This window comes from Polyergus mexicanus, unplaced genomic scaffold (assembly GCF_030449975.1).
Source record: "Polyergus mexicanus isolate NDT 795.1 unplaced genomic scaffold, iyPolMexi1.0 SCAF_19, whole genome shotgun sequence".
In the NCBI taxonomy this organism is placed as follows: domain Eukaryota; kingdom Metazoa; phylum Arthropoda; class Insecta; order Hymenoptera; family Formicidae; genus Polyergus; species Polyergus mexicanus.
Window position 1 is genome coordinate 147,395 of NW_027223339.1, and position 109,834 is coordinate 257,228.

The following is a 109,834-nucleotide window of genomic DNA, read 5'->3' on the forward strand; positions in this document are numbered from 1 at the left end:
AAGCAGTGGTATCAACGCAGAGTACTTCGCGAGGGAAGACAATAAACTGGTGGATAATCTGGTCTCGCTGTCGCAGGCCGCCGCGAAATGCTTAGAGCCTTCGCACAATCCGGCCAATCACGTAGGGTGCTGCTGCGATCAGAGCTGAAGGCCGTCGCGGCCTGTTAAAATGACCGCGCGTCTACACTCGCTGAGGCATCAGGAGAAGAAATCAGCCGGCAACAACCACAGACAGCATCACCAGCATCAACAGGCCGTGCATCAGAGTCCGAGCCCGGCCCCGAGCCCCAGTCCCAGTCTCAGCCCGAGCCCGAAACACTCGGACGGACGAAGAGTGAGTAAATATAGCATAATTTTTAGAAACAAACGCGAGCAATTTTTCGATTCGAAAAAATTGTTGCGTGTCTTGTGCGATTAAAAAATAGATTTTTATCATTAAGAATTATTTTACGCGCTTATATACTATGAAACTTATGTAGAGGGTTTTAATATCAACGATGTATTATAAACTTTCTCAAAAATATACGAAAATATTTGAAAATGAAATTTAGAATAGAAACATATATATATATATATATATATATATATATATATATATATATATATATATATACTTGTCATGAAATTATTATCTCTATATTCGCGTGCTTATGTATATTATATATATATATATATATATATATATATATATATATATATATATATATAATATACATAAGCACGCGAATATAGAGATAATAATTTCATGACAAGTTTTAAGAATACTTGATTAGTCGTATGAGGATGCGATCTCATCCGTTACATCTCTTATGGCGCATGATCGCGCAAGTCCACAGATTGCGATTCATTCTACTTTGCAATCCTCCTGCGCGCTTAATTTCCGATCGTAAAGGTGGGTATACACTTGACGAACGAACAGCGAATGCGAATGTTCGTTGTTATCATTTAGCAGATATATACGCCAAAGCGAATGCGAACAGAACGTTCGATTCGCATTCGGCTCGATTCCCTCATCAGGCGGTACATCAAAGACAATTCGTGCGAGAAAAACGTTCAAGACGTTTCACAAGACGTTCGCACTCGCTGTTCGTTCGCTGAGTATATACCCACCTTTAGACCGCTGGCGCGGACGCGAACCCGATACCAAACACGTGCCTCGTTTGCAACTTATTATTCTATATCTATGTGAAAACTCGCTCATTAATCAGAGTTAAATATATTTTAATATATTTTTGTGACGAAGTCATTTGTGTGAAACGTGTAATCATTTTAGTACATTAATTAAAAGTTCGTTTAAATCATTAATTTTGTACTTTGTAAATATACTATGTTCTTTCTCGTATATTTTGTATATATTGTTATAGATATATATAAATTAATATTAGTATATTAAAAATTTATGTTTATATTAAATACCATATACTATACTATACGAATTGAAAGTCATTATTCCAGGATACTAGACCAACTATTTATATACGATGTTAATTATAGATTTGCATATACACACATTTTGTACATTATTGTGAATGTAATAAAAAATACTGGTAACGTTGAGATCTTGCCATCCCATATAATCGTAACGAATGGCGGCTCTTAACGTGGCTCTAGAAAAAGTTGGCGACTTAATGCATAAAAAAAGAGTCACGAGCTAGGCGTTACTTGCGCCCGCGGTACTTTCTTTCCTCTTTCTCTCTCTCTAATCGTCGCGAATTGGGTCAGTCTCGCAACGCGGCGGAATTCGCGAGATTCCGGAATTCGAAGTTGCGACCTTCGCTCGTTTCCGGATCATAAAAAAATATAACCGCTCAAAGGGATAAAAAAAATATCGCTCACCACGTGGACTTGCCGTTAAAATCGCGCGGAAAAGCAGAATAAAAAGTAATTCTAATAGACGCACATATAGATGCTAAGAGACCACTTATAGTCGCACGCAACTGAAAGACTTTATCTTTGACACATTAAGTACGAAAAAGAGCAATTCTTGAGTGACATTGATTGAGAATGCAATAAAAAAAAAAAACTTATTTTAGAAAGTCGCATCCAAAAAATCTCTGAAAAAATTCTCTTTACCTGGAATTTTAAACAAAAAAACCTGGAAGATCAGGAAATTTATAGGGATTTTTTTTAGAAAGTTTGAATAGACACTCTGTTATTGCATTTATTCGGTAGCATATTGCGAATAATTAGCATTTTTTCCATATTTCGAGATGATTTTAAAAAGTGCTGACAATCAATCATCTTCTCGAATCTATCATTGACAAGTGAATTGCTAATAATGAAACACATTATATACGAAAGCATTTCCTTATTTCTCTTTGTCATGCGGCGACACATAGCAAATTACAAGACCGCGAACGACATGTGTACGTCGGAGCCTTCTATAATGTCAATTTGCGGTAATTGAACGCATTTACGGCTGATTATCGTACGAAACGTCCGAACGCTCGCTCTCACACGCGCGTTACCAGCATCGTAATTCAGATTATCCAATTAATTCGCCGATCGGAAAACGAAAATGTGGCTTCCTCTTACGCTTTCTTAATTTTTGTACATTTTTATATTTTTTAAACTTCTGTACTCTCTTGATAAGAGGAAATGATACAACATCATCATGCGCTATATTGGATTAAATAATAAGAATGTTATAGCAGAAAAAAAATTTAATTTTTACACGTACATATGAAATTTATTTATTTAAATGTAAAGACAGAGACAGAGAGAAAGAGAAGCGTGCGAGTGCAAAAAAAGAACTGTTCATTTCGCAAAATATATATCGCGAGTATGGCGGGAGGCGTCCGTGACCGGCAGTGCGCGCGTGCATCAAGTGCTGCCCTTTTAAGGTGATCCGCGTCGCATGAGAGTATAACTCGCTCGAGCGACGCGCGACGCGTCTCCTATTAGGAAAGTTTCCTTAGCTGTGACGAAGGGCGGTAACTTTGCGCACTCGTCTTTATTAGCGGAATGGATTTACGGCGGGAAATATGCGCGCCACCTGAAATATCGCCCTGCCTTAATAGCACGGAAATTTAAGTTAATAAAAGAGAAGCACAAAAGAAAGGAGTATACAGTAATCGATAAATTCGATAAACATGTATTACACGGTCCACCTCTCGAAAATCGCAAAAGATTTATAAGATCTAAATATTAAAAATATAAGAATATAGAATAAAAAAAATATAAAAAATTTTACCAACAGTTTAAAATCGTACAATTGAACTATATTTAAAAATATTAATTGGAGTTTAGTAAATGAGCAAAATATGTGTACGAATTTCTCACGCTTAATCAGCGTCCTTTCTCTATCTTCTTCAAGTGCCAAGTAAGAAATTCGTAATCCTTATCGCGTCTATGTCGGATTATCGTCGCTGAGGGATCGAAGCGATAAATGAGGGAATTTCTGGACGCATTGAGAGCGGAGAAATCTCGTGGGATTTCGAAATGGTAGATGAAGGAGAAATAGGAGGGGCAGATACGACGGACGTGACGGTCGTTGCTGTCGTCGTTGGTGTAATTGACGGCTCTTAACGGATCGTCGTTATGCCCGGTTTAATTACCTGTCGCTCGTTGCCCGCGCATTTTATTCGATTTATCATAAGCGAAACGAAGGCATATCTCGTTCTCGGCAATTCACATGCCAGATGACAATTGGGATGAGCGAATATTATGGTACGTGTATACAACGTCATCTTTCCAAATTTTAATCAAATCAAAACAATAATTAAATCGAATTCTTCTTTGTCTTTTAGCAAATAAAAATATAATTAAAAACAAAATATAACAATAAATAATAAAACAAAATAGTTAACTTTTTAATTACGAGTAAGTGTCAGTTTCCGACATTTTCCTGATTGGTACAAATTCTTAAATGTGACATTTAAAAGAAGAGATTTAGACATTTAAATATATAATAAAGCTTCCTAGACAGCCGTAAAAATAATTTAATAAATCTGTATATTTTAATTGAAGAAGTTAAAGTTTCTGCGGATTGTAGCTCTAATATATACATACAAGAAAGGTGACCGTGACCGAGTAAGGTCAGCCTGCTGTTAAAAAGCAACGGTCTTAAAAATTTCGGCTGTTCGTGAAGTTTACACGACGATGGTGATTCATAACGCCGTGCCGTACGTGCCAAGATGCAAAAAAAAAAAAGGCAAGTGACGAGACGCGATTTATCGCGCGTAACGCGCTAATCGACGACACCGTCAAAGTCACAGCGTTGTAACGCTGTCTTCTTTTTTTCCTACGCGTACGACTATTTTTCACATTATACTGTGAGTGTGTGAGTGAAAGAATGTCACGACGATCTTAAGTTATCTCGAGTAGGATGGATTTATCTTTCGATACCTATCGTAAAAACGCTGCAATTTTCTCGCCATAGCGAAATTTGAACATCTCTATTACGAAATTCTCTCGCAGAGCACGCGTACGAGGCCCGCACGCGAGAGCCCGCGCATCGCCGATAGACGCACATCTAATCTTCTCCCTTCTACCCGTCGTCTTTCTCCCCCTCTTCCTCTCGTACGCGCCTCTTGTAATAATAGAAGGACGCAAGTGTGCCGCGACGGTCGGCGGACACGCGCGCGCGCACACACACACGTGCGCGCACACATACGAACAGAATCGCGGCGCGCTCGTTTGTTTACCCGTCGCGGCGCTCCCGTGTGAACGCACCGTGCCAGCTTCACCTCGTTTCCCTCCAACAGTCCTTCTCCTCTTCAGCGTATCTTCGTCGCACTCGTATGTCTGCGGTCACCGGCTTGCTCTATACGTCCCGGCTGTTTGTTATCCTTCTCACATTTTCTATCTACGTCACTCTCGCACAGTAGTTGCGATCTCCCCCTCTCTAGTTGAAGTCGACTTTGTTCGTCCTTGTCACTCTATATCTCGTTCGCTATCGTTCCCATCTTTCCGCACTCTATATCTATTGCACTCTCCTTTTTCCTCTCTTTCATTCTTTTCTTTCTCATTCTTTCGTTTTTCAGATCTATATAACTCTATCTTCTCTCGTCGCTTCGTGCTATACGTATATCTACAAGTCCGATATCTTCGTCTTTTATGATATCTGTCATCTTCTTCTTATTTGAATGCGACTCTGCAAATCTGTCTCGCCTTTTACCTCGTTTTTGCAGTCTCTCTTCAGACAATTTTTTTCTAGTTCTATCGCGAATATTTAGAAGTTCTCTCTTTCGCCATTCAAAGTATATTTGTGTAGGGGGTGGGGGGGGGAGTTCGGTTTCGCCATTTTGTACGCTGTTTTTCTTTGGCGATGTTACGTGTCACTTCTTTCTTTCGGCGCAGCAATTCTTTTTTCTTTTTATTTCAATCTTTGCAAATTTATTTTCATCTCTTTTTTTCCACATATGTGTTAACACTATTTCTCTCTTTCACTCTTGCGTTATACTGTTACCAACTATCTCTCATTTTTATTTCCAAAACGGGCATTTGTCCGCCCATTTCATTTGTCACGCAGTTTTTTGCCTTTTATTTGTTTTCTCCACTTAACATAGTCATGTGATCACATGGTAAATGTAAATAGCGCAGAAAGAAAATATTCATTTCATGGATACTCAATTAATTTGTAGTATAGACGAGTTCTCTTTCACTCGACTATATGGTCTTTCAACAAATTTGGAATATCCGGGAATTCCATACTTCAACAGTCAATTGATGCATTTTTTAAGCAAAATTAACTTATGATACATGGGGACATTGCAAAAATAAATCTGTTTTTTGTGTGCACTTTTGGAACACCCGTTGTGTACGCCTTCGCGTACTGACTATGCCATCCATTTAAAGTCTAGTCCATTATATCCGGTTCTATCTTTGCTCGTCTGCGACTATCTCACATCTCTCTGTCGGAGCTTCCACAATTGTTCCCTCTCTTGCATCCGCCTCCGAGTCATCGTGAAACGACATCGGCATTTGGTCAACAAGTCGAAAGCCACGAAAAAATGAAGGATTTGTCGGAACGTAGAGATGTTCGCAATGAACTGTATTACGAGAGAAATCGCGTACTCTCTATAACTGGGAAAATTTTGATATTCTAAATTTGACGGACGAAACGTGAAATATCATTGGCTACAGTAATTCTCGAAAGTTTCTGTGGAATAAAAAAAAAAAAGTAAAAAAATACTAAAGGAATTCTGCAAGGACGGAAATATCTATTATAAAGGAAAATCGAGAAGCTAGTCTTGTCCAACTTGGGATTCTGTCCAAATATAAGCCTAACTCGATCTATTCTCAATTTGAATCAGATGATCTGGATTAGGCATGGATTTAATTTAGACAAAGAGGAAGGGAAATCTATTTCTCTATTTTAAAATATATCAATTGGGGGAATAACAATTGCGTATTTCAGAACGCGAATGTAACTGTTATATTTAAATAGAAAAAGAGAGAGACTTATTGACACTTGCGTATAAAAGATTTGTTTGCGCATCTTTCAGGCTAACAAACCACTAATGGAAAAACGACGGCGAGCAAGGATTAACCAATCCTTAGCGGCGCTGAAGGCGCTCATTCTCGACAGCGCCCGCCTGGAGAACACCAAGCATAGCAAGCTCGAAAAAGCCGATATTTTGGAGCTTACGGTCAGGCATTTGCAGCGACAGAGATCGCTTGCTCAGCCCGGCCTGTCCAGGTACAAGGCAGGATATCAGGACTGTTCAAGAGAGGTGAGAACACATCATCATTTAGAAATGCAGTATTTTTTATAATTAGTATTTTTGATGACCTTATCATATAAACATTACTTATATTTAATAAGTATAAATTCTACATTTTTTACGGAGATTGCGCAAACAATCGTTAAAATGTTACTTTAAAAACATAATTTTCGTAATGTGTGGAGAGCTAACCGTTTTTCAAAAATTCTCGAAAATGGCGATCAATATCTTCGAGAACAAGGTGAGAACTATTGTACAATAAGATGATTCGGATACGGAAAAAATATGCCACTTTTGCGTTTTCATCATTATATTCGATACGTTTCGCTAGTAAAGTGCCACGAAAAAAAAAGAACGAGTGAAGAGGGGAGAAAGAAAGTGGTGGAAAAAAAGTGGAATTCCAGCGCGTCCGGGGAGCGTGTAATCGGAGAACTCGGCGAAACTGGTTCGCGTTACACGGTGAAAAGAGGGATGGAGAAAAGAGATGCGTTCTATCCGGTGGAGGAAGGATCTACCGAAACCACCTCACCTCTGTCCTCCTTCCCTTTATCCCTCTTCCTTCAGATGACGAGAGATATCTAACGTATCGGGTTGTCGTCGGAGAGTCTCGGGTGACTTCGCGAAACTCACCCACCGCATCGTCGTTAAGAGATGTCCAGACGCGAAGCGAGAGGAAACTCGTTGAATGCGGACACCCTGTAAACGCCGTCACGCTGAATTTGCCGGATAAGCTCGAGGTCAGATCTGATCGCGCTCGCGATCGGAGAAAAGACATGTTAGTTTTTGCTTCTGCGCGTAAAAGATTTAGCACGGAGTGATCAGAATTTTGGCAAAAATGCAATTGATCTTTCTGCATGTATAGTAAACGATATATATTGAATGTGAGACAAACAAAAATCAAGAAAATGCTCTAATTAATAATAAAATTTTAATTGTATAAGGATATTATAAAATGTAATGTAGCTAAAGAGAAAGTGTATACAATTTTTTAAAAAGAGCTATTGTTTTATATATTTATAAAAAAAAAACTAATTTATTAATTCATTAGAAGATTGTTAGCTATTCTTCTATTCATATAGTTAACACTTTATGTTTTTACATTCAAATATATCTTTTGTACATTTAATTATGTAGTTACACCACCGCGACAATTCAATTCACGGGTATTCTTGCTGTTTCCAGACAGTTTCGCTACTTACAAGGAATTTTTTTTCCCCCGAGCACTCGCATGTCCTCGTCGACGATACGCGACGCGATACGCCGGCCGTGGCGCCAGGCATTTCCCGTCATACATATATCTTCATCGACGCGGCGTGCCGCGAAACTCGCGTCGACGATTGTCGGCTCGCTCGCTTCGACAAAGCGCGCTTGTCACGGCATAAAGCACGATCGCGCGCGCACGCTACACCTTTGGCGCCTTATCGGAACATTCACCGATAAAGTCGCTTGATTTCCCGACGCTCTACAATACCGCCGCTTGAAAGATGTGGCCGCAAAGCTCGCGGTTCGATTTCGTGTCGTGACAGAAATAAGTGTATGTACGCATCGTAGAAAAATAAAGAAATAACATATATAATGGAAAAAAATTATTTTATTTCTATTATTGTATAAATATATAGAATAATATATTAGAGTTGATTGTTGTTAGAGAATTCTCAAATTACGATACACATTTATTAGAGATAAATTATTCAGCAAATATTTGATATTTTGCAATCTTGTATTAAAATTTGAGAAAGCTATTAATTATTAATACATACATTTTATTTATTTCAATGCGCTTAATATTATTTTATTACATATATGTGTATGTGCATGTGCATATATATACGAGGGCTAACTGAAAAGTTTTGACCCTTCCCCTTACTATGCGTAACTGAGCAACCGTCGAGGCCAAGGTCTTCCAAATGCATATACGGGTGTAATCATTAAATTCTCACGGTTTATAATTCGATATGGGCCTTACGGTGGTGCGAACAGATATATCTTCAATCATATATCAAATATGATAAGAATACTGCGTCCAGCCTAAAAGACGTTTGATTAAGATATTATTGAAATGAATTTCATGAAATATATGGAGATAACGAGAGTAGAGCAACAGTTCCAAAAACTTTTCCAAACATGCAATTGCGGATTTTACAATATCTTGCAAGATTGCAGTAACATTAAAATAATGTCCGCCGAAATAAAATCGAAATTTTTGAAGTATGTTGGTGAAGAATCTATATCGTTAAATATGTGTGAAACTCAAAGGATTATAATATGTCAAAAATTATGCCTATTTTTTATCGTGCTTCCTTAATTTTATCGAAACATTTTTTCGTTTCTTATGAATGCATAAAAATGAGTTCTCGCATCAAATTAACTGAATTAACATGAAGAAATATATATATTGTATTTCTCGCCTTTTTAATTTCTTTATTAAAAATTTTAATTTATTCTAATGTTTAATAATCTTTCTAATGTTCTATAATCTTAATGTGAAAAAGAATTCTTGAATATGTATGTGTATGTATTCGAGAAAAAACAAAATATATGCAAAATACATAGTATAACAGAACAACATTGAAATATTTGGTAAGCTTATAGGGGAAAAAAAAAAAAAAAAAAAAAAAAAAAAAAAAAAAACTGCAAAACTCTTGTTTAGGATAGTGAATAGGTGATTAGAGAAGTCTGATTTGTGTTAAAGAATTTTGAAATCTACAAATTAAATACTCTTATATGGGAAATGGATTCAAATTAAAAAACAATATTTAACATTTAATATTCACTTTTTACATATTGCTTTGCGAAATAATGAAAATAAATAATATTTATTTTTAGAATATATTTATTTCGTTGGTCATTTTTTGGATATAAGTAATTGTAACTTTTTACATAAAATTTCAAGAGACATATATGTGTGCGCGTGTGTGTGTAAGACTTGCAATTTATTGTATATATAAAATTTGTCTCGGGTGTTGTGAGAGGATCAAATTTTGCAATACTCTTTGTTTGGGGAGGGGGGTTGGGGAGAGCGGTAGTAGAAAGCGTGCCAGAAATTTCGGACGACGAGACGAGCGCTGCCGGGCGGGTTAAATCACGGTACGGGTGATATACGAGGCGCAGCGTGTGCGGGCAAGGCAGACAGGAAGGAAGGAAGGAAGGAAGGAAGAAATGTACCCACGGGACAAACTTTACGGCCTTATAAAACTGGCGGTCGACCGCGGCGACACACGTCCCGCAGGCCGTGCATGCCTGCAGTTTCGTTCCCGCTCTCCTTCCGTGATCTCGTTCACCTCCGCCGAAAATATGTGTCCTTACTCTCTCAAAGCCTGGCGCCTCCGCGAACGTGATGTATATTAAGTATACTCCGTATGTTCTAGAGCTACCGTCCTCCGTTTTTTCACTCAATGTCAGAAAATGGCAATGATCGCTTCGAAAATATTACGGATGTAAAAATTAATAGGTTCTGAAGAAAAGTCTGACGATAAACTGCAAATCACTGTTATTTTAAAACAAATCTTACTTCATAACGGAATTTTATATATACGTTTAATTATATTAATGTATATTTAATTTATTATATTAATATATATTTTATTATATATATATATGTATGTGTGTGTGTACACGTACAATACTTGTTTTCTTGATACTTGGAATAATTTATAATCTGTTCTTTTTTTATTTTTCAACGATGTATTTAAATATGTGATTATATAGAAAATACAAATTCCGTTTCTCCTAATCCCCATACACACGTGATTCACTCTCACGCACATGAATCTATCCGATATCTATCCTTTCAATGGCGTCCAAGTCGCCTCCTATACTATATCCTTTCAAGCGTTTCGTATCGCGGCGTATTGCTTTACTCTCTCTCGTACGCTCTTGGAGTTGCCCGCAAAATTATTGTCCACCAGTAGCGGTGGCGATAATTTCACCAGCTAGCGATGCGCGCGCTCGATACACCGACGTGTGAATTATAGCATGCGATACTCTACGCGATTAGAGATCAATCGCGCCGCATCCGCTTGAATCGCTGCCGCCGCTTCCACTCGTAATTCGGCCTTCTTCCGATCACTATCCTGTCGCAGCAATCGCGCGCTTCACTGATTTTTTAAAATTTGTCATTTTTTTTTCTTTTTGTTTACATTATTAAGTATATAATAATTTGTATAGATAAGTATATAATAATTGCTTCAAATCAACAAAGTATCGCTAACATTTGATAGCACTTTAGGAATCATTGAAGCGCAAGCGTCGCGAATTGATGCGAATAAATAAATATTTATTAATACACGATGGACATTTTTAATAAATTAAATAAGTCAAAGTATAGAGTGTTTTTTTATTTCGTGTAGTTATTCCCGAGCGTTTTAAGTAGCTATAAGTCGGAACTTGAAGCCGTCATATTTTTTCATAAAAACATCTGATAAAAAATAATAATAATTTTGTATAGGGGTTTCCATTAAACATTTTTAAGTTAACCCCCGCCCCACCCACGCAACCGGTGTTTGAAAATCAGTTTTCATTCATGTTTGAAGGTCCATCAAACCCATCAGACCTATATAATTCAAGATCTAAATCTTTAAATTCGATGGAATAGTTCCCGAGATATCGAGCTGTTAAGAGTTATGTGAACTACCCTCTGCGCGCGTGTGTGTGTACATATAATTTGTTTAATTATCTCCGAATACCAAAACCACATAAAGCATTATTATAAAATCTGCGCAGATTGAACGTTAATCAGCAAAGCATTCTAAGTGCGGGTTAATTAGCGATTCGCGGCGATAACATGCGGCCGCGTAAAAGTTAGCAGTTGCGTCGTCGGAACGCCACCCGACCAAAACGAGTTTAAAGAGCATTTTATCGCACAGGTCGTTATCGCCGGCACGAAATAAATTATGGGCCACCGGTCGCAGCCAGAGAGAGAGAGAGAGAGAGAGAGTGTGTATATATCGGGTAACAAATAATCATGCGGTGCTGTTATATATGTATTCGACCGAATCGTGGATTAAAGAGCGAAATATTCAATTACGACCTAGCGGTCGATAATAACTGACATACCGCAACCCGCGGTCGCGACAGCGGAATTTCTATCGCAACGCAATATACATATTTTTCCGGCGTTATGATTCGGATATATTGTGTATTTACATTGCTGGCGCTACACACGTTTGCGAAAATTATTTCTATCTTTACGGAATTATAATTTTTTATATGTATATATTGTACAAGCATTGTGTGCGTTTGACTATTATGAGAAGTTAAATTCTTCGAAACAATGCAAGTCTTTGATGCATGTCACTGCTAATATTTCTTTCTACACAAAATTTTCAAGACATATATCTATATAGATACGTGTTAAGTACGTGTTAAATGATTTATTCACTTTTGCCTCTTTTTCTCCCCTTTTTTTTCTTTTTGCGCACCTGACTATTTATTTACGAGATTTGTACATATTTATTTACGAGATTTATTATACAACATATTCTATAAAAATTAGTGGTATAACTGAAATAATAATTTTATTTAGTCGAAAATGTAAAATAAAATTTTGTTTCCGAGAAAATTAATCTTAAAATTTGAAGAATTAATATTGTAATATAGAGAGAGCTCATTTTTAATCTTGAATTATTTATAATAATATTGTGTTCTATTTTTATCTTGACAACGATCGTTTATATATAAATATAAAAATACAATATTCCATTTTTTTAGTAAAACAATTTAAAATAATTTAAGTTTACACTGAAGAAGAGAGGGAATCATATTTTAATAATCACTGTTGAAATAAATTTGAGATTATGTAAACCGAAAAAAACCGTAGCGTGTTATCAATTTTTCAAACCAATTTTGTCGAAAACAAAATTTTGTACGAGAAAACATTTATTCCACATTTTTACATAAAATCAATATCTTTTCGATTGTATCATCAGTTGCAAGACATCCTATATTTGCGCGCCAAAAGCCAATGTTTACATCGCTGGTTTGTCATTTTTTCAGGTGAGCCGCTATCTCGATGCGCCGGACATCATTACGGGTAACACGACGCCGATGGATCCGGCCGTGAAGCAGCGGCTGCTGCGCCACTTGGACAGCTGCGTGTCGGAGCTGGACCTGGATCTGGGATCACGACCCGATAGTGGTCTGGGTAGTAGTCCGGGTAGCGTGACAGACCGTGTGGTGGGAGCGACGAGTCCGAGCCCAATGGATCATCATGTGCCGGTCGGACCGCACTGCAGCGGTGCCGCGCTCACGCCGGCCAGTCTGATCAAGTCCGAAATTCCGGATATGGTCGAGGCTACTCGACCCGACAGCAGCACCACCGCCGGCGATGAAAACAACAATAGCAGTCGACCGACATCCGCTTTCAGTCAGGTGAATCCGGCGACATTGGACCCGCACCATCCGCATCATCCCTCTGGTATACCGGTCGATCAGGCCTCTACGTCACAGCAGAATCCCAACAACATGCTCTCCGTGGTACAGGTTATACCTTCCCGATTGCCGGATGGTCAAGTGGTCTTCTTGTTGCCAAGCCACTACGTACAACTGGCGGCGGCAGCCGCGGCGAACGGTATCAGCATTGGGCCGAATCCACCCACGGCGATCTGGGCAGCGACCAACATGTCGTTGCTCAAGGCCACCGACAAATTGGCGAAACGACCGCACGATGACATCGGCCAAGAGTGGCAGGATCCCACTGGCGGTCTCAAACCCAGTAAGAGCCCAAGGATGGAACAGCCGGAGCAGCCGCTCGACTTCACCACCACGTCAAAGAAAATGAAGATTGCCAGCTCGAGAAGCTCGTCCGCGCACTCGGGCATCGTCGATCACCATCATCATGTACGGCAACAGCCGGTTTCGACCCGTTTGCCAACCGAACCTGCCGGCGGTCCCATCGTTCACGAGGACAGACCTAATCACGCGGACAATGAGGTCGCCGTTGACATACCGTCCCCGTCGCCCGTCGGTCAGCAACCCGTCAAGGATGAAGAAGGCATGTGGAGGCCATGGTAAAGGGCTGCCCATATAACAGCCCTCTGTCTTTGTAAATAGAAATATATCTTGTGGGACAGAATACGCGCGAAACCGGAAGTCGTAGCGGTGCGCGACTGCGTCGTCTATTGCGGAAATCTTCCTTGGTTAGGGTAAGATCGTGTGTGTGTGTGTGTGTGTGTGTGTGTGTGTGTGTGTTCTCTCTCTCTCTCTCTCTCTCTCTCTGGCGTAAAAAATTACAGGAATAGAATTGCCGCAAATTGAATAGCTTAGATATTTTATTTACTACGAACACACACACACAAACACATAAATAATACAAATATTCATTTTGAATTCAAGAATAGAACTCTAGACGAAAATGTGTGTATATTGCGAGAAAGAGCTCCTTCGATTAAGATATAATATTATTCTTAAACGAAAGTAGAAATTATTATCGCGAGTATTTCTGTATGTTATTGACTGAAATTAGTAATGACACAATTTTACGGTAATGCAATCCGCCGAAATTATGCAATCGTCATGAAATATTTTCATGAATACAGGAAATTAATACGTTAAAAATATAACGAAATATGGAGAAGTTGAATGCTAATTGGCAGAAATAAAAATTATATACAGGGTGTTTTTAAAATGACTATTTATTTGACGAAATAATAATAAGAATTATAGAAAACATCTTTTTAATATATGAATATATATTGTGTACACACACACACACATACACACACGCTATATATATACACAATGTCTCTTTAGATTTAAAAATGATCAACTATTTCATGGAACACACACAAGCAATTGAATTTTTATAAATCCATGATTTTATATAACAATGGATGTATCGTTATACCTGTATGACAAATTTTAAGAAATCTATAATTTCGTCAAAATAGATGGTTACTTTAGGAATATTTATCTTTTCACGTACCTTTGCAAGGTATTTATGAATTTATATATATCGAGAGAGAGAGAGAATATGTGTGGATGTTTTCTCCACCACATAATACACACACACACACACACACACACACACACACACACACACACACACACACATTATTCCATCAATCTGTAGTTTCGTTTTCGAGGCGGAAAAACATTGCGACTAACTTTTTTTCATCGTCACTACTTGTTCATGTAGAAACGAGTACACGGAAAAGGCGTATGCGCATTCTCGCTTAATAACGTCGCGCTCTCGCGTACGTGACGTCAATGGTATGCGCGTCGTTTCTTGCGACAGCGTTAATGAAGCCTTTAATTTGCATCATGCTTAAAAGTGCCGCAACCGCTAAAATCGCTGCAATGCCGTTCGAATAATGCGTTCGACGCGTCCGTTTTGTATTGCGAGATTTTCACGACGACGATGACGTCATCTGAGTGACGACAGCAACGAGAGTCATAACACAGAACAACTTAAAAAATAAAATACACTGTATATCTCTTTTTAAAGGCTACATAGAAAAGCATTCAGAAAGATAAGACGAAAACGTATTAATTTCCGTTCGACTATTCTAGTTTCATTAAATAGAGCTTTCCAAATTTTAAATAGAGTTTTAGCTAAATACGGAAATTCGTTATTCATTTTATTTCAATTTGTATTTACGTATTTTTTTTTTTTTTTTTTTTTTTTTTTTTTTTTTTTTTTTTTTTTATAATTAATTCGGATTACTTTTTACTTCTCTGTCGAAAAATTGACACGAAAGAAGCTAGAACGGAAATGACTCGCAGCTAGATGCGAATCTGAACTCATACAGCACATAATAATGCAACAACATTTCAATGTTGCTATAATGTTGTTGTATTCTGTGCTGTATGGAGAAAAATGCCAAAGCAACATATATGTGCGAGACAGAATTGTAAGATATATAGATGCCTAACGAAAATTTCTGCAATTTTCCTCGCAAGAAAATAATGAGGGAGCGGCCTCAGTTTCCCTCAACGGAGGCGATTGATCCCGTGACTGCGCCGTTATGCGAACGACAAAGAAAATAATTTTGACGTAGTTGCGCATTACAAAATAATTGTATGTATGTAAATGACAAAATAATTAATTTACGATTCAGGGAAGAAAATGAAAGAAAGGGCAGTAAGCGTGCAAGAGAAAGAGTGCATGCATCTTAGTCCGTCATTCGTGTACATAGCCTCTCGATAATTATTGCTCTATTTGCGAAATATAGATTTATTTTGATGTTATCTAGGTGTATATGGCGAGAGAAAGAAAGAAATAAGTATGTATGTGAAGGCGCGATTAATGATCGCGGTTCAACGTAGCGAAGAATCACCACCTAATTTACGTCTGTAATTGCTAAATATCCTGGAATTCGAATTCCTTATTCAATGTACTTAGACGAGCAGTCAATATAGATATATATATTGAACTGTACACCAGGCTGTGTTTTATTTACTCTGCCTGCTAATTAAAAACGAGGATCAACATCGATGATTCTCTCCAAGAGATTTGCGAGTTCCATCTTTCTCTAAAATACATGTAAGAACTTTGCCTCTTTATTGAGCAGCAAAATAAAGGATTGTTTTTGTCCTCTTTTTCCTCAAAAATCAATTTTGATATCATTCAAATAAATTTTAATATTATAAAAGTGAACATGTATGTGGATAATAGTTAATGAACATTTCAGGTAAGTAGTATACAGGATATTTCATATAAAATGTTACAAGGAATTCCTTTCAAAACTTGACGTTGTACAAAAAGTGTTTCAAAATTTATAGAATTTTGAGAGAGAGAGAGAGAGAGAGAGAAAAGTTAATAATCTCTTGTTTTGTAACAAATCATTTTTCAAAAAGTTGAGTAATTAACGAAATATTTTATACTTTAATTTATGATATAATTTTACATAAACTATGAAATATCTCTTAAAATATTTTTTTTTCGTTTATTTTACCGCAATACTTTTAAGCATAAAATAATGAAAATAAAGAACCAATTGGTGTAAAAAAAAATGCATAGACGTTTTTAAGAAAAAATGTGAATTTTCAATTAACAGCTGTAGGATAAAATGGTGTAATATGCCTTGGCAGAGAAAATGTCTCACTCAGACACATAATAAACTTATCAATAAGTATTATTGAAATGAGAGTCGATAAATGGTAGTACATGATTAACAAGGAAATCGCACAGAACTGCTGCGACATTAAAAAGAAATTACAAAATTGATAATTATGAAGGGAAAAAAGTAAAATTTGTTGGGATAAGTATTTTTAATCATTTTCATGTCATATATATATGGAATCAATCTTCATTATATATATATCAAGATTATCAACTTTTTTCTCTCTCAAAATATCTCTAAATCTGAAACATTTTTTGTATGACGTCAATATATATATAGCGCCGCGGCACTTTTTCTTCTCCGCAAGAAGGGGCACGGCAATACTCTGCATTATTAATATTTCTAACCCGCGGCGAGAGATTCGCACGTGAAATTTGTGCGGTATACGCGCACAGGTTATATAAACTTTTTTCAACCCTAAGTTACAATTTTTTCAACCTTAAGCAGCTGGAATCAATTTCAGTTTTTCTATTTCATATATATAGCTGTCATACATTGATATTTTTTGTTTGTGTACATTACCTCCTATGTAACTTTTTCGAAAGGTTTACCGAAGTTTTAATAAAAATTCTAATTTTTTTAACAAATATATCTGTTTTATTTGTGACATTATATTTATAGTGTTTTATATTTAAATATCGCATTTTCATTGCGCGTTCTTTTTTTAGAGAAAAATAAAACGCATTTCCATCTTTGAGAACGCGAAATATCAAATACAGTTTTTTAGGAGGACAAATGTGCACATGCTATCGGAAATGCAGGGAAATGCAGAATATCGATGCGGGATCGTAAAGGCGATGCTGACGGAAAAAGCGAGAGAAGGGGTAAACGAGAATGTGGATGACGCTCGTGCGTTTTACGAAAAAAAAAGCGCGAAAGTTTGGCGAGAGTCTCTGTTTCTCTCTTTTAGCGTAACAGGTGGTTAAACAGAACTGTAAAGCAACTCGCGATCGATCGGAGAGGGAGTAGAAAGGGAAGGGTTAAAAAGAGATCGCGACTCCTATTTTTCATGCTCGTGTAACACATTATACGAATATTAATTGTCTGGATTATTTCTCATGCGCGTGCGCGTTGATCTTAAAAAATTATTATTTATTATTATTCACAAAAAATCAAATTAGCGATATTTTGCTGAAAAGCAAAAATGATCGTAATTATTTGACTAAAGTCCATCGTAAGAGAAGATGTATAAAAGATTATCGTATATAAACATCATATAGGGTATATCTGAAATGATGCACTAAACTTTAGGAGCGTATTCTAGCGGTCAAAATAAGACTTTTTTTCTTATGAACATGGATCCGCAAATGAACCCCCGTCCGAGCTAAAAGTCGAAAATGTGTGAAATTGACCAAACATTTCGCAACGCTGGCTTACTTTACTTCATAATTTACTAAGCTATATCAAATTTCAACCTTCTGCCATTTTTTTCTGAAATACAGCCAATTTTTAATTTTTTCCCCAAACTTTAGGGGCCTCTAGCTCGGAGGAGGGTTCATTTGCGGACCCATGTTCATAGGAAAAAAAGTCTTATTTTGATCTCTAGAATATGCTCCTAAAGTTTAGTACATCATTTCAGATACAACCTGTATATATTGTAATATTATAATTATAATTTCAAATATATTTATTATATAAATTACTTAATATACTTATTAATTTAGAACGCGCTGTATAATTCTCTAAATAACTTTTGACATATAAATAAATGTAAGAATAATAAGTATAATAAATATTGTTCACGTGTAAAAAAGTATAATAATAATAAATTCATACACGTGATTAATATAAAATGGTATTACAATATTTATTTCAATATATTATGAATATTTAAATTATATATATTAAAATTAGAATAAACATTTAATCTGGATATAATAATCACAAATCAATGTTAAACCGTGATCCATATTCGTTTCGAAGATCTTATTTTTTTCATAAACTTCCCGTACACCAACCTTTTACGCATTTAACTTTAGGGATCTCTCCACGAATACCGTCACGGCGGCCGCGTAGGGGTCTTAATTAATTCGATCCTGTAGCCTTCCGTAGCTCGATGCTATTTCCATCGTCGCGTCGTCGAGAGCACGGTCGTCCGGTGGGTGAGTTCCTCGCGCCGCGGACGACGAAAGGAAATTGGCTCGGTTCGGAGACGTCCTGCGTGGACGGAGTATCCTTAATATTGTACAGTAAGTTTAATGGAGGATACGGTCTTTCACCGATGTGTACCGACATCTACTAAATGTTAGAGAATATCGCACATCGTTGAACGTTTAAATGGGATAAAATAAACAACATCATACACGCGCGCCGCACGCACGCACGCACACATATATATTCATAACTTTTTGAAAACATAAATTTTATAACTTGTACACACACATACCATATATGGTTTTGAAAAAAACTATAGCTTTTTCTACTTTAGTCAGATACATAAAGATCCGATCACGACAGAATTGATAATTTTTTAGTGAGTGGCGTTGAAATTTCTAATTGTGAGAGATCTTTTCTTCTCAAGTGGAGTCTACAATTTCTTCTCTCTCATTTTACTCGCGCCGATAAATCACCGCGGGCTACGTCGTAAACGCGGCGCAGGATCAAAGTACAATCTAAACCGCGTAATAACCGGAGTATTAGGATGGCCCGTCGGGCCTTCACGGCACATTTCTGGACGCAACGGTAATTAAGGAGCGCGATCGGCCGTGCCGCTCCTTATTACAAGTCGGGATCCGCATCCGCGGTGTGAATTCCTGCCTCGTTGATCTCACTCAACGCGCTTGATCTCATGGGATGCTAATTATTCTCAGCCACGCGTTCACCTTTTCACGCTCTCTCACGATTTCGACCTTCCTGTTCTTTGTGTGTCAATTGGAGCCACTGTAATAACGGGATGCACGCCTAAAGAGAAGAAATATCCGTTGTACCATGAAACACGAGGATGCCTCTTTTATATTGTAGCTTCACAGTCCAATATCATATCACAAAATATTCTTCTATAAATTACATTTTATTGTTTTTATTATAAATAACAAATATAAGAATATATTAATATTAAATCTAGTATACACATATATTGAATAAAGAATTAAATATGTTTATGCTATTATTACTGCTATATATTATATTTTGTGAATATAAAAGAAAATTAATCACATAATATATACATATATATATATATATATATATATATATATATATATATAAAACTTTCGAATTAGTTATATATATATAACTAATTCGAAAATTTTCCAATTCTTGAAAAGATTTGAGGACTGACTGCTATTGAATAGATAGAGCCCTCATTTGTTCGATGGACAATCTCAAAAATTGGAAACTGCAAAATCCATTTCTAAATCGTTAGATTATTATGTATGCAAAGCAATATGTGGCAAGTGTAATGCAATAGAGCTAAGAAATGTTAATGAATAGATAGATATCATAATGAAAGATAGGTTTTCCTTGTGATCTAATCATTCGCGCCTATTAATTGCATTGTTTCTTTAGAATCCAAGTATTGACCGAAAATTTTTTTCTTAAGAGGTGCATGCGGACACCTACATACCTACAGATCCTTAATACACAGATTTATCATGTATTTAATTTCTCAATTTTATCGAATTTTTTGAATGCACTGTGTATATATAACAAGATTCATGATATCCGTGTAGGTGCTTTTCATCTCCCCAACTCGCTTAAGGTCAACAAATGACAAGAGCATCTGCGACTATTTTAAAAATTGACACACTGCAAGAATGATTGATTCACAAAATTTATCTTTCAGCAATCATTTCGCTAATGGATCCGACGTGGTCGCGGTCGATGTGGAAACGTTGCGATTAAATGCGCTGAACTTCATCTAGATATCTCGCCGCTCGTCACGTTATCGATTCTCCGCGGTCGTGTAACTATTTTTCGAAAGTTCAAAGTTCGCGGCCGATGGCAGACTCCAATTACTGTCGATCCGTCGTCGCCACCACCATCGTCAATGACGAGATTTCATCCTCGAGATCCTTGTCTCTCGCAGGCTTATTCCTCTTTTTTCCGCACTGGTCGGCAGTATATCGAGTATTGATCGTGTTCGGGAATGTCTTTGGTGACGATGTTCATCGGTCGGAGTTCATTGTTGATCTGAAGATGACTGCAATATATCGAAAAATTAATATTAAGTTTTGAACTTTCTTAGAATGAAATCAAAGACATTTCATGAAGCTTATCAGAATTTTATTTTTGTAAAATTAATATATGTTATATATATATATTGAACATACAAATATTTTCTGCCTAAAATAAAAGTTTCATATATATGTATATATATGAAACATATTTTATTATTATATCAAATTTGGTTAAAAAAAAATAATATGTGTATGTGTATGCGTGCGTATATATGATACACAACTTTGATAACATATTTTATAATTTTTAATATTATCTGTGATATATATGTAATTGACCTTACAGTAGTTTATTAATTGCAAAGTAATTATATTTCGAGGCAGTTTAATCATGCGTTGATGAAAAATATAATATTTTGCGTAAAGCATGCCAGAATTTATATCTAGCAGCTATATCGGATTATACGTGAGATTATTATAAACTTTTGCGATTAAGAGAGAGCGTTCTTTGAGGCGTTGTCAAAGATTTTCTGCGCTTACGCTAGAGAAATTCTCCTTTTTTGATTTCGCTGGTTGAATCGCCACGTTCTTTATATAGCATTCGCCTTTTCGAATCGCCGCACTTTTCACGACTGTTCCTGCAACTTTGCTCCTTCCCAAGGATTTTCAATATCCTCGAAATATGTTTCTCTTTGAAATTCAGATATTGCGAGCGAAGCATCAGTTGTGCCCTCTTTTGGTGACCGCTCAACTTCCCCACACCATCACTACATCCACACACACACACACACACACACACACACACACACACACATCCATCACGCACATACACACACAAATTTTTAGCATCTATTGATGCTATTATTTATTCGAACGAAATTGATCTACGTATATATCCATGGAAGAAGTCTTAATTTATTCATTTGATTACATATGTAATACTGATCTAAATATATTTTGGTACTTTTGTTTGTACATTGATTACAGCGCTCTCACTCTAACCCATTCTGCTTTTAGTCTTATTTAATGTACATTGCGAATTGGTTTTAATTCAATTTTGATTTTAACAATGATTTCAATATATGAGATCCAAATGTGGTACGAATTTTTGGCGTAACAATTACTATTGCGCTGATCAATTTTAAACAGATGCTCTCTTTTCGTCTTCCATGAAACATGATAACATACACACACACAAGCAATGCGTAGAATATATAATACAAATATAGCTAAAAAGAAATAATGTGTTTTAAATACATAAATACGTGAATTTATAAATGAATTTACAATGAGAATTATATTTGAAATTATTAATTTTTAAGGTATCCTTATTTGTGAAGTTTTAATAACAAAAATAATCAAGAATGAAAGACAAAATGTGTTACTTCATAATATAATGTTTTTTTATTTAAATTGACATAAATAGATACTTTTTAATATCGACTTATACTTTTAATTTAATTTTAATTGTATTTTTATATATCAAGGACTTACTCTTAAATCAACTCGGACAAACTCTATTTCGGCAGTGAGTTAAAAGATAGATGAAAGTGAAATGTAGATCTTTTTTTTATATATATATATATTTTACGGCATGATCGTATGCATTTCAGGCCATGTTCCGAAATTCACTGCTTATACTGGAAATCTCTAAATACGTGTAACATATAAACTATTTTTAGTACTGGCAGTGAATTTTGGAACGCGGCTCCAATATGATATACATTTTAGTTCAATATCGTTGATTAACTTAAGACGATCAACATATACATACATATATAATGTATATATAGTTATATATGGTTGTCTATATATTTATACAAAGATAAATTTGATATATATCATGAATGGCTAATTTATATATGATTATATCTGACTGTACATAAAAATTTTTTTCCCAGGTTTTTTCAAATATATTACATTGCAATATAATCACATTGCTATAATGTTTTGTTGCAATATTATAAAAAGCGAACATCATGTTGCAATTATCTTACAGTAATGGTATAGTAATTTCGCAAGCGTTTCGCAATTGATTTGCAATATTGTAATGTTTCAATAAAATCATTCTGCAATATGTTTACAATTTTTCCATACTATAGTTTAACCAGTTATGGATGGAGTCTGACTGGACATATTACGAATTGGCCAATTCACGATAAGACTCTTTGATTGGTCAATCGTTGCTGGTTACCCTAGACATAAGTTGATATGAGTGGCTGTGTGGTCAATTGGGACATGGTCAAACGAGAGTTCCCATGTTCCCAACTAGTTACGACAGTAGCCAAAAATCAAAATATAAAATTCCAGTGTACATCATTGAATTATAGTAATACTAGAATGAACGCCAGCAAAGGAAAAATTCATTTGGATACAGTGCGATTGGACACAATTACTCATACCGACCAGTGCTTAGGGTAATCAGCATGATTGACCAATCAAAGAATCTTATTTTCAAGTGACCAACAAGCATTGTGTCCAATTGACATACACCCCGCCAGCAGCACTATCGCATGCCGAGAGATATAACTGCTGTACAGTCTTATCAAAAAATTGATTCGTAACATATAACTTATGGCTCACCTAGGTCGCCAACCGAGATCGGCCCTAATATGCATAATTATCTTTTGTTTTTAATATTTTTAATTTTACGATATTTATATTTTAAAATTTCGCGTTTTTTATAACTAAGGATATGACGGTACGTCATATGATTCGCAAATCACTCATCAAAAAATGCCGAAAAGCATTTGACTAAAGGCTGGTATTTATTATAGTTTGTTCTTATATTTAAAATCATCTTAAGTATGATCTTGGGTCATCTTAACATTCCATTCAGCCAATAAAGTAGCCATATAATATTTAAGATATTATTTAAATTGATTTCAATAAATATAAAAACGAACAACTAATGAATACCAGCCTTACTATATCGTATATAACTGGTATGTGTAATATTATATATTTTGTATTAGTACTCTATTTTATAATGCAATTATTGTTTTTTACTTTTACATGAAAAAGTATGTAAAAATATGTAAACATCATATAGACAATACGTAAACGTCATTTTGAAATCTACCGCGATTACTCTGATCGGTCAATCATCATAGATGCCGATCGATATCTTTCCAATGTTACCGACCGGGCGGACGATAGGTGTGACGTCACGCTTCGGCCGTCCCGCGATGCATATCGGGAACACGATTCGCCATCTTGGACGGTATGGCTCGGCTACCTACATAGTGCGCGGTGAAGGAGACATGCGAGTCTTAAAGCGGATATCGCATTACGTTGCGTGAGATTTAACAACGGCGACAGGGACGACTCCTCTTTTGCCTCAAGATGGATGCGGTGAAGTCGTTCAACGCGGAGGTAAGCGACACTCTTCGGAGGGGGCCTCTCCGCTCGTACGCGCACGTCTCGGAGGTCACCGTCGTAGGGGCAGTTTTCCCTTTTCTCAAGCTTTGTTTTCAGCCCGACTCGCTTTGCCCGATCCTAGTCTTCTGTACTTTAGAGTTGTAGGATAATAAGATACAAGCTATGTTTTGAGTTATATTCTTATGCTTTATTAGATATACTATACTATGTTATGCTATATTGGAGATTCTCTTTATCCTTGGATGCATTACTAGCTTCAATAGCAGATACAATATTTATTTTCTATTAGAATATGCGCTGCGCTTTACATCACAGTTATGCTAGAAAAGAAAAATTGATGAAAATTTATATACAAATAGCGCTTTATAGTATTGATAAATATGATTAATTACAATTTGATTACAGCTATCCGCTCTTTACGATGTTAAACCACCAATTTCAAAAGCCAAAATGAATTCACTTACACGGGGAGCCATCAAAGCAATAAAATTCTATAAGCATGTTGTACAAAGTGTGGAAAAATTTATTCAAAAGGTAAACAATTATTTAAATTATTATTATTTTTTTAACAATAATATATTCATATATATTCTAATTTTATTCTGTATGTGTTTAGTGCAAGGCAGAATATAAAGTACCAGGATTATATGTAATAGATTCAATTGTCAGACAATCTCGACATCAGTTTGGAATGGAGAAAGATGTATTTGCTCCACGGTTTGCGAAAAATATGCAGACTACCTTTCTCAATCTTTTAAAGTGCCCACAAGAGGATAAAAGCAAAGTTATACGTGTACTGAATCTTTGGCAAAAGAATGCAGTTTTCCCACCAGAAGTTATTCAACCACTCTTTGATCTGGCAGATCCAAATCATCCAGTACATAAGGAGCAGCCAGTAAATAGTAATGGTAAATATAAACAGAAAAAATACAATTGAATAAAAAGTATTCTATGTAATGCAATGGTTGTAGATGCAATGGTGTCTTGGAAGATGTCTGTATTTTTTTTTTATTAAATCTTAAATCTTAATTAATATTAATAAATCTAATTAATATTTTAATATTCTTAGGTACATTAAATACATCATCTGGAAATAATATAAGTAATGTAAGCGCCGTCACTAAGACTCCGCCATCTGCTATTAAAAATGTTGTAAAGGATTCGAAACTATTTTCAACTGGAAAAACAATCGATCCTGTATGGCTTGCGCAAACAAAAGTAGAAGCGGCGAATATAGTTAATGCCAATAAACTTTTGGTAATATCAATGTTATGTTGACATTATGGGTTTGATCAACATTTATTGAATTTGATTGTTTCTTTATACAGAGTCAATCTAACTCCGGTCAAATGGATTCTTCTATTTTCGATCAGTTACAATGTTTACAGCAATTACTTTTGAAAAAGCAGGATGTTGCAAACGAATCTAAAAGTTCAGTCAAATTTGATAAGAAATTGCTAGACTTTGATTATGGTGAAGAAGAAGACGATGATGTCGTTATTGCTAATTCTCCAAATGCAACCGCATTAGTCAATACTCAACACAATGCGGTTTCAACAAATAGTAGCTTAGAAAGCCTGGGACTGTTGCTTGCAAATCCAGAGGTACTTAACAAATATCAAAAATTAAAAGCAATATGAAACTTTAATATCTTGATTTCATATTATGTGTTATTTGAAGGTTCTGAGACAATTGCAAACTTTACAACAAACTATGCAAAGCAACGCTTCTTCTTCGCAACACGAAATGGAAGAAAAAATGCGCAAGCTTCAACAAATGAAACAACAGGAAGAAGAATTTGATAAACATTTAGCACAAACTGTTCCTGTAATTTTATTTTTTTAAATATTTCTTATGAGATATACAAGGAAATAGTTTTATCTCAAATCCTTTCTTCCATTTTAGCATCTTCCATTTGCATCTGAATGTGAATTAAAGCCTTCTGATATTTTAAAACCAAATACCCAAAGTTATGCATCAAATGTGAATAGCAATGTGTTACAAGATATGAGTCAACCACCACCTGGCTATCCGCCAGCTCTGCCATTTACGTCGCAATCTTTACCGAATATTAGACAAATCAATCAATCTGCACATCAGAATCAAAAGAGTCCTTTACTTGACGAACGTCAAGAAACGCAAGATTATTCTGGGTAAATCATTATAATTAAAATAGTTTTAGTTCTCTTGATAAATCACTTGATTATTCTCTTGATAATCTAAATGAGTATCTCTTGCAGAAATAATGCTAGACGTGATAGTAGCAGTGTAGAAATTGTAAATTGCGAGAATACGAGCTCACAAAGTAGATCGCCAGAACGGTATCGGCATCACAGTCGGTCTCGGTCTCCACGACATAGAGACAGAGACAGAGATCGAGACAGAGATAGAAAATCTCGTTCTAGAAGTAGATCGCGGCGAAGAAGGTAATTAATTAAAATTATACCAAATTAATTTATTAATTGTGTTCATAATTAGAATTTATGAGATTAAATTGATAATATGAGAAAAAAGATTGATCTAAATATATATTTTCATATTGTTAATTTGATATTATATAATATATATATATATCTATTTTTTTTCTTATAGATCTCGTTCAAGAGATAGAGGGCGCGATAGAAAACGCGATGATAGCCGAGAAAAGTTAACGGAAGAAGAACGAGAGAAAGAAAGAGAGCGACGCAAACGCGGCTTACCACCGATAGTCAGAGATAAATTAAGTGGTATGTATCCTAAAATGAAAAAGATTCTTATATATCTTTTATTCATTTCGTCTAAATCAGAAAAGAATAATAAATGCACTTTTAAAACGTAGTTTGCAGTACAACACTTTGGGTAGGACATTTATCAAAACTGGTACATCAAGAAGAATTGTCCGATACATTCGGGGAACTTGGCGATATTGTTAGTATTGACTTAATCTCACCGAGAGGTTGTGCATTTATATGTATGAATCGAAGGCAGGATGCATATCGGGCGCTTACAAAGTTAAAAAATCACAAAATGCAAGGCAAAGCTATTACGGTAAATGATTGTTTGCAACACACAACTTGAATAACATCAAAATATTCTATCGCACACAGCATATTTGTTTCAATTACAGTTAGCGTGGGCCCCTGGTAAAGGCGTAAAAGGCAAGGAATGGAAAGATTATTGGGAAGTAGAACTCGGCGTCAGTTACATACCTTGGAATAAATTAATTAACATTACTGATCAAGACTTGGAGCTGTTGGAAGAAGGCGGGATGGTAGATGAAGATACATTACCTCCCTATTTAAAAGGTGCGGTTTTTCAATTTCAATCATCATGTGTATGTGAGTCGCGTACAGAGTGTTTCATATAGTGTTTCCTCCGAAATTTGAGTTGTACAAAAAAATATTTCAGAGAAAAAAATTTATAAGATTTTGAGAGAGAAAAAGATGATAATCTTGAATTGTAATTAAGGTCATTTTTCATGGTGAAAATCTAATTTATTTTAATGGAATCATAATTTTTTTATACAAATTGATTCCTTGCAATATTCGTTGAAAATATGCGTTGAAAATTATAAGAGTAGAATGGTCAAAAATTGAATATTTTACGAGATATTTTACCTCTTAATTTGGCATAATTTTACATAAACTATTCAATTTTGGACCATCCTACCTTTGTAATTCTTAATGCTTAATATTGCAAGAAATCGTAGTTCCATTTTTCTTAAAATTAGGTTTACCTTTACATGATTTAGAAAAAAATGACCTTAGTTAAAATTCAAGATTATCAAATCTTATCTCCCTTAAAACTCTACAAATACACACACACACACACACACACACACACACACACACACACATATATATATATATATATATATATATATATATATATATATATATATGTATATGTATATGTATATATATATGCGAAATCATAGTACAAGCGAGAACGAGATGATTCCTCATGCCAAAATAAGTCAAAATAGTAGAAACATTTTTTTTTATATGACGGTGCAGGGAAGCCAACAGTTTCTTTAGTAAAAGAAATTAAAGCGAGAAATTAAAAGATTCATTACCGATGTCCACAAACATAAATACATACAGAAATAGCAATCTATAGCAAGATCCGTTAGTTGAGGCATAATCAAGCACACGTGTAGTTGATAGATTTTCAAAATCATTTATTCCGAAAACCGAAGGCTCATACGAAAAAAAAAAAAAAAAAAATTATTTTACAATTTCGATTTATTTTGGCACGAGGAATCATCTTGTCCTTGTACTACGATTTTGCACCCACCGTATATATATAAAAAAAGAGAGGGGGGGGGAACAAATATATATTATGATATATATTGTGTGTAAGATAAGCAACTCAGTTGAAAGAATGGTCTGAAGAATAAAAAAAAATACTCGTGTTAGTAATTCAGATTTGCTTTATCTTTATAATTTATTATTATTCTTCTGTTAATCAAATATAAATAGTACAAAGAGTTCTCTAAAATGCAAGTTTTAATTTAGTTACATATGCAGATTAAAGTGCTGTGTAACTTGAACCGACTTGTGAGATTAAAATCAAATGATTGAAGCCAAACTAAAGCCCTGTGATTTAGATTGGTCATAAGCAAATTTTAAACAAATTTTATTTTAATAAAAATGTTTTTGATACCAGTGTGTTTTTTTCAAATAACTGCTAAAATTTGGGAGAAAATGTGTGATATACATTTTGTACTATATATTTATTACATCATGCATTGCAGTCTATATATATTATAATCTATTATGGATTTTAAAATTGCTTCTCTTTTGTATCACAGGAAAACTAAAGCACGCTGGCACCAGCGCTGATATTTTACAACAACAGCTGCAGCTGCAACAGCAAGCACTTGTCGCTGCCGCTGGTGCTCCCATTCCCACGTTAACCGACGGTATTGTGAACGTTATACAATCGTCGGCTAATTCGCAGCAGCAACAGCAACAACAATTAGTCGACACCAGTCAACCACCACCAATCAGACCGCCAACATCGGCTGCGCTATTACCACCTCCGAATACGCAATTGCAGATGATGCCGCCGGCCTTTACGATGCCCGGAGTGCCACGTGAGTTTACCACGTTGATATTTATTATTGCAATATTTCCTGAATATAAGTCTTTTACTTATTTCTTTTAAGTTATACACATGCATTATATTGTAAAACATTTTTGAGAGCTTTATAAAACTTATAAACTTAAAAAATAATTGTAGCTTTTTAAGAAATGTCAATACAAATAGGTTAACGTCTCTATGAAGAATATAAAAATATTGCAAATTTAAAGATTTACTTTTTTATTTTTATTTTTATTTATATTTTGTTTATTAATATTACACAAATATGCATGATCTTTCTTTATCATTGATAACTTTTGACGAATATGCTTTTATTTATGATGGAAACAGATTTGCAAAGTGTTACATGTAATGATATATAAATTTAATACTTGAATAATATTTCAATATATCCGAATACACAAATGTATAGTAAAATAACAGGTAAAAGCCGCTTTTACTTCTTGATATAACACAATTCTTAGATGTCATGAATAATCTTACAGGAATGATTAGTCACATGGGATTACAAATGACGCACGGATTAATGCCCAATGTCCCGATCGGAGTTCCCCCGCCTAACATGCAGAGTTTGTTGGGACCACCGGGTATGATGCAGACCATGTTGACACCATCAGTTAACTCGCCATTTGGGGCAGGTGTTGGTGTAAGTTTATTGACACAAATCCCGATGCCCGCACCTGCTGCAGCACCTTCGGATAAGCCAAACTCCACTGGTATGTAAACAATAAGTGATATCGATGACAGAATAGTTATATACAGAGTATTTTACATTTATCGTTAGATTGTATACAATGTTATGATATTTTTTTATTATTTTTTTACTAAATTTGAAATTATAGTATCACATAATACATAAACAAATATATATAAAAAGTAAGAAAATGACAAAATTTCAACTTCTTTTAGAGAGTTAATAAGAAATTATATAAATATTATAAATATAAATGTTATTACAAATGTTATATATATAAATGTTAGTTCGGAAAATCATTTAATCTGGTGTTACTTAGACTGGGTTTCTGTTTTAACGTAGCCTTGAGGGACAACCCTCAACTTTTTTAAAAGAGTAGCCTCTTGAAATGATCGTAACTTTGAACAGTTTCCGAAATATAAGGGGCGAGAACGGATTTTAAGAACATTTTGTATAATATAAACAAAGAGAGAAAAGATTAGAGATAATTAGAATTGATTACTAGCCCTAATCGATGTTAGTGCAATCACATATTCTCAGGTTTAACTTTCAATTGAATCCACGATGAAAATAACTTAATACCCATCGAAGCGCGCCAGCTGATTACGACCAAACAGAATACAAGGAGATCCGAAAATATTGCAGGTATGCCGCACAACGTTCCACCGATCGGAGTACCACCACCCACGACGGAGACAAGTATGCCAAATCTTCCAATGCTACGGCAGCCGTACGGAGTGGGTCCGGCGCCGCCGATGCAGATGCAACTACCTCAACAGCAGCATCATTCTGACGACATGGACGTGGAGATGGAGGACGCGATGCCGCAGAGCCTGAATAGTAACGCACTCAAAGATAAGCAGCCGAATCTTAGCGATCAGCTAATCGCAGCGATGAATATGGGTAGCAATGTAAACGACAGTCGTCTGGATAGCGATCAAGCTCGTGAGTACAAAGAACGAGAACGCGATCGAGAGAATAGGGAGAGAAATCGAGGCGATCGGGATCGCGTAGATCGTATGGACGTGAACGAGTGTAGAATGGATCGTAGTAGGGACAGAGGACGAGGACGGGATCGCGGTCGAGATAGGCGGAGAGACAATCGCGATGGTCGCGACAGGGAGAGGGATGACAGACGTGACAGAGAGAATCGAGAGGCCCGGGAGAGCGGCGCTAGGCATTCGGAGGGACTGAGCACACAGAATCAAAACGTCCAAGAAAGCGAGAGCATGGCGAAGAAAGAAGGCAAGCCTAGTCTGGCTGATCGACTGCGACAATTGGCGGATGGTACATTGCCATTGGACGACCGAATAGATAGGAATGTACGCGGCAACCGAACAGTCGAGCGCAGCAACGAGCGAAACGAAAGAGGTTTCGAGGAGACTCCCGGAGGAGGAGGAGGAGGAGGAGGAAGTGGTGGTGGTGGTAGTGTACGGCGACCACCGAGCGACATGCCGATCTCACTGATGGATTTGCCGAAGTTCAGCGGAGTTTTGCCACCAGATCGGACAGATTTTCCGCGAGGACCAGATTTCCGAAGTGGACCGCAGGATGTGCGGGAGTTTCCGCAGCGCAGCCTAACCGATCGATCTGATCGGCAAAATTTCCCGCCGCGTGGTGGTCCAAGGAGCTCGCAGATGGACGACTTTCTGGATCCCAGGATGCAGCCTGGCATGTTTCCAGAGGACTACGAAAGTAGATTGGGTCACAACGGACCTCGGTCTGATGACTTTCCGCCGGCCAGGCTGGGCCCGGCTCGTGAAGAGTTTGAACGATCGGAAACGCGCACCCGTAGACCACCTGTGGATGAATACGAGCGCGAGCGTTTCGAGTACGAGATGAGACGCGATGGATTCGATCCGCGGATGCAAGATGGTTTCGATCCCAGGGTTCATAACGAGCGGCCGGATTTCGAACTTCGCAGAAGGGAGTTCTTTGGTGGCCCGATGGAACCTGTGTTCGGTATGCCACCCTTGATGGGTCCAAAGGGGCCAAGAGGACCAGTTGGACCCGATGGATTTGGACCGCGCGGATCTAGGGGACCCGGTAAGACTTCTATCTTTTTTTGTGATTGCTTTATATTGTTTTTCTGTTAGCAAAAAATGCATTGTTTATATATATGAGGTTCTATATTATTGGCATATTTGGTACAGAACGAATATACACAGTAATTATTTTTAGCGATATTATTTTTTTCAGAATATTGAGATATGCTTATTTTAACCTTAAAGAAAAAGTTTTACAACAGGCGATAGGGAGCCCGCGCAATAAACAGAGCGCAAAAGATTAAATCGTCAAAAATTTCGTTTATTATTAGATTGGACATTTCGGTCTCGGTTTAGATCATCATCAGCTTGTTAATAAATAAATTAGATCTAATACGCATCGCAATCTTCGCGCGACTCTGACAATGACAGTGACTACAGTTAATACAGAAAGTTCATATTATACAAAATATATATAATATTTATAAGATATAAAAAAATTTTATAAATTTTATTTTATAAATTTCCTTATATTTTATAAATTTTTTATTGTGCATGTGCATATACTCTTATATACTTTTTTATAATTTTTTGGATATTAGAATTTTCGTTTACTCAATCCCTTCATTCCGTCTATAATATTAAAAAAACATACGAAACGTAAAGTGTACGTGTAAATTGATACATAAAATAATAACATGTATAAAGCGAATGAAAATATTAATTACGACAATTATAAATATATAATTGCGTACGTTTATCCCTCGTGCATGTGTCATCTTGCCGCGGTCTATTGCAGGTCCTTTGATGTTCCATCCACGAGGAATCGGCCCGAGGGGTATGAGACCTGGGATGAGGCCGCCATTTGCGCCCCGAGGCCCGCCGTTTGATCCCAGGGAAGCAGATTCCTTCTTCCGGCCACCATTCGACGAGATGCGCGGTCGTCCCGGGCCGCATATCCGACCGCCGTTCGGCCCAATGGGCCCGCCAGCTATGCACGGCCCGGACGGATCATGGAGAAATCAGGAAGGGGGCAATGGACCACCGCCGGCGTCATGGTCCGGACAGGACCCTGACGGACATGGACAGCGAGAAAATCATTTACCATCACGGGACAAGCAAAAGCTTCAAGCGAAGCACCAGGATTACAAAAATATATCCGAGAATCGCAATCGGAACCGCAAGTCTAGATGGGGTAACGTTAGTCCACCGTTGATAGATGACGAGATACCGCCGTCGGAAGATGCCGAGAACAAGACGAAAGCATCTGCTGACGACGGTGAGGAACTGGAAGCGAAGGATAACTTCGACACTTTATCTTGTACCGTCGATCAGCATGCTCTCCTAATGCAGAGAGAACAAGAATTGACAGCTTGCGAGCAAAATGCGATGCGCGATAAAGAAAACGAATTGGCGAGTATATCGAACGACGAGGGCAACCGCAAGATCGGCTACAGAAATGACGAGAGTCAAGCCAATCTTTACGAAATTGACCGCGCGGACCATTTCTCTAATGACGATTTAGCGCTAAAGCAGCGGGAGGAACAGTGTGAATATGATGTACCCATTCCAGCTGAAAATTCAGCGCAACAAAGTGCGGTACAACCGATCGAACAAATAGAGCACGTCAGTGAGAACCATAGTGATCAATCAGTGGAACAGCAAGTGGATTCGTTATAAACGAAAAGAGAAAGAGAATGAAAGAGAAAAGCAAAAAGGAAAGATCGATATTGAAAAAAAATTACCAAAGTAAAGCATAAAGAATCTTCAGGCAGATTCGTGTAAAATATCGTTTGAATTAATACAATGTACATAGAGCAAAAGAATGATTGAAAGAGAAACAGAGAAGGAATGAAAATCACGATTCAATTTTATGGACTCAGAATTACCGCACTCTGGAGTGGTGAGGAGCCGTTGGGTGCCAGTGAGTTTTTTTCTTTCTTTTTTTTTTTTTTAGTACCTTTCAGTCGTCAGAGTATTCTCAATTGTTGACTCTCGTGTAAATTTTGATCAAGATTCTTTTCTCAACCGAAATCTGCTGCCTACATTAATTGCTGTGATAGTGAACACAGGACCTGTTTATCCATGTAGAGGTATATATACAGAGCTTTTCAGGTTTTTTAATCGAGAGAGAGAGAGAGAGAGAGAGAAATTCTTCTGGCGGTTTGCTTTTTTTCTTTTCTCTATCTTTTATGTCGGATAACACAGTGTAGAATTATATATATATGCATATATGTTGTAGAGAAACATGTATGTATATATAAACATATCTGAAAAAATTCCATCATTGCCATCTGTACGAGATGCCAGTTAATTTTTTTGTAATCTTATTAAGGACTGTAGTTAATTTTTCGAAATCATCTATTGTATTGTACAGCGCGACGATCGTACACTTTTAGATGAAGATTAATTTATTGAATTGTACATACTTTTATATTTTCGTAGCTGAACAAATGAATATAATGTGCTGATTGCCATTGCTCAATCAAAGAGAAAAAAAGGAAAATAAAATATTTTGTATATAAGGTCTTTGATAACAAAAGAAATATGGCCTTGTTATTCCAATACGCGGGCGTAACCCGTCATCAAATGACAGAATGAAAAACGACGAATTAAGTCTACACGTGTACAATAATACGGATTATATTCCTAGGCATTCACAGAGACATTCGTACGTATATAATGTATAATGTAGAATATTTATTTCTCTTTTTATTCTGATTCTTTCTCATATCGGTTATATAAAATTAAAGCTTATTCTCTCTTCCCTCGGATTTTACACACAATCAAATAATTCGAGCGATCCGTTCTCGCGTTCTTCACATAGATTCATTTTCCTTCCGTAGTTTATGTAATCCGTTTTCGTAGAAGAGTGATTGATTACGGAGCGACAAATGCGGGCGCTTCCATTAATTTACACACACACACACACATGCTACAGACAACTTGGTTCCTGTGTTCACGTCCACACGTATTGCACGGCGCAGCGATGGAAGACACGTGCTTGCACTCAAACTGAGTGACAAGTGCAAGGTACTGTTCATAATTACTTCACATAATGTTAGTATCAAGAGATATGATGGAGGTGATATTAAAGAGAGCCATTGCTTGGCTGCCACGCCTCGGCCCGCACCACTCCAGGACGAGACCCGTCGATGCATATACTACTCATTCAATTAATTATTGTGTGTCTTTAACGATTAGAATAATTGTTACGGCTGAGAATGGAATTGTGTTAATGGACAACTTCCAAAATTGAGATCGTCCGATCGTGCTTCAATCATATCGGACTCGTCGACTGAACCGACTTTTTTTTATTCTGAAACGTAATATTAGACGTTCACTTTGCGCCTTTAATAATGAAAGAAACAGGATTGTTAAAAGATGATAATCGCGACAAACTTTTTAACGAGCTGTTAAAATGAGAGAGGGAGCATCATTTTTCAACGCGATGTTTTTGATAGTTTCTCGCGTATAGAGTGCATGTACGCGCGCTCCTTTTTCTTTACTTCGAGCTTATTTTGTCATAAGTTTCGTTTTATGATCGTATATAAATACGAATTCTATTAATAAAAACAACTGTATTTAAGAATATATACTTAATGGACATAAATATAAGTTCAGACAAAACATTTTTTTTGTTTTTTGTTGATAACATGTGCTGGTACTTATCGTAATACACACATACACATTATTATAACGCGTAGAAATTAGAGAATTTTTTTGTAAAATGTATTTTATGCAGAAAAAAATTAATGTACTGGTATTTGATTGCATCCGTATCACGTATATTTGTTTCCTCTATTAATTTCTTTATAAACTACTGCGCGATACACAAGCATATTATGAAGAATTGATTCGAGATTAATATAAGTGAAGAAGCATCTTTTTCTAGGAAAAATTCGATATTGTTATTATTTATTTAATGTATAGCTTACAATTTGCTTCCAATACATGTAGAACACATTAAACATGTATTAATCGTAAATTTCAAGGATATAAGAAACGAGTAAACCTGGAGTGGTGCGCGGCACTACGTTCTAGGATTTTATACGTATATTAAAATAAGATGATATTGTAAATCTGATCGTGATGTAGGATTAAAATTTTTTTTTTATTAGAATTATATTTTCTCATGAGCGATATTTTCTCTAGAATTGCATAGTATTTTAATACTTTGAAGGTATTACATGTCATTTTTCTGTTTCTTTTTTTTATTTAGTTAGAATTTAGAATCAATATTCTCTTACAATATATATATATATATATATATATATATATATATATATATATATATATATATATACATGCACATGTCTATTTAAAGTAAATTGATAAGGAATTATCATGTATATTGAGACAATGTGATTATTAATATCGTTATGTTCAGGGTTTTCAATATAAAAAGAGTATATGTATAAAAAATATTTGCATATATTCTTAAGAAATTCCTTATTTACTTTAAAGAAAATATGAGATAAAATATACGGATAATATACAGGGTGTTTCTTAACATGATGTACAAAATGAAAGTGTAATGTTTATAGGACATTTTTTACTTAAAATGATATAATAAACTGATTTCTTCAGTTTGTATATTACGTCATAAGATACCCTGTATATCAAAAATAATGTTGAATTGATAATACTTCGAAAATTTCATAAACACAAATTTTTCAAAAATTCACCTTGTAACATATATATGTATAAGCGTATTATACATAATACGGTGTAAAAGTTATATGTTCTATTCGGCTACATTTTTCGTCCAATTTATATACGTACGGAGAAAAATCCCATCATAAATTACAGAATTGATAAATAAAATTCAATATTTCTTCTGTCGTTTTCAAATCATAGTTCGTGAAAAATCGCAGATAATCTTTCTATTTGTATGAATTGATAATTATTTTAGTTCAATTTAAAAAAAAATAATTTATTTGAACATTTTGCAAGAATTAAGTTTTAAATACACATACACATTAATTTGAATACAAAATAATATAATTTGAATTAATAGATTTAAATTTTCTAAAATAAACTAATTCACAGTTCTTATATATTATGTTTTTTATTCAACAAAGATATAACAGAGTGTCTACTCAAATCTTGTAAAAAAATTCCCTGAGAATTCCTTGATTTTCAGATATTTTTAAAAGTTCAGATAAAGTTCAAATTTCAAATAAAGAAAATATGTCAAAGATTTTTTGGTGCAATTTTATAAAATAAGTTCTTTTTTATATGCCTTTTCTAATGTTTTTCATTCATATAAACGAAAAATACAGAACCTCTTAAATTTTATGTGCTAGATTTATAAATGTACTGTAAAAACTAAATAAGTTTTTTAGGCTAAACATTTTTTTATCACTATAAATTACAAGAAACAAATATATTTACTACATATTTCCCTAACAACACACATGTTTGAAAGACGTCTAGAGTGTTGTAACGTCTGAATATTTTACATATATTTTACATCTTCTGAACGTGCTGCGTGCTATTAAGGATGTTTCTTTACTCCTCTTTTTTTTTCATGCGTACGCGAGATCACACATGCATAATTATATACTTTATAACTTCATAAATTATCTTATGTACACAGCCATATAAAACTACAGGTCTATGATATAGGTAAGTATTGATAATATACAATTTTGCTTTTGTTATTAATCGCACAAAATTAAAATAAGAGAAATTAATATACATCAGAATGTGGGGCCAACGAAAAGTGTTCATTACGTTTATTTTGTAGCTAATTGATTTATACGACCACTGAAAATATTTTCAAATTATTACATCTCGGAGATTGCTACATTATTTGTAGTGATATTTTGGATTGCGAAAATAATTCATAATTTCTCTGTTTCTCTCTCGCTCACATATATATATATACACAAAAAAAGAACAATACGATGAAATATATAAAATGCATAAAATTCATTTTTTTTTTTTTTTTTGTATTGAAACAGCAAAATATAGTTACACCTAACATTGTTTCTTTTATTTTAGCATTATAAACAAATTTTTAATTTTTATCGCTTATTTTAATTGATTACGCGATAATTATAGATATAATAGATATATGTATGTTCTGAGATTAAATGGGGTAATATGACTGATCAAAAAATGCTTATTTAAAAATATTAAATCATTTCTAGATATATAAATGTCAGTATATACTCTCTTAGTAAGAAAAAAGCACGCAAGATTGGCATTAAATTTATTCACAAATTGCTAGCAAATTTGTATCAACTGTGCATAAGCAGATGAATGTTGTTTATCAGAACCTGACAGCAAAAATCGAGCAAGATCTGCACGCGCAATCTGTTATTAGATTATATCAGTAGACTCTGTTACAGTTTTGTTGACAAAAATTTGTATTGTCGTTGTATAAAGAAACTTGACAAAATATTGAGATATATATGTATATTCGATCTTTATTTTATGTATTTTCTGCCTGTGAGCTCAGCATGTTCAAGATTTTGCCAAATTTGTATACAACAATAAAAATTTTTGTCAACATAACTGTAACAGAGTCTGTTGATATAATCTAACAGCAGATTGCGCGCGCAAATCTTGCTCTAATTTTTGCTGTCAATCTGCTGTCAGGTTCTGATAAATTTATATATATATATATCCTAGAATAACTAGGAAAATATATATACATCCCTAATATTTTTGAATATAGAAAAAATGTCTTTTGGAAAAAAATTGTGCAGTTCGAGGAGGACAAATATAATGATGGAACAAATTTATTTTTATTAGATTTCAATCATGCTGGATGTATTTTTAAACAAAATAATGTTTTTCTTTACATATATCGTTCTTTCTCATCAATATGCATATAAAAATATTGAAGTAAAATCATTAAAAATAAACAAATTTTTTCATAATTTAATTTAACATATTGCGATATAAAATATAAAATATCTTTTGTCAAGAGTTCTTATATTCTTCTACTAAAATATTCGTTAAAATTTTTGATACAGTAAAATAAATAGAATAAATCAATGACATTCTATCATTATAATACAAATTGTACTCCCAATGTACAATTGCATTTTTAAAAAATACAGTTGTGATTTTTTTTTATATCCATAAAGTCATCTTATTTTATTCTATATATAAAAGTACTAAAATAATATCATTATTACGAAATAAAAACTTTATAAGACCTTACATATTTTAAATCATAAAATGCCAAAACTAGAATTATACAGTTTTTAAATAGTAAGATAATTTTTTAATTAGTTTACTTTAATATATTTTAAATATATGCCTTAATGTATCTTAAAAGGCGAATTTTTAACTTTATGACTTTATAATGACTTTTAATTAAAAAACAAAACATATACAATTTCATTCTAAAACAGATATAAACCCTGAAATCTTTTAAAAATAAATTTCGATGAAAAATTTGTCATTATATTTAGTTTTTTCTACTATTATATTTGTTCCCTTTGTGCAACATTTCCCTTAAACATTTTTTTCTCTTTTTTATAAGCAAGAAATATTTAAATATTAATTGCCTGACACTTTGTATATATGCATAATATAAACACACACACACACACACACACACACACACACACACACATATATATATAAGGATAGAGAATACTAAAAATGCATGCTCTATTATAGAAGAGGTGAGACCAGATATATCTTTCCTTTAATATTGTCATATATATTGTGAATTGGATTATATTAGAGGAATATATGAAAACTTTAAATAATGTGTCTTCTTCAATATGCGTTTTAACGTTGTTATATCAAAAACAAAAAAAAAACTGTAATGCTTATTAACAAGAATAAATACGTGAATTATTCAAAAGCATAATATATTTTTACAAATTCCTGTATTATAAAAAAAAATGTAAAGCAGAATATTAGTTTCAAAATTTACATTTTATTATATACGAAAGTATACTTTAATATATTGTATATATTTTTAGAATTTGTATGCATATATGATAAACATGTGTTGTAATCATACATGATAATATAATGTTGTAATCTTAATAATAATACACAAGGTCTAACAGTACATAAGATACAAAGATCATTTTGTCTTTGAAAAAAATAAAGTATATGTGAAATATTCTAATTGGATAAATCTCTATAAATATAGAGAAAATATCTTACAAAATACCGCAATCATCATTTACAACAAATCCGATATATGTATAAATGGTATTAGAAAAACGTTTATACATATAAATATCAAATGCAAAGCTATAGGAAAATATACACGTAGTATATAAAAACATTGAACAATAGTAAAATACAATCAAAAGTCTATTCTCTTATTCTAATTAGAGTAAATTTTAACAGTGAATATAGAAGCAAGAATAGGATGTTGAATGATCATATTAATATTATGAGAAACAGGAAGCATAACTGTCTTGTAAGTCTGTATGATTACGTTCGCTATTTTGAGAAAATAAAATAAAATTGAATAAAAAAAAATCTATAAATACCAAAACAATTTAAATACAATCAATACTATGAATTTTATCTTTTATACATCTGCAAATTAGTTATGACAATCATGTGAATTGAAAGACTTCAAGTCTCATTTTTTTTTATCTATCGCTTCCAAACGCTCGATGATAGGCGGATGCGAATGATGCCAACTAGAATACAATTTGTCGAACAAGGGATATCCTAAATTGTCCTTTTGTAATTTTAATAACGCCGCTTTCAAAGCCTCGCCGTGGCCTAGTTTTGTAGCGAATTCGTCTGCTTGAAATTCAAATCTTCGGCCGATCACTACGCTAATAAAATTAAAGATCTGAAAATTACAAAAAGATTTAAATAAATATTATTTTATAAATTTATTTGATATGCAATAAGAATCCCAATAAAAAAGTATTTGAGTGCTTACTGTATTCAATGGTATTAAGATATACATTGTTACTATAATTAGACCAATAAAGATAGGCTGGGAGTTCACAAAACCGAAAGCGTTATACATTGGTGTATATCGTAAGAGTTTTGCAAACATAACAAAATTGGCTACAAACGTTATCTGAAAGAAGAAAAATATTTTTTTTGGTTTATCAGTTCCCCATATGCTTCCGAATTTTGACATTTAAATTTAGAACACTCTATATATCGAAAGATGTAAAAACTATTAAACAATTTATTAATAAGTAATATTTTAAATTGATAGACAACATAGCAATTATTAGGCTATTAAGTAACACCAAAATAAGATATAAATAGATTAAAAAATATTTTGATATTTACCTGGCTGAGCAGAAATCCTTTCAGAGTATGATTATGTTTCCAATGACCCAATTCATGTGCAAGAACTGCTAGTATCTCGTTTGTTTCACAGCCACAATCTTTATTAGCACCACTATCATCTTTCTTACAATAACCTTTAATAAGAGTATCAAAAAGAACAATTCTCTTGTGTTTGTGAAAACCATACAGATAGGCATTGCTGTGCGACGATCTTTTAGAACCCTCAACTATAAATAGCTTGTATAAAGGAAACTTTAAAGAAGCTGCCAATTCTTCAATTTTTTGCTTCAATTCGCCATCGGGTAATGGCGAATATTTGTCAAACAATGGGGCTATTACTTCCGGGTATAGGATCATCATAAATAGTGATACTACCACTGATAATATCCATAAATACCAGAAGAAATAATCACCACCATTTTTCACAATCCAAATCATACCACACAGAAGAGGCAATGCGATAATTTGAGATACAACAAATTTTTTAATCTCATCTTTAATAAAAAATGCAGTTGTCTGAAAATAAACATTATCACATTTAATAATTAAGAGATTCTCATTTAATCTCAAATTATTGTTTATATTTAACAAGAAATGAAAAATATGTTATATAAAGAGTTTTACCTGTTTATTAAAACCGTGTTTCTCTTCCAAAACAAAAGTATCATATATCACTAATGGCAGATTAATTATGTGAGAGATAATATTTATAATAAACATACATATTGCGCTTAGCAATATGTCATTCTCATAATTAATGCCGCAATACTTAGCTATTTCAATACTCCATTGCCAAGTATGATAATAACCATAAGCTATTAAGATTATCTATAAAACCAATGTATTATATAACTCAAGCAAATGATTAATGACTTGCATCTAATGAATTATAAAAATTTTCCTTGATTATAATCAAGAGGACATAATTTGTCAAATTTTTTTTATAATTCTTACCATATTAAAAATCTTAGAATATATGTCTTGTACAATACCAAAACTATTTCTATCTAATGCATATGCACGAGCTTTTTCATACACATCTTTAGCCATTAATCCCTCAACAGATTTTGGGAGATCAATCAATCGTTGCATCAATCCCCTCTGTAACATTTGAAAAATATAAAAAAAAGTTTATTTTATTTGTCACATAAATTTCTAAAATTGTATCTCTTGATTTTTTATATAATAATTATATATGCATATGTAAAATAATATATTAGAAATTAGAAAAAATATATATATATATATAAATAGTGAATGTAAAAAACGAAAATATATTAATTCTTATTAAATATTTAATTAAAATCTAACTTCTATCTGTGTGTGTGTGTGTGTGTGTGTATATATTGAACGCAAAAAGATATTAATTTTTATTAGTTATATGAAACATACATAATATTTTATGTAAGCGTATATTCTGCTGAAATAATAAAATTTTTCGTTAGAAAAATTATAAAAGGTTAGGATATATAGAAGGCCAATACAAATTACCTGACGCAAATTTAAATAAAGGTTCCAAAAGTACAACAGCCATATCGTCAACAAAATCGATTCGAGAATATGCTTCTCCATAAAATTCACAAGTATTTCCATTTTAACACAATATGTGTATTAATAAAATATCCTCATATCACACTGCTACGTCAAGATCAGTCAAGATCATTCGAAATCATTCAAGACCAGTCAGGATCAGTGAAGATCATCCAAGCACGTTCTTCTTATCTGTATGGCTAGTTAGGCTCGCTTGCGAATATACCTATATGCCAATTGGTGATATCCGAGATCCGAGCACGTTCCAATTTCTAGTAGCGGGATTCTCTATGCGGCGTCTACAATAGAGATTTTAAGCCTTAAGCTTAAGAAATTGACCAATCACAGTCAAGTATGAAAAGAATACTCAACTGTGATTGGTCAATTTTTTAAGCCCTAAGCCTTAAAAAATTGACCAATCACAGTCGAGTATTCTTCTCATACTTGACTATGATTGGTCAATTTCTTAAGGCTTAGGGCTTGAAATCTCTATTGTAGACGCCGCATTAGTCGTTAGCGAGCAATAGCCTATGAGAGTTACTCTTTTCACCAGGATCATCTTTACCATTGGCTGTCATTAATTAACGATACCGAAAATTGTCGATAACAAGTTATTGAATCCCGCTACAGTCCTAGATCATCGAATCTTCACAAGAATACCGATTCGCGCTGCGTGCAGGGTTATCTGGGGCTATTAGAATACTGATGAGTCAGAATGGAAACTCTAGATTCTAGACTCTAGACTCTAGCACCGACAAGGGCTACGTTCCGATATTCACTGCCAGCATTGAAAATTTATAGTTTACATTACATACACTATATAGATTTTCAGTACTGACAGTGAATATCGGAACACAGAAAAGCCATTTTTTGTAAATTCACACTCCTTGATAAAAGTAATAAAATACAAAATAGAATTTAATTTTTGTATTTGAAAGTTTTTTTTATCATAATAAATATATATTTATTTCGCCTTTTTACTCTTAATTTTTCTCATATAAAATTCAAGTTCTTTGCCTTCTAGAATATATCCATCAGCTCTGCCACATTGACCTGGTCTGCTTGCTACACAAGCTAAAAAATGAAATAATTTATTTTCAAGCTATCATCAAATTTAAAATACATACATAATGCAATACATTAACAAATATTTAAAAAACTATCAATTTGATAAATATTAATTTATTTCATAAGAAACTTTATGAAAAAAATAAAATGTTTATACCAAGGACACGTCCTGTTGCAAACTGCTCTTCCAAAGCAGATTCTACCTTGGCAAATCGCTGCCTAGCCTTGTATTTTGCTTCAATTTTCTTGGAACGCTTTTTATTCAACACTTCCTCTTCAGCCTCTGTCTATAAAAGTAATTGTCCTTTGCGCATTGTATATTTCATACATCATTCTATATACAGGGTGTCCGGTAAAGATTGTGCCAACGCTCGTGAACGGGTAGAGCATAATAAACTGAACAGAAAAGTCTTGTAACATTTTTTTTCTATAATGCTTAATAAAAGAGATATTATTGAGTAAATTCTGGTCATTCAGCGCCGACTTTTAGCCGGACGTACGTCGGTGAGCCATCCGCTTGGTAGTGTGCGTCGCCGTCACGCACGCTACCAGGCGTACGGCTAAAGGTCGGAGCTGATTGGCAGACTTTATTCAATAATAACTTCTTTATTAAGCGTTATAGAAAAAAATGTTACAGGACTTTTCTGTTCAGTTTACTGTGCTCTACCTGCTCACAAGCGTTGGCACAATCCTTACCGGACACTCTATTTAAAGTGAATTATATTTTAATAGTAGTATTTTAGTTTTTCAGTAGTTACCAGTTTTGCACCTCTTTTGCGACCCAATGGAAAGACATAATGACTTTCATACCATTGTCTAAATGGTGTTGCATCAATGGTGACAATGGCATTTTTCACCAGAGTTTTTGTTCGTACTAACTCATTGTTTGATGCATTGTAAACAACATCGATGATACGAGTTTTTCTGGTGCTGCATTCAGAGCCCCAAGAAAAGTTTCCTGTATCCAATCTAAGAGCTCTGTACTTCTTATTGCCTCCACGTGTACGAACCTTATACACATACAAAAGGCACGAGCATATTTATAATGTAGTTTAAACCATTAGATATATGTTACATATAAAATTTAAATCAGAGAGCTGTAGGATTATGGTCAATCATAGCACTCAGAATAGGTAAGGAAGTCATCATTTTGTACTTTTATAAATGTCAATAGATTACATTAAAAAAAAAAAAAAAAATGCTAATCTACAAATATTTATAATTTAAATATTCTTTTGATAATAATGCTTATAATAATATAATCATTGCAAACTACATTTTTATTTATTGTAATATTAATACTCATTATTTGTATTATATCATTCATTAATATTTATTTATTTTTATAATTTATTCATTGCAAAATTGAATTCAAACTTACAGTATGAATCCGCTGTGGTCCAAGCTTAGTGTTCGCAGCTGGACGTCCTAATTCAAATTTCCTTTTCTTACGAATGGGCTTCCTCTTCCCACCAGTAGGTCGTCTCTTATGCCAATGATCCCGTGAAATACCTGTAATATGACATTAATAAATATATAATATAAATTTAGACATTATCACGTTTTAAAAATAATTAACCTATTTAAATATAGGAAATATATATACATATATAAATACATATAAATATAGCGGAACTTTTTTTTTAGAGCTTTATTTTTATGTAATAATATAATTAATAATAATTTATAACTATATAAGTAATTCATCGATATTTACCAATATATAGTGAAGCAATTATTTAAAAAAAAATAAAAATGTAAATCATAATAGAAAAAATTATACGTTTAATATCACTGACGCTTATTGCGAAACAGTTTTACAATTAAATGTAAAAATACAAAAATAATATTTTTCTTCAGAGCAAGTATAACATCCAGTTCAAGTGCTGTTCATGTTTCATTATCAATATATAACAAAAAACCGTGGATTTGTATTGATATTAATAATATCGATAACATTATATCTCTTACCCATCTTGCTATTTCTTAAAAAGAATCCGAAACTGTAAAATGCAAAACAGAGGTCATTGATCAAACACAGCAAAAATTTCCGAAATCACGTTTTCTATAAGTTATTATGGCTGCGGTCAGGAAGACGCTAGAAATGCTTCAAGGCGTTGCATTAACCAATCAGAATAAAGAAATGTTTATTCTTTGTGTCCTGATTGGTCAACCAAACCCTTCGAAGCATTTCTAGCGTCTTGCCGACCGCAGCCATAGCATATGACTACGTTTACACGTCACTCCTAAGCCGGTATTCATAGTCAGTTCTTATATTTAAGGCCGTCTTAAGCGTAATCTTAAGATATCTTAAACCAATCACAGAACCATATTAGCATCTTAAAAAATTACTTAAGACGACCTTGAAATAAGAATTGACTATGAATACCGGCCCTAATCGGGTTTAATAACATCCGTTGTTCTAAAACTGGCCAACCACAGAGCTCTGTTACACGGCACCCTTAGGCTGTGTGGTCGGGAAGCCGCTAGAAATGTTTCGAAGCGTTTGATTGACCAATCAAAACAAAAAGAATAAAGATTTCTCTATTCTGATTGGTTAAAGCAACGCTTCGAAGCAGCTCTAGCATCTTCTCCACCGTAGCCTTGATCGGGTTTAATAACATCCGTAGTTGTAAAACTGACCAATCACAGCTATTCTTCTAAACTGTGATTGGCCAGTTTCATAATTACGGATGTTATTAAACCCGATTAAGGGTGCCGTGTTATGCGGCGTCTACAATAGAAATTTTAAGCTCTAAGCCTTAAAAAATTGACTAATCACAGTCGAGTATTCTTCTCATACTTGATTGTGATTGGTCAATTTCTTAAGTCTTAGGGCTTAAAATCTCTATTGTAGACGCCGCATAACAGAGCTCACAGCTATTTCTATAAAGAATGGAATGACTGTGATTGGCCAGTCTTAGAATTACGGATGTTATTAAACTCGATTAGGGGTGACGTGTAAACGTAGTCACGTATACTATAATATCGGTACGTTCGGAAACAGCACCCGAGCATCGTTTTATCTTTGTTCAACTTTTAGTAAATAACAAAGATAGAACAACACTCGTGTGCACACGAGTGATGTTTCCGAACGCAGCCTATCGGTTGCACCCGAGTGAGGAATCGGAACACAGGCTATACGTACCAGTTCTTTGCGCATGCAACTAAAGCTAAAGCCTACATCAAAGGATCAAAGTGCCATTATAGCAGGATCGAGCATCGAGCGTCGAACAGCTGCGTCTACCGTATGTATAATACATATATGGCGTCTACACGGAAATCATTGCGTAGGAATCTGAATGAGATAGATTCCTTCTTGATTAATGATATCATTGCATCGATATCATTAATCAATCTTGGATCGATCAAATCTGCTTCAATCGAAAACGCTATTAGAAGCTATAAAAGCTACCAAATATCATTAGAAGCTATGATCAAATATTGATTACAAACTATAGTATATATATATATCACATAGGATATTCGGAATTCGGAGTCAATTGCATCATCCGTCGTGAATAGGTAGAGCAGGTGAAACCGAGGAAAAAAGTCCTTTACCATTTTATGATTTTCTTTGTAATAATTATTGAGAAATTAATTGAAAAATAATGGCCAATTCGCGCGAGTATTTTAGCGCGCGGCGAGAAAGAACGGCCCATATGTGGTTGTTAGGACACGAGATCCAATGTTATGTACCGCTCATACGTAAATGTTGTCATTTGTAAAGCGCGCTTCCCAAACTTTGTCGTCCGCAATTGCAAACTTTTGGATTGTCTTTTCTCGCCGCATGCTTATATTTGCGTGAATTGGTCGATCTTTTTTAATTATTTAGTTTCTTAATAATTATTACAAAAATTGCAAGATGATAAAAGATTTTACTCCTTGGTTCCACTTGCTTTACCTGCACACAAAAGGTCATACGGTCAATATCAAACACTCTGTATATATTTATAATACAGAAAATAATCCATGTTGAAAAAATTATAAGCTTTAAATGTAAGCTATTTTGCTTCTTTTAGTCTATTAATCACAATGCTTTTATTAATCAATGAAAATATCTAGAAACATTCACTTAATTAGAAAATTAAAGTTGAAATTTCTATTTATTATGATTTTAGCATTTACAGGATTTTGCTATCATATTTTCGTTAATGAATCCAACACAATCAACTAATGTTTGGCAACATGAGGAATCAAGATCTGTTGAGATCAAGAATGAAGAGCAGAATGCTCATTCAATTTCACGCACAAGGACCGAAGAAGAAAAGCAAAGACGTAGACGTGAATGGCAACGGCAGCAAGAGCGGGAAAGGCAACATGAAAAATTGAAACAGCAAAAGATTTTAGAGTATGAAAGAAGACGTGCGCAAGCTTTAGGATATGCTGAACCAAAACCTTTAGATCGTAGTCGAAGCAAAAGCAGTAGTAAGTCTCCTTCGCAGTACCGGCATAGAGAAAAATCTACGACAAACACTTCCAAATCTGGTACACTGTTTGAAAAGTAAGTTTTAAACATATACATATATACATAGCTGTATATGTATATATATTTTTTCTAGTTCAACCATTTATTTTATAAAATGAAGTGATTATACAGAAAAATTTGTAAATGTCTGAAGTCACACTTAAATTAAAAAATAAAAAGAATTTATGAAAATAGAAAAGATACAAAATAATTTATAAAGAAAATTACAATGCAATATAAACTTTTAATGTTTATCATCATGATCTTATTCCACTATAAATCTTAGATTATTTGATTAATGCATATGTCATACATTATCTGTCACCTTAAAGAATAATCGAACAGCAATGACAACATTTTCAATACCATGAAAAATATGATAGTTTATTAATAAAGTAGAACAAAGAAAATAAAATTATATGAAAAACTAAAGCTAAACATAATTTTTAAGAACATATTTAAAAGCTGGATTGTCTTCCCGGAGATCTTTTCTGAGGAAATCTGGTTATATACTTTAATGCAAAATGTTTGAAAGTTATAATTAATAAATTACAATTGAATTTTCTTCAGATTAGATGGGTCTACAAGTGGGACAGTTCCTTTGTTTAAAGGTCTTGAGGACATACAAATTAGTACTACTGAACTACGTCAAATTAAAGTTAATGTTCACAGAAATATTCCTACAAAAGGACCTATTCCCGAGCTACAACGAAGTATACTTAATGCCGAAGAGGTGGTCGTCAAAAGAAGAGAGGGTAAAATATTGACCTTTTTCTGAAATTTTATTTAATTTTTCTAAATTTTTATGTTTTACAGAAATTATTATTTAGCACTCAGGGTGTCTTTCCTAGAAAAACTTTGAAAACTAGGAATTTCTTAGGAGTTTTTTGTAGAAAATTCAGGAATTTTTTAAAAAATTTTGTGACAATTTTGTTCTTATATTATTAGCCATTTTTGCTAAAGTGTGAATTAAATATATGTTTTAGATATTATATATATATATATATCTGTGTGTGTGTGTGTGTGTGTATGTGTGTGTACATACACAGACACACACATACATATATAAATAATATATATATAGATCTACTTTCATACAAAATTTATTATATATATAAAATCAGTGCTGAACTCCATAAAGATAATATCAAATAGAAGTGGCCATTTTTGACAATTAGATGCATGTTATTTAATTGTTTTTCATGATATGTAAGACAAATACTCAAACAGAAAAGAAATTAAGAATTCTTGTGTAAAGATAATGAATCTTTAAAAGTCAATTTTTCTCATATCAACTATTTATATATTTCCTCCAAAGAAAGAGAGAGAGGGAGGGAGGGAGGGAGAGAGAGAAAGGTAGGGAAAGAGAGAGGATTTGGAAGATTATAATAATAGTTTAGGGATAATGAAATTGATATGGCATTGTGGAACATCTGGGAAAAATGGGACAGTCAACTATCTATATATTTCTTTCAAAGTTCTGAGATGTTAAGATAGCAACTCGGAAGAGAAAGGCCATAAAACTTCAATGAGAAATTGAAAATATTTGAAAGTCATATTTAAGAAATCTATAGAAAAAGAAAGAGAGAAAAATTGTCTTCTTCAAAATTGTCTTCTATTTGTTCTAGAGTTGATCATATATATAAAGATGATTAGAAAAAAGATAATATATTCTATAAATTAATATATTGATTATTTCACTTCTATGAAGAGTAAAAAATCAACAAAACTCTATGAAGATTACATACAAACAAGAGAAACATCTTTAAAACAACGGATAATAACAATAAAGAAAAAGTTTAATCAGCTCCCTAGAATTGTACATAATTGTCACAATCAACTTCACTCTTTTATTTGCAAACTTATATTAATCATTATTTGCTCTTTTGTGATTATTTATAAATAATTAATGTTCAGTTTTTTTGGAAAATATTTCTTTTATTTACTCGCGAGTACGAACAAGTCGATTATTGATATTTATTGTAAAAAGTTTTTTAAGGAAAATAAGATTAATCTGTAAAGAAGTGATCAAGAAATAATACAGCTCAATAATAATAAACAGTAATAATAGTTTGAAAATAAAATACAAAATTGATATATTGTTCTGGAAGAAATCCTGCATTTTGGAAGAAGAAAGAACAGTCAACTATATATATATTATATATATTTCCTTGAAAGTTCTGATCCTTAAGATTGTTTATCAATAAGGAAGAACACCTTTTGAAGAGATGTCAAATTATTTTCTTTTCTTTAGAAGTTTAAATTTCGAACAGAGATAAAGTCTTTTGAGGAGCGGAAAGATAGATTGCTTCTTTGAAAGAGGACTCCGCACACGGTTTTTGATCTATGGTTTTACCATGGGACAAGGGCGAATGGCGAAACAGGGACTCGAATAGTTCTCACGAGGATGATGGGACCATGAATTGATATTCCTCTCCCCTCCCCCCTTGTCCGAAGATTCTTGAGATGCAGCAACGTCAACTAAATTATGCTTCATGGAAAATATTATTCTACTTTAGAAATTACTCAACAGATGTTATGTTATGTACCAATATTAGAAGAAGAATGAAATACATTGGAAAAAAAAGTTCATAACGAAGACAAGATTATATTTTTATGATTAATACTAAGAAAAGCAAGAATGGAAAAGATAACAGGTATGGAAACTTTTTCACTTGTAGAGACTTATTTATTAAAGTTGAAGTTAAACACATACACACACAATGAAAGTAAAATATATAATTTTTTAAGGGTGTTTTTTTATATATATATAAATTACACAAATTTTAACTTCTGTTAAATATAGAATAATATATAGTGATAAATATCCGTTTTGGTAAATGTTCGGATTAACTTACATCTCATGGATTATTATCATTTTTATGTATATTGTAGAAGGTACATTCCTAAGTAACACAAAACGTAATACAATATATGTAAAAATGAAAATGATCCATGAGATGTGAATATTTACCTCCGTTGTTTATAATTAATTTTCACAGACTTCTATATTTTATATATATATAAGTTTGTATTAATTTTTATATATAGATACAGATGTCCAATTGCTTTAATATGACATTTTAGTATTCGGAGTCCCGTTTTTTAATCGTCATATATTTACTGATCTTTTCTTTTCGGAATTTTATAATCACATATATCTTGCAGTTAAATTATTATTGATGAATCAATATTTATTTTTTCACAAAGCTAAAGGAAGAATATGTGTATGTGTGCTATGATAAAAATTAGAAAAATAGGAACACACAAATATGTACATTACAAAATTTTTGTTTTTTATGTTTAATCGATCAAAACAATTTAAAAAAAATATGTTGTTAAATATAATGGATAAATATGATTATATGTATAATTGGGAAGTATTGCTGAATTGGAAAAACTCAGAGCGAGTTTGTATATTAATTAGCACAATCTTGAGGATCATTATATTGTTTCACAATTATATTACTATTTAAATGTAAAATTTATATTTGCATTACTTTAATGTATAATATGTAATAATTTATTATCGAAAAACATTTACTTTATACATTCTATAAAGCATAAACTTTTGAACATTTTCTATGCAACAATCCAATGTAAAAATATATAAAATCTGATCTTTGATTAAATCTGATTAATATTATTTTATATTTGACTATATGTGTGTGTGCTATTTATGTTAGATTAATCAAATGACTGTAAATAGTACTGTAAAATAATCTTCAGCAAAGATCAATACCAATTTCTCTTTCTAACCATCTTTCAGAAAATATCATCCATTGTTGTAATTTCGCAAAATTCATATTTAAATATTTTTAACATTTTTTTATTATAATATTCTCCTTTTATTTTTATAAATATTGATTATATTCATTGATTATATTTTAACTATGTGGTTATATATTTTCATTAAATCCATATCAGCTTCTGCTGTTCATTGCAAGGATCTTTGATTGGTTGTTAATTGGTCTGATTTTCCAATGGCCTAATTTCTATACCTAAATCCATCCAAATAATTTGTATTAATTGTTAATTCTATTCTTTCCATATCTTGTCTTACAAATCTTTCATTATTTATTTTTAACAAAGAAAAAAATGTATATAATTTTTATAAGTTATTCTTTTTTACATATGTAAAAATTTAAAAAAGCTTTATTAAATACAAATTTATTACAAAAACAATTTTAAATACAACTTTAATCCCTGTCAATAACTCTTATAATTTCAATAACATTCTTGATATATATTATTATTGATAGTATTTTGACTTTCTCTCTCTTTCTCTCTATAGTCTTGCAAACAAATATTTATTGCAAATTATTATCGGGATATTATTATTAAATTCTATCTATACATTTATTTTGCACATAGATAAAGATTAATTGTTGTGATTATTATTATATTGCTCGTAGAGAATGAATGTTAATTGAAAATGCAAGATTAAAATAGTTCTAAATGATACATCACAAACTAAAATTATTAAATATCAACCTATCAATAAATTAGTATATATAAAGATTAATCATAAAGATCAAGATATCATTCTGCATTTAATTTTTTCTTAAATTTTAACATATGTGAAAAAGATTATCTTACAAAAATTGTATATATTTCTCTTTATTTGTTTAATATAACACATAAAAGTATGTAGATAAATATATTATTTATATATTCAGTAATGTGCTGCAATCAAAATATTATATTACACGCGCTCCTCTGTATTTAATCAATCTTAATTTTAAAAACAAGAAAGGAAAGTAATAAAGAAAAGAAATTTCTATACTTGTTTTTGGGTATCTTCATTCGTTGTGTTTTGTAACATAGTTTTGAAGAATTTAATTTTATCTTCATTGTGTGTACGTTGTTGAGTTTCTTCAGTCGTTAATTTCATTCCTTTTCATGTTCTTTATCAATGACATAATAATATCTTCTGTGAAGCAAATATTGTTCAATTAGTATGCATCCTTTTAAATATAATTAAAAGTCAATTGTACAATTATTTTTTTATGTTTTCTTACATATTACACTTTGTAAATTTAATTTAATATTATTATATTATTATAAATATTAATAATATATTTTTTACTATTATAATATGACATATAATTATCAAATATCAAAACTTTTTTCCTTAAAAAAAAAAAAAATGTATATACAGGGTGGCCCACATAAAGTGTTACAAAAACCAAAAAACTCTAAAAATATTTCAAATCAAAAAATTGTTCATGAGAAAGTTACATGTTTTCGAGGAACCTTTCTAACTATATGTAAACATAAAATTGTTCTGGTTCCCCCTCTAAAGGGAGGGGGGGTAACTTTAATTTCTTAAATGGAACTCTCTATTTTTCATTGCATATTCTTGTAGCTTACCTCGAAAGCTTTTCAAAACATTATAATAAAGTATTTTTTGTACTTTATTATTTTAAGTATTTTTTGAATTATTTTATATTTTTATCTGACAAATTTTGATATAAAAATTAAAATATAAAATATTTAGTTTTCAATAATGTTACCGTAATACTTTTATGTACAGAATAATGATACATCCCTGTATACATATAATATGTACACGCGCGCGCACACGTATACACGCACACACGCATCCACACACATAATATAATCAAATATATATTATTTTAATTAAATAATTTAATTTAATGAAAAATATTTATAATAATAAATATATTATTTTCATAATTTGCCATATAAATTAATTATATTAATTTGATTGAATAACAATGTATATCCTAAAAAAATTTATCTTTTTCAAAATTTTATAAACAATGAAATTCTCTCTCTCTATTCATCACAAACGCATTATATTACTGCAATATATATTTTATTCTCAGTCTTTGATATTTTTTATTCCTTTCATATTATTTAAAATATGTTAAATATGTTATAATTGTGCATGTAAGATTTATTTGATTGTAATTATATTTACAAATACTAGATTTATTTGCTAAAGTTGCAAATATCTTTATTAAAAGCATATAATATTCATAATATTATTGCTGATACAATAATAGCTAAAAATAACGAATAAAAAATATTTTAAAAAAAGAAGTGAATTATTATCTAATTTGGATAATCGAAAGAAATATAAAACAGCTAAATTTTTTGGCTTGATGCATATCGAAATTGTATCATTAAAAGATTTAATAAACTATATAGGAGAAGGATCTAAACCAATATTTGACAGAAAAGAACTAAAAGAAGCTGCTAAAATTAATAAAGTGGAGGACCGACATACAGATGTAGCTATAGATGGAGAGCAGTCAGGTATGCATTACAGAAATAAAAGCTAAATTATTTGAATTTAAATCACTATTTAAAAATTAAAATTTTATTTTGTTTTAAATACAAATCAATAAATTTGTAAAATAGCATTCAATTTTTTTTGGACTATTCTAGATCCCTAAAAAAATTAAACCGGAGATTCCTGTGTATGTTATGTGTTATGTATAGAACATCAGTCTAAATTGTAGATGCAAATTTTATTTATAGATTTAATCTTTGTTTAATTTGAGTAAAATAATACTTATGTATTGATAAATAAATTAATATTTTAATTTTCAACTTTTGACATTTTATAAGTCCTAAATATCAATATAACATGTATGAAAAATTCCCACACTTAAACATAACAATATTACAGTTTCGATCAGCAAGCCGCAGACTTTCAAGAAACATTCTTCATCATTGAGTCCTACATATAGTTCCAGATATCTATCTTCCCATCAATCCAGGTTTGTTTAATTCTCAATGATAATATATATGTTTAACATTTAAAAAATTCTTTTTTCCATTTTAGATACAGATTTAGGTACAGATTCAAAGCATGTGTCATTATTTATTTATTTATGAAGAAGCATCTGACTTTATTTATTTTATGGCATTATTTATTTTAAAGCAATACAAAAAAGCAAATGTTATATGTGATGAAAAGAAACTAATTCATAATAATTATAGATTTTTGAAAATTAGATTTCTATTGCATTTCAGAAGAAGCAGCATAGAGAAGTACAGAGAATATAAAGACAAATATACAAAAAGAGACGCGCATAAATACAACATTAATCGTTCGCGTTCTAGAGAACGGGAGTCGCGCAAGTCACATTCCAGGTATAGAATTAAATTATCGATATTATTTATTATTATGAACAATTTTATTGTGTTATCATAAACACTTTTATTATTGTAAAAGTGTCATTATTAACACTTTTAAAAGTAATTAACACCAAATATAATATTGGACTGATTGAACTAATTGATTTATATTTGCAAGAAGCGAGCAAAAAAGATACTATTCTTTTATTAAGAATATGGGTGATTATTATTTCTTTATTGTAATTGTTATATTATTTTTGTTACTATTGTTATAGGTCACTCATAGAAGAAAAATCTTATCGCGACAGATCGAGTGACAGATCAAGTGAACGTTTTCGTGAAAGAAGAGACAGAGATACAGATAGAGATAAAGATAGAGATAGAGATAGATCCAGAGAACGAAGAGATGTAGCACCGCATTATATCGAACCACCAATACATGTGCCTATCTATTATGTACATGAATTATATAAATCTATATAAATTTAATTTCCGATCTAACACATCTCTATGCAGTTAAATTTCTATATTCTCTTAATTCGACTTGTAATTGATTTATTTCTCAATAATTCTAGAATCTTCCTCCGAGACCAATTGTAGTAAGCTCTATGGTCCCATTTAGAGGACAGGTTCCTCCTATGGGAAGAGGCCGACATTCTGCTCTAATGGCACCGGTCAGACCATTCCCTCCACGATTTATTCCTCCAGATATGTACAGATTGGGACCTCCACCTCCAAACTCAAGTAAATAGAGATATTATATAAATATAATATTATATAAGGTATATTGTATGTTTTTTTTATATACATATATATATAATATGGTACGAAATTCTGCAGGATATGGACCGTTTTAAAAGTAAAACATATTATTTACGCTGATCATATTTTGTAAACTCTACATGTTGAATAATATGGAATTGATGAGAAGAGAAAAATCATTCATACAGCTGATTAATATTATAAATTTCAAGATTGTAAGATTAGGCAAACAAGAAGCAAGGGCATACGAAATCGTTACAGAATGTAAAGATGCAATTGGATCATATTCTATCAATACTATATAATACATCAAATATTTTAAGAATGGACATTTTCAAAGAGGAAACCTACATCATTAAAAGCAAAATTATTAATGTCGCTGTTCCTCTTGAGAACTTGATTAAAATGGTTATTTAAAAAAACTAAAAAAATAGTTGCCATTGAACATGTACAGCACATGTAAGTTATGTCTATTTTCTCTGAATAGGTTTGTCATAAGTCGTAAAAAATTCAGAGAAGTAAAGGACTACTTAAAGGAAAGTCATATACAAATAATGTAAAGAATTGCTGTCTTGAACACTACAATATCATATATGAGAATTTTACTATTCAGGAAAATGTTCAAGGAAGCTTTCAGCACTATTATTTTTAAATATAAGTTTAATATAAGTCCGATTTTGATTTAATAAAAAGATAGGACAAACAATGAGAGTAATAAGAATAATATGAAGCATATATACACACATTTTATATTATTACACATCATTGTTTATTTTGCTTTATGATTATTTTATTATATGATTTATTATATATTCATAGTAATAAGTTAGGCAACAAGTGACTGTACACGGCCCTGAAAAACGGACGCTCAAGATGACTACGATGACGTACTACCGTTCGCGATAAATCTACCCCCACTACCGATATGCTCTCTTCTGTGATTCTTTAAACCAATTTCGTTATGCATAAGGAAATGGACCAATCAATTTCCTTATGCTTGTGATTATGCGCTTATGCAAAAGTGTGTGCTCCCCGCTTTACTCGTTGGTTCAAACCAGCCAAGCCGTGCATGCGCACTTTTGAGCAGTTACTCACAAGAGAGAAGCAACTATGATTTCTTTCTCACTTTCTCTAGACATGTTTTTCTTTCGAGAACAATAGGCATTCTTTTTCCATTTATATAGTTCTAAGGTCTGCCACCAATACCGATATGCTCACTCCTGTTGATGGGCGCCGTATTCAGGAGATACAATCGCAGCACTGCGTTTGAGAACGTCGCCCATGTGTACCAAGCGTCATTTTATCTTTGTTATTTAAAGCTATCGCACACAATTGACATAGTTGCATATACATAGCATAAGACCGTCTGGACCAATGAGCATCGAAATAAAATCGCCATATTGATTTACATAGCATGCTCATTGGTCCAAATGGTCTTATGCTCTGCATATGCAACTATGTCAATTTGTGTGTGAGCCTTTACTGAAAGTTAAACAAAGATAGAATGACGTTCGTGTGCATTCGGATGACGTTCTCGAACGCTCCCCTGAGCATCATCAACACTCGACGTTAATTTGTTGGTTCTAGAAGTAAGAACCAATCATGTTCGATTGCTACTCAACGGTTGTGTCTCCTGTAGCGGGATTCTTTAACGTCTTAGCGACGATTATCGTTGTCGTTAGGGAGCAATAGCCTATGAGAGTTGCGCTTTTCACCTGGGTTGTTTTCGCCATTGGCTATCGCTAGTTAACGATACCGAAAGTTGTCGATAGCAAGTTATAATCCCGCTACTGCCTTGTGTTCCGATTCTCCATCCGGGTGCACTCGATATTATAGTATACATGACGGGTGGAGAATATCGGAACACAGTCCTTACTCCTTCTCCTTACTTCGGTTGCGGCCTTGGGCCTTGGTCGAATACGGATATTCTGACGCGTTGCGCATGTGTCCTTTGGACCTTATTTTTTTGGACCTTCTCTTCTAAGAGGATACTTGTTATTATTATTGTTAATGTCTTTGTATTCACACTTAAAGCCACTTCCGTATACATTATACGCTAGATTCTGGCCGTATTGACCCTCGACCGAGAGCAGGTGCCAATTAAGAAAAAAGAAGAAGAAGAAGAAGAAAGAACACAGTCCTGAACCTGAACGCACCCATTCTTTACTCTGAACTCTGAGTAGTAACGTTATTTGTGGCTAACATAAAATGGAGGTATTATTTGGAACATGGTCACAATGACTGTGAAATTTGACTATTGAAATTTCTATTTATTATGATTTTAGCAGTAGATTTTGCTTTGCATCATATTTTCACCAATGAATCCAACACGATCAACTAATGTTCGGCGACATGAGGAATCAAGATCTGCTCGGAATGAAGACCAGGATGCTCATTCAATTTCACGCACAAGGACCGAAGAAGAAAAGCAAAGACGTAGACGTGAATGGCAACGGCAGCAAGAGCGGGAAAGGCAACATGAAAAATTGAAACAGCAAAAGATTTTAGAGTATGAAAGAAGACGTGCGCAAGCTTTAGGATATGCTGAACCAAAACCTTTAGATCGTAGTCGAAGCAAAAGCAGTAGTAAGTCTCCTTCGCAGTACCGGCATAGAGAAAAATCTACGACAAACACTTCCAAATCTGGTACACTGTTTGAAAAGTAAGTTTTAAACATATACATATATACATAGCTGTATATGTATATATATTTTTTCTAGTTCAACCATTTATTTTATAAAATGAAGTGATTATACAGAAAAATTTGTAAATGTCTGAAGTCACACTTAAATTAAAAAATAAAAAGAATTTATGAAAATAGAAAAGATACAAAATAATTTATAAAGAAAATTACAATGCAATATAAACTTTTAATGTTTATCATCATGATCTTATTCCACTATAAATCTTAGATTAATTGATTAATGCATATGTCATACATTATCTGTCACCTTAAAGAATAATCGAACAGCAATGACAACATTTTCAATACCATGAAAAATATGATAGTTTATTAATAAAGTAGAACAAAGAAAATAAAATTATATGAAAAACTAAAGCTAAACATAATTTTTAAGAACATATTTAAAAGGTGGATTGTCTTCCCGGAGATCTTTTCTGAGGAAATCTGGTTATATACTTTAATGCAAAATGTTTGAAAGTTATAATTAATAAATTACAATTGAATTTTCTTCAGATTAGATGGGTCTACAAGTGGGACAGTTCCTTTGTTCAAAGGTCCTGAGGGCATACAAATTAGTACTACTGAACTACGTCGAATTAAAGTTGATATTCGCAGAAATATTCCTACAAAAGGACCTATTTCCGAGCTACAACGAAGTATACTTAATGCCGAAGAGGTGGTCCTCAAAAGAAGAGAGGGTAAAATATTGACCTTTTCTCTGAAATTTTATTTAATTTTTCTAAATTTTTATGTTTTACAGAAATTATTATTTAGCACTCAGGGTGTCTTCCCTAGAAAAACTTTGAAAACTAGGGATTTCTTAGGAGTTTTTTGTAGAAAATTCAGGAATTTTTTAAAAAATTTTATTAGAACTGAGTAAATTTTTAAAAAAATTTTGTGATAATTTTGTTCTTATATTATTAGCTATTTTTGCTAACCAGTGATTGGCTAAAGTGTGAATTAAATATATGTTTTAGATATTATCTGTATGTATATATACATATATACATACAGATATATATATATATATATAATATCTAAAACATATATTTAATTCTGTTGGTGCATTTTCAAATATTTGAAGTTTAACTGGCTTCTTATTTTTTTGTATATATGCGGAACATTAAAAAACGCATGGGATAAAAAAAACTTATTTTATGAAATTACATCTAAAAATTCTTTAATTTTGAGGAAACTAGAATTTTTTTTTTAAATATTTGGAAGATTTAGAAATCTTTTTACAAAATTTGAATAGACATTCTAGCATTACAACATTTGAAGAATCCAGTTATACCCAAGTCTGGACAATAATTTTCATTGAAATATTGATGATAAGTTCTCATTGCATATGCCAAATTGATCGATAATCCTGCTTTCATTCAATATAAAATTAATACTGAGTTCCATAAAGATAACATCAAATAAAAATGATCATTGTTGACAGTTATATGCATATGATTCAATAGTTTTCTGTAACATATAAGGCAAATGCTGTGAACAGAGAAGAAACAGAGTTTTTGTATAAAGATAATGAATCTTCAAAATTCAGCTTTTCTCATATTCAAAGATATTAAGATATTGTCAAGAACCAAAAATGATGTCTTTAGAAAATAATAAAGTAAATATTTAGCAAATAACTTGATTATATCAAGACAGAAGTTTTTTAAATTTTTATGTTCAAAGAATTGATCAAGAATTAATGTAATAAACTATAATAATAGTTTACGGATAAAGCATGAAATTGATTTGGCATTGTGAAACATCTGGGAAGAATGGGACAGTCAATTATCTATATATTTTCTCCAAAGTTGGTCCTCAAGATTACAATCTTGAAGAGAAAAAATTGCATTACATTTGTCAAATTAATATATCAGTAGTTTTTTTTAATAAAGAATTTACAAAAATACATTACAAAATAATAGCTATATTCAGACACAATAAAGAATGAAAGAATTTCTCTTGGAATGAGTTAAAAAAATCGATTGTTGATATTTATTATAAAAAGTTTTTTGAGGAAGATAAGATTAATCTGCAAAGAAGTGATCAAGAAATAGCACAGCTCGTTAAATAGTAATAATAGTTTAGAGATAAAACACGAAATCTCGATATGTCGTGTTGGAAGAATTCTTGCGCTTTGGAAAAAGAAGGGACAGCCATCAACTATCTATATATTTCCTTCAAAGTTCTGATCCTCAAGATTGTTTATCAACAAGAAGGAACATCTTTTGAAGAGCTAAATTATTTTCTTTTCTTTAAAAGTTTAAACTTCGAACAGAGATAAAGCCTTTTGAGGAGCAGAAAACTAGATTGCTTCTTTGAAAGAGGATTTCGTCCACGGTTTTTGATCCGTGGTTTTTCCGTGAGACGAGGGCGAATGCTGAAGCAGGGACTTGAACAGTCCTCATGAGGACGATGGGACCATGAGTTGATATTCCCTCCTCCTTGTCTGAAGATTCTTGAAATGCAACGTCAACAAAATTCTGCTTCATGGAAAATGTTATCCTACTTTACAAATTACTTAATAAATGTTATATTACATAGCAATATTAGAAGAAGAATGAAACAAATTAAAAAAAAAGTTTATAACAAAAACAAGATTATATTTTTATAATTAATACTAAAAAAAGCAAGAATGGAGAAAATAACAGGTATGGAAACTTTTTCACTTATAAAGATTTTTTTATATTAAAATTGATTAAAACATACAACAAAATATAAAATATATAATTAAATAATTATATAAAATATATAATTTTTTTAAGACGGTTTTTCCTGTATGTAAAAATTAAATAAATTGTAACTTTTGTTAAATATAGAATAATATATAGGGTGCCCGGTAAAGATTGTGCCAACGCTCGTGAGAGGGTAGAGCATGGTAAACTGAACAGAAAAGTCTTGTAACATTTTTTTCTATAACGGTTAATAAAGAAGGTATTATTGAGTAAAGTCTGATCAATCAGCGCCGACTTTTAGCCGGACGCACATCGGTAAGCCGCCCGCCTGGTAGTGTGCGTCGCCGTAGCGACGGAGCGCTCACGCACACTACCAGGCGCGCGGCTAAAGATCGGAGCTGATTGGCAGACTTTATTCAATAATAACTTCTTTATTAACAATAAATATTATAGAAAAAAATGTTACAGGACTTTTCTGTTCAGTTTACTGTGCTCTACCTGCTCACGAGCGTTGGTACAATCTTTAGCGGACACTCTGTATAATGATATATCCGTTCTTTTATGATTAATTTTTATATATGTATAATAAATACAGATATCTAATAGTTTTAAAATGACATTTTAGCATTCAGAATTTGGATTTTTAATTGTCAAGTATTTACTGATCTTTTCGGAATTTTATAATCACATATGTGCAGTTAAATTATAGTGGATTAATTAGTATTTATTTATTTACGAAGCTAAAAGGAGAATATGTATATGCATGTGTGCTATAATAAAAATTAGAAAATTATAAATACTCAGGTATGTACATCGCAAAATTTTAATTTTTTTACTGTTTAATTGTCAAAATATAAATAATGTATTGCTAAATATAATATACAAAATATGATGTGCTTTCCGGCAAGAAACGCACATAAATACAATGTCATACGATTGGTTGTCAAAAAGAAAAATTTTTTAAATTAACAAACTTTAAAAATTCTCTATTTGATAGCCAATTGCATGACATTGTGTCTCTCTGTATCTCCTTGCTGAAAAGCACTCGTGATTTTATGATTGGGAAGTATCACTAATGCATTAAAATATACATGCAATATTTTTTGAAAAGTGATTAGGATGATATTTCTAACTTGATGTTTTGGCTATATGTATTTGTACAATAGTAGCAAAAGACCGTCAAAATTTAGAAAAAAAAACATTTTTTTACGTTTATACTGTTTGAAAAATTAAATAAATAAATCCGGATTGTAAAAAGAATTTAAGTATCACAAAATAATATGGTTTTTAACATCATTGTAAAAGAAAATAAATGTAATTAATATTTTTCCTAATTTATAAAAACTTTTGATCGTGAATACCCCTTGAAATCAGCTGCAAGAAACAAAAAAGAACGAGTAATTTGCAGAAAAAGATAGATAATATTTTACATATTTACTATCCAACTATATTTATATTTTTTATATATTTACTATACAATAATCAAATTAATATAATTAATTTATACGGCCAATCATAAAAATAATACATTTGTTATTATAAATATATGAGATATTTCATTAAATTGAATTATTTAATTAAAATAGAAAAGACAGAGTCTGACTGCGGAGCGTTATTGTCACGTGAATTCCGTATATTATTTTGATTTCTTAGCATGGGCGCTCCACTGGGCCGACCTCCGCAGTTATCTGACTCCAATTTCCTCTCACAAATTCTGGAAAAAACTTTGTGGTGGATGATAAATTCTGACATTGACTGTCTTTGGAGTATCTATGAGTAACTTTTGACTATTTCTGACTTTTATTTGCTGACCGTAATTTCTCATGCATCACTGAAGAGACTCCAGTCGAGGATAGAAACGTTTGATATTTATATTTTTGCGATTCGCGTCATTTAGATTTTTTATTATTTTAATTTCACGAGTTTCAGTTAAGACACGCGTGCAGTTATTAAGTTATTTCTTTGTGATCTGTGCTTTTGCTCTTTAAGCCAATTTATTTATTCATTTGTTTTAATTAAAATAATATATATTTGATTTCTTAATTTAAAAAAGTCTGTACTTTTTAATTTATTGTAATATTTTGTAATTGTATATTTGTTTGTACAGAGTGTCCGATAACAATCGCTCCACCCGTAATGTGCGAGTAGAGCAGGTGAAACCGAGGAGAAAAGTCCTTTATCATTTTGTGATTTTCGTAATAATTATTGAAAAATTAATTTAAAAAGATTGACCAATTCACGCGAGTATAAACGCATAACAAGAAGAGACAACTCAAAAAGTATGCGATCGAAGTATGTAGATATTCAAAAAGTATGCGAAAGTATGTAGATACGCGATGAAGTTTTGGCAAGAGCGCTCTACAAATGACAACAGTTACGATGATACATAACAACATAACATTGGATTCTCGTGTCCTAGCGATCACATATCAATTGAGACGTCCTTTTTCGCCTCGCGCTAATACTTACGCGAATTGGCCGATCTTTTTTAATTAATTTCTCATTAATTATTGCAAAAATCACGAAACGATAAAGGATTTTCTTATTTGGTTTAACCCACTCTACCTGCACATTACGGCTGGGGCGATTATTATCAAACACCCTGTATTTTATAAATGTAAGATATTTTTTTAGAAAAATTTTTTTGTTTTTGATAAAAAAAGAGTTGATATTTAATAATTATGTCATAGTAAATAATAATATTAAATTAAACTTACAAAATGTAATACATAAGAAAACAAAAAAATAATTATATAATTGACTTAATCATTATGGGTTTGTTCTTTATAAAGCTGAACTGGTTGAATTAGTTCAGCTATAAAGAATAAACTCTATATTTAAAAGCATGTACATTAATTGAACAATATTTGCTTCACAGGAGGAGTTATTATGTCATTGACAAAGGACATGAAAAGAAGTAAATTTAACAACTGATGAAAGTCAACATACATACAATGAAGATAAAATTAAATTCTTCAAGACTAATGCTACACAACGAATAAAGATATTCGAAAACAGGTAGAGAAATTTCTTTCCTTTATTGCTTTTTTTTTTTTTTAAATTAAAATTCTTATATAATTCTAAATATAGAAATGAATGTAATATAATATTTATATTCAATAATGACAGCAATAGACTCAGGGTAAGAAAAATTAAAACTAGCAGATAAGAGCCTAGGCACGAACCTCTTCCTATTATTAATTTTAATTTGAGATTTGACTGCAACTACAAATATGATGCATGTCAGGTTTTAAAATTCCAATTTAATCTCTATATACAATATTTGTATTTATAATAAAAATCGATCAAAAAACGATCCGAAACGTATATTTTTAAATACATATTGGTTAATTGAATTTAACAATAATAAATTTGCGCACCGATACCCGCGCCTGGGTTCTTATCTGCCAATTTTTCTATTTAATATTTATATTGTAGCATTAATGAATATATAAATAATATATTTATCTACATAGTTTTATGTGTTATATTAAACAAATAAAGAGAAACTTTATTAAATGCAAACTAATATATTGATTTTATATGATTAATCTTTATATATATATTAATTTATCGAGAGGTTAATATTTAATAATTATAGTTTGTGATAGCACTTAGAACTAGAAATTTTAATTATGCATTTTTAATGATTTTAATAGTTCATACATTTTTTGCGAACAATATAATAATAATACTAAAATAATTTTTATGAGCAAAATAAGTGTATAAATGGAATTTAATAATAATATACTGATAATAATTTGTGATAAATATTTGTTTGTGAGACTGCAATTAGAGTGCTGTTAATATACATATCAAGAATGTTATTGAAATAATAAGAGTTGATGGGAATCAATATGTATTATTATATATTTGTACATGTATATATACAATACTCTATTTAATAAAGTTTCTTAAATTTTTACATATGGAAAAAAGACACAAAAATTGTATACATTTCTTTTTATATGTTTAAAAAATAATAAAGGATTTGTAAGAATATTAAAAGTATAGAACCAGCAATTAATACGAATGATTTGGATGTATTTAGGTACAGGCCAGTGGAAGATTAGATCATTTAACATCCAATTGAAGATGCTTATCCAGCTGTGACCAGCAGAGGCTGATATGGAATCACTGGATTTATAGAAATTATAGCCACATATTTAAAATATAATTGACTAGTCAATATTTATAAAAATAAAAGGTGATTGTTATAATTAAAAATATTAAAAATATTTAAATATGTATTTTGCGATATTACAACAATGGAAGATATTTTTTAGAAGATTGGTTAGATTGGTATTAATCTTCATTGAAGATATTTTATAGTACTATTTACAGTCATTTGATTAATCTAACTATCTAACATAAACAGCATATAGCAAATTATAAAATAGTTTTAGATTTAAGTAAAGATCAGATCTTATGTATTGGATTGTTGCATAGAAAATGTTCAAAAGTTTATGCTTTATATGTATAAAATAAACGTTTTTCGATAATCAATTATTACATATTAAACATTAAAGTGATGCAAAAATAAATTTCACATTTAAAGAGTGATATAATTGTGAAATAATTGTTAATTAATATACAAATTTTCAATTAACAAATTCTCTCTGAATTTTTCCAATTATTTATATTTTTCCTTATAAAATTGACTTGAAAATCATTGAAATAAAAGCATTTCATATGCAATAATCCAGTAATTTAATTAACATAATTTTTACTCTTAATTTATATAAAAAATATGAATGTGTATTGCATACATGACGATTCATATTTCATTATTTTAATATGATAGCCAAAAAAAATTTATTATCTTTTCCAAAATCTTATTAACAACGAAATTCTATTCATCACAACCGCTGCATCACTGCAATATATTTTGTATTATCAATTCTTTATTACCTTTTGATATTTATTCTAAAAAATTTAAATACTAATTTGTTTAAATTGTGCACTAAGATATTATTATTGCACATAAGATTAATTTGATTGCAATTATATTTGCAAATACTAGATACACCTGCTATAGTTGTAAATATCTTTATTATCATTAAAAGTTTATAATATCTATAATATTATTGCTGATGCAATAATAGTTAAAGATAATGAATAAAAATATTTTAAAAACGAAGATATCTAATTTAGATAATTGGAAAAAATATAAAACATTAGCCAAATTTTTTTGCTTAATGCATTTCAAAATTGTATCATTAAAAGATGTAATAAACTATATAGGAGAAGGATGTAAACCAATATTCGACAGAGAAGAAATTCAAAAAGCTGCTAAAATCAATGAAGTGGAAGAGCGACGAACAGTTGTAGCTGTAGATGGAGAGCAGTCAGGTATGCATTACAGAAATAAAAGCTAAATTATTTGAATTTGAATTGCTATTTAAAAATTAAAATTTTATTTTGTTTTAAATACAAATCAATAAATTTGTAAAATAGCATACAATTTTTTTTGGACTATTCTAGATCCCAAAAAAAATTAAACCGGAGATTCCTGTGTATGTTATGTGTTATATATAGAACATCAGTCTGAATTGTGGATGAAAATTTTATTTATAGATTTAATCTTTGTTTAATTTGAGTAAAATAATACTTATGTATCGATAAATAAATTAATATGTTAATTTTCAACTTTTGACATTTTATAAGTCCTAAATATCAATATAACATGTATGAAAAATTCCCACACTTAAAAATAACAATATTACAGTTTCGATTAGCAAGCCGCAGACTTCCAAGAAACATTCTTCATCATTGAGTCCTACATATAGTTCCAGATATCTATCTTCCCATCAATCCAGGTTTGTTTAATTCTCAATGATAATATATAACATTTAAAAAATTCTTTCTTCCATTTTAGATATCATACAGATTCAAAGCATGAGGATAACAGGACAGAATTCCGTAATCATCATAAAAATATTGGGTAAAACGATGTGTCATTATTTATTTATTTATGAAGAAGCATCTAACTTTATTTATTTTATGGCATTATTTATTTTAAAGCAATACAAAAAAGCAAATGTTATATATGATGAAAAGAAACTAATTTATAATAATTATAGATTTTTGAAAATTAGATTTCTATTGCATTTCAGAAGAAGCAGCATAGAGAAGCATAGAGAATATAAAGACAAATATACAGAAAGAGACGCGCATAAATACAACATTAATCGTTCGCGTTCTAGAGAACGGGAGTCGCGCAAGTCACATTCCAGGTATAGAATTAAATTATCGATATTATTTATTATTATGAACAATTTTATTGTGTTATCATAAACACTTTTATTATTGCAAAAGTGTCATTATTAACACTTTTAAAAGTAATTAACACTAAATATAATATTGGACTAATTGAACTAATTGATTTATATTTACAAGAAGCGAGCAAAAAAGATACTATTCTTTTATTAAGCATATGAGTAATTATTATTTCTTTATTGTAATTGTTATATTATTTTTGTTACTATTGTTATAGGCCACTCATAGAAGAAAGATCTTATCGCGACAGATATCGTGACAGATCGAGTGAACGTTTTCGTGAAAGAAGAGACAGAGATAGAGATAAAGATAGAGATAGAGATAGATCCAGAGAACGAAGAGATGTAGCACCGCATTATATCGAACCACCAATACATGTGCCTATCTATTATGTACGTGAATTATATAAATCTATATAAATTTAATTTCCGATCTAACACATCTCTATGCAGTTAAATTTCTATATTCTCTTAATTCGACTTGTAATTGATTTATTTCTCAATAATTCTAGAATCTTCCTCCGAGACCAATTGTAGTAAGCTCTATGGTCCCATTTAGAGGACAGGTTCCTCCTATGGGAAGAGGCCGACATTCTGCTCTAATGGCACCGGTCAGACCATTCCCTCCACGATTTATTCCTCCAGATATGTACAGATTGGGACCTCCACCTCCAAACTCAAGTAAATAGAGATATTATATAAATATAATATTATATAAGGTATATTGTATGTTTTTTTTATATACATATATATATAATATGGTACGAAATTCTGCAGGATATGGACCGTTTTAAAAGTAAAACATATTATTTACGCTGATCATATTTTGTAAACTCTACATGTTGAATAATATGGAATTGATGAGAAGAGAAAAATCATTCATACAGCTGATTAATATTATAAATTTCAAGATTGTAAGATTAGGCAAACAAGAAGCAAGGGCATACGAAATCGTTACAGAATGTAAAGATGCAATTGGATCATATTCTATCAATACTATATAATACATCAAATATTTTAAGAATGGACATTTTCAAAGGGGAAACCTATATCATTAAAAGCAAAATTATTAATGTCGCTGTTCCTCTTGAGAACTTGATTAAAATGGTTATTTAAAAAAACTAAAAAAATAGTTGCCATTGAACATGTACAGCACATGTAAGTTATGTCTATTTTCTCTGAATAGGTTTGTCATAAGTCGTAAAAAATTCAGAGAAGTAAAGGACTACTTAAAGGAAAGTCATATACAAATAATGTAAAGAATTGCTGTCTTGAACACTACAATATCATATATGAGAGTTTTACTATTCAGGAAAATGTTCAAGGAAGCTTTCAGCACTATTATTTTTAAATATAAGATTAATATAAGTCCGATTTTGATTTAATAAAAAGATAGGACAAACAATAAGAGTAATAAGAATAATATGAAGCATATATACACACACATTTTATATTATTACACATCATTGTTTATTTTGCTTTATGATTATTTTATTATATGACTTATTATATATTCATATTTTATTTTATATTTATAATATATATATTTTAATCCTAATTTATATATGCGCAGGCCATATTAATATGCATATGTATACATGTTTATATACATATATAAAAGAAAAAAATATAAATCTAAAATATATCCTCTCTATATAACTTTAACTATTCTCTATATAAAAAATTGGAAGAATCTATATGTTGTCTTTATATACATATATTCTGATTTCTAGTATAATTAACATTATGCATTCTGTAAACACCCAATATAAAATGGATTCTTTAAGAAAGCATATTTTCTTTACGAATATTTTTCTTTGGTCATATTTATTTACCTTCTTACTGCTCTTTTTAGAAACAAGGAAAATGTAATTCTTTACCTAAACTATCTAATTATATTCAACAAGATTCAGCAATCGACAATGTTTTCCATATGATCACATGAAAGTCAATGAAAAATAGATCATACAATAACACAATTTGTGCATATGCCTTTAGAATAAAAATTAAAATTGATAAGGATTGAAAGAAATTGTTTGCGATAGAAGAATTATTATTTCTCTTGATAAAGTTCAAATAATTAAAATGAAATTATATGGCATATTTTAATATTTCTCTCTGTTTCTGAACATTTTGCAGATTACACTCTTCAATTATTTCTTTTTCCAGATTCTAATGGCATATTTGCAAAATAAAAATGTAACATATTTTTTGCTCGTTTATTTTCATTTATTGTTTATATGGTTATGTACAATTATGACTGTGTTTCAATATTCACTATCAGTACTGAAAATCTATAGTGCGCGTGATGTAAATAGATTTTCAGTGAATATCAGAATGCAGCCTATATAGTAAGAGAAGAAATTTTCTTTTTATTTTATAGAAAAACAGTTATTCTAAAATGAAACCTAAACTGAAATTGTAGTATTGTATCTTTAATAGAACATAAATCCAAGAAAGAAGAAAAAGATAACTCCAGAATAGAATAAGAATCTGCAATATTTTAGAGTTCGTTAATATTTCGACTTGTCCTATAAAAAAAGAAAAATAATATATTAATCTGCATAGTTACATTAATATTAATTCAATCGTTAAAATATTTTTAGTCAGCACGTTTGTTGCAAATTGTGAATAGAGAATGCGCACATATTATAATTTACTAATATATAAATAATAATCCAACTGCCCGTATATTTCATGAAATCGTCGATATCAAACGTTCATCAACATTTCTTCGAGCCCTTACGTTTATAAATGCTATTTTTGATTGATATCTATTGGTTAAAAAGTGCTTATTAATTTTTGCTGTCTTTAATAAAATAGATTATAATAAAATTGACTATTTGATTTATGTAAAAACGTTAATATTAAGCTTTTTAGAGATGTGTGTTTCTATCACAGCTTTCTTCATATATTTTAATTCTCAAATAAAAAATTTTACAAAGTATGTATGTGTGAAACAAAACCAATCTTGTTGCAGAATGAACACTTGACAATTGAATCCGATACATGATGGTATTGCTTTTTATGTGTATAAAATGTAATTTAATATCACAGTTGAGGTAATAGTACGAAATTATACTTAATTTGTACCATCTGGTCGTGTCCTGCCTGTAACTTTTGGCATCTTCTTGTTCGTTGAATCTTCTATCTCTTTAGGCTTATAATAATGAGGCGCCACTTCCAATAGCCATTTGCTTTCAATTTCTGTCACCTATTCAACATATATATTTTTGAATATTAACAATATAACTTCTTCTAAACTTATAAACAGATTTGAATTTAGATAAGCTAGTTATATTTTTACATATACCTGACGCATAAATTCCTTGGTAGTAAAGACAAGTTCATGATAAAGAAGCCAGCGTGGAAGCTCCTGGAATAAAGAGCTGTTTGGATGTATCGCGACTGTTTGATTATGCTTTGCAGTCTTATAATGACCTCCCTTTGATAACCGTGCCACATGGTAAAAATAACCAGCTGTAATAGCCTAAGCAAAAATATTTCCATTATATTTTGCAAAACAAAATAATATCAATTTATTATAATACACGCGCGCGCGCGCGCGCGCACGCACGCACACGCACACACACACACACACACACACCACACACACACACACACACACACACATATACATACTTTTCTAATATTAATTGTTTCTGTGATTCCTGAGACTAATTCCATCTCTACACGTTGCATTAAAGCCACCAACTGTTCTCTGACATCTCTTGCTCGTTTCATAGATCTGGAAAACGATTATAAGGTTTATTTTATGATACTTTATTAATATCGTTGCTAATAATCACCAATTAACATACCTGTGTTGTATGAAATTTTCGTAACACCAATGTGTACTGAAATCACTCTGTGCCCATTGATTATACACATTGAGAAGTGTTAAATGATCACCGCCGAGTACATAAAAATTTTTGCGCGCAGCATCTGCGTGTATAATTTTGTCCTTCGGCCTATAAAAAATAGCACCATTTACCGAAAGCATGGCTGCAATAGTCGCTATCTCTTCTGAGCAACGGTATTTTTCACTAGCTAATAGCATCTTTGCCATCATTGGGTCCAGCGGAAACTCAGCCATTCTACGTCCGAGTTTTGTTAGTTCTCCGCGATGATTGAGCGCTCCCAACGCATAGAGTTGCTCCAATGCCAAGATCAATGTTTCAGGTGGCGGTGGATCCAAGAAATCAAAATGCATCAGATCATCGATCCCGAGAGCTTTCAGAGTGAGTACTGCATTACCTAATACAAACATAAATAAAATATTTTGACCAATTAAATTTAAAGAATGTGAAAATATAACATTTTTATAAGTCAATAATGTAACATTGTATACTCTTGTTAATTCTTACCGAGATTAATTCTTTGAATTTCGGGCACAGTGCTTTCTTCAAGTTCATGTTGGTAGGCCCAAGCTGTGTAGAGGCGGAAGCACTTGCCAGGCGCTACTCTACCAGCACGTCCTGCTCTCTAAAATTTTGTTTTCCGTTTTCATTGAAATTTCATATATATAATTGGAAAAAAAAAACCCATTGTAAAGTTTTTTCAAGAGAAATATTACCTGACTCGCGGACGCTTTACTGATCGGAACGATTATTAAGCTCTCCATACCGGTGCGTGGATTGAAATTGTTTTGCTTTGCATAGCCAGGATCTATCACATACACTATATTGTCTATGGTCAATGAAGTTTCTGCTATATTAGTTGCTAACACCACCTTAAAAATAAAAGTTAAAATTTTATATGTATAATTTAAAAAAATTGTATAGTTTCTCAAGAAAAATATATTACCTTTCTCGCACCAGGTGGAGTTGGTTGAAATATCTTGATTTGCATGTCGCTTGGTAAATTTGCATAGACAGGTAAAATTAGGAGTTCTGCTAACTTGCTACCTAGTCTTCTCATTCTTTCTTGTAATATTTCCTGGCACGTCTCAATCTCCTCTTGTCCTATGTACAAAAATATATTTTTACTATATTTTGTAACATTTTAGACATGCTGATGCTTACCAGTCAAAAACACCAATATATCACCCGGTGGTTGTGTTGTGTGAATTTGAAGAATGGAAACTACACACGCCTCAATATAATCTGATTCTGGTGCCTTTGTATAGTAAATATCGACGGGAAAACGGCGTCCTGGTATCCTGAATATAGGTGCATCATCGAAAAATTCACTAAATTTTGTAACATCCAATGTAGCCGATGATATTAACAGCTTTAAATCGGGACGAAATCTCGCAATGTCTTTCACTAATCCAAATAATATATCAGTATGTAAAGTCCGTTCATGTGCTTCATCAATTATCATTACACTAAAAATGCAAAAAAATAACTATTATAATAATTTATCATATATATTAAGAAAGTGTTTCAAAGCGTTTCTGAGTAATACTGATTCAATTCTAATTTGTTAAAAATTATTCACTATTTTTAATTTTTCTCTTCTCTCTCTCTCTCTTTTTTTTTTTTTTTTTCATTTAACTTTATTATGTTTTTGTCTTAATAATTCTTATTTTCGATTCTATTAACAATGTTCATAATAGACTCATGTACCTATACGACGCCAGATCAGGTTCGCTGAGGAACTCGCGGTGCAATGTACCATCAGTCATATACTTGATACGGGTACGATGCGACGTACAATCTTCGAAACGAATAGCATAGCCAACTTCATTACCCAGTTTAACAGCCATTTCGTGGGCTACTCTTGCAGCTACCGACATCGCTGCTACGCGCCGTGGCTAAGTTAAAAGAAAATAATACACAAATAATCTCACTTGTTTTTAATGCTTAACAATATATACCTGTGTGCATCCGATGATTTTACCATCCTCTGCAAATCCAGATTCGTACAAATACTGTGGAATCTGTGTGGTTTTCCCCGATCCTGTTTCACCTTCTATTATTAAAACCTGATATTCAAAAACGTAACGCCTCTTGTATTCTATAATATTGTTTATTACCCGCAATGCATTCTGATATCTACTTATTTACCTGATGATCCTTAATAGCTTGTATCAAATCCTTTCTAAAAGGATAAATGGGTAGACTCTTCTTTGTTTCTTGTATCGTTTGTAAGCTTTTAACATGTGCAGGTGGACTTTCCTCGCGTTTTTTCTCCCTGTCATGCCCTGGCATATGTAACACTTGAACAAATTCTATCATATCATCCTCCATGAGGAGATTATATTCTTGTTGAGCTACAAAACAGAATTATAAGATTATTTAAGTTAAAAGAAAATAATACACAAATAATCTCACTTTTTTTTAATACTTAACAATATATACCTTTTCTATTTTTAGCACCAAAACGAAAAACAGCTGACGATATCTGGTCTGATTCCCATTTGCTTTGTTCCGACTGTGGTGGCTCTTTGTCAATATCAGGTTCTGGTTCCATCTTACCTTTCTCAAGAGGCATATGATAACGTTGGATACGCTCAAGCTCCCTTGCCTTTTCATGTTCTTTTGCCAAATACAATAATTGCTTCTTTTGAATTCTTTCATGCTTTTCCCTTTCTGTTAAACTATTAAACAAGTATATTATTAGATAACGATGTTTTTAAAGTTAATTATATGAAAAAGTTATATCTCACTATAAATTTACATTTCTTCGTCAAATAAATATTCGTCATCAAGAATGTCAGCCTCTAATTCTGCAACTTTGTCCTCTTTACGTTTTTCTAAATATTTTCTACGAGACTCAACTCTCAATTTTGGCACCAGCTTCTCTTTTGCATCAATCTCCATGATTTTAAGTCTCTTAGCTGCTTCGGCTACAAGAAAATATAAATTTTAATATGAAGAATTTAGGAAAATTCTTTATTGTAATATAATATTCATTTATATATAATGTTGTAATGAGTATAACATCAACCATATTCTCTCTCTCTCTTTCTCTCTCTCCCTCCCTCTAATATAGTTGTATGTTATGATTGAAGGCGAAGACACAAGGGTAAATATTTAGAATGACAAACTTTAATGAAATTCTGATAAAAATACACTTAATCGATGCATTTTTGCGATTAAAAATCGTCGCTCAAAAGTGTAAGAAGAATTATTAAGCGTTAAAGATGCCACTTTTGAAGATTTGAAAAACTGCATACTGCATCAATTAAGTGTATTTTTATCAAAATATAAATAGAGCGGGTTACTTTAAACATATACTGAAATAAAATATTCTCTTTGTAACCAACCGGCTCCAGAACCACTAGGCATGGCAATTTTGCGTGTTTTGCTTTCATCTTTGGCTTTAAGACGGTTAGCAAAGCTATCTCGCTCTTTAATATCTTTCTTGCGAAGCTCCTCTTCGTCAGAATGCACAGACTCCATCCTGGCAATTAGTTATTAGTTTCGATAAACTCAGGAACCATTCACGCTCATCGAACGGCTTACAATTCACGAGGTTCTCTGCGTTTTACGAGTAACTATTCGTTTTCTTTTTACGCCGTTCAAGTTATTGACACCGAGAAAGATTCTTTTGTAAGAGTCGCATCATAACAGACAATTCCCCATTTTTTATCAAAATTCTACGAAAGAGAAGAAAATATATAAAACATTTAATTGACCAATCACGAAAAAGAAATCTTCGTCCTGATTGATAAATAAAAAAAACTAGGGCAAATAAAAAATGGCGGAACCAATCACAAATTGCCGTCAAGGCGCTCTGATTAGAAGATATTTATTATGACGCCATATTTGGTCGCCTCCATGTACTATATACGAGATAGCTTAAGAAGTTAAAAAGTCTCCTCTCTTGTGGATTTCTATTCAGAATATTTTCGCATTTTTCTGTCAAGCTCTTTCATGATTAGAGCAGATTAGGACCAATGGACCAATATCAAGAGACAGATGGATAAAGAGAGATTCTGCACACATTTATGCTCTGGTATCATATCAGTCAAGATTTTTAATACAAAATTCATTGTATTACTGTTCTCTCACAATTATTATATGCGCTTTTCCGAATCCGAATGATATTTATCATGTTTTTGCACACATGAAATCGTTGATCATATTAACAAAGTGATCATGAGTTATTAAGATTCCAGCCAAACAACTCGCTGATGTTATTTATTTGTTATTAAATTTTTTGAAAAGTTTCTACGCAAAAAAAAAAAATACCAACACATTACAGAGGACGGAAAGAATTATGTAGTAACAATGGTTGCAAGTACAGGGACTGATATGACTGGATCCATATACCATGAGCGACAAGTAAGTTTCGATAATGTTATTGTATATTTTTTTATAGATTATATTGTTTTATATTTATATTGCATAAAAAATACAATACAACAAAAAGCACAGAATGTTAATAGAGATAATGAAATAAATGCTTCATTTTTTAAATTGATTTGTATATGTATATACTTTACATACATATGAATTTCAATGAGATTACAAATTAAATTATAGGTGAAGGAGCTATGTGCATTACACGCACTAAATAATTTGTTCCAAGAGCGTGGCTTTAGTAAACAGGAATTAGATCAAATTTGTTACAGTTTAAGTCCTGATGTATGGATTAATCCTCATAAGTCATTATTAGGACTTGGCAACTATGATATTAATGTTATTATGGCTGCTCTTCAAAGAAGGGGACGCGAAGCTGTATGGTTTGACAAACGTAGGTCTGTATTTTTTGTATTAGGAAATAGGATTATATATATTATAATTATGAACATTTAAGAATTTTTATTTTATAGGGACCCTAAATGTCTTTGTTTAGATAACATTGAGGGCTTTATACTTAATGTTCCAACTGAATATAAATTAGGTTTTGTGTTACTTCCTTTGAAACGACGTCATTGGATTGCTCTAAAAAAGATTCACGGTGCCTTTTATAATCTTGATTCAAAACTGGACTCACCACAATTAATAGGAAAGGTCAATAAAAAATAATTAATTTTATAAAGGCAAATATATTTTTGTATTGTATAATATTAATTATATATATATATATTCTTTTTTATTTTTCAGGACAACGACTTACTTATATATCTAAAGGACCAGATAGATAGCAAGGAAAAGGAACTATTCCTTGTTGTTTCTAGAGAAATTGATAGCAATCAAGGATGGTTAATAGACACATGTGAAAACAAAGATGACAATAACATGGATCATGATTCCATTAGATATATCGAGGATGGATATCCAGATTTAGATTTGAAAAAGTCAGAGTCCAAAGAGATGAATGAAAATGAAGAATTTCTAGATAACAAAAATTCTAGATAATTGAAGCCCTTATACTCCACTTAAATGTTTATTTATTCATTGTTACAATCTTAAGTAAAAAGGTGACTATAGTTGTTGCAAAGAAAGATTCAGAATTATGAAGAAAAAAAGAAAGAGAAATGAAGCAAATAAGGAAAATTATGTCTAATGAGTGTTTTACACTGAAAGTGTTTCACAATAATATTTCCATTCCATATAATACAAATACAATTTTTTTTTATTTATTTATTTTTCTTAAGAAAGTCATTTATGCAAATGTATCACATTGTGTATATCACATGATATATTTCATGTATAATTTACATAACACATTTTATGTGAAACAATGCAATTTAAAAAATAACATGTAAGATATGTAGCGTTTAGTATTTATTAAAAATGAAAAATGTTACTTTATTAAAAGGTAATATGTATAAGAGAATAATTTATATTTAAACGACAGCTATTCACATGAATTGTGAGAAGGTATTTATATGTATACGTAACGTGATATTATTTATTGTGATAATCATATCTATTATTTTATTGCTTGTGTAAATAAATACACTTATAATATAAAATTATTATGATAGATTTTAAGCACTACAACTCTTGCATGATGGATATATCTTGTAATTTGTTTTATTAATATGATTTATTCTATATATATAAGTAGAATTTATTGTTTATATTTTCATAAGAGCATAAAATTTATTTTTATTGTGAATATTATGGATATATGTTGCTATATTTAAATGAAGATGATTTTAAATGATTAAATTATTATGATTTTAAAAGCAGATAACAATTGATTAGTAATAATTAATTTACTTTTGTTATTGTACAGTCGCGAAAATAAGTCAATCTTAATTAATGTAAACTAATTATACAAAATACATATATATATATTATACAAAATGTAATCGTAACATATGATACTATTGTTATTATGTTACCATTTTATTGCAAGCGCTGTATTCATCTTTTCTATTTCATGATACTGCGTACTGAAATATGCGCTAACTTTGTCTGTATGTTCTCCTCCCAGCCAAGTTTTATACAAATTCTGCACTACTTTATTTTTCTCGGGTTTGCTTAACGGAAGTTTATGATAAGCATTTTCTAATATCGATGCAAGTTCTCGGGGTTGGACATTTCCTTCAGGTTTTATTTGTGCTCCACCATTTAAGCAACCTAACAATAATAATGACATTAAGATATTTAACAAAATTATTTAGCACAACTTTAATGAATTGTTTTAAATAAAGCGATAGTTATATATACCACATGGGCATGCCATAATTTCCACATAGTCGTAAATACATTTGCCTCTTTTCATCTTCTGAACTATGTTTTGTATATTCCTGAATCCATTAATAATAGCAAACTTTAATAACACCTGGTCATTCCTCTTCAGCTCTGCTTCTTGATAATCGGGATTTCTAAGATTTTTAAAATCTACCACAACATCCTCCTTGTCAAAAAGATTCTTCGCTGCATAACGAAAAATAAAATCCGCGTAACCACCTGATCCCGATCCGCTGTGACCCCACAATTTGTTTTCGATTTCTTTGTTATAAGAACCAAATGGTTGTTTGATTTCACCTTCGTGTATTTCGTTTAATACTAAACCGTCTTCACTAAGCATTTGTTCCAACTCAACTGAAAAATAATGTAACTATATACACACACACACACACACACATGCATTTTAATAATTTCTAAATAATTTGATATTAATATGTACATACTTGATGTTATGACGCAATCTACGTCTCTTGTATTTTTTTGCTGATTATAGAAATCTTCTCTGGAAGCTTCCAATTTTTTGTCATAACAAGGCATTACAGTTACATGGTATATTCGTTCTGGTGAAAGACCCATATTTTCGGCTAAATGGTATTTTACTAAAGATCCCATGATTTGTTGAGGTGATTTCGTGACACTTATATATGGCAATATAAAATTTCCATGAGTTTTCTCTGCATAACATACCCAGCCTGTCAGAAAATAAAATTTTACAAGTTTCAAGAATTACCAACATATATTTTCATTAAAGCATTTGTTTCACCTGGACAAGAAGAGGATAGCATTGGTAATTGATTTTTTATGCCCTCCTTATTAGCTTTATAACGCTCGACAAATTCTTTTGCAGCTTCTAATAAAACAAAATCATCAGCCATAGTCATATCTAATACTGCATCAGCTCCCAATTTATAGAAGAAACCTGCCAATTTACAGAGTGTTTGCTCAGGTGTAAGTTCGTAACGCTGGGCCAATGACAATACAGGTTGCACTGACAGGCTCACTATTATATATTTAAGATCTGTACTTCCTATGTTCTGTATAAATACAAAAGATATCATGATTAAAAAATACAATAAATAAAATATATAGCCTATAGTGTTATATATTTTACTATCAAAGACAAAATTGTAAATATTCTTAAAGTTTCATAATAATAAATTATATTTATATCTTTTAAAAAAACTAATCTTTAATCCTGATTTTACATTTACATATTATGATACATATTTATTATTCACTTGTTGAGTTATTTTCTCCTGAAATACTCTGAGCAGTTCTTCTCGACTTTGTTGAGTAACTAACACACTCTCAGCAGATGTAATGCAACCGCTGCATGCTAAACAATCTGCGAGTGTGATTTCAACTTTTTGCAATTTTTCAGGCTGTCTGATCTATATGATAAAGGAAATTTTAATAAAAAAGTTCGATGTTATTAATTTTTTTCAGTATAAATAAATGAATGTTAAGAACATTTACTTCATTATGCACCAAATTGTCAGATTGTATTTTTATTTTTGCACCTGTTTTGCTTTTGTTTGATTGCATTTCTATAGGTTTAATACATTCCTGTAACAATGAAACATAACTTAAATCAGAGCATGATGTGATTATGAATAACTCAAAGAATGACATCAAGTATTATATACCTGTGATGGAGTGATAAAGTCATCCAGATTTGTAATCTGCAATGCTCCACTAAATCGTGATGCCATTTTTATCTAAATTTGACTTCTTGTATAATTTGACTCTTACACAAATATTTTCTGTAAAGACACAATTTATATATAAAAAACTGATATTATAAAAAATTACTTTTTCTTTATACATAAAAAAAAAAAATTTAAGAAAGATATGCTCCAAAGTTATTAATATTCTCTACTTATAATAAATTTTATTTTCTGTATGATCATTCAACAACATTAAACATAAAACGCATCAAAAAATTCTCAGTATTATAATAAATATTTTAATGTGTCATAACATGCGTGTCATTATAATCAAAGACACTGTGTATAACCTTTTCATTACTTTTGAGACACATATATATAACTCATTAAAATATTTTTGCAACTCTATAAGTGAACACTTTTTGTATTATAATTCATACATACACTAAAGCTAAAAATAATGGTCAAAATTTTCATATACCGAAAAAGGTAAGAAATATTTTCATCAAATCGTAATATGAATTTTTCTCTTTACTTATACTTATAATCAACACAATCTGTTCTCTCATTCATATGATATGACTCACTGACTTGCGCCTGAGACATCGCAACCATTCCATTGTGCGGAATACTCGTATAAGCATCATCAAGGGTGCGATTCGCTTTATATAAATATAAAATAACAATAATGACTGAAGTTAAAAAGGATGATGTTGTAAAAATTCTTCACACCTATCCGCTTTGTAGAGTGAGTGAAATGCGTTTTCGCGCCTAATTTATTGTATAACAAATTTTGTTGAAAAAGTAGATGCGGACGTGACAATTGATCAATAAGGGAGAGACGCATATATATTGTACATACGTTTTACTACATATATATGTATTTGTTCAATTGATTTTTCGAACTTAAAATCGAGATTATATGCATTTTTATCGGTTTTTAAATAAACGTCAATTAATATCTCAAATTTGACTTAGCATAATATATGTGCAGGTCATTTTAAAAATTACATACAAATAAGTATTTATAAATATTTAAAGAATCATTTTTATTCCCCTATAAATTTAAGTTTTATTTTTCTTTAAATTTTTTTAAAGACTTATCTTATTGTACAAAATTATATATATATATATATATATATATATATATATATATATATATAAATAATTTAATACAATAAGATATCTTATTGTATGAATTATATTATAGCCGATTGAAATAAATATATTTATATGTAAATTATTGAAATTTGTGAAATAATTTATTATATTAATTATGTTACTATATATTATAATTAATTTGATTATATATATTTATTTTGATATTTATTTACAGAAATGTGATATGTCAGATGAAATGAAGCAAGAAGCAATGGAATTATGTGTGACTGCAGCAGAAAAGTATGCAGACAATTATGAGAGTGTGTCTCGAATGATCAAGGAAACAATGGATAAGAAATTTGGTGCATCATGGCATACTGTAGTTGGAGAAGGCTATGGCTTTGAAATAACTTATCAATTGAAACATCTTTTGTATATGTACTGCGCCGGCAATTTAGCGATATGCATTTGGAAATCTGCATAGAGTAACTTTGATAATTATAATGCATTTTTAACAGATTACATGTCAATTAACTCGAAATATTTGTAGACGTGCGTAAAGATGTTTGTACAATATTATATATATATATATATATATATATATATATATATATATATATATATATAACAGTGACAACGAGATATAAGAAAAGAATATTTTTTATGTGTCTCATAAATATACATGGGTCCAATGTCTGTTTTTAAGTTGGATATTTATATCATAATAATTAAACGCAATTGCGCGCATATTGGAGAAGCAACATTATTTATAAGCAAATATATCTAGATGTACATAAGACATGATAAAGTAATTGAAATAAGAATATATTAAATATTTCCTTTTCTCTGGCAGAACTTATTGAATCATTTATTATATTATACATAATGGGAGAATTAATATATGTATGGCATTGTATATAAAAGATTCAACATTGAAATGTATACTTTTTTGTAAAAAGATATATATTTAAAAAAAGATTATATATACACATGATAGAGTTACAATTTAGAATTTTTTTAGTCGAAAATTCATCAAAAATCTGCGACTGTCCTCCATACAAGAACTGCTGTATTACCTCCAATAAACATGTACAATAGTGATTTCTCTTGATATGTTATTGCACACGCGTAAGCTTCTCCAACAATTACTTGAAAAGGTGGTCCAAATTTTTTATCCAGATTATCTTTAATCATACGAGCTGCGTGTTCATAATTTTCTGGATATTTTTCTACAGCAGTGACGCAGGTTTCTATAGCCTCCTGTTTTATTTCCTCTGGCATATCGCTATGCTAGAGAGAATCTTTATCGTGATTAAAACTGAAATATTTTAATTAAAATATGATATATTATAAACTATATTTCAATTTACTTTACACAATGGATACATATGAACTACCAGAGCTACAACATCTTTTCTTACTTCCCCAGCCCACATATTTTTATACAAATGTTCCTTTTCAATTATTTTGTATAATTATTTTTGTATAACAGTAAAACTGACTGCATATTGTATTTTATGTTTTCAATAACTTCAAGTATATTTGGTTATATTAAACAATACAATTAAACAAATGAATATGCATAATATATATCTATTATAAAATTTGCAAGCATACAAAGGAAGAATTATTTTAAATAAATAATTATTATATATATCTTTATAAAAAAGATATTTCAACAAAATATTTCAATAGTCTATCTTGTTGGCTTTTATATAGGATAAATATATATAGAATATTTTCAAATGGAATTATATTAATATATTATTATTATATGTATATAATTTATATATATACATATTAATACTTTCAAATGGAATATATGAAAGTATTAATAGGAGGAAGGGAAAGTAGCTAATGTGCTGATTGATTATGCCATGTTGTTTCCCTTATTTCAATACATAATCACAGCTTTTTTTTATTCCATCATTTCTTAATTCCAAGTTAGCTGTTTTTCTTTAACAGCTCTCCCTTTTCCGTACTGTTGTTGCTAGATATCAAAGAATCAAGCGCAGTATATATATATATATAGGCTGTGTTCCAAAATTCACTGCCAATACTGGAAATCTATATTTTACGTAACGTATATTATAGATTTCCAGTACGGCAGTGAATTTTGGAACACGGCTATAGTAAAAGGAAACCATCTGTTCACCGTACGTACGTACCAACGAGGTTACAATACTCGTCGATGGTGTACATAGTACATACGCATAAACGCCTGATACGCCATTTGAGGTTCATCGCGTCGATGTATATGACAGTGCATAGTATTGGATGTGTTTGAGTCTCGCACATTCTTGACAATCTTTCCGCCGGTAGTTTTGTTAATATCATATATATTTTTCACGCTTTTTTTTCTCCGCCATTTCGGTACGCATAATTATATCTTGCGGAGTATTCTTTTTTGCGCATGTGTGGCCACAAACATAAATTATAAGCAACGTTCTCGATACGGTGCCACTGACGTTTACGATATATCAACATGTCTGCTCTTCAAAAGTCAATTTTGAAATCCAGGTTACCACCGTCGACTGTCAATTTTTCGGCAATAAACCCCAGGTTTGTGTAACTTTCTGCAAAATTGTGTACAAGCAAGATTGATTAGTTGAAAGATGGAGTAAATTATATTTCGGATTGCTACAAAATCGTATAAAAGTACGTCTTCTTTTTTAGAATTAATAAATCGAGATGCCAGCGAAAGAGAGATTACGATCCGGTGCAATGGAATCCGTACTTTGATCATTCCAAGGATGTGCCAATAGGACAGAATACGTTTCATGTTTACATCAAAGGCACTGAAGGGCCATTATTAGTTTTATTACATGGTGGTGGCTACAGCGGTTTAACATGGGCAGAACTTACAGTAGGCATAATTTGCAAAAATTTTAATTACACGCGTAAAAACAAAAAAATTAATACACGGTATGAATTTTAGAAATCGATTATGACAATGGTATTGTGTAGAGTCATGGCTATTGATCTTAGAGGTCATGGAGATACTTACACTACAGATGATGAGGATTTGTCCGCAGATACTTTAGCATCGTAAGTGAAATGTATTTGTTTTAATATAAACTTTTTATATATTTATATTTTTCGAGCAAGAAAAAGAATAATTATACGATTGAAGCTTGTTAAAGATTCTTTAATACGAATGTAAAAAGAATTATGAGATTGTATGTACCTACAATCTGAAATTATACAAAGCACGGTATTAACAAATTTTATTTATTTTATAAATGTCATGTGCTATATCAATATTTTCTTATAAGCCATTCTACATACAATTTTAAGAAATCCTTCCTATTTTTAATGAATTACTTATCTTTTTATGTAGAGATGTTGCAGCTATTATAGAAGCAATTGCACACGATACTCCAATAATTCTTGTCGGTCACAGCATGGGTGGAGCAGTAGCTGTGAAAGCAGCTCCATTAATTCCAAATTTATATGGATTAGGAGTTATAGATGTTGTAGAGGGTACAGCAATGGATGCATTAGCTTCTATGCAAAGTTTCTTAAGATCACGGCCATCTAGTTTTAATACTATATCTCAAGCTATAGAATGGTGGTTAGTATTCACCACATATTTTTAATGTATTAATCATTCTATTATGACAAGTATGTTCCATAAATGATTCAACTTGTTCTTTAAAAATAACTAGTAGCGTAATTGTTAATTTATACAGCTTTGTTTACTTATAAACTGAAGTTTTCAAATAAAATTAAGCAACCTTAATTGATCATTTTTCAGCATTCGTAGTGGACAAATTCGTAATATACAGTCCGCTAAGGTTTCAGTTCCTGGACAGATAAAGAAGTTAGTGAATTCTTAAAAATATTTAGGCTTTTCTAATATCTTTATATTAAAATAAATCGAGTTATGTGCAACACACGTGTCATTTTAGCATTGAAACTGGCAAATTAGCAACTCATGATATTGACTCATTGCCAACCGAATACAATACATGTGAATCTAATCCAGAACCAGTTTTACCACGAGATGATATTATCCAAGAGGAAGAGACATTCAGTATGCCACCACCATCAGTACCTACATCTTCTGCTATCTCTGCTAACAGAAAATATGTGTGGAGAATAGATTTAGCAAAGACAGAACAGCATTGGTTTGGCTGGTTTAAAGGATTATCAACGGCATTCTTGGATGTCTCAGTTCCAAAAATGTTGTTGTTAGCAGGAGTCGATAGATTAGATCGTGAACTTACTGTGGGGCAAATGCAAGGTATATTATTTTGAAAACTATATGTCTTACAACATGGGTATTTAAGTATTTTTTAATAAAATTATTTATCAAAAAATTAGGTAAATTCCAAATGCAAGTATTACCCGCATGTGGGCATGCCGTTCACGAAGATGTTCCAGATAAAGTAGCGGAAGCTATTGCTACATTTATGGTCAGGCATAAGTTTGTAGAGCCAACCGCGGATTTTCCACGGTAAGCCAAAATGTACTCCTTACCTTACGTATTTAGAATTTAATCATATATATATATATATATATTTTGTAAGACTGTTTTTGGAAAGAGATAAAACGAACATTTTCTAGATTTCTAAAAAATTTAAAAATTTTTATTTATGATTTATGAAAGATGTGTTTGTTATTATGATTATTATTTTTTTTTTTTTAGGACTTTTCCGGCTTGTTAAGAAAATAATTGAGACTATTGTAATGTGAACTTATTAAATGATGTGAAGGATTTTTTGTTTTAATTAGTCGATATGATGCTTTTATTTATTATATTTCAAAAGAAGTTATAACCACCAAATATAGAAATGTACATCATACATGTGTAAATAAAGCTTGATGAGAAAAATAAAAGTGCTTATATATATATAAATTTTCTTCTTTTGTCAAAGCTTAAACTTGTCAAATTTTAATCTTTATGAAGTAATTAAATATATAGACAATATATATAATTTAATATATAGATGTTATCTGAAGTATCTATATCTAGAATACTTATTTTTCAGTTTCTCTCTCTCAACACTTATTTTATATCATTATTTATAGCAAAAATTAATCAAATTAATCACATTAGCTTATCATACATCTTGGAACAATTTAAAGATATTTCTAAAAGCAATATTACTTGTTATATTCTCTAAGAGAGAATAGTTCATATATATTTTATTAAAAAAAAACTTGCCTTATTTTTAGATTACAATAGATACGAATTACACTACGATCATTGTCATTAGCAAACCATTATTACATTAAAGATTTATATAAAATCGCAGTAATATGTACAAATTCGTAAATAAGCGCTGAGATAAATGTATGGCAGTTACAATGATTGGAAATTCCTTAATACAGTATAATAATACAAAAACATGTAAAAATCCTATAAAAGTTGTTTATATACTAATGACTCCCGTACAGGATGCGGAAACAATTGCCGCGCGACAAAAACTTGACGCGAGACAGATAATCAACTTTTCCATTACAGTGAAAAATTGGCTGGCTACCGCCTTTTGCCGCGCGGCAAGCATTACCTACCGCATTCTGTGTGCAGGGGGAGAAGGATGATAAGAAGAAATTTAATCGTTTAAAACCGTTTCAGAAAAATAACACTGCAATTAATTTAACATATATGTAATATCACAAGAAAGAATATATTGTATTATATTTCTGAAACGCTTAATTTACATCTAATTGTGAATATAGAATCATATAAAAATAAGTCTTATTAGTGCTAAGAATGATTTAAATGCCGGTAGCTAAATTTTTGACAACAACACAGGGTCCCGCGCGGCCAGCTTTGAGAGGAGCAACCTTTAAATATATGAATATGTTTATATTTCACAATATTTGAAATATACATTTAAAATTATATTTTTATAAATTATAAGAATAGTTTAAACACTTACGGATTCCCATTCATTGAGATGCGGATCATAGGCTTCTACCAGTGTGAGATATTGCTGACCGTCGTATCCTCCCACAGCTATAAGTCGATCACCTAGCACGCACACACCGACTGCATCACGGGGTACACTCATTGGTGCAACCATTGTCCATGTATCGGTTTTAGGATCATATCTAATGTTACGTTCCATTATGTACAACTTGAAAAACTTTGAATATATTTAATATACAATATAATAGTATTTCACACCTCTCTACACAGTCGAATCTGCTAGCGTTAGGATTACTGGCTGGAGCATCGTGACCACCAAGCGCGTAAAGACAACCATTTACTACTCCCACGCCTACACCACCCCGTCTCTTCGACATGGGCGCACATGGTGTCCACTTATTAGTATGCGGATCGTAGCATTCTACAGTATTTAAACAGGAACTGATATCTCTTCCTCCTACAGCGTATAATCTATCAAAATGTCATAAGTTTAAAAGCTGCATTTTATAAGAATTTATTTTAAAAACATAATATTAAAGATTTTTTTAAATTTCAATAATTATTTGTATGAAAATTTGCATTGAATAATGAACGTAATAGTAAAATTAATTTTTAGAAACTTGTGTGGTCTCAATTCCTTTCTAAGATATCATTTTGACATATATCTGAAAATTTTTAATAAAAAAATTTTTCCACTTGTTTTCTAAAGGTTAATAATTCATCCATATATCATAACTTACTTATCGTTTAACACAGCTACACCGACTGTAGATCTTTGTATGGACATAGGGCATATTGAACTCCATTGACGCGTTGCTGGATCCCATCTCTCCACTGTATCAAGAAAACTCCAACCATCGTGACCGCCAATAGCATACAATGGTCCACCTAAGACTGCCACTCCTGTATAAGAAATATTATTTGCCAAGTTATCATGAAATAAATGAATCACGCGTATCAATTTCGCAAATTTTTTCGCATCGATGTATACCTAAGCCGTGACGATGTACATTCATGGGTGGTAATGTACTCCAGATATGAGTGGAGAAATCAAAGCATTCTACCGTGTTCAGCGTTTTTAAACCGTCTCTACCGCCCGCAACGATCAATTTCTTATCGACTACTACGGCGCCGAATTGCAATCTTCTGCCACTCATAGTAGCTAGAGATCTCCAAGCGTTATCGCGTAATGAAAATGCATCTATGGATGTAGCACCTGTAAGTTGTGTCGTTTTTATTACTTTGTTAAAAATTAAAATAGCATGAAATATATAATAATATTAATATTATATCACTGCATTTACTTTAATCCCAATTGATATTATAAATAATTTTGTATACAATGAATTACCTTTATTAGCATCCATTCCTCCGACAGCTAACAATGTACCCACAGTAGCTTTTCTCGGTTTTGTTCTTCCTGATTGAAGAAGAGGTCTTCGTTCAGGCAACAGATGATATTTCAGTGCTTCCATTACTAATTCCTGTGCCATTCTTTGGTCTTTGAACATTTCATTGCTTTCAATATTATCAGCTATAAACTGTTTTAATTTATTAGTTGATCTATATTATAATTTTGATGAGCAAAAGAATCAAGCCGTTGATAAACTCACCGCAGGTGATAACAATGGTAATTTTACTAAACTTAATAATTTGCTGGCATCTTTGCTCCTATTTTCTGGATCATGTTCCAGCCAAATCATAAGAGCCTGAAATAACATTGTGATAGTAATAATAGTTGTGTTACTCTGTAAATTGAGCTTATAAATTTTGATTATATATATGAAATATTTACTTATAATTCAAAAAATATCTCTATGTTAATATATGTATGCATACATACATTATAATTATATATTCTTTAATATTTCACACAAAGTTTCAAAGTATTCGTTTTCTTAATGGATTATTTGTGTTTTGCAATTTATAATATTTACATTATAAGTAGTTTATATTATGCTTATAGCCAATCTTACATGGAAGATAGTTTCTTCTGAAGGAACATTAAGATCTTCGGATTCAAGTAATTTTGCGACTTCGTTGGCAGATAAGAGTAGAAATTCTTGATTTCTTGTAACTTCCATGAAATGTTTGGTAGTATACGCATGTGCATGCTCAAATAATTCTGTACAACCTTGCGTATCGGCAAACATCCGTATGCCGAGACAATTACTTGGATGAAGCTGTTTGACGAGAAATTGACAGCATGCTTTAATAACTGGATTTAATTGTAATAGGCATGCAGTTGCAAGAAGAGTCTCTACACTATCTTCCTGTAATTCTATGCAGCCTGCATATAGACAAAAAAATGTATTATGAGGAATTATTAACATTAGTAAAAATGGCTTAAAAAATTATAGCTCTTAAACATATTTTTGTCTTTTTTCAATATAATATTAATTTATTAATATTCCTAAAAAATGTTCTTTTCGAGCAAATGTATTTCAAACAGAATTACCCGTATAACAATAAAGAACCAAAGCCCATAATGCATCTCCATCCACATCCATTAATTCTATTTCATCTTGTGCCGACTCTCGTAGAGAGCTTGTGAACATGGCAGCAAAATATTCTGAACCAGCACTTAGTACTAAACGGTGGGCTGGGACGCGCTTATTTCCTATAGAAAATGTACAAATTAGAAAATATAAAAGTATATTTTAAATAAATATTTCAAATTACATATTGAACGTATTTTCAAATATAATATGCAAGAATATTTTTACATAGAATATACTTTATCTCCAACTATTAGTTAGAAACTTAGAACAATAGCTCCAAATAAACAACAATAATATAACAAATCAACAATAATTACAAATTATTAACAATTTTTAATAATAATTATATATTTATTAATAATAAAATAAGTTTTGATTCTTGAAAAAAATAAGTCTTTAAAAAGTTAAAGTATGGATAATATAATAATATCTCTTATCTATTAATGGAGATACATTCGTTATTAACTATTATCATATGAATGATCTTAGCAGTTGATAGTTTACGTATCGACACGATATCCACTCTGTTATCAAACAAAGCGTCCGCGGCCCGGTCCGCTCACCCGCGATCAACGTAACGTCTGTCAGCTGTTGCCTGTGCAAATAACTTTCCATCATCCGGAGGCTGCTTTCTGCATGCTTTGGCGAAATGGACACACACGACATCATACTGGAGATGCTATGTTCGCTGGCGTCCTTATCGAAGCCCAGCGGAAATTCCTGTTGCTCGCCTTTATTGTTCGTGATTCTTGCGGGAGAGCTTCCCGCTACTTTCGACGATGACATTTTCATCCGCAATCGCTTATCGTCGCGAGAACGACGACGATCGGAAGGAACCCACCAACGAGGACACGGGACGCCGTCTTTCAGGATACGTCGAGTTGATATGTAAACAATAGATCGTCCTAAGTCGCGGTCAATGACCATCCGCTATTTCATCCTACAGGTCAGCGCACTCGACACTGACCGATACTATTAATTGCCAGCTGCTACTACTACTATCTACTAATACACTACGCTGATACTAGTCGCTCAGCAGCAGTCAATTGAGATCGCTCGCTATACGATATGCGACGCCCGTACATCACTCGAAAATAAACAAAGAGCCGAGTACAGTGTGTACTACACTACTACACAGCCGCCAGTCGCCAACTTTGATACGAGAATGTACGAAGGTGCACGATTCTTTATTCGTGTCAACTCGCTCTTTTCAATTATTCCTCTCCTCTCTCTAATAACGTTTCCGAAGGAACAGGTTTTAATCCATTCCGGATCAATTTACTATGAATTCAAGTCTTTTATTGGCAGAAACGATGCAATGACGTCACTAATCAACCTTGGATTGATCAAACCTGCTTCATTTGAAAACGTTATAAATCTCATCATAAATACGTGTATGCTATTATATATTTAAAATATCATTTATATTAAAACAAAGTATGTATATTGAAGGAATACAGGATTGTTTACTATTGGGCGTTATATATGTAGCCTATATAGGCTTTGCGCATTGAAAAATAAAATATTAGGGCTACTGTCAAGGATTCTCCCCCCCCCCCCTCCCGCCACCCCTCAAGGCTTCTATCGAAAAGACTTTAAAATAATTACAAAACAGTTATATATTTATTAATATTATATTCAATGGCAAAATATTTTTTATTTAAACATTTAAAATTAAATGTTTTTCTTTTAATTACATTTAAAGATATATAAATGCAAATGAGATACAGAGTTGGAAGAATTAGAAAAATGTAAGACATTTTTATTGTACTTCAATGTAAATATATAGATATATATTTCTTTGGATATATAATACTCTCTCTTTCTCTTTCTGTGTTTTTGTACGGGTTTGTCCTATGAACCCAGTCTATATATACAAGCTATATGTACAAGCGCAAATATATAAAATCCACTCTCTCGATATAAAGATTATATGCTCTTCAATATAATACAACATACATAATATATAAGAGAGAATTATGAGTATTATAATCATATAGTTCATTATTATGTGAATAATTCACATTATTTGATCAATTTTATGTTGCCTCTCTCTCTCTCTCTCTCTCTCTCTCTCTCTCTCTCTCTCTCTGATCCAGTATAATACATTATAATTCAATCAATCCAGATTTTTTTTTTGCTTAAATTATATATTATACATATTTTTTTATATAATAACTTTGGTATATATAATATTGCATCGTGCTTTATGTAACAATGAAGCTGCAACACTTGTACAAGGTTTCTAATCACTTTGCTTTCCTATGTGTAATATTATATATTGTGTACTTATCATAAAAGCAGTGTATTTGTGTTATATATACATTCTTTATAATTTTTTAAAATATCAGAAATATATTATACAGTTATAAAGTACAATAATAAATCTATAGCACGTGTTACAATAGACAGAAATGTATGTTGTGTGATACACATATATATGATTGTTAAAATGAAATATTGTACTTAAATTTTTAGCAGATTGATAAAACAGTGGTCATGTTCAGCAGAACTCTTATATTAGCCAACAGTTTAAAGCTTTCTGTTGAGTGCGTTTTTCTTATCACATTTGTTTACTACTTTGCAGTACGCGCGCATTATGCCTATGATATATGAATGGATTATTATACATTGAAAAAAATGGGTATCTATTTAACTAATATGCTGAAAGTTTAGGGATTACTAGGAGGCGTTCAGCAGAAAATCGCTTAACTGTTGCAAAGTTGTCTTTTCTGTTGCAATCAATTATTTTATATGTATTATAAGAATTAACATAAGAGAAATCTATACATTTTGTATGTATGTATGTAATAAAATAAAGATTTTTCTCAAATGTTACATTGGGACTAAACTTAGATGGCAATAACAGGAATATATCGCGATAACACGTGCAGTGTATGTAGTACTTGTTATAAAACCAATGTTAGTAAAAATACTTTGTCTACATATTTGATTGTACCAATCAATTAGAGCTGATTTCTCTCAGATTGTTATTTGGTAACCTATTTTTTTTTATCATAAGAATCGGAATTATATTAGCAATATAGAAACTATTTTATTTTTAGCATACTTAATTAGTTATAATATAATTGGTCATCTTTTTGCTTAAAAAAAAAAAGTCTTTTTTTTAAATATTATATTTATAATTTTCACTAGAAACAATTTCTTATGCGAGTTAAAGAAAGACAAATAATCGTGTATAGCTATGAAATCATATTACATATAACTTTTCTTTCTTTAGGAAGAAAAAATAAATTGTCGATCAAGAAATTATTAAACCAAGGACGTTGATGTAACCATCCTAGTGTCATACCGCGTATCTATAGTTGCACCATAATATGTCCAAGTACTTTCCATTAACGCACTAGATGCAGATGCCTCCACCGTACATTTGTTCGGACTTGGTCGAGGGATCTGTGACCGATTCCGAAAAGGATCCGTAAAAGGGCCTTTTTCGACAACAACAGAATCGATCGAGCAACTCTGTTAGATCGCTACTCTCGGAATCATCCCTGAAGATACCGCTCGACGCTTCTTCCGTGCACGGAGCTATGAACGTCTGCAAATCGTTCCTCGGGAAACCCTCGCGATAGTAGATCTTGATCGTATCATACGCGTCCATTATCACAGAAATGAAAAGACTTAAGACGACATAAATGTACAACGAAATGAACGAGTATAAATAGATTCTAGAGAACCACCATAGTATTGCTGACGATTTGGAAGACGTGATGGAAAACGTGGCAAACATATCATCACCGTTGATCAACGCGAATAAGCACTCAGAAGTAGTCGCAAGAGAACGAAATTTCATATTATACGGACCGAGCACCAACCAGCCACAGAATGTGAAACCGGCATAAATAAGGATGGCGCATATAAGGAATCTTGCCACCTTCGGCGTTGCTTTTTTCAGAGTCAAGATAACGACATTGTACGTCTTGAAGAAGCCGAGATAGCGTAACACGCCAAACCATACCAGCAAATTGCCGGTGCCGAGAAATATGCTGCAGATATTCCAATGATCACTCTCGGAATGTTTACGCTCAATTTGCTCCTTTATGATGGTGCCAATAATAATCAATAAATCATTGACGATTATCATAATGTACCAGAAATTTAAAAATTCTAGTCGGCCTTCGAGGCTCAGCGCCATACCATATGTCTTCTTGAAAAAATTGATCGTCTCGAACTTCAGCATCTGTGCCCTATATATTGCTCGCGAGCACAATAGCAAGGAAATCGCGCAGATTAGTATGACAAGCAAATTTAATAGAGTCCTCAGCGCCGATTCGATGCGATTATCCGTGATATAGCGGGTGTCACCCTTGCATTGTAATTTCCTGGCCTCGGCGTCTAACGAGAGCAACATCTGTCCATCGAAATCGCGATTATCAAAGTCGATTTTGATGTTGAAACGATAACAATCGGGCGGTGTCATCGGTCCGGCCGCTTTCAGGTTCACCGTCTTTAGAGCAAACTTGAGATGGGCGCGTACCAGCGCGGAGAAGTTAACATTTATGTTTCTATCCCGCAGAAAATTGTGCGACGATTTAAATGTATCGAATACTTCGAGACTGATGTTTACACAGGTTTTCACAATCTCGCTGTCGAACACATAACTCTCGTTGAAGCCAAATATAGTGCCTTCCTTATACTGATAAAGACATAGAACTACAGGCCCGACAGAATTGTCCTCGGCGATATATGAATACGAACCAATGGCATCGTCGACATTATAGAAGCCGTGCAGAGCGTAATCAATGGCATCATAAAAATTGCTTCGTTTGTAGATGGCCAACGGTCCCGTCGCGGGCGGATATGCAGGTACCTGAAACGTTATTCAAAATGACATCATTCATAGCATGAGAAATAGTGATTAAAGTATAGAATTTATATATATATATATATTTCTCATTATATTGCAATTGTAGTAGCAATAATAATAAATAATATTTAATCGTTATCGAGAGGCTAAAAAGTAAAACAGTCAGAGCTGCAAGCAAAGGAAATGCAGTAATTATTTAATACATTACTTTTGGTTAAGAATGCTTAAAGCATGCTGTACAATTAAAATATTGTATAATTTGTATGCTATTTTCATTATATCCATTTTTATAGAATTGAGCAACAAAAATATCATTTAGATTCACAGATATGTGAGTAAAGTATGCAACTATATACCTCTTGAGTAGAGTCCCATCCCATTAAAAAGAGATGGGAAAATGTGATTCGATTGTCCCAAGTATAATTTACATGCATGTAATTGCTATGTGCGAATAAACAAAGCTGCATAGTCACAAGGATTATCTTAACGACTTGAACGACAAATTTGTATGGGAAACGCCGTTTCGCCTGCCACTTCTCAATTGGATTCATAAAGAAGAACCGCAGTTTGCGACGCATTTTCTCCTCCGCGAGTGTCGTAATCGGGCAAGCTTTGCATTCCATTGGGGTAGAATGACTTTGCCTATAATGCACAATAGATAGTATTATCTATTATTTTATATTATTATGGAATTCTTTTTAATATGATATTAGCATTTAATTATTTTGGATCACAAGTAAAATTCCATTATAATAATAATAAAAAAAAAATATATATATATATATATGTATATATATATATATATATAAATTATATATATATTAATTAAATGAAATTAAAAATTTATTTAATTTTTGTTGAGATAATTATATAAAATTGATGATTTTTACATTTTCGTTCAATTACGTTACAAAACAGATAATCTTTTTTGAGTTTTTCAACAGCACGCTATCTATCAAGCACCGTTACTGTCAATTGATTATCAGAACGCAGTTTATATTGAAACGAGTCGAGCGCAATGCTATCAATATATTTTAATGTGAGCGAGCAGAGTCCACTTGGTCGAACCGCAACAAAGAAACGTAACGACATCAAAAATATACCACATAGAGACATGCGCGATTCGCTTAATTATCGACGTGATTTAACGATTCTCACGATAATTATGCATACACATAATCTTCGCAAATAATCTGGATAAGCGCGCTCGCTTTGTGACAAACCTCGGTTCGTCGACTTCGTTCAGCAACGCGTTCTCGCTCGCAATCTCGTCCTCGCTTTCATCGCCGTGGCTCCAGGTGCGATTCTGTAGATTGTTTCCCACCGTGGTGTCCTCGTGCTGGACTCTCTTACGTACCTTTGTTGGACTTTCCTCCATTCTTCAAGATTCTGATTTAACGAATCGATAAGCGAGCTCAGGTAAAATGCGTCAACAAACGAGAAACGAGCAGTCTCCTATCCCGCAGAGTCGTCGTCGTCGCCCCACTCTCCGACTGGCGATGAGACATCTAGCTGTTCACACGCATAGATCTGTGCAGCAATACATAAGAGAATAATATTACGATCCACGTCAGATAGCGTTGAATGTGAGATTAAGCGTTAAGCGTTAAGTATCATGTACCAGAGCGTAACGTGTAATTGACAGATGTGACGATCTCGAATTATCAGCCATCGCACGCCATCCGACTCGATGCAACGACCAAGCTCGACTGGCCAACGTGCGCCACTGATTGGCTGTCAGCAATGATACCAGAAAACATGACGCCAGGGCTGCGTTCGAGAACATCACCCGTGTGCACCGAGCGTCATTCTATCTTTGTTATTTACTGAAAGTTGAACAAAGATAGAACGACGCTCGGTGCACGAGGGTGATGTTCTCGAACGCGGCCCACCAGTGACGTCAGACGAAGGGATTTTACTGCACATGCGCGATAGTGACTAAGAGTCAGGTGACTCTCAGTCACTATCGCGCATGTGCAGTAAAATCCCTCCGTCTGACGTCATTGCTGGACGCGTATACATATTTTATGGAGATAAATGGTATCCTTAGGCCCACATATTGTGGAAAAGAAACAGAAAATATTTTCTAAAAAATTAATAAATTTTATTAATATTATAAACTATATAACATTCATGTGCTGCGATATAGAAAATACCAGGTATAGTATTATAATACTTTATATATCGTTAATATAAGGAAGTGTGCATTTTAAAAATCTATGTAAATCCCTAGAAACTTCTTATATTGGCACGAGTATGTGAAGAGGCAGTCACGTGATGAGAGCGATCGCGAGTAGTGGGAAAAATTCCTTCGTCAGATATCGCCATGGCGCTTGCGCGATTCTTGCGCGTTATTTTACATGGATGGAGAAACTAATTGTCTCAATAATATTATAATTTAAAATTGGTATTGTATATAAACTTTTTTATTCTTAAATGTTTTATATGCTTATAATTCTTTACAATCATCAAATATATAGTTCTGAACTTGCCACAGGTACAGCTTTGAGATACGATGCACATATACAGATGATGCACTACGACGAATGTATATGTACGATATTTACCATAAACATGATGCTTTCGACCCGGAAGTGCCTAACTTCGTACGTAAAGACATACATCGACGTCGACGACATGGAGTGTCGTGTAAGTTTATGTCTATTCTGATTTTTTATTACCCTTTTCTCTAATGCTTTTTTTCAATTTCGATTTTACAATCGATAATATAGTTGTTGAACAATATTGCTTTTCGATTTTTGTTTTCTTCGATTCGAATTGCTATCGATAATTGATTTCATTTACTGAATGGTTACTGTATGGCTTCGAATGGATTCAAGATGAAAAGATCGAGCTATGTGTGTGATGAATATTGTATTAGCTTTCATAAAAAAAATTTCTTTACTTTGAAAGGATTTAATGATTCATTTTATTTTTCATTTTAGAATTTGATCTTACACGGCGATAGTATAATATTATAGATATCTTTAAACGTGATATAATGTATTTTCTCGTAAAGATTTATTACCATTTTGTGATATACACATGCTCACATACCTTTCAAGAAAATGTATTTTTTTTTTCAAGAGAAAATGTTACGATATTGCGCAATAAAGGAAAATATCTCGAGGGAATTTTATAAAGATTTATGTTTTGTATTACACAATTTTAGTACATGCATTTTTTCAAAGTTTCTTATCCGTTTATTTCCTATGTTTAAAATATTATTTAAGATAAAGATAAATAACGCAGTTACGAGAAAAAAATTACAGTTTGATGAAAAATCAAATATAATTTTTTAACAAAAATTCTTGAGAATAACAAGAATATATATATAAATAAATAAATATATTGAAAGAAAAAAGATATTTCTTAATTAAAAAAGAAAAAAATACTTTGTAATTTATAAATTGTTGCACTTACTTTTGGAAATATTTTAGCTTGTAAAATATATATTTTTTATTAGAAAAATGTAAATATGATGATGTTTAAAGTCTTAACATCATCATTTAAATTTTTCTAAGATCAGCTATTTTTTAAATTTGTTTTTTATGTTTTTTTTTTCTTTTTATTATTTTTTCTTACATTTTTCTTATACCATATAATAATAATCAAAATGATATATTAAAAAATAATATAAAAATTTAATTTACAGCTTAAACTTAGTTAACACAATAAAATTAAATTATAATCTAATCTATTTTATGAAAGTTAAGGTAATTATGAAATAAAGAAAATGTAATTATTGCACGGATTATCTATGGTTATCGATTCGTATTATATTCGTGTTTGGTGTGTTTGCTCTAAGCTGTATTTTTTCTAGAAAGAAACCAATTTTTTTCTCTTTTACTTATAAAAAGATAAAAAATCAGATTTTTTTATAATCACCATTAAATAAGAAACATCGTTCTAATGGTTTCTATGACAAAGCTATGTTATTTAATTCAATTCATTAATATTGTGTTTTTAATAATAAAGAGTAGCAATCGGAATAAAACAAATGTATAGTTGTGTGAATAATGTATAGTTGTCTACGCAACAATATTAATCGCATTGTATATTGACATTGCTACCTATTCAATATTTGCAGATAGACGACGATGAGATATCGGATGAGAGATACAATGCAATAAGAGAACGACTCGTTACAATGTAACGAAGCATCGATCCATGGAAACTCGAACAATAGGTAATCTTAAAAATTAATCTTAAAGATGCACTTCAATTGTTCCATCACATTTGTAGTTTACATTTCTCTTCTGGAATACACATTTAAAATCATGAAATCTATTATTTGGGCTAGCAATCCATTCGAGTCGCATCAGAACATGCAAAGCAGGATATGGATCGGAATAATCTGGATTGCAACGGAATCCAATGGAATATGCTGGGATACGTCGCCGTCGTTGGAGAGAGTCGCGTCAAAACGGAATGGAGTGCAGTTTCCCAGGATAGGCTTGAATGTAAGTACAACCTAGAAAAACTCTTATCACGACACGTAGTCTCTTCCAAGGATGAGAATCGAGTGGCGACTTCTCAGGGGTTGCGCGCGCGTGTCGAGGGGATTGTGTTGCCCGATATCGGTGGCTGCGCGTTGACACACGGCGCGGGTTCTCGTTGCGTCGTCAGCGCAGCATTACCATCACGTTACCCTCGCGACACGGAGGAGCGAGCGGAGAGTGCGTCCTGACGCACGCCAAACGCTTAAGTGAGGAAGCGCGCAGCTGAGAGAGCTGAGCTCGGCCTTCGTCATCGCTCCGCCGTAGGCGCAGTTTATCCCTCTTCACCGTCGCGTTCATTTCTTCGAATAAGTAGCAGTTGGACGAGTGCTCAAGTCGGCCTCGAATAACGATGTGCTTCTAAGTAAGGTGACCAGGATTCGATTAGCTTGCCTTTTCAAAGAGCATCGTCAAAGGTATTCTCACGTGCGTATACGTACGAGTGACTTTTAAAATCAATCTGTTGCTCCTCGTCTGTTCCTCGGAAAGCGATTTTCTTCAACATATCACGATTGACTCTGGGATCTGCTGGGTCGTCGACCCGTGGTCGTCTTGCGGAAGTGTCGCGTAGAATTTCATTGAGTGGAGTGCAGTTCCGTATCGTGATCCTCTTTGTTATCCTTAATCCTCCTGGAAATTTTCCAACTACAGGTGTCCTCCGCACATAACGTCTCTGATCATCCCATCGGTGAAGACGACTCGTGCCCGTCGGTCCACGCGACCAATTGATCATAGTCTTTCTCTCTCTTTCTTGCGTCGCGTTAACCGGAAGCAGCATGGGGGACCAAGAGCAACAGGAAACAATGTCGAGCGTGGTGGAGTTGAATGTGGGCGGCGTCTTTTATACCACTGCCTTGACCACGCTGACCCGCGAGAGTGACTCGCATCTTGCGACACTCTTCACGGGCAAATTCGCCGTGGAGAGAGACGCCAAGGGCAAGTACTTCCTGGATCGCGACGGCGTGCTCTTCCGTTACGTGTTGGACTTCCTACGCAATCAGGCATTGGTTCTGCCCGAGGGCTTTCGTGAACGCGAGAGGCTCAAGCAGGAGGCTAATTTCTACGGTCTTCCTGGTTTAGAGAAGGCCATTTTGGAGAACGCCGATTCTGGCGGGCAAACCGGCGGTGCGGTCGGCAAACGCGTGCCAGGATACATTACTATCGGCTACCGAGGCAGCTTCGCCTTCGGCCGCGAAGGCCTGGCCGACGTCAAGTTCCGCAAGCTCTCAAGGATCCTCGTATGCGGCCGCGTGGCACTCTGCCGGGACGTTTTCGGCGAGACGCTAAACGAGAGTCGCGATCCCGACCACGGCATGTCCGATCGTTACACGTCGCGTTTCTTCCTGAAGCACAGCGTCATCGAGCAGGCCTTCGACATGCTGCAGGAGCAGGGCTTCAGGATGGCGGGTAGTTGTGGTTCTGGCACCGCCGGCAGCAACTCCGAGCAGCTGAAGCCCGGCGTGGATTCCGAGGAGAATCGCTGGAATCACTATAATGAGTTCGTCTTTGTGCGCGATTAAAGAGCTTCGTTAGCAGTCTTTTCCGATAACCGCGAGTAAAGGGTACTTCGCGGTTGATCTGATCATCGTCGATGATTCGCATCCTCTAAAACGAAGTGGCAAACACAGAGAAAAAGACTTCCTCAGGTACTTGAAATGGTTCAGATAGAAGCGAAAATGGAAAAATGTAAGAACACTTGTTGTGTGCTTAACGTGCGCGTAACGACAAATGAGACTTTTTCGTTGATTGCATATATAATGAAGTCGATATATAATATCGGATTTATCAAAAGTTGATAGCAAAAGTTGGAAAGCGTCGAATGTTCGTCTCGCGAAGTTCTTAATTAATTTTATCTCGCTAGAAATTTTCCCGAAGTTATCACATTATAATTAATCAATGTCGACATAACTAGGAATTTGGAGTGTTCTATTTCCAAGAGTACCAACATCGTCAGCCTTCTCTGAATCATTAATTCTTGAGATCCTTTCACTTTAATGGGCTCTTTTATCAGAATGAGAAGAATGGATAAGGCAACGAAGATTTTCATATTTCGTATATCGATTCAACCCTTATTTGAAATGACATTTGATTAATACTGGTAATAAGAAATTATAAAACGTACTAAAGAGAATTATGAATTTGTCAATTATGACTATGTTGGATATTTAAATGTGTTTTGTTGATAATTCTGTTAAAATTGCGTAGTGCAAAATTATAAGTAGCAAGTCAACATAAAACTATAACAGCCAAAATTTGTTTAATTATATTGTATATTTTTTACGTATAATTAAATATTTAATTCTATATGAGTTTGATTGACAATTGCACAAATAGAACCGAAAACTTCTCTGAATACGACGTTTCTCATAATCGAAACGTGCCGACGGCAGCGTCTAAAATTATCCTTTCTGACAAAAATCTGACTCAGAGATTGTTGCGAGGGAGAGACGTTTATTAAAAAGCAGTCTCACATATATCCACGAGATGAAAAACGCCAATGTCAGGCGTTTTTCATTGCTAGTAGACGCGAAGGAAGACGGCGAATAAAGGGCGCAGGAGGAAAGCGGATCCGGGCGAAGGCTCATGTATGATGTTGAAATATCTGTGAACGTATGCGACTTGATTATTTAAAAGGGCAATAGTGTTAGGCTACATGTTAGTGATAAATATCACCGGAAATGACGGATGATAAAATGTAAGGAAATAGACTTGACACAAATGGAAGTATCTTAAAATTGATTGAACGCAAGTGATGCACAATAACTTTCGCCTTTTTCTTTTTCGCGTCTGACATGGAGGAAAATTAAAGGAAAATTCCAATTATCGAGATCATCATTTGAAGAAAGTCTCCGGTACGATCTGGTACGCGCGTTAAGTAGTTAGTACTAGTATAAATAGTCGATCCGAGTGATCACTGTTAAAATATGATCAGACCGAATGCTTATCACTAGTTGGATTAAATTAATTAATGATGTATGTGTGCCAGATACGGATATCTTTTTTTTAAATAAAAAGTATTCATAAAAAGCAGTTTGTGTTGTGCAAAGATTCGAAAGAATAATATAAACATACTAAAGTTGTTTATATGAACATACTGATATTGTCGTAAAAATTATCCTTTCGGTATAAACTTAAACAGCTAACTAGCTTTATTCTCGGTGGTCGGGCAGTCTTGTTGAATGCATGTACTTACAACCTGACACGATGTCAAACGTGCTATTCAAACAACGGTACGTTGAATACGTGTCACTTGTAACAATTCTTTATTTAGGATTTTAAGAGCATGAACAAGGTAATGCTTTTTTCTTTTGTGTTTAAAATTTTTTTCCTTATTTCTCTTACGTAAACGTTTTTTTTTTTTTTTTTTGTGAAGTGGAACGTGAGTGTGCTAAGCAATTCGTATTGTTTTCGATCTATCGACTTCCAAAGAAGGAGAAAGAAAGATTCGTCGAAATATGATGAAAGCAAAGTTTTGTTATGAATTTATCATGAGTCCCATTTCGTACCTTACAAAAGAAATGTATTTGCGAAATTATTCAAATAAGAACAAAACTTAAGTATTTCTTACTTTCTATATAATCGTTTCTCGCGGAATAAAAAAATAAATGTCTGATAAAGAAAGTTTCAAAAGAAAGAGAGAGAAAGATTTTTCTCAAACAAAAAAAAACGGAAGATAAGAGAAAGCATTTATTATATATATACCTGAAAAAATTAATACTCAATTATTGTTATTTCGTAACAATATTTCTATGCACACATATTTGAATTTGAAATGTTATTCGAATTAAAAATGTCCCTTTTTAATGCATATTTATTACTAAATTTAACAACAGAAAGTTTGCGCACCAATAACATAAGTATGTTGGCTCTTTTTTGCCAGTTTCCTCTTAGTATTATTTTATATAATTAAGCATTAATTTTTCTAGTCATTTTTATTATGTTTAGAATTATTTAAATAGAAAATATCAGACTTTTTTTAGATTCTTTGATTATTATGTATCACAAGATACAATAATTGCTTTTACTTGTTTGCTTATTAATATTATTAATAATTATTTGCATATTTAGAATGATGAAAGATTCGAAAAATTTATCGCGATTATAATCTTTGTTGCAACAGGTTATCATGTAGCGGATAACATTTAGCGATTGTTTGAAAAAATGCCGACGACGCTGAACAGACGAGATAAATATCTAATTTTAAGCGCGTATTAATTTCTCATAAAAATATATAATGTCGAAGACTTTTTTTAAAAATGATCGAGATAATGTGATATATATAATTTTCGTGTCTTAACGGAATTTTATATTTTTACGAAATGATATTTATTAGTACTAGACAAATGATGAATTAATTCTCTGCTTTAAAAAAAGTACGTACTACATCTAACTTTTATAATTTTTTAGTAGCATTGAAAAATTACATCTTGAGAAAAATTTATTATTGTCGAAATTTTTCACGAGATAACAACATTCTCGACTTGATACTTTTCCTTTATTTAAAAGGGCCGTCGGAAAATAATTATGGGACGATGAAGCGAATTATAATTGTTATTGTTGGTGCGTTGTACGCTATTCGATCTGTGTCCGCAATGGATTGATTTATAATGACGTTATATCCACGGGTGCGAATTATGCGTGTCAACATGCGGCGTTACATAGTAGAAGTCGGACAAGATAATCCAATGTGCGTTTGATAAAATTTAATTTATGTATATTTCGTCTTTCATTGAAACGGCTAATTTTATGTAAATGAGTATTGCTAAAATTCATGAAATGGAGTTCCATATATCGAATGAAGGTATTATCATTATATGATATATCGCAGAGAAAACGAATGAACGACATTTTCGATTTTTTCAAGTTTACCTCTTGGGAAAGACCAGCTTTTCACAAGTATTATATGCAAATGATCACGATGATTGCAGTGAGCAGCGTGTCAAATCTTGCTAGCTGGGAGATTCCATTAATGTGAGGCGGTGGTGTGTGTACCGTAATCGTTTCGCGATTACATTAGTAAATCGTCTACTTCCATTTATTCTGTACAAATAAAGACATTCAGGTAAATCAAACTTGTAAAATAGTAGAGAATGTTACAAGATATATTAATGTAAGAGAGTCTCACGTAGAGAGTGACTATAAACTTTGAACTTATTTTACGACGGCACAAATTTTTAATCCTTTTCTACGGTATATATCATTCAGATTTATTTTTTATGTGCACTCACACTCACACACACACACACACATCACATCACACCATACATTTCACAGACACTCGACATAACGTTTATTGAATTTCTCGATTTACGACGTAATTTTAAATTAATCACAATATACACATGCAAAATGCAAAATTGGGCCCAAACAAATATTTGTTGCAATATATAGAACTCATTGAAAAAATATCATTATTAAAAAAGTTACTTATTATTTCACTTTGAGTCTTTGTAGTTGTTAAAAAAATAAAATTAAACTGTATTTTCTAATTAATATACAATATATTGATTTCTAAGATATATTGGGATTGATTTTCAGACGCAAAAAAGAATATACAAACGTATTCACACATGTGCGTTAATATATTAAATTCTTCATAATATCAACATTTATATATTTCTTTTTAATTATATTCAAGTTTTCGCAAAGTCGTTCTTTGAGTTGCATTTATATATGTATATATATTTTACGCTGATATTACATAAAATGCACTTATATGTTGTGAGTCTTAGAAGGTATATTACTTTCGGGTATGAGCAAGGTTGTTTATTTACCTGCACCAATGTATTGTATTATGTGTAAAACATCGAGATTGACGATATGTCGATTATGATTCGTGATAAATATATATATAGTAGAGGTTCTATTTCGTAAATTAGAAACAGTATAATTCGCCGCGAAAGGGAGCGAGTCTCGAGTGAACAGATTTGATAGAACTCAATGATTTGAGTTCCGTCAGATTTTAAGGAGAATTCAATTTTTATCGAAATCTTTCGATTGTTCACAAATCTTCGCTTATTCGTATTATTCTTCATTATTTTCTAGATATGAAATATCTAGTTTATATATAATCTCCAAATATTTATTTCGCTGTACAATCTTTAGTATACGATGGTTTTCATATCTTGATAACTTCTTATATCTTGATAAAATATTTTAATTTTAATTAAATAAACTTTTCATAAGTTTTCTGCGAAATCTTTTTCTTTAACATAAAGTTTCCGTAAATACCACAGAAAAGTTTAGAATTTGATATTGGCATTTCAAATTTTATTTGTAATATAATAAAGAATACAGGAAATACAAGGTAGAAAAAATAATATATAGTTGATTATGAACCGATCACTTTTTTTTCAAATCATATCTATGATATATTAGGGAACATCTTGTGCTATTCATAACGATGGAATAATTTATCAAAGTATTTCTTTTAATTCAATTACAAGACCACAATCGAATTTAGGTATATATATAAAATATTTTATGTATTAATACATAGTACATATATTTATGGATTGGATAAGATGGAAGGGGATTTTTCCAGCGAATTGCACATGGTTTGATATTCTTTGAGAAATAATTCGACTAAAAGTTGCAACGCGTGTCGTGAAAACATTTGATTATGATATTCGAGACTCAGAACCCGTTTATTGGAGAGAATTCAACGAGTAGAATCTGAACGGTGTTAGGTAGCGTGTAAGACTATGCTGCGATATGAAATTACTATATTGTACATGTATATACGTATATATAAATATAAAAAAGGAGAAATAAAAGAATGAAATAGTATAAGAATATGATTATGACAATCCTGGATCTATGTATCTCGTGACTTTTCGTACTATCTTCATATTAAATTCTCTTCGCTATTTTTTTCTTTCGTGTTCCAGTTAAGCAAATACGGACCAAGAAATCACACATGATATACAAATCGTGAACATTATATAGAATTTCATATTATGGCTGCATTTATAAAACGCAATCATGAAAATTTATCTTTTTTAATGAAGTCTTCTTATTCGGTCTGAGCATCTACATTTTCAGATTATTTCTTTAATGGAATTTGACATTAAATTGTATATGTAATTGAAAATTTTTATTTCTATTAATTTTGTGCGAGAGACATAATTTTTAACGATTTTTTTAAAAGCGAATATTACTAGATTTATATTTTAGGAGACATTAAATTTTGAAGAAAATATTTAAATCTGCAATAACACGTATAAAAATATAAAACATTTTTTGCATTTCGCGTTGCTCTACAATATATTTAAGACTTTTTGAAATCCGGCAAGTATAATAGCGCATGTTTCCCTTTAAGCTTTCCATTATGGAGGAAAGTAATGATATTACACCAGAATAGTTTTTCTGCTGCATATGAATCAAGTAAAGTGTCTAATTTTTTTTCTATATTGAAATGCATAAGGGATGATAATCTATGAGATGAAATTAATTGCTTGCAATTAAAAAATCCAGAGTGAAAAAACTAATGAAATTGCTTTTTGACGATAAAAATAATAAGTATTAGCGTAAACATAAAATTTGTATTAATATCATTACAATCTATATATTTTTCCTAAAACAATAAAAGTTATGAATATTATAAATTTATATAGTTAGTTTTTTTTTTTTATAAAATTGATTATGGATTCTGTTGTTTTGAAATAAACTTGAGATAGATTTAAAATATTCTCCAAATTTTATGCCATTAATTAAGACGCAAATAATTTCGAATCTAACATATCCTAGAGATGAAAGTTGTTGGTCTAAAAATATGGAGCTAACAAATTTTCATTAAGTCTAGTGGGAATTTCCGGGAAGATCGCAACGGATGCAATATGTAACGCCAAATTAATTGCAACAAGGCGGGATCGTTTCGTTGCCAATCGAGAGAAGGAAGAAACGATTCTTCTCGCACGATAGTTCCTCCGTCGAGGAGGAGATTGCGTGTTAACGAACGAAGCGCCGGAAGATGGTGGATGCAAACTCGATTGCCTATTTGAATGAACTGTCGTACTTACACGAACGCGAACGCCCAGCTCGTCTTGAAGATGTAGCGAAGCTGCGCTATACAGGGGAGCAATCTGTTGCTGAGTTTTCATCCGCCAGCGAGATAGAGGAAAGCGAGAAAACGCGAAAAAAAGTGTAAGCGTCATCTCAACAAGATATAAGTAAAATCGAGGTCGAGTTTTTTTTCGACGACATCTCGTTGAAGACGCGAATAACGCGACGTTGTTTATCTTCGCTCTTATCATTTTCTTTGAAGTTTTTAATAGCGATATAATATGCAAAACTCTGAACAAAATTATTTATTTATAAGAGATAATATTAATTATATAGAGATAGCGAGTTTCTCTCAGATATATATATATATATTCTTTACATAGTTTAAAGATTTCAATGAAAATAAGAAAAATTAGATACATTTCTTTATAGAATGATTTATTAAAATTAATTATTACAACAAGCATGAATTAATAAATATTTAATTAATACATTAATATTAAATTACATTAATTAATAGACATTTAATTAATAGACTTTATTTTCTTATATATAAGAATTTTTAATTTTCCAGATATTGAATTATAAATATTGAAAAATATTTTTCTTTGCTAGATCGTTCAGATATGAGTGGATAAAAAAAGATCAAGGGATTCTTTGGTTAAAAAATTTCGTTGAGGGTGTTTCTCTTTACAGTGAGATTTTGTTCATAACGCCATTCTAGCAGGAAATATCGATTATTGGTCAGGCACATTTCCCTTTTTCCCGTATGTATAAATATTCTATGGATTTTAAAAATGTCGGTTTATTCTCGCGAAAATATGTGCCGGAGCATCTCGATGCATGTGTGTTGGAGGTAAAAAGAAGCTTAAGACTTAATATACTTTCGAAAAAACTATGTATACATATGTATCAATATGTGTAAAACAGGAAAATTATTTTTGTAAAGTACTAATTGTTTCAACAATCTTACATAATAAATAAGAGAATATATTTACGATAAAAACAATAATTGGAAAAAAATTATTACTCTCTCTTTCTCTCTTTTTTTATTTAATAATATATTAAATTAATACATATGTATATTGAAGAAGACAATATTGCGCGCAAGATAGGGAAAAGAATGAATATAATTGAATATACTTATCATATATTATACTCTTATCATACAGAATATTAGATATTTATTTCTAATATTACCTACAAAGAGAACTAAATTTGAGAGTAAATGTTGTAGTTTCATTTTTACTTCAGAATTTCTACTTTAGGTATATTAATGAGATCTTAATATATATTTTTCTTGGTTTTCTAAGAATAGTTCGCTATAATATTTAACCCATTCATTTGCGGTTCTACAAATTGCACAATGATTTTATCTTTGTGATTGACCTTTTAGCCGAGTTAACAAATCTATATTTCTGTGAATTTTCTACGTTCAATATATGTATACATATCTATTTTTTGAATTATTTATCCCGCACATTATTTTTTGCAGTATTTATCGTTTAACAAAGCGGTTTCTATTTGAGATTTTAATTTCCTTATCTGATATACAGAATATAGAATTACAGAAGTACCAGAATAATATTTGAGACGGTCTTGAATTGTTAAATCATTTTATAAAATTTTCAACATGCATTCATTAGTGGGCATATTCGCTTTAATAAAAATTAAGTAATCCGAACTAAATGCAATCTTGTCAAGTATCCCAGACAGCAAGAAAGTTTAAAAAACATTTTAAAGATATCTAAAGGGTGAAAAAACATTTTTAAGTCGTTCTTTAGAGATATTATTCGGGATTAATTTGATGTAAAAAAGTTCGATATCTGAATTTGAAAAAAATTGTGTAACAAGAAATAATGTAATGATGTGCATGTATTCGATATATCTCACGTCTTTTTTTGGAATTTCTAGCAAAAGATCAGACATTATTTCCTTCATCTACGCATCATCTTTTAATCTACATCTATAATTTACTAAAATTCGACGTGAGAGAGAATTGTTCTATCGATTTTATTGAATTTTCTTATTTAAACGCGATTTTTGAGCGTTTCTTCTGACTTTCTAAGCTAAATACGGGGCCTATTATCAATCTCGCAATATAACGACACGCTATTAATGCGTGAATTTACGTTTTGTATCGTATTATCAAATAGAGGTGTAGCAATTATTCAGGATGTTATATTTTTCTCTTTTTTTGGTAATAGTTTGAAATTGTTTTATTATATTTTGCATCTTTAAAATTAGATTCGCTTGTGACATTTAGCGAGTATCTGACAATAGTAGAAACAAACGTAAGCGCGAGAAAAAAATTTCTGTCAAATAGAGTAACATTTTCTTATATTACAATAAGCAAAAATGTGTGCTAATGAGAAATGTCATACGATAAATGTCACACATAAACTTAGCTTTAGACCGAAGAGGATATTTTTAAAAGTGATAAGTGGGTGATTTTTTTGTATGAATCGCAAAACACATTAAGCTGTATAAACGCTATGTTCTTGTCCGAGGTGAGAAATCGATCCATAAATTGACCTTCGTCTAAAAATGTGCGCAAATTGGGAATTGGAATGAAAAAAGAAATACTGTACACGACCAAAACAAACACAAATGGTTGTTCTGTTGTCAATTAAAAAATTCAATATCTCACCCCGATTGTGTGTATACTTCCTGTATACTTCGTTTCCGACAGAGTCCGACATCGTCATTTCGTGTTTATTGAGTTTGTTGAATATCGAAAATGAATCAAGCAAATCAAATGAATTTCCGGAACGACGAGTGCGATAAATAATATGCTAGCGAATGATCGTTATTTACGATAGTAATCGTGATCAATCGTATTTCTTTGATTTTTTCCTGTCTCCTGGTTACATTTATTACACGTTTGAATATATGTTTCTGTTTTAATTTATAGCGTAATAAATATGAAAATGTGTGGTAGGCAGTAATTTTATCACTTATAAGAAAATTTTTTCCGTTTCATCGAAATAGCAC

At 32.0% G+C, this 109,834-nt stretch overlaps 15 protein-coding genes and 1 long non-coding RNA gene across 21 annotated transcripts; 9 read left to right on the forward strand and 7 right to left on the reverse strand.

Annotated features, from left to right (window-relative positions):
* Positions 1 to 32: 32 nt before the first annotated feature.
* On the forward strand, positions 33 to 15,283 carry Sidpn (bHLH protein similar to Deadpan). Of its 2 annotated transcripts, XM_070311195.1 has the most exons (3): positions 33 to 334; positions 6,450 to 6,677; positions 12,663 to 15,283. In XM_070311195.1, exons 1-3 carry the CDS (start codon positions 170 to 172, stop codon positions 13,677 to 13,679), a joined length of 1,410 nt encoding a protein of 469 aa, XP_070167296.1. In that variant the 5' UTR covers positions 33 to 169; the 3' UTR covers positions 13,680 to 15,283. The 2 variants fall into 2 exon arrangements, with proteins under 2 accessions (XP_070167296.1, XP_070167297.1); XM_070311196.1 differs by lacking the exon at positions 6,450 to 6,677.
* Positions 15,284 to 24,057: 8,774 nt separating this feature from the next.
* On the forward strand, positions 24,058 to 36,203 carry Isha (Insulator su(Hw) mRNA adaptor). The gene is made up of 15 exons (XM_070311179.1): positions 24,058 to 24,222; positions 24,634 to 24,762; positions 24,845 to 25,136; positions 25,298 to 25,485; positions 25,557 to 25,832; positions 25,909 to 26,055; positions 26,134 to 26,381; positions 26,469 to 26,654; positions 26,821 to 26,954; positions 27,047 to 27,255; positions 27,335 to 27,512; positions 29,021 to 29,305; positions 29,799 to 30,029; positions 30,653 to 32,053; positions 32,792 to 36,203. Exons 1-15 carry the CDS (start codon positions 24,193 to 24,195, stop codon positions 33,670 to 33,672), a joined length of 4,815 nt encoding a protein of 1,604 aa, XP_070167280.1. The 5' UTR covers positions 24,058 to 24,192; the 3' UTR covers positions 33,673 to 36,203.
* A 3,732-nt stretch (positions 36,204 to 39,935) lies between these two features.
* Positions 39,936 to 43,046, reverse strand: LOC138941476 (CAAX prenyl protease 1 homolog). The gene is made up of 6 exons (XM_070311180.1): positions 42,736 to 43,046; positions 42,199 to 42,345; positions 41,869 to 42,072; positions 41,245 to 41,760; positions 40,880 to 41,023; positions 39,936 to 40,786 (listed from the first exon to the last, which is right to left on the reverse strand). The coding sequence occupies exons 1-6, from the start codon at positions 42,835 to 42,837 to the stop codon at positions 40,568 to 40,570; spliced, it is 1,332 nt and encodes a 443-aa protein (XP_070167281.1). The 5' UTR covers positions 42,838 to 43,046; the 3' UTR covers positions 39,936 to 40,567.
* A 660-nt stretch (positions 43,047 to 43,706) lies between these two features.
* LOC138941497 (small ribosomal subunit protein eS8-like) lies at positions 43,707 to 45,925 on the reverse strand. The gene is made up of 5 exons (XM_070311229.1): positions 45,814 to 45,925; positions 45,224 to 45,354; positions 44,601 to 44,852; positions 44,000 to 44,129; positions 43,707 to 43,848 (listed from the first exon to the last, which is right to left on the reverse strand). Exons 1-5 carry the CDS (start codon positions 45,815 to 45,817, stop codon positions 43,739 to 43,741), a joined length of 627 nt encoding a protein of 208 aa, XP_070167330.1. The 5' UTR covers positions 45,818 to 45,925; the 3' UTR covers positions 43,707 to 43,738.
* A 1,019-nt stretch (positions 45,926 to 46,944) lies between these two features.
* Positions 46,945 to 56,499, forward strand: LOC138941571 (uncharacterized). Its single transcript, XM_070311391.1, has 9 exons — positions 46,945 to 47,090; positions 47,964 to 48,346; positions 48,881 to 49,065; positions 54,488 to 54,595; positions 54,972 to 55,066; positions 55,263 to 55,438; positions 55,699 to 55,879; positions 55,999 to 56,167; positions 56,264 to 56,499. Exons 1-9 carry the CDS (start codon positions 47,004 to 47,006, stop codon positions 56,278 to 56,280), a joined length of 1,401 nt encoding a protein of 466 aa, XP_070167492.1. The 5' UTR covers positions 46,945 to 47,003; the 3' UTR covers positions 56,281 to 56,499.
* Positions 56,500 to 58,120: 1,621 nt separating this feature from the next.
* Positions 58,121 to 68,831, forward strand: LOC138941570 (uncharacterized). Of its 3 annotated transcripts, none has more exons than XM_070311390.1 (10): positions 58,121 to 58,399; positions 58,471 to 58,847; positions 59,382 to 59,566; positions 66,785 to 66,892; positions 67,269 to 67,359; positions 67,419 to 67,484; positions 67,660 to 67,776; positions 68,037 to 68,211; positions 68,331 to 68,499; positions 68,596 to 68,831. In XM_070311390.1, the coding sequence occupies exons 2-10, from the start codon at positions 58,504 to 58,506 to the stop codon at positions 68,610 to 68,612; spliced, it is 1,272 nt and encodes a 423-aa protein (XP_070167491.1). In that variant the 5' UTR covers positions 58,121 to 58,399; positions 58,471 to 58,503; the 3' UTR covers positions 68,613 to 68,831. The 3 variants fall into 3 exon arrangements, with proteins under 3 accessions (XP_070167491.1, XP_070167489.1, XP_070167490.1); XM_070311388.1 differs by having other exon boundaries at positions 58,123 to 58,399; positions 67,657 to 67,776; XM_070311389.1 differs by having other exon boundaries at positions 58,123 to 58,399; positions 58,474 to 58,847; positions 67,657 to 67,776.
* A 1,467-nt stretch (positions 68,832 to 70,298) lies between these two features.
* On the reverse strand, positions 70,299 to 75,308 carry L(2)37cb (lethal (2) 37Cb). The gene is made up of 15 exons (XM_070311386.1): positions 75,032 to 75,308; positions 74,443 to 74,611; positions 74,124 to 74,362; positions 73,830 to 74,035; positions 73,640 to 73,747; positions 73,389 to 73,576; positions 72,843 to 73,147; positions 72,625 to 72,782; positions 72,395 to 72,550; positions 72,186 to 72,303; positions 71,640 to 72,075; positions 71,461 to 71,566; positions 71,132 to 71,308; positions 70,912 to 71,032; positions 70,299 to 70,592 (listed from the first exon to the last, which is right to left on the reverse strand). The coding sequence occupies exons 1-15, from the start codon at positions 75,165 to 75,167 to the stop codon at positions 70,576 to 70,578; spliced, it is 2,640 nt and encodes an 879-aa protein (XP_070167487.1). The 5' UTR covers positions 75,168 to 75,308; the 3' UTR covers positions 70,299 to 70,575.
* Positions 75,309 to 75,596: 288 nt separating this feature from the next.
* Josd (Josephin domain containing) lies at positions 75,597 to 79,472 on the forward strand. Its single transcript, XM_070311135.1, has 5 exons — positions 75,597 to 76,052; positions 76,254 to 76,468; positions 76,544 to 76,724; positions 76,818 to 79,146; positions 79,207 to 79,472. Exons 1-4 carry the CDS (start codon positions 75,999 to 76,001, stop codon positions 77,070 to 77,072), a joined length of 705 nt encoding a protein of 234 aa, XP_070167236.1. The 5' UTR covers positions 75,597 to 75,998; the 3' UTR covers positions 77,073 to 79,146; positions 79,207 to 79,472.
* On the reverse strand, positions 77,317 to 80,777 carry LOC138941452 (probable cytosolic Fe-S cluster assembly factor AGAP009023). Of its 3 annotated transcripts, none has more exons than XM_070311133.1 (8): positions 80,618 to 80,777; positions 80,006 to 80,122; positions 79,836 to 79,925; positions 79,598 to 79,750; positions 79,123 to 79,393; positions 78,803 to 79,051; positions 78,336 to 78,713; positions 77,317 to 78,245 (listed from the first exon to the last, which is right to left on the reverse strand). In XM_070311133.1, exons 2-8 carry the CDS (start codon positions 80,069 to 80,071, stop codon positions 78,004 to 78,006), a joined length of 1,449 nt encoding a protein of 482 aa, XP_070167234.1. In that variant the 5' UTR covers positions 80,072 to 80,122; positions 80,618 to 80,777; the 3' UTR covers positions 77,317 to 78,003. The 3 variants fall into 3 exon arrangements, with proteins under 3 accessions (XP_070167234.1, XP_070167233.1, XP_070167232.1); XM_070311132.1 differs by lacking the exon at positions 80,618 to 80,777 and adding an exon at positions 80,508 to 80,599; XM_070311131.1 differs by lacking the exon at positions 80,618 to 80,777 and adding an exon at positions 80,471 to 80,588.
* On the forward strand, positions 80,599 to 81,705 carry LOC138941456 (dynein axonemal light chain 4). The gene is made up of 2 exons (XM_070311137.1): positions 80,599 to 80,774; positions 81,363 to 81,705. Exons 1-2 carry the CDS (start codon positions 80,715 to 80,717, stop codon positions 81,609 to 81,611), a joined length of 309 nt encoding a protein of 102 aa, XP_070167238.1. The 5' UTR covers positions 80,599 to 80,714; the 3' UTR covers positions 81,612 to 81,705.
* A 416-nt stretch (positions 81,706 to 82,121) lies between these two features.
* Positions 82,122 to 82,833, reverse strand: LOC138941457 (dynein axonemal light chain 4-like). The gene is made up of 2 exons (XM_070311138.1): positions 82,498 to 82,833; positions 82,122 to 82,417 (listed from the first exon to the last, which is right to left on the reverse strand). Exons 1-2 carry the CDS (start codon positions 82,561 to 82,563, stop codon positions 82,160 to 82,162), a joined length of 324 nt encoding a protein of 107 aa, XP_070167239.1. The 5' UTR covers positions 82,564 to 82,833; the 3' UTR covers positions 82,122 to 82,159.
* A 388-nt stretch (positions 82,834 to 83,221) lies between these two features.
* On the forward strand, positions 83,222 to 85,967 carry LOC138941454 (protein phosphatase methylesterase 1). Its single transcript, XM_070311134.1, has 8 exons — positions 83,222 to 83,689; positions 83,804 to 83,993; positions 84,066 to 84,175; positions 84,468 to 84,701; positions 84,885 to 84,950; positions 85,039 to 85,373; positions 85,454 to 85,586; positions 85,779 to 85,967. The coding sequence occupies exons 1-8, from the start codon at positions 83,613 to 83,615 to the stop codon at positions 85,795 to 85,797; spliced, it is 1,164 nt and encodes a 387-aa protein (XP_070167235.1). The 5' UTR covers positions 83,222 to 83,612; the 3' UTR covers positions 85,798 to 85,967.
* Positions 85,968 to 86,298: 331 nt separating this feature from the next.
* Positions 86,299 to 90,866, reverse strand: LOC138941544 (kelch-like protein 5). Its single transcript, XM_070311335.1, has 10 exons — positions 90,073 to 90,866; positions 89,467 to 89,628; positions 88,985 to 89,298; positions 88,622 to 88,717; positions 88,360 to 88,549; positions 88,000 to 88,224; positions 87,749 to 87,911; positions 87,267 to 87,479; positions 87,019 to 87,190; positions 86,299 to 86,923 (listed from the first exon to the last, which is right to left on the reverse strand). Exons 1-10 carry the CDS (start codon positions 90,434 to 90,436, stop codon positions 86,855 to 86,857), a joined length of 1,968 nt encoding a protein of 655 aa, XP_070167436.1. The 5' UTR covers positions 90,437 to 90,866; the 3' UTR covers positions 86,299 to 86,854.
* A 281-nt stretch (positions 90,867 to 91,147) lies between these two features.
* On the reverse strand, positions 91,148 to 96,097 carry LOC138941490 (mucolipin-3). The gene is made up of 4 exons (XM_070311208.1): positions 95,959 to 96,097; positions 95,561 to 95,867; positions 94,694 to 94,979; positions 91,148 to 94,340 (listed from the first exon to the last, which is right to left on the reverse strand). Exons 2-4 carry the CDS (start codon positions 95,713 to 95,715, stop codon positions 92,874 to 92,876), a joined length of 1,908 nt encoding a protein of 635 aa, XP_070167309.1. The 5' UTR covers positions 95,716 to 95,867; positions 95,959 to 96,097; the 3' UTR covers positions 91,148 to 92,873.
* A 562-nt stretch (positions 96,098 to 96,659) lies between these two features.
* LOC138941496 (uncharacterized) lies at positions 96,660 to 98,788 on the forward strand. The gene is made up of 4 exons (XR_011448176.1): positions 96,660 to 96,744; positions 96,835 to 96,986; positions 98,428 to 98,526; positions 98,641 to 98,788. It is a non-coding gene; the product is annotated as an uncharacterized lncRNA (long non-coding RNA).
* A 176-nt stretch (positions 98,789 to 98,964) lies between these two features.
* Ktl (BTB/POZ domain-containing protein Ktl) lies at positions 98,965 to 105,614 on the forward strand. Its single transcript, XM_070311228.1, has one exon. It carries the CDS (start codon positions 99,613 to 99,615, stop codon positions 100,354 to 100,356), a length of 744 nt encoding a protein of 247 aa, XP_070167329.1. The 5' UTR covers positions 98,965 to 99,612; the 3' UTR covers positions 100,357 to 105,614.
* Positions 105,615 to 109,834: the final 4,220 nt, after the last annotated feature.

Excerpts from the sequence above, each read along its gene's own strand:
- Sidpn (XM_070311195.1), top strand. The coding sequence starts at position 170 with ATGACCGCGCGTCTACACTCGCTGAGGCATCAGGAGAAGAAATCAGCC. Across the intron at positions 335-6,449 it reads AACACTCGGACGGACGAAGA|GCTAACAAACCACTAATGGA; the intron begins GTGAGTAAATAT and ends CGCATCTTTCAG. Across the intron at positions 6,678-12,662 it reads ATCAGGACTGTTCAAGAGAG|GTGAGCCGCTATCTCGATGC; the intron begins GTGAGAACACAT and ends TCATTTTTTCAG.
- Isha (XM_070311179.1), top strand. The coding sequence starts at position 24,193 with ATGGATGCGGTGAAGTCGTTCAACGCGGAG. Across the intron at positions 25,833-25,908 it reads TGTTGCTTGCAAATCCAGAG|GTTCTGAGACAATTGCAAAC; the intron begins GTACTTAACAAA and ends TGTTATTTGAAG. Across the intron at positions 26,382-26,468 it reads GAAACGCAAGATTATTCTGG|AAATAATGCTAGACGTGATA; the intron begins GTAAATCATTAT and ends TATCTCTTGCAG.
- LOC138941476 (XM_070311180.1), bottom strand. The coding sequence starts at position 42,837 with ATGGAAATACTTGTGAATTTTATGGAGAAGCATATTCTCGAATCGATT. Across the intron at positions 42,346-42,735 it reads TTTATTTAAATTTGCGTCAG|AGGGGATTGATGCAACGATT; the intron begins GTAATTTGTATT and ends CAAATGTTACAG. Across the intron at positions 42,073-42,198 it reads ATTCTAAGATTTTTAATATG|ATAATCTTAATAGCTTATGG; the intron begins GTAAGAATTATA and ends TTGGTTTTATAG.
- LOC138941497 (XM_070311229.1), bottom strand. Across the intron at positions 44,853-45,223 it reads GACCACAGCGGATTCATACT|GTTCGTACACGTGGAGGCAA; the intron begins GTAAGTTTGAAT and ends TATGTGTATAAG. Across the intron at positions 44,130-44,600 it reads GCAAAAGAGGTGCAAAACTG|ACAGAGGCTGAAGAGGAAGT; the intron begins GTAACTACTGAA and ends TTACTTTTATAG.
- LOC138941571 (XM_070311391.1), top strand. The coding sequence starts at position 47,004 with ATGCAACTAAAGCTAAAGCCTACATCAAAGGATCAAAGTGCCATTATA. Across the intron at positions 47,091-47,963 it reads GTCGAACAGCTGCGTCTACC|CATTTACAGGATTTTGCTAT; the intron begins GTATGTATAATA and ends TTATGATTTTAG. Across the intron at positions 55,439-55,698 it reads TCGCGCAAGTCACATTCCAG|GTCACTCATAGAAGAAAAAT; the intron begins GTATAGAATTAA and ends CTATTGTTATAG.
- LOC138941570 (XM_070311388.1), top strand. The coding sequence starts at position 58,504 with ATGAATCCAACACGATCAACTAATGTTCGGCGACATGAGGAATCAAGA. Across the intron at positions 66,893-67,268 it reads TGTAGATGGAGAGCAGTCAG|TTTCGATTAGCAAGCCGCAG; the intron begins GTATGCATTACA and ends ACAATATTACAG. Across the intron at positions 67,360-67,418 it reads CTATCTTCCCATCAATCCAG|ATATCATACAGATTCAAAGC; the intron begins GTTTGTTTAATT and ends CTTCCATTTTAG.
- Josd (XM_070311135.1), top strand. The coding sequence starts at position 75,999 with ATGGTTGCAAGTACAGGGACTGATATGACTGGATCCATATACCATGAG. Across the intron at positions 76,053-76,253 it reads CCATATACCATGAGCGACAA|GTGAAGGAGCTATGTGCATT; the intron begins GTAAGTTTCGAT and ends ATTAAATTATAG. Across the intron at positions 76,725-76,817 it reads CACCACAATTAATAGGAAAG|GACAACGACTTACTTATATA; the intron begins GTCAATAAAAAA and ends TTTATTTTTCAG.
- LOC138941452 (XM_070311133.1), bottom strand. The coding sequence starts at position 80,071 with ATGGCATCACGATTTAGTGGAGCATTGCAGATTACAAATCTGGATGAC. Across the intron at positions 79,926-80,005 it reads ACTTTATCACTCCATCACAG|GAATGTATTAAACCTATAGA; the intron begins GTATATAATACT and ends TCATTGTTACAG. Across the intron at positions 78,714-78,802 it reads AGATTGCGTCATAACATCAA|TTGAGTTGGAACAAATGCTT; the intron begins GTATGTACATAT and ends ATTATTTTTCAG.
- LOC138941456 (XM_070311137.1), top strand. The coding sequence starts at position 80,715 with ATGACTGAAGTTAAAAAGGATGATGTTGTAAAAATTCTTCACACCTAT. Across the intron at positions 80,775-81,362 it reads ACACCTATCCGCTTTGTAGA|AAATGTGATATGTCAGATGA; the intron begins GTGAGTGAAATG and ends ATTTATTTACAG.
- LOC138941457 (XM_070311138.1), bottom strand. The coding sequence starts at position 82,563 with ATGTGGGCTGGGGAAGTAAGAAAAGATGTTGTAGCTCTGGTAGTTCAT. Across the intron at positions 82,418-82,497 it reads ATATGTATCCATTGTGTAAA|CATAGCGATATGCCAGAGGA; the intron begins GTAAATTGAAAT and ends GATTCTCTCTAG.
- LOC138941454 (XM_070311134.1), top strand. The coding sequence starts at position 83,613 with ATGTCTGCTCTTCAAAAGTCAATTTTGAAATCCAGGTTACCACCGTCG. Across the intron at positions 83,690-83,803 it reads TTTTCGGCAATAAACCCCAG|AATTAATAAATCGAGATGCC; the intron begins GTTTGTGTAACT and ends CTTCTTTTTTAG. Across the intron at positions 84,951-85,038 it reads GTTCCTGGACAGATAAAGAA|CATTGAAACTGGCAAATTAG; the intron begins GTTAGTGAATTC and ends GTGTCATTTTAG.
- LOC138941544 (XM_070311335.1), bottom strand. The coding sequence starts at position 90,436 with ATGGTCATTGACCGCGACTTAGGACGATCTATTGTTTACATATCAACT. Across the intron at positions 88,550-88,621 it reads TACCATTGTTATCACCTGCG|TTTATAGCTGATAATATTGA; the intron begins GTGAGTTTATCA and ends AAATTAAAACAG. Across the intron at positions 87,191-87,266 it reads AGATTCGACTGTGTAGAGAG|ATATGATCCTAAAACCGATA; the intron begins GTGTGAAATACT and ends ACGTAACATTAG.
- LOC138941490 (XM_070311208.1), bottom strand. The coding sequence starts at position 95,715 with ATGGAGGAAAGTCCAACAAAGGTACGTAAGAGAGTCCAGCACGAGGAC. Across the intron at positions 94,980-95,560 it reads AACGAAGTCGACGAACCGAG|GCAAAGTCATTCTACCCCAA; the intron begins GTTTGTCACAAA and ends TGTGCATTATAG. Across the intron at positions 94,341-94,693 it reads GATGGGACTCTACTCAAGAG|GTACCTGCATATCCGCCCGC; the intron begins GTATATAGTTGC and ends ATAACGTTTCAG.
- Ktl (XM_070311228.1), top strand. The coding sequence starts at position 99,613 with ATGGGGGACCAAGAGCAACAGGAAACAATGTCGAGCGTGGTGGAGTTG.